Raw genomic sequence first — 144,179 nt, forward strand, 5'->3', positions numbered from 1 at the left:
CACAACCTCCAAGCTGGAATACCATATAATGACATCCCTGGTGATACAATATATCTTTATGTGTCCTTCTGTATGTGCACCAAAGATATTTTGAAAAAGAGCATCTTATTTCATCACTGAAAAATGTATTCCCTGTTGTAGACTTTTACAAAAAAGAAAATTGAGGTAACTATCCCAGAATCAAAGAAAACTAGCAATTGCCAGACGTATAAGTTGAATTCAGGATTGCTAATGCTAATATGAATGTAACATCAGTGTTTTTCCCACTAAGTCATGTTTGAGGACTATGATTCCAAGTGACACTACCAATTTAAAATGTAATCTCATAGAAGTTCCTCCCGATGTCTGTAAGTGATCATTCGTTTCTGGATATTTGCTTCTCAAATATGTCTGCCAAGTGAGGCATGAGATAACACTTAACAAAGATAAGATGCTTGTTATAATTACCTGTGATAATTACCACAAAGAATCTCTCTCGGTAATTCTTACCAATGAGACAGAAAAAAAAAAATGTGCCATAAAGTGTGCCAGCTAGAGAGTACACTGGAAACGAGTTTGCTCTCAGAAAGTAAGTGGCAATGCGGGTAAATGAAGGGACTAGTGTTTCTTGTGCACTGCTGTTACTTCCGTGTTGCTTTAAGCAGTGTTCTGTTAGGGTACGGCACACATACAAAAAGTGAAAAGACATCATCTCTGGTATCAAGAAACATGCACACACGCACACACACACAAGGGCACACATATAATCACTGGTCATTAGTGAATAATGGGTGCAGATATGTTTTAGAAATTCAGATGAGATATTTCTGTGGCCTGATAAACAGTGGTGGCAGTTCAACAAATTCCCAAAATGAGATTCTCGAGAAAGCAGCAGAAATAAGATATAGGTTCTTGATAAATTTCTCTCCAAAAAATTCATTCTGGTTCAGAGAGCCACAGGATTCTCCGCTAAGAAAGGGTGCCAATAAACACTGTTTAATAAACACAATCTGCCAATAAATATTGTTTAATAACAAGGCTTTATTTCATGCTGAATACTCCCTGAAATCCAAGACAGAATGCTGGCAGGGCCATCAAAGAAGAGGCTTAGCATCATCTGATTATACTGCCGAAGCCGGTAGTTATGCCACAGACTTGTGTTAAAGGGACAAGATGATCATTTCATGGCTTAGGCAATGAAATTATTCTAACCCATCTAAAGTTTACCTATAATTTTCAGATGGTGTTCCTTTATTAGCAATTAAGACTCCTCTAGATTTCATCTGGCTTTTTCTTTTTCAGCTAAAAATGGTGCTCTGGTTAAAATAACATGCATTGCTCAAGCCAAACAATATCATTTGTATCCTTGCTTTAGACATCTAAATTTGACGAGAGTAGAATGAAGTGAACCCTAAATGAGTATTATTCTGGAGGCATACATTATATATTCTTATCTTTTACATATTCTTGGATTAATTTAATCAATATTCAAATGATTTCCTAAATTTCTTTTTCTTATGTTAATACCTCTTTGCTTGGTCATTTGCTCGCTCAATCAAAGTTGGTAATATGTAACTTGATCAGGGTAAGACAGGCTCAGTAATTATTTAAGTAAGTTAAAACATCCCATTATCTAAACAAATTAATCCAGATTTTTCCCAGAAAAAGTAATCATCCAATTTTGGAAGAAATGAACGTTTTTCCACTCTTTCTTACACTCAGCCATGCACGGAAAATGTATCCTGGACAAGCGATATTATTTGTTCTGGCCAAACCTAATTCAAAGATCACTCATGTATCTCACAAATTATCATTGTTTACTAAGTGTGTGTTTCACATTCTAATAGGAATGGTGGAGAAAAAGCGAAAGTCCCTACCATCCTAGAATTTACAGCATAGGACAGGAAACTAGTCAGATATATAACTCATTTTCTATGATCAATAAAATTTTTAGTTCATGTAGTATCCTCAGATCCTGTAATCTAATTCATTGTGATATAATTAATTAAGACAACCAGAAGAATCTACGAAAATAAGACACAAGAAGCGTGCAGCGATTTAAGGTTTAATCCATGGCACAACCACCTTATATTTCATCAACTGCTATCTCATGGCTAACTCCTGCATCATGTCTTCCCTGGTCGAGTCAGTAGGTATTGCGTGGTGGAGTTGAGAGGCACCCCTACGTCATTATTATTGCATCCTCCATGTCCCTAGAGTTAAAATCAGTATCACAATATCTATGGTGAGAATTTTTTTTTAGTTGAGAAATATTAATATGCTCCACTCAAAAAGTGATCCAAGTTTTGGAGGTCTTTTGCTTATATCATCGTGGGGGTCTTCTTGCAAAAAATAAGAAGACACATATAAATACAAAATTAGGTAAAGAGATTTGGAAGGTGCTAATTCGAGGGAAGCTCTGAAAGCCAAGCTTTGTCAGCTTCACAATAAATGTTTCCATTAGTAAATAAGAATAGAGCACACAATCCCTCACATAGACACCTTCATACACACACGTCGAGTGTAGGACTCTCTCACCTATAAATAAGGTTATGAAAATCTTATGACAATATTGGCAGATGGGAAACTACCAAACTGTCTTCCAAAGTGGCTGTACCATTTTGCATTTCCACCAGCAGTGAATGTGATTTCCTGTTGTTCCACATCCTCACCAGCATTTGGTGTTGTCAGTATTCTGGGTTTTAGCCATTTATTAGGTGTGTAGTGGTAATGTCATTGTCATTTTAATCTCTGTATCCATGATGATATATGACGTGGAACATCTTCTCATGTATTTACTTGCCTTCTCTGTATCTTCCTTGACAAGGTGTCTGTTAAGGTCCTTGGCCCATTTTTATGGGGTTGTTTGTTTTCTTATTATTGAGTTTTAACACTTCTTTGCATATTTTGGACATAGTCCTTTATCAGTTATGTCTTTTGAAAATTTTTTCTCTCAGTATGTGGTTTGTCTTTGCATTCTCTTGACAGTGTCATTCAGAGGGCAGAAATTTTAAATTTTAAAGAAGTCTAGCTCATCAACTCTTTCTTTCATAGATCACACCCTAGATGTTGTATCTAAAAGTCATCACTATTTGCACAGGGAAGGAAACCATCAACAAAACAAAAAGACAATTTACTAAATGGATGAAGATATTTTCAAATAATATATCCAGTAAGGGTTAATATTTAAAATACATAAAGAACTCATACAACTCAATATCCTCCGCCCCCCCCCAAAAAAAACAATTCAATTAAAAAATGAGCAGAGGACCTGAACATTTATTCAAAGATGACATACAAATGGCCAAAAGACACATCAAAAGATGCTGAACATCACTAATCATCAGGGAAATGCAAATGAAAACCACAATGAAATATCACCTCACACCTGTCAGAATGACTAGTACCAAAAAGACAAGAAATAACAAGTGTTGGCGAGGATGTGGAGAAAAGGGAACACTTGTGCACTGTTGGTAGAAATGTAAATTGGTGCAACCACTGTGGAACACAGTATGGAGTTTCCTGAAAAACTTAAAGTTAGAAATACCATATGCTCCAGTAATTTTACTACTAGGTGTTTATCCAAGGAAAACAAAAACACTAATTCAAAAAGATATATGCACCCCTATGTTTATTGCAGCATCGTTTACAACAGCCAAACTATGGAAGCAGCCCAAGTGTCCATCGATAGATGAATGGATACAGAAAATGTGGTATGTATATACAATTGAAATATTACTCAGTCATAAAAAGAATGAGATCTTGCCCTTTGTGACAACATGGATGGACCTAGAGGGTATTATGTTAAGTGAAATAAGTCAGAAAAAGGCAAACACCGTATGATTTCATGTATATGTAGAATCTGAAAAACAAAACAAATAACAATCAAAGAAGCAAACAAAAAACAGACCCTTAAATACAGAGAACAAACTGGTGGTTGTCAGAGGGGAAGTGAATGGGGGGATAGACAAAATAGGTGAAGGGGATTTAGAGATACAAACTTCCAGTTATAAAATAAAAGTCACAGAGATGAAAAGTACAGCATAGGGAATATAGTCGATAGGATTGTGATAACATTGTATGATGACAGATGGTGACCATGCTGATTGTAGTAAGCACTGAGTGATGTGCAGAATTGTCAAATGTAGAGAATTGTCGAATATGTTGTGCACCTAAAACTAATATAACATTGTAGGTCGATTATACTTCAATAAAAAAATAAATAAAAATAAAAATGATTGTTATGATTTTTTTAACCATATCAAGATATTTTCAAAATAACCCTATCTGTGAATGTTTTTATTAAGGTCTGTCAATTCGGAATTCTTTCAATCTAAAACCAAAGAGCATTGTTATTAAAGAAGTTTAGCTTTAAAGTCTGATTCTCTTTCAAAATGTTTTGCTACTGGTGAGATTTTATATCACCATCTATCATGGGGGCTAATAATTCACTTGAAAAACAATTGAGTTTATGTATTATGAATATCTACATATGAAAGAACTTGGGAATAAAGCAATTGCCTCTTTACCTTGAAAGAGCTGTGTGTTTGAAGTAAAAGTATCACTTTAACTAGAATCATCCAAATAATTTATGTTTCTGCTCCTCTTCTATCTCGTCAGTATATACAGAAAACTTGTAAATAAAACCATTTTATTCAGATTCTAAACACAGACTGACACACACACATGAATAAACACACTCATATACATCCATAACCCCTACAATTAAAACAAGACTATTCCTTTCAAAGTAATACCAGCCTTTACAGTAAACCCAGAATGTTAATGTGTTTGTGCATGAGTTAGAGATAGAGCAGCTTCCCAAACCCATGCGTGGTGTTTACAAGCCAGTGCCATCTGTTTACCCCTGAACGTTTCCTGAGGCCACTTCCCACCACTTTTAAGACATTCTATCAAAGGGAATACCCAATTGCCATTCTAAAATGTGAATGTTACAAATCATTCCACTCTAGCAAAATATTTTGCTCTTCAAATTCATCTTTGAAAACCCACATAGCAAGGGCAGAAACAACAACCTTAAGAGCATAATTTCTAAGTAGCAGAAGTAACAAGTTCTCATTATTGCTCTCATTTGACCATTCAGCATAATTCTTTCTTCTACTTCACAAAAGCTCTGGCCAGCCATTCACCAATAATTGTCAAGATGTCAGCTAATAAACTTTATTTTAACCTTAAGTGCAGTTGGATTTTAGTGTGAGATTCTAAATGAATTAAAATCCCTTAAGACTCACAGAAATAAATATCCTTTGGAGAAATTTCAAGCATCATAATCATTGGTGAAAGAATATTTGGAGCAGGAACCTTCCCAGAAACCACATTTTGAAAACATTCACTTGCTTGGCTCCATTTCACTGAGCTGGGGGCAGCAGGGTAGTGGAGAAAGGGCCTTATCTTAACATCAGAAAGAACTGGATTCCAACAGCAATTCAGGTATTGATTACATAGATGACTATGGACAAATGATAAAACCTTTCTGTTCATCAGTTTAGTTAAGTGCATAATGAGAATAAGAATATTTATGTCCTAAGGATATTGTTACTTAAAAGTTTAAATGCATATGAAGTGTCTGATGGATAGTAGGTGCTTAATAAATGACAATTAATAGCCATAGCATTCATCCATTTGCATCTTCAAGTAAACGTCAAAATGTGATCTGTATTGTAATAATTTTGGCTCTTTTTCACAACTATAGTTTAACATTCCAATCTTTAATATTTATAAATTTAAAGTGAACTTAACAGAAAATGGTTGCTGATGTTGCTTTGTTTTTTATTTTTTAAAGATTTCACCTATTTATTTGAGAGGGGGAGGGGCAGAGGGAGAAGGACAAGCAGGCTCCCCGGTGAGCAGGGAACTGGACGAAGAGTTCCATCCCAGGACCCTGAGATCATGACCTAAGCCGAAGGCAGGTGCTTACCCGACTGAGCCACCCAGCTGCCCCCTGTTGTTGCTTTGTTAATGTGGAACTTTTTCTCAGTGTTTAAAAAAGTGTTCATTGCCCTCACACCTATTAGAATGGCTAAAACAAAAACATAAGAAAAAACAAATGTTGGTGTGGATGTGGAGAAAAAGGAACCCTCTTGCACTGCTGGTGGGACTGCAAACTGGTGCAGTTAATGTGGAAAAAAGTATGGAGGTTTTTCAGAACTACCCTATGATCCAGTAATCCTAGTATTGGGTATTTACAAAAAAAAAAAAAAAAAACCACAAAAACATTAATTGAAAGGATACATGCACTTCGATGTTTATTGCAGCATTATTTACAATAGCCAAACAATGGAAGCAGCGTAAGTGTCCATTGATAGTTGAGTGGATAAAGAAGATGTGGTATATAAATACAATGGAATATTAATATACAATAAGAAAGAATGGAATCTTGTCATTTGCAACAACATGGATAGTACTAGAGAGTATAATGCTAGGCAAAAGAAGTCAGTCAGAGAAAGACAAATACCATATGATCTCATTCATATGTGGAATTTAAGAAACAAAATAAACAAGCAAAGGAAAAAAGAGAGACAAACCAAAAAACAGAGTCTTAACTATAGAGAACAAACTGATGGTTACCACAGGGGAGGTGGGTAGGGTATAGGTTAGATAGGTAATGCGGATTAGAAAGTACACTTATCAAGATGAAGCAAATAAAATAAAATAATTTTAGAAAACATGTTCAGTGCTAAGCCCTTTCAACTTCTACTCTGTAGTGGCATTTTGGATAGAAATGGAACAATATAATTTGCTACTTGGATTTGAGTATAAGTGGTATGGGAATTCTACATGCTTCTGAAATCAGAGAGAGGAAATTCACACATAGAGGATTTTATGTTCTCGATAAATTCAACATCATAAAAGTATGCCTCTATTCTATAAAATATCCATGTTCAGTACCTAAACAACACTTTATTTGTATAATTAGAGAGTCAAAGAAGGGAGAGGATAGAAAAGAAATGATTTTTGTTTGCTTTTTAAAATTTCTATTTGGAAGTAGCATTGTCACCAAAAAAATAAATAAATAAACAATTTACTATTTCATGAGGGGATAACTTGACAGGAATTATTTCATAAGCCTTTTATGCATAAATTATAGATATCTGATTATGATATCAGAATATGAGCCAAATTTAAGTATTTATTAAGTTATACTTTGAAGAAAATGAAGTTTTCCTACTGACTCTATTGTTTCATCTACTTTGTTTTCCTGGTGAGTCTATCCATAAAGTTCCAGAACTTGTGGAAGTCTAGTTGATACAATTGCTGTGAATAATTTTTTATAGGGTAAGAATAAAAATTCTTACCATTTCAAGTTTTTTCTATGTGCCAGTTACTATTCTAAGACCTCATTTAGTCCTTAGAACAATCTGTAGGATAAGTATTACTATTCTCATTTTTAAAAAGAGAAAATTGATTATTTTTAGAGATGAAAGAGCTCCCTTTTTCCAACATCCCAAATGTAGGGCCAGGACCCAAACCCAGTTAATCTGATTCCAAAGATTCATTCTCCTTAGATGGCCCTGAGCGTATACCAATGATGCCATTCATCTTCCAGATTGGATAGCTTTTAGAGGGCTCTCACCTTCTCTGGGAAGCTGCCAGCATTGGTACGGTCAAAGTGCAAAAAGTTTCTTGACCTCCAAAACTGCTCTCATAAAAGCCTGTCATGGCTTACTGTGTGCAAATAACCAGAAAACTAGGAAACAAAGTAAGGGCATTACCTAAAAAGAAAAAAAAAAGAAGAAAAAAAGTCATAGGTGAAATCTGGGGTGAGCTGACAGTCTGTGTGAACAATCATGTGCGTTTGGGTTACAACAGAGAGACTGGTGTGCGTATCAGTGCTGAGGGGAAATTAGGTGAGCATAATGGATAGATGTTGATTTTTTCAATCACTATAGGTTCCATTGGCATCCCATTATACTTTCCAGGTGTTTCCTCATGGCCATCCTGCAATGCAGATAGAGCCAGAATGACCCCTTGTGACAAAATAAATATCAAACTTAATCAATTGACTTACCTAAGATTACATCACCATTTGATAACGTTGATAAGGTAGGGTAGAGGTTCTCAAACTTTTGGTGTGACTGAAATTTAACAGGAGATCAGTTAAAATTCAGATTCCTAGGTGCAACCCTAGAGATTCAGATTCCTGGATGATGCTCCAGGAGCTACATTTTTAACACTACCTCAACTTTTTTGTGGTAAATGACCCAGTCTGTGTTTGAGAAACAGAGCTTGTCAATGAGCTTCTTTGTCTGCAAATGTTAAGGTGATTAAGGACAGTCTTGAAGAAGAATTGTGGCCTGGAGTTTCCCAGGGTGTCGGACTCCCATTGGAAATATTACTTACAGGATTTAACAAACGGTTCATAATGGTTTAAATCAAGCCATCTGCCAAGGAAATAACTATCCAGGAGACTGGGCAAAGAAAGGGGCCTCAGATACCAGGTCCCAGGGACATCACAGGGAAGCTCTGTCCACAGAGAAAAAAGGACTAACTGATCACATAGCTAAGTACTCCAGACAGACCAGCCTACCTGCTTGGTCACTATCAGGTAGTGAATATACCTAGGGCCAAGTCCTCAGTCTGATCTTCCCCATTCTTCTGTCTTAGGGATGGCTGACTCCTTAATGAAAATTGTCCTAAGGGAATGATTTTTGGTGTTCGTAAGAAGCACTTAAACCAAAAATCCTTCTAAAAAACATTTGGCATCTTTTCTTATAAAGATTTTCCTGATCCTGCCAGCTGAAAGCAATCATTTCTCCCCTCATTTCCCATTGCACCGGATGCTCACCCCAAACTGACACCATGATTGCTCCATGAGGCATGTTAATTTATGTGCCTTTCCTATCCCTGCATATAACTCTGGGCACATTATGGACAAGATCCATTGTGGATTCACTGTTTTATCCCCCCAAGTATGTGAGGCACATAACTGGAACTTCTATGCTACTGTGTACTGGGGATTTGAATTAGCAAAGGTTTCATTTGCTAGAGAGTAACTTCTTGCAGAACGGCTATTAACAGCCCTGAAAAGACAATTTGAGAATCCTGCCAAGCAGGTGATATTCCAGAAATTATCCCTGCCCAAGAAAGAACAGTGAAAATCTCATGTACCAGATATGTTTTTCCTCTGATCTGAGACTTATGATCTTGCAATTTGTGAAAAACAGTGAATCCAATTTGAAGTCCTTAGAAAGAAAACCATTATTATTAGGGAAACTAGGAATCTAAGATTTTAACTCTCTTCAGGGGAAAAGAAGCAGAGTTTCCTTGGACATGGACTTGGCAAGAAGAAATTGGTTAAAGGTCTTGGCTTACTTGCCAAACCTTAACCTGAGCTTGGTTTGAGGGGAAGGCAGTGCACACACCATTGCAAGGCTAAGTGCATCCATTTAGTCCAATGGTCAATTGTCAGGCAAAGATGAAGAGAAATCTCTTTCAGCTATTGCAATAATAAAGACTTGTGGGTTGGGTGTGGTGGTCAGAATGTACTTATCCCCTTGTGCATTTATTGAATATTCATGGAGTCTAGTGCTGTTTAACAACCAGTGAGGCCTCTGACTTCTCTTTGTGGCCTGTTTGGCATAGGAATGGCATGGTCCATGCTAAAAAGCTGTGGTTTGGTCTCAGTGACACCTTGGTCCAATAGTGTATCTTGGCCCAATATGATGTATCTTAGACAATTTGGTTAATTCTCTTAGCACACTGTTGCAGAGGCAAGAGTTTGTGGTGTCTTAGCAGTGCCTGGAACCTGGTAACATTTATCCCTTGTACTTTAGTCTGGATGAAGTTTTAGCTAGATAGTCGGGTCATGGCAAAATCTTGTAAAGATCTAACTGAAATGTGTTCTAGTATTCCAGTTATGATAGCTTCTAGACTGTTGATTTGGGTCAATAAGTAGGATTTAGAAATAACTCCATAATGTGATTTGTCTGGGGGGAGAGGGGCAACATTAGCTTTCTGGTCAGTTTTTACTACAGTTTGTAACCAATGCTCCATTTAGGAGCTCTCCTTCCACTGCAGGTGATGCCAACCCAGGGGGATCCTGGGCCCAGTAGCCAAAGTCTAATGAAGCCTCAGTTCTACGGCCCTTACCTTATGAGGCCTCTGCCTGGTAATGGGATAATAGTGCAATGGTGAATTTAGAAGGTCTCCAAGTATATTGATAAAGCCTGTGGAGTCATCAAAAAGCCATCAATCCTTAAAGAATTCTCAGTGTCTACCACTGTATGCACCTGGACACTTGCATTTGGAATGTGAGAAGAGATACCAAAAACCCTTGCCACTTTTAGAACTTGTGTTCTTTCAGAGACTGTGACAATGTGTAGTTTGTCATGGTGACTCCATTACTCTCTAATCATTACTGGTGGCCAATAATAAAGTCATGTGGGTGCCACATTTGGGTCATGGTAATGGTATCCCAGTGATTCCACACCCATGTTACTGTGTGGAATGGACTAATGGTAGAGCTTGTAGGTTAGGTAGTCAAATACAGCCCTAGCTCTGGATACCTGAATCATCTTTGTGTTGTAGTTAGACAATTTTATGGTGAAGATATAGTATTGGCTACATTTTATATAGATTGTGACACATTTAGGACGTGACTAAACATAAGAAGCTGATGTTTTTCCTATGTTAATACTTACCTGGGAGCCCAAATTTCAAGTGCTCTGTTAAATGACATGTATATTTTGGTTTCTACCAATTACCTATCTTTCTCAAATATCATATTCCTATTACAGAGTGAAATTTATCTACTTCCCAGAATATATGTAACATAAGTTTTTGGTGTGCTACCCAGATTCCTTTTACTGAGGCACTGTATTTACCCTTCAGAAGCTGGAGAAGTTTTCTATTAACAATTCACACCAGCACCCTTCTCTAGAAGAACACCATTGGAGAATGGGAGCAGACTTATCTGGAGATGCATAGGGTTGCTCCATAGCCAATGACTAATAGAACAGGGGTCTAATAATCCAGTCCCCCTTGCCTTTGGGCAGGGCAAACTCTGTAATGTGATTTATGCTCCAGAGTGTCCCGTGGCTCAGTCCAGACTTTTGCGGAACAACATGCTTGCCTAGTTTCTTCCCTGGTTCATCCTATTTTCCTCATTCCCTTAAAAGTTTTTCCTGAGACCACTCCATCAGTAAGTCACTCACACAGGAATCTCAATCTCAGTTCTCTTTCTAAACACATGAAATAGGGGTGCCTGGGTGGCTCAGTGTGTTAAGTGCCAGACTCTTGGTTTTGGCCCAAGTCATGATCTCAGGGTCGTGAAATCAGCCCCTTGAGGGGCTCCACTCTCAGCACGGTGTCTGCTTGGGATTCCTTCCCTCTTCTTCTCCCTCCCTCTCTGCCCTGCCCCACCCCTCACCTCCCACAAAGCACATTCCAGTCTCTCTCTCTCTCTCCCTCCCTCAAATAAATAAATAAAATCTTTTTAAAAATTTTTTAAAAAATAAAATAAACACATGAAATAAAACAGGTTAGAAGCCAGGCAGCCTGAGACAGAAATGAAAAAAAAAAAAAATTGAGAATTTATTTTAAAAGAGAAAGATGCACTTGTGGCTACGAAGGCTCAACCAGCCAACTCTTCATATACATTGATCCCTTTTTGGCCTATTAAATAATACCTTCTCCATGGACACAAATCTATAAGATCTATCATCAGCAAAAATTTTGTTTTTTAGCAAGGGGAATTGCTTACTAAATAAAATCTCACTCATACACTCACTGGAATTCACAATCAGTAAAAAGGAATATTTATTGCTTTGAATTTGTTTGCTAAGTTAAAACTTATGGCAGAGTCGATCAATGAGAAAATGGAACTATGTTAACTAAAAAAATTAAGTGTGGATTATGCGTGTCTGTTTCTATCTCCTATGAACCAAAGTATGTTATTTATTTTTCTGTAGTGCTTTTAAGAAAATATGAACACACACATATGAGCAGTTGTAATAAGACCAGTTTTTAGTGCCTCACTTTGTAATCCCAGTCACTCTTAACCAATTCAAAATCTTGAAAAAACTCCTAGTAAAAAATTCCTGTTTCAAAGTTGAATCACTTAGAGTCTAAAACGGCATGCCTTATCTATAACAAACGTTGACAATCACTACCAAATTGTCATAATGAAAGGTTATGAGAATACCTGTTATTTCACAAGTGAAATTAAGCTGTGATCCAATTATCCGTGGGATAAGTGCCCTTAGTATTTTTTCTCTGGTCATAAATATGGAAGGAGTGTTTTTTTTTTTTTTCTAATATTTTACCTTACCAAGTATGCATTAAACTGTTTTATTCAAAAACAGTGCAATACTAAAACTTCTTAATCAATATTACATTTATTAGACATTTACATTTTTATAGAGATACTACAGGAAAAGAAATTCCAATGCTCTTTCCATCAGAAGAGGTTCTCTTAAGGGATGTGCAGGATCGGGGGTGAATGATGCCTTTAAGAATCAGATCAGAGGATCGTGATCCAAAGAAATTTGATGCAACCCAGTGTAAAACCTGAGTATATTCTTCGATGGCCATGACCTCCAGCAGGATAGTCCTTCTCAGCCTTTTACTCATACTGAGCATCATGTTCCCCTTGATTAGAGACCTGATATTACCCTGGTATTACACAGGCCCATCACCCACGTACAGTACATGTCAACCAACAAGACCTGAGAAAACAGCAGAAGTAAATGAATTACATAGGTGTTGAAGTTACCTAGAACCATCCAGCCCAGGAATTACGGTCAACACTGCATCATCTTTGTATCTTCGCTAAACAGGAGTCTTTGATGGCCCTTTCAATATGTCCCAGATAACTTTCTGATTAGCCTTCCAAATCCATTTCTCAACCTTTTTCTCTCGACCTTCTCTCTTTGGAGGCTAACCTGTATGGACTATGTTAGTGGGCATTGTTGCCTTCTGGCTTCTGTTGGATTTGGTCAACAAGAGGAAGAAAGTAAATTTAAGATACTTACTTCCACAGCTGTCTTCTTGTGTGGTTGCCTCAGACTGGCTGCATTCCTCAACCAAAGGGCAAAGGTCATTGCTCTTTTCTGCCAGGTAACCATTTCTAAAGGCTCTTTCCTCCCTAGGTTCTAGAAATTGATCTCACCTCTTTTCCTGACATGCAGGCTCAACTGTTACCACTGTCATCCCATTATCATGTTCTATCTTTTGATTCTCCACATTTTGCCCACTCATTTGCAAACAGTCCCTTATTAAAGCTTCCTGGAATGCTCACCATTAAAATGTGTTATTTGTTTCAGGCTGGCTGGCTTGATTGGTAAATAATACCATGCTCACCTTCTATGGAATTTTCAAGATAGCTGAAGTTTCTCCCTGAGCTCAGTGTCTAGGATTATATTTGTATATTGTCACAGTTAAGTGGATTTGATTTTGTTCATTAGAAATTTGAATATCTATGTAAGCTAAAATTGAGCCATGATTACTGGATACCAATTATTTTCCTAATCTTATGGGGATTTAAATCTATATATATATATGTCTTCGGAATTAAGATAATTTAACTGAGGATCGTATAAAGCACCCAACACAATTCTTGGTGTGGTGGCTGGCTGGAGGAGGTGTGGAGGCTGGCTGGGGGAAAGGACGGGAGGAGATGGACATAGGAGTCATGTTGAAAGAGACTCACTGAGTGATGATGAGAAGCGTGGCCACAGTGTGGTGATGGTGGTAGGGGTACGTTCAGGAAAACACAGTGGACAAAAGTTCATTTGAATGGCAATAGGACAAATTAAGATGAAAGAGGAAAAAAAGTCAATACGTACTCAAGAACTAGTGACCATAGACCTCAAGACTGAACTTCAAGTGAAAATTTTTAGTTTATGTGGAAAAAAATGAAAAGAATCTCAATGAATGCTACTTGAGGGCTAGCACTGTGTTCTTTCCTGGAAAAAATTTCTCTTGGGGAGTGGAAAGGGAAGTGAATTCCAAAACAAATGGGTCTAGCAATTAAGGACACAATATAAAGAATTTACTCCCCATTGATGTCTAACATACTGTTTTCATGTGTTACTTGTTAGTTACTTGAATGGACCTTACTTTTTGTTGAAAAGAGGCAAAAGAGGCAATATTCATTTCTATTAAGGGTAATAAGACAAATGAAAACTACATTTTGCCAACTTTTCAACTTCTTGGCCCATCTGAGTGGCAAATGTGGTTCAAAATTTTTCATCTAAGTTCAAGTACAAAAGGGGAAATAGTTCTGGATTGACCAAGGCATAGGTGTAGAGTAGCATACAGATATTGTGGCTATAAAATAATTATTAGAAACTATTTTGTGAGTTATGTATAAATAAATAAATAAATAAATAAATAAATAAATAAATAAACAAGAAACATATGGACTGCATTTCCCTGGAAATACACTTGGATTTGAAAATTAGAAAGAAAAAATAACCACTTTGGCAAAAAGCTGACAAGAGTTTGCCAAACCCCAACAGTTGGAAAAATAGCTTGAAACATTTGAGGAACCCAAACATGGATGAGTTTGCCCTAGTTAGAAGGCCTTTTACAGTCAGATGAATGTGGGTAACAGTGGAGGAGGTAGGATGGAAAAACAAATCACGAACAACACACGGTCTGGCATTTTTCCAGCCAATTTAATGGGAACCCAGATTAAAATATTCCACAGAACGTACCTGACTCAAATTTTCACACTAAATAAGATCAAGAATTTTCCGGGTAGTTGACCCAATTCGAAATTGCATATTCACATCACCTGCCATCCTACCCTTTCAAGTGTACACTCTGAGACTTAGTGACCAGGATTTCAAAAAGCTCAGGGAAAATTGTATGAATGACCACATGAATAGACACTCTGCAGGAGAGGAAGGACTAAAAGGGCAGGTGATATATCAGAAGTGAATTCTAAGTAAGTAATTAAAAATTCTGCCCATGGAGAAGAAAGGAATGATGTCCCCAAGGCAATTCACAAATCTGGACAGAGAGCCCTTGGTTACCTGAATATTTGCCAGGCAGAAACATAGAAGAGAGAAGTGCTGGTTACTAGGAAAAAAATTACAATGGAAAAAACTAATGAAGAAACAGAGCACAAAACTGAGGCTTTTGAGAAATACTAAGAACCATAAAAAACTTATCATTCCCTCAACAACAATTTATACTCTGAGTAAGAACCAAAAAGATGAGATACAGTATCAATTTGTGTAAGTTTAAGAACTGGGATTCACAGGGTAGAATAAACTACCATCTTATATATTGTTTTCATCTTCCCTATCAGGGGTGATAATTATCATACTCAAGTGAATTCATTTCATTAAAATTTGAGCCTCAAATTAGCAAAAAAAAAATACACACACACACACACATATATAGCAAAGGACATTAACTTTTCGACATGTTACAGTGTCTAAGCCTGGTAAACTTACGGGAAGTACTTGCAATATTTTAGAATATTAACTCAGGAATAGTTCCCATCTTGAGAAATTTAAAGATTTAACTTCAGTTTGACTTACTGGAAGTTTTCTAGGAGAACCTGGAAAAGCCTGTGTAGGAAGTAACAATCACTAGATAATGTCTCATATTCACAGTTCTGGAAGGGAGTTTGGAAGAAAAGGAATAGATGTGCAAAGAGATGTGGAATAGTAATTGATAAGAACAATAAACTCGTTTCAAATAAAATGAGACAGGATAATTCAAATAAATTCTTAATGATTTAATAATAATTAAAAATTCTGCCCATGGAGAAGAAAGGAATGATGTAATATAAAAATAAAATGAAACAAACCATAATATCCAAGCTCTACAGAAAGTCTAGTATACCAAAAGTATAGCTCCTAGAGGGGACATCATGCATTTGTTTATTCAGCATGAGGAAAATGAAAGCCTACTGTGTGTTAGAATCTGTCCTAACTACTAGAGCACTCTGATGCTTAGTTTTATTATCAACAAGGCTATAGTCCTCAGTTATTCAAACAGTGATCTAGGTATTTCTGTGAAGGTATTTTATAGATGTGATTCACGTCTATAATCATTGACTCTAAGTAAAGGAGATCATCTTTGGTAATCTGGGTGGGCCTGATTCAATCAGTTGAAGGGCCTGAAGAGTAGAACTGAAGCATTTCTGAAGAGGAGAAATCTGTGGACTTCAGCTTCAGAGGGTACCTGAGAGTTCCAGCCTGCCTTCCTAAAAGCCTGCTTTGGGGCTTTTGGAGTCACATAGCCAGCCCCCTCAATTGGACAAGCTGGTTCCTTGGCAATAAACATCCCAATGTATATGTCCTATCCATTCTGTTTCTCTCGTGGAAGCTTAACTGATACAGATTTTAGTTCCAGAAAGTAAGATGCTGCCGTAAGAAATAAGTAACTCCATGGAAGTGGCTTTGAAATTGGATAGTTGAATAGAAGGTGGAAGAATTTTGAGACACATAATTAAAAAGCCTAGACTGTCTTAACCAAACTGCTGGTAGAAATATAGATGTTAAAGCACTTCTGGTAAAACTCAGAAGGAAATAAGAAGCATGTTATTGGAAACTGGGGGAAATGTGATTCTTGTTATGTAATGGCAGTAAATTTAGCTCATCTGTGCCCTACAGTTGTGTGGAAAGCAGAACTTGTAACTGATGCACTAGCTATTTACCTGAGGAGATTTCGAGCAAAGTGCTGAAGGTGCAACTTGGTTTCTTCTTTCTACTTCTAGTAAAATATTAGTGAAAAGAGGTAAATTGAGGAAAGAACCATTAAACAAAAGGAAAATTGATAACTGGGGACATTCTCAGCCTATCCAGATTACAAAAGATGCTAAAATTAGCAGGTTCATTGTTAGGAAAGTGTGTTCTGAAGAGAAAGCACAAGTGTAGCCGGACGACTTTCTGCTCATGCAAAGAGATGAGGCATAGGACTCATGGATCTCCTTAGCCTTCTCAGAAGAACATAGGGAAAAAGATTGGATTGTACAGGTAAGATCCTTGGAGGACACTTTTGTCTAAAGGAGTGAGTCCACATGACATACACCAAAGAGCCACAACATTTTTAAGAATGTTATATCAGGGGCGCCTGGGTGGCTCAGTAGGTTAGGCGTCTGCCTTCAGCTCAGGTCATGATCCAGGGGTCCTGAGATCGAGCCCCGCATTGGGCTCCCTGCTCAGTGGGGAGTCTGCTTTTCCCTCTCCCTCTGCTGCTTCCCTTGCTTATGTGTGCTTGTTCTCTCTCTTTCTCTCTCTCTGTCAAATAAATAAAATCTTAAAAAAGAAGAAGGAGGAGGAGGAGGGGGAGGAGGAGGGGGTTATATCAGCAAAAAAAGTGTCAGGACAAAATGAAAGAGGGTTGCCAGACTCCAAAAATTCTAGAGGCAGGAAATAGGTTGATAACACGACTCAGTTGCAGACATGTGCTACCATTCAAGAAAAATAAAACACAACTCCAAAAGCAGAGACTTTGTCCCAGAGGCTACACCCACGGTTTGAAAGGCTGGGACAGTGGTCACAGACGCAGGAACTGTAGGCCCAGAGTGTGGAGCCATACACCCGGAAGCCAGAGACTCCAAATCCACAGGGGATTATCCCTTGCCTTGAAACCCAAGGGAACATGCCCTACTTCATAATTGCATGAGACCAGCGACCCTCGTTTTCCTTTCATTTTCTCCCTTTAGGGATAGGAATTTTTATATCTACTATACTAAGTCTGGCCCACCATTATATTTTGTGAACAGATCACTCCTTTTCTGGCTTCACAGGTTGGCAGACAGAGAGGGATTTTTGCCTCAAGGTGGATCATACCCAGAGTCTCATCTATTCCTGATTTAGATGATTTAGGTGATGACATTTGGGACTTTTAATCTGATGATATTTAAATGAGATTTTTGGACTTGAGTTGATGCTGTAATGAGTTGAGACTTTTAGAAATGAGGGCATGGTGTGACTGTATTTTGTGTCCAGATGGGCATGACACGTGGGGGCCAGAACAGACATAGTGAATTGAATAGTGGTCCCTTAATCCCTAGAACCCATAAGTGTTACTTTATTTAGAAAAAAAAAAGGTATTTGCAGATGTGATCAAATTAAGAATCTTGAGATGAGGAGATTATCCTGGATTATCTGGACAGGCCCCTAAATCCTATCACACGTGTCTTTATAAGAGGGAGTCCAAAGAGATCTGACACAAACAAGAGAAGGAAAAGTGACCAAAAAGGCAAGAGATTGGGATGGTGGAGCTACAAGGCAAAAAATGTTGAAAGCCATCAGAAGCTGGCAGAGACACAGAACAGATCCCCCGCTAAAGCCCCCCAAGAAAGCACCTCCCTACCGACACTTTGATTTTGGTCTTGTGATCCTGATTTTGGACTTCTGGCCTTCAGAACTGTGAGAAAACAAATTTTAAGACACCAAGTTGTGATCATTTGTTTAAGAAGCCACAGGAAACTACTATAGGTACAAACAAAAGTAGAGAAGGATTCTTCCACAGCAATTGTGACCGTGTCATGGAGGCCAGATGCATGGGAAGCCCTTGCAACAAGGGCAGGTGCACAAAAGAGGAAAGATTGGTTTCTCCTTGGGCTAAGGAACATATCACAGCAATGCTTTGAGCGGTAATTACAGGTTAAATGCATCTTCTCCAGATAAATAAGAGAAAGGAGGTCATTGACCCAGCAAGAATAATAAATAAAAAGATGTAGGGGCAATGAAAGAGTAAGAGGTGTTTGAAAAGCAGAAAGCAATCCTATTCAGCTAAAATACAGAATGAATGAAAAGAAGGCCAGCAATGAAGTAACAGAGGCAATCTGGGGCCTTATCGTTAATGGTTTTTGATTTGGTACTGAAGATTTTGGAATTACTCATGTAAGAAACTCTGATGCAGTAGTCAATAGGAGTTTATGAAATATTTATATATTATATATATATCATAAATACATATAATGTGTTCGCCCTAGAAGCTATGCAAAGAAGAAACTAAAGCGAGGGCCGAGAGACAAGATCACTTAAAAAACAATTGCAACGCTCCAGCTGAGATAATATGACAAAGGTGACAGAGATGAAGAGATGAATTTTGAGGTCAGATTGCCTGGACTTGCTGACCAAATTAAATGTCAGGAATGAGGAGGAATCCAAGGTTTTGTTTTGTTTTGTTTTGTTTTTTTCTGCCATGGATTGAATGGACGCCAGTGCTATGAACAGAAAAAGGAAAGATGGGGGAGCTTGCGGACTGTTTACTCAACTCATTCATTCATTTAATAAATATTTACCATCCACCTACTTTGTCCAGGCTCTGGGCTGGTAGCGTTCAGCTTGGGGTGATTCCAGGACCTTCAGAAGGTCAAGCAGTACAAGAAGGGTGAGGAAGGAAACAAGTCACTCAGGCAATGTTTAATTTTTTGTGTTTGTTTTATTTCATTTTGGTTTTTGAGTGGGTTGGCTGTGTGGAAAGTGGTAGATAGTAGGTGAAGAGGTTGTAGATTAGACAGGGGAGGTGGCAAATGTGCCATTAAAGATGTGAAAGGTTGCTCAAACAAGAGGTGAATTGGCTGTCAATAAGAATGTTCTATCTCCTTGAGCACAAATGCAACTTGATAACTTTTGAATGATTGATTGACATTGAAATGTTCTGGCTTTAAATATAAATGACATCCCATTTGAGTCTCCTCCTCCTTTTATATGAATTTTTTAGACTGTAGACTATATAAAAATGTACAGCGATCTATGGATATGGACATTCTAGGATGTTTACAGCAGCTAGACAATGAGGCACTCTCAGTATTGGGCTTCACTAAAATTCCAGGAGCAAACTTAACAAAGAAATTCAAATGAAACTGCATTTGTAATTTAGCAATTCTTACACAGCAAAATGGTATATATAAAATGATATACATTTATATACAGTGAGATACTTATTACATTTATATGCTATCCAAACACATTTAAAAAAATATAACAGTCTAGGAAATAAACCAGAATATTCCTCTTTTTATCCCCACCCATGATGCAATGGTACAGGATTACAAAAATAAACAATGATTATTTTCTTTTTTGCTTGAAAGTCAGGATCATTCTTAGTCTATGGGCATTATATTGATAATCAACAAGTGTCCAAAGATTCACAAGCCAATGACCACATACAAACATCTCACAAGTTTGATGTCTTGGTTCAAAAGAAGATAAACTGAAGTAACAGAGAAACTTTCCATAGCAAGAATTATGTACATGGTACTTGGCATCCTTTTTGTTCTGTGAATGGTTCATTTTCATGGATGTAAAAATGGCCCCATTCATATTCTGAGCCGAGTTCAAACTTTATCATATCCTTTTGGGAGGTATTCCATAGCATTGCTATTCTGTAATTCTGCAGCAGAGAAATTTTTTCTTTTTTTTCTTTCTTTCTTTCTTTCTTTCTTTCTTTCTTTCTTTCTTCTTTCTCTCTTTCTCTCTTTTCTTTTCTTTCTTTCTTTCTCTTTCTTTTTCTTTTTTCTTTCTTTCTTTTTCTTTCTTTCTTTCTTTCTTTCTTTCTTTCTTTCTTTCTTTCTTTCTTTCCTTCCTTCCTTCCTTCCCTTATTTCTTTATTTCTTTCTTTTTTTTGAGAGAGGGAGAAAGAGCACGCAAGCAGGGTAGGGGCAGAGGGAAAGGGAGAGAATCCCAAGCAGTCCACGCCCAGCACAAGCCTGGCGGGGGGCTCGATCCCAGGACCCTGAAATCATGACCTGAGCTGAAATCAAGAGTCCGACTGAGCCATCCCGATGCCCAGAGCAATTTCTAATTATTAAAGGCTCCAAAGTACCTGGTACTATATAAAAATAACTTCTATCCACCCAACATTGCTGAAGAGAAATCTTATTATAATAGATATGGAAACTGGTAATTTTCTGATTTTAATGGATGAAGAAAATATTATTTTGGACATTTTAATAGATGAGGAAATTTACCTGGCAGAATGAAGTTTCAAACCAAACACGTGATTCTTCAACCCCAACGCCAAGCTACTTCATAGACACACTATTTAAAATAATCAAATAATTAAAACACATATTTTGGGTGTGTTTGACCCAGATTTAGTCCTTTGAGAAAAAATATAATTTTTCTATTACAATCAAACTTCAGTGTATTTATGGATGATGCGTTTAGTTGGCTTAAAGGACATAAGTAAAGAAGGACATAAGTAAAGGACATTAGTAAAGAAGAGCTTAAAGGACATATATATATATGTAGTCTGTAAAGACTACAGATGCCATATCTTTGGAGTTCAAAATGTATAAGTTTATTTTTAACCAAAGTATACAAATTACATAATATTTCAGCTAAATAAAAACTCAAAATATAGTGAGTTGGATGCATTTTTTAGATAATGTTTTTCATTTGAAAATTATTGTTGTTCTTTAACCATACAAGATTGACCACATGTATTTATAGCTTCTCCCTTACCTTCTCAAGAACGCACTGAAATGAAAAGACTAAGCAATTTATTCTCTTACTTTCCTGTCTCATATATTCCTCTCTCCTCGAAACTCTGACACCTCCTTCGCTTTCTTTGCCCAGCCAAAAACCTTGCTTCCTGCAAATTAAGAAAATAAGACTTTCACAAACTAGTGATTGTATCCAAGCTTTATTTAATTCTTGGGTATGGATAGGAAGGCTATTTAAGAGATCAATCTATAGCTACTGTAAGAAGTCATTGTGTGATTATCAAACTTGGTAAATCATTATTAGCCCCCCACCAATCAATATGGAAGTCAGTATCAAAAGAAAGAGCTAAACTTTTTTTAAATAATTGTTTCTGAAAAGCAGAACTAGTAGGTGTGGAGGCATGGGAATACTATTTTTTAACTCCAAGCCCTGTAGCATTTACTTAAAAATCTATATGATAAAAAGTAAAATTGATAAAATTATAAAATTAGAAGCTGGAATAAAATACACAAAAATTATAGTTGCCTTACTATTAAGATGTTATTCTGGGTGATCATTTTACTATGTTTTTTGCAACATCTTAGAATGTTACATAATTCATACAATTTTCCAACAGTTCCTTATACAGAATAAATTCTTTTGTATTTTATTCTATTTTAGAAAACATTTGAAGGGTTTGCAAAAGAACTAACTCAGTAGTGGAAGAGGAGAGAGTACATAAATGTGTTTGTATATATTAAATCATACTCCTGTAGCCAGGACAAGAGATTACCCTCTCCTGGGCCCATTCTTGGACAGAACACATGATGAAACATTTTCCAGGATTAACAGAGCTTCTGGTTTTATCAGTAAATGTAATATGCTAAAGAAATTACATATCAAGGAGGGTTTCCAGCTCTGAAAAGTGGATGTGCTAGGAAAATGAAAGGCCCAGTTTCTTATCTGCAAAACTAACAATCCAATCTTAGACCAGGAAAATTCACCAAGATAGTAAGAATCTCCCAAGGTTTCTTGGTAGATGGTAAGCTGATTTCAGAAGGCAGTTCATTCATACCTCAGAATGATATGTAGACCATCAGAATCATCAACAAGAATTGTCCTTGGCAAGGACGACGTGAAGGCACAAGGAATTGGCTAGATTTCTGAATCTCTGATTTTAGGTCAATAGCACATCATCTATATCCAAGAATCAAAGTGAAGATGATTTAAAAAAAATGAAGATGAAATCTCTCTTTCAAAGACTTTGCCTTCTACTCTATTCTTTTCCTAGATCACAGTAAGACAGTCCTTAAATGTATAGCTAATCACTTGGGCTGTAAATGAAATGATCCCAGTTCCCTTTGGTTTTCCCATGGATGCAATGTTGTAATAAGAGGATATTTCCTAATCAACATCCTGATGCTCAATTTTTTTCATAAAATGATCAGTTTCTCTATTAAAACTGTTTCTCATCAAATCATAAATTTCTATGCTGCACAGTATAAAAGTTGAACAGTATAGAGAAGTTGATATACTTGAGTAATGCAGTAACTAGACACACAAAAATACTTAGTTCACTGAAGGTATAACTGATAGAAATACTTTGTGGATAAAAGTAAGCACCTAAGGACCTCCTGGGGAGGAACAATATTGTATATTAAGGGACAAGATCTGGAGTCAGGAAACTTGGGTTAGTCTCTTCTCTGCCACATACCACTCTTTGGCTTTGCCCAAGTCACACATCATTTTCAAGTTTTAACATACCTGTAAACAAAATAAAATTTATAATGTCCTTGTTATAAATTTCTTAAAGAATTAAATACGCGCATCTAAACAAAATGACTGCTATCGTGACTGTCACGTGGGAAGTGCTCAGTAAGTATTTGGGCGCTGGTACCACTTGGGTAAAAAATGAAAGAATGTTCACAAAAGTAAGCCGTAAAGCTTTACATCATGTATCCTACGTGATTTTTATTGATTATTGGTAAGGAATACTTGAGACCAGGAGTCAAAGAGAACCCAGGCAGAGGGAGCTGTATAGACTGTCAGGAAGCCATCTGAAGTCTTAAGTATTGGTTCATGTCAGAGAACAGACATTCCCAATGACGTAACTGTGCGTGACCTCCTGCCAGAGTTCTGAGCAGTTGGCAGAACACTGAGCATGTGACTTATCATAAGTCAAATCAACGTGAGTGAGGAACCACCTGTTGTTTAAAACAAGTGCCTCATTGAACTTGTTAGAGCATGAGAAAACTCAGGGAAAAAGTGGTATCTCTGACGTAAAATGCATAGTCCTCCCTCTACTAAGAATTCCCTTTGCCACACCTGTATCCGGTCCAAGCATCTCTACTAAGCTTCCTCTTTGGAGAAGACGGGGAAGTGGGAGCTGGGGCTTCCTATGGCAACACTTTACCTGGGCTCTGCCTTCTTCACAACATTGTGGATCACTCTACAAAATAAAATAGGGAGGTATTCCCTTTAGCTTCATGTATAAACTATACTAGAAAGCCCTATCCTACCTATTTAGCCTGAGTGCTGTCCCACGTATAGGTATTCAAACTTTAATTCAGGTTCTTAAACCAAACACCATCACATTCACAAAACCTGTTTATTTTTTCTTTCCCTTCAACTTAGCTAAGGGAAATTCTCTCTCTCTCCTCTTTCTCCTCTCTCTCTCTCTCTCCCTCTCCCTCCCCCCTTCTCTCCATTTTTATTGAGAAATAACTGAGGTACATCACTCTATAAGTTTAAGGTATACAGCATGATGGTCTGATTCACGATTACTGTGAAATGATAACTATAAGAGGTTTAGTTACCAGCCATCATCTTGTATAGATGTAATAAAAAGAAAAGAAAAAAAGTTTTCTCCTTGTGATTAGAACTTTTAGGATTTAATCTCTTAACACCTTCCCTGTATATCATACAGCAGTGTTAGCGATGGTCCTTATGCTATACATTATATTCCTAGGACTTAGTTATCTTATAAAGGGAAGTTTGTACCTTTTGCCCACTTTCCTCCGATTCCCCCCAATTGAAAAATTTTTGCTTTTTAGCATTAAAGCTAAATCCTGCTTGGATATTGCCACACATTAGCTGACAATTTTCTCTTTCTTCTCTCCTCACTGTTAAAGCTCACTAATTCTATCTCCATTTGAACCTGAATCAACCTTCCTTCTCTCTTTTTTTAATTTATACTTAATTTCTGTTTCACTAAAAAGCCTCTGCGCTCCTTATAAACTCCCATTTCTTTCAGTGACTGAGTAGAGGACCCTTAGACCATACTGGCACCCTGATATTGGACATCCAGTTTCCAGAACTGTAAGAAGTAAGTGTTTGTTGTTTACAAGACACCTGGTCTGTGGTATTTTTTGTCATAGCGGCCAAAATGGACTAAGACAGAGGCACACTAGATGAATTAAATCTTCAATACCTTCTTCCAAGTCACTGTCTTCAGCTGTATGCAGAGTATATGGGTGTATTGTATATAGTTTTATTTTCTGTATATTGTGATGTTCTGGAGTCTTAACAGAAAATTAAAAAAAGCCTTCCGACTAGGGAGGCACTGGGCACTGCCCATCCCAGGACCTGCCTTTGATATGCAAGCTGACCAATCCAGAGCCATACCTCCTCTATCTAGCTCATGTACTGCAGGAAACTGCCTTAATCAGCCCATGGCCATGCATCAGGCAACCAGGGACCTCACCTGTGGCCCAAAGCCTGATAAAATTATCCAAGTTAGATAATCCTAAACTCTTTACCCTGCCTTGCCCTGCTGTGGAAACACCAGTAAAGGCCTCAGTGCTTGCCATCTCCCACTTCTGGGTCCCGACCAACCCCTGGTATTCCCTCAGCCTCGCCTGCGAGGCAAGCCGTGCCTATCATTCCTGGGAGAACTGGATTGTTCAACTGTTTGTCAAAGGCACAGACCTCTCAGTATCCTCAGTCAGAACCAGGCACAGGTTCTTAGTTTTATATTTTAAAAAGATGTTTTTTACTTCCAATATTTCTAACTTGTTCCTTTTTACACCCCCTCTTCTTTTTTATTGTACCTTAATGCTGTTTTATAATATCCTGTTTTTTCACGTGGAAATTATTTATTCATTTACCTCTCCACATATCCTCAGAAACTTTTAAAGTATTCATCAGCTGGTTCCATGAGATTCATTTCACCCCTGAAATTATATTCCTATTTTGACTGTTGATTGGGTTGGCTGTACACTTTAACATTTGATTTCTGTGTACGTGTCACCCACATGCTTAGATCAGGATATGTTTGTTTGTTCTTCGCTTTTCTTCCTTGCTCACCCATCCTTGCTTAGTGATCATTAGTCGTAACACCCTGATATTGCATATTTCAGTGTTCTCACTAGAGGAGGCCCTGGGGACATCATAGATAAATTCACTCGTTCACTAGGTTCCCTGGTTCCATTTCTGAGCTTAGATCCATAACTAACCTTACTATACAGCTTGCTACAAATCATTGATGCAAAGAGCAGGTACTAGCCATTTTCTTAAACCCAATGTCATGATCTAGGCATGCTAGAGAGAGGATTTAAGTTGAGGCTACAAGCAGCAAGGCTGACTCCAGACCTCCAGGTATGATAGAGCACTTTGGTTTTGCCCTTAGTTCCTTACAGAACCAGAGTCCTAGTTTCCACTGCCCACCTGTCCCAGAGTCCATAAAGCCTATGCCTCTATGACTCGGAATTTATTTCTGATCCAAAGAAACATCTTTTACAAAATGCCTATTTCTCTTTTTCTATTTTACCTTATGCATCTTTGTTACATTTTTGAGCAGAGGGATGTAAACATGTGTAAGTATAAACTTAGTATAAGTTTATGTACTCATACATGTAACTCACATAAGCTTTGTGTACTGTCTTGATCATAAGTCTGAACACCTTGTTAAAGATAACACTCTCTAAATCAAAAAGAATACAGCATATTTTTTCAAAGAAAAAGCATAATTGAGCAAATAGTAAGTTCTGGACTATGACTTCATCTCCACTAGCAGCAGCATAAATACTGGGCTCCCATATTGGACTAAGCTTTGTACAGAAGACTCACATCTGCTGGGTTTAGAGACATGGGAGAGTGATAAATTATCACAACCATCCCTTTCTGAACAAGCTGTGAAATAGGCCATAGACCCTGCTAAGGATCAAAATATAATTGTCCCATGGAACACCTGGGTGGTGCAGTCTGTTAAGCATCCGACTCGGTTTCAGCTCAGTTCATGATCTCAGTGTCATGAGATCAAGCCCCAAGTCGGGCTTCACACTCAGCGCGAGGTCTCCTTGGGATTCTCTTTCCCTCTCCCTCTGCCCCTCCTGCTCACATACTCTCTCTCTCTCTCTCAAATAAATAAATCTTAGATATATATAATATATATATTTACTATACACACACACACACACACACACACACACACACACACACACACACACACACTTGATTCTCCTTCCTTCTGACTTCCTTGTTTAGTCTTTTGGACCTACGTTTAAAAAGAATTACAAACAAGATATTTACCAATCTTGCTCCACACAACTTTGAGCACAGAGAACTCTGCCCCATCAAAAAAAAAATGTTCATCTAGGCTTACTGACATTGACCGTATTAATTATTCCCAACAGGGAAATCTGACCAATCCAGATTGGTCAAACCAGTTTTCTTTTTCATTTACCTATTAGCTGATCCTCTCTTTTTGTCTGGGGAGAAGTCAGTAGAGATGTAAAGTAAGCAACAGTGTCCTTCGATTTATATCCGAGAGCAGCACGTTTCTCAATTTAATGAGTGTGTGACATATCTGGAGAGCTTCTGAAAAAGCAGGTCCAATGGGTCTGGGGCAAGGCCTGAGATTCTGCATTTCTAAAAGCTCCCAAGGCATGAAGACACGGGTTTCAAGTACCAAGTTCCTGGAGCAGTGTTTTTCAAATCCTTTCGGGAGATCCCCAAGATCAAAATTATTTTTATACTAACATAAAGGCATTACACTGGAGTTTTCCAGAAGGTATGTGACATATGATGTTACAGTGATTGAATACAGAAGCAGATATGAGAATCCAAATATAGTCTATAGAGAGATTTGCAGAAATATAAAACAATATCACTCACTTTACTAAATGGTTTTCATTTTGGAGAATATAGTTATTTTTCAAAAACAATATATTACCTAAATTAGCATTGAATAGGTTTATTGTTGTTATTAGTAAATGAATCAACAAATATTTATTTTTAAGGTCTCATTTCTATTATCATAACTATTAGTAGATATAACCACATATTGAGGACTGCTCATAAACCAAATATTTAGAGGTTCTCAGTAATTTTTAAAGGGATAACAGGCTCCAAAAAACTGAGATTCACTGCTTTATAGAGGGTGGAAATTTATTTTCCCTGTTTCAGCAGAAAAATTAAGAAAGAGAAAGCATCCTACTCCATCCTATGAAGAAAACATTGAGAACCCACACATTTTAAAATCCTACCTTAGCACAAAGTACTTGTGGACATTTTTGAAGGAAAAAAATAAAAGACTTTGGCCACGCCTTATGCTCTTTTTAATGGAATGTCAATAAACATTCAAGGAGTTCTTATTCAAGTCCCTTAAGGTTGGGAAATGACAGAACAGGAAAACAAGTGAGTCTTAATCCCAAAATATGCTCCATTGCCACAAAAGTAGATGAGTCAGTTTATCCTTGGCCTCTTTAAATTCCCATGTTTTCTTACCCATCTCGTGGATGAGCATTTGGGAAGGTATTTTCCTTATTGCACATATTATTTCTTCTTACAAGCTTCTCTTCAAAACATCTGTGGGGCAACGAGTGAAATAATGCATTTGTTGACTTCACACGTGGCAAAAAATACAATGATTCTGGAAGCTTCAAGCCAACATTTTACCCCAGGCATGCTTAATCCAACTGCCGGGACCCTGTGTTCCCCACCTGCAGCTTTATAGAAAAGTGTGCACTCTCTCGCCTTTCCCTTCAGCCTCACTTTATTGGTGATTCACTGTGGTGTACTTTTTGTGCATAAAAACACATTTTGCCATCTTGCAACTTTTTTCAAATGTTTATCTCACTGGTGAGTAAACTCTGCATTGCACTAACCACCTGGAGGTTCCGACTCATCTACCTCCTTTTCTTAGGCCTCCGGGCAGCAGAGGTGAAACTGTTCACGTGGTAGATCTGAGCCACCACTGGATTCTCCTTTCAACTGTTTCCATCTTCTTTTCTGTCTTAAAGCACAGGCTTACTTATGCTCTTGTCACTCCTACCGACAAAAATAACAGTTAACCTCCTTTGAACAAAAAGTTGTAGGTTTGTTCCATTGGTTTTGACTTCAAGCAACGGAAATGTATTCTCTCACCTGCTGGGAACTAGAAGTCCAAAATCAAAGTGTAAGCAAGGCCACACTCTCTCTGGAGGTACTAGGGGAGAATCCCTCCTTGCTTCCTCCTGGCTTCTCCTGATTCCTTGGCCTTCCTTGGTTTGAGCTGTTGTGTCTCTCCAGGCTCTGTATCATCTCCACATGGCCATCTTCCCTCTGTGTGTGTGTGTGTGTGTGTGTGTGTGTGTGTGTGTGTGTGTGTATCTGCGATTTTTTAGGACACCAGTCATTGGATTTAAGGCCTTGCCTAATCCCAGTATGACCTCATTTTTACTAATTATATCTGCAAAAACCCTATTTCCAGATAAGGTCACATTGTGAGGTTTTAGATGGTTCCTTTTGAAGAAACAAAGAGTTGTGGTTTTAGTTTTGGCTCAATCTCTTTACGTTAGTTGCTTGCTACGTGATAATGAGTATTCAAAATGAAATAAACAAGACACAGAACCAGAAATGCCAGAGAGCTGTATAAGATGACCACATTTCAAATTATGAATTGGTGTGTACTATATACATAAATTCTTCAGGGAACTACCCAGTGATTGGAAATGTGAATACCATATCCACTAATCCTAAGGGTCTGATAGATTACATCATGTGGTGGGAAAGACAAGAGTCATTGTGTCCTCCCTCAAGTACCGACAACTACCTGAATTCTCGTCTGGATTTAGCGGTCTAGAACGCAAACATTTCTATTAAGCTGAGTTAGAATCATGGTTCTTTTCATGAACTATAATTCTTTCTCTCTTCCTTCCACTCAGGCCAAGATCGTAAAGAATAAACAAGAATTATATTATTATTATTATTATTATTTTTGCTTTGTCTCTCCTCACTTAAATCCTGTGGGATTAAATGAGATTGATTTAACTGAAATCAGTTAAGCACAGGTCTGTTTTGGAGGTGCTGGAGGCATGTGTAAATGAGGGTAGCAGTCCTCACGCTCTGTGACAGAGTGTGGCATGTGTCAGAAGGGACAAAAAGACAAGCACATTAACAACTTTAATACTGTCAGGAGTATAAACACAAGAGGACATGAATGAGAAAGATACATTGGTTGTTTTCTGAAAGTTCTGTAGGGTTTATGTGTGGAATATAGGTGGGAAGCTTTCTCTTGCTATACCTGGCAGTTTCCCTCTGTGAATGCCTCCATCTTATTTAGTCTTAATCTGCACTGTTTTCCTTCTTCAACTTTTTTAAAAGAAAGCCACTTTATCTGCTAACAGATGAAATGAAATAATGATAATGCAATTAATGCTTTGGCAGAAATAAATGAAAATCTGAAATGCAGAAAACAAATGCTAGAGGTTATATAATTACTTGTAAATATGTGTTTAGTAATTCACATCCAACTACTTGTAATTAATTCTAAAGTTATGTGTCAAAAGAACCCTTTCAGATGCCACTCAACAGAGTCACCTAAAACATTTGGGCTTAAACTGACATGGGCCATCAAAGATCTGATAACCTTTGTGGGCAGATCTGGTGAGTGATGTGGGAAACAAAGGCAAAAGAAAAATCGAATTTCTTTACCACTTACAGCCCAACGACAAGTCCTTGAAATAGGCAGAGTGACCTTCCTCTAGAAACTCAGCTGCCTCGATGTTAATACTTTGCTAAAGGCAGAAGACAATTCTGGTCTGACCCCTCCCCCCCAATCCTGTAAGTCTACTTTAACATATAAAAATTCCTTTTGAAACTTCCTTTATCTCTAAACCCCCGCAAGATACATGTTGGCAATCATCCCCCAAGCATATGGCCCACCGATACACATCTGAAGGGTCTCATGACTATGGTTTTATTAGACAGTAATAAATGACCTTTTCCCAACCATAGCTAGCCCCCTCAAGGTCCTGGAAAACTTGCTTCCAAAACTCCTCAGAGACTTACACTATTCCTAAGCCCCTCCCAACTTGAAAGTATATAATGGGCCACTACTCATGACCCCAGTGCAGCTCTTTCTACCCATGGGTCCTGTCCCCACGCTTTAATAAAATCACCTTTTTGCACCAAAGATGTCTCAAGAATTCTTTCTTGGCCGTCAGCTTCAAACCTTAACATCTTTTCTACATCAGTAAGGACTCCCTTTAGGGGATGATTCTGAACACAGATTTGAATGTTATGAGTACAACTTCATCCTTTCCTACCCAGATCTGTTCTCTAAAAATTTGATGTTCCACATGCCTGAAGGACAAGAGGAATCTCGGTTTTATCACGTACCTGGACTGGAAAGGGGGTGGATGGATTGGATGAGGATCCCGAAATGAGAAAAAGAGAGAAGCAAAAGCAAGAGTCTGGCTTTGGGGAAGAATGCAGGAAAACGCGGTCAAAGATGAGTTCCTTGAACTAGAAATCAATCCAACTCTACTTCCCTGTCTCTTCCAGCTGCCTCAAGCTCATCTGCTCATATTTTCAAAGATCAGAGATAGCAATTGTGTTGGGACTCTGGGGTGTTCCAGCTACTGGTGAAAGGAAGTTTCCCACAGGCTCAAGTCTGGTTGGCTGGAAAGAGAAAAGGGAGAGAGTTGGTGGTGATTGACATGGAAGAAGTATCCTCCCTGGGACTTAGAATCACATCTTCATTCAGGCAGTAAGTAATGGTGGCATTCTCGCTTGGTGTTTAGAAAATGATTCTGGGGACGGGAAGTGGGGTATAGGAAGAGCGACACCTCCTAAGTAAAAGAAAGTAAGTAAAAATTTCAATGCTTTTACCTGAACCCGTCTTCATGGAGGATCATCTGCTCTTACATCTGTTAGTGCCTGACTGGGAAAGCTGTGTATTAGAGAGATACGTATTAGTCCATGGACAGTCATGAAAAAATGATACTGAGCATCTTTCTTAAACCACTGAAGAGACTTGCAGTGACCTCAGCATTGTGAGTGGGAGGTAAGCTTATTGACTACACGTTTCCTGTTTCTATTTCCCGCCTGCCCAGGGGGGAGTGAGGCAGTAACCAATTGGTGTTTATCAACTTTGTTTAGATTAACGGGTCAGTGTCTTACTTTACTGACCAGAATAAGGCAAAAACATTAACACAGAGAGATTGAATAGTGTCGAGGAAGACTGTGATACTCCAGAGCTTGAGTAAGGTGTTGTTACCATGAAACCTTAACTTAAAAAAACAATTAATTGTTGCTATGAAACAACAGCTCCTACCAGTGCAATTACTACTCATTATGGAATTCGAAATCTTTGCTTGAATTTGCCATCATGAAGGAAAAAATAAAAACCTCAAGTGTTTCAAATTACTTTAGGCTGGAAATTCCTGATTTTCCATGTGTTTCCACTAAGGTTTGATTTCGAGATGATTTCCGGAAAATAAAGGGGGAAAAAAAAAAGAACCTGGGTAACTCATAAAAGCAAGTAATATGCGCATAATTGTGTGAGAAAAGCTAAAACAACATTTCACAGCTGGTCAGCATAAAAACTGACTTGTCGGTTTTACTTTACAGATAGCACCTGTATGTCTTAAATAATACACATGTACATTATTCATTTGAAGACTTTTATACAGTACAAACTTTCTGTGTATAAGAAAAATAAAAATCTATCTTTTCAAAAATTTATTTTTCATAATATTAAGTAAAACTGACTCTGAAGTGTATGCTATCCATCACAACAGAGAGAATGCCGTGTAATACGTCCTAGGCAGATAGCAGAGACAACAGTTTTAAGTTTTATCAGGAATTGAAGTAAATTTCGCTACAAAAAAAAAAAAAAAATTATCTACTACGCCTGTCTCAAGAAAGTTTTCTTTGCAAAGGGCAAAGAGAAGTTGGTGTCATACCCTCTCTTATTATTCCAGCTTTATTCTCAGGACTCTCTATGCACAGGTCAGTGCAGCCTAGAGGGGAAACTGAGTTAGTGGTGACTGTGTGTGTGTGCATGCATGTTGATGTGTGTTATGTGTCCAATGTGTGCGAGGTTGTACATGTGGATTGGCGTGTCCAGGTGCATGTTAGACCATGGTGGGAAATAAGAAGATTTGTAGAAGGAGGTAAAGGGTTGGGAAAGGAGAGAAGGACTGGTCAGGTAGAGTTTCATCCTCTAAAAACTTAGGATTCATATCAAAGCTAACATAGTAAATACACTCCTTTCCATATTCCCAAAGCGTACTCTTTGGTTTTGTTTTGCTTTGTGTTAAGAACATTTAACACAGAAGTGTACCCTCAATACATTTTTAAGTGTACAATACAGTATTGTGAACCGCAGGCACGATGTCAATGATGTACAGCAGATCCCTAGAACTTATTCATGTGGCAGAACTGAAACTCTGCACTCTTTGAACAGCAATTCCCATTTCCCCCTTCCCCCTCTGGCAACCACCAATCTGCTCTCCACTTCTATGAGTTTGACGATTTTATAGACGATAACATGGATGAACATGGAGAGCATTCTGCTAAGAGAAATAAGCCTGTCACAAAGAAACCAATACGGCATAATTGCACTGCACGAGGTGACTAAAATAACCTCTAGTTCTGAAGCAAGTCTTCCGAGAACTAGAACTTGCAAAGCTGAGTAGTGCCTGAGGGAGGGCTGGCCCGTTATCTTTAAGGCATTCCTAAAGGGCCTTAACCCCCAGGGGGTGGAGGGAAGGTTCTGCTCCCTGCACCCACCATCAGGCCTCAGAGGGAGATGATACTAAGAAAGCTCAAAATTCAGCAAGGCCAGGGGTAGGGATCTTGATGCGGGAAAGGAAAATTATTGCACGGAGTTGAGAGGCTGTGATTCTCCTCCATGGGAGGTAAGGACCAGGTGTTTGGTTAGAGTGGAACGTTTTATTATCAGTTATTTCCTCAGTAAAATCATAGATGGGGAGGGGGAGGAAATGGCACTTTAACAAATGGAAATTTGAGCAAATACTACTTAGGAGGATACACAAACCCTATGGACTGAAGCTGTCCTGGAAATACATCGCTCAGAACACCTGTAGTTCTTCTCTTGCTCTTTTTCCTCCCTATTTGTATTTTCCAGCTTGTACTCCCATGTATCTCCTGGTAGGATTGGTTCCATCTCTGAACTGTGAGCTGCTCCGAACGTTAGTCATGGCTTATTCATGTTTATGTGCCTCCAGAGAACTTCACACAGCAGGGCCGCCAGCCCTTAACAGATATTTGTTAAACCAGATAGATTTTAAGAGGTGTCGTAGATTGAACACCAATGGAGGGAGTAAAGTCTTAAGGATTCAGGAGAGCTGGCCGCTAGTGGACTTTTTATCCGTGGGCAATCAATTTGGTCTCTATTCTTAGCTTCTCATTGGTAGATGGAGGAAGTTGCCTTACATGATCTCCAAGATAACTTCCTACTCTAACTGTCTGGCATAGAAAGTCTCGCTTCCTTTTCGGAAATGTAAAACTATATATCAGGTGTGATCACATCCTCCATAAATGCAGGAAAAAGTTCTCATGAAAAATGCAAAAATAAAACTGCTTTTTGGAATTATGAAAGACTGAAGTGGCAATTAGTCCACCTAAACACGACTGCTAATATATTTTAGCTTTCTACTGTAAAAAGAAAATAAAAACTTGGACGACTCTCATCCAGTGCAAATTACTTCCTTGGACTGACAAGACATTCATTGTTCTGGAACACAGCACTTCATCCTAATCCACTAGGGTAATATTTGAAAAGTATTACCAAATGAACTTCCTAAAGTATCCAAGTTACTCTCACACAAAAATAAAAATTATACCCAAGTAGAAATTTTCTGAATATGTAAGAATTTACTCATTATATTTATAAGCTGTATAAGTGCCTTTCTTTGTGAATATGTGGTTCTAATAAATATTTAGTACTTGATACTCATGTTTGGAGCTTTATCCGCTTCTGTCCTGTTCTCCAATATAGTTCTAAACATTTGAATAATCTGAGTACAAATGTCATTATGTAATTAAATTTAGAGGCATAAAATCCAGAGGCATGATTCACTGAGAAATATAGTGGTTTTGAAAAAGGAGAAAAACTTTCACTAAGAAGAAAATTCATCTGGAGTTTGCTCTCCATAGACACAAGGACCACAAGGCTTTAAGGTTACTGGAAGGACAAAGAAGACTACTGGAATCTAGGTTCTCCTTCTTTAAATCCTCATCCTGAACATCTCTGGTTCCTCACAACATTCAACTAGTAGAACTGGCTTTGGGCAACTGACCACTTGGAGACTGAGGGATTGTGGAATAAGAAGGGGATGATGGCCTTAAGCAACAGCAATTTCCTGCCAAGTCTGGAGGTAGTTCAGAATCCACTCGGGGTTGTTGGGTGGTCCCCAGTCTCAACAATCATTTCATTTATGCAAGTGAACTAATTCTCAGGATATGCTTCACTCTGCCTCCCAGATGACTGACTCCAGAGGGTTCTCTAGGCACTGGCCAATAGGCTTCATTGCTGGACAATTCTGAGATTCCCACCTGGGGCTCACCACCACCCTGAGAACCTCGAATCACCCCAGGACCCTCTGATTCTCTCCCTGAAAAAGTGATCAGGTCTCTTAGCAAGGATCTGGGAAAAACCACCTGCAGCTTAGGGTCCACAGAGGCACCCCTGCTCTCCTTCGCATCTCTGTAAATTAAAGGTAAGAAAGACAGAACTGTGCTAATCATTCCGGATTCACTTTTACTGATGTATTCACTACTTAGCCCTGAAGAATGAAGGAGGTGCTCTTGCAGTGACAATGCCACTCATCTACTAATAAGCACCGACCGGAACCACCTGTGCCCCAGTCCTTTTTTTTTTTTTTTTTTTTTTTTTCTCCTAACAGGAATTTCTGAGAATGTAAGTCAAGGCCTGGAGCCATGAGTGGTTGTTTTCGGGTATCTAATTCTCATTTAAGCAGGAGGAAGAAGAGAAAGTGTAGGCACAAATTTTGCAAATCTCACGAAAAAAAAAAAGAAAAAGCTCAATTTTCTGCCACAGTTAACACTTTCTCGCCCTGCCTTCTTAAAGCAAAGCGAAGGAAGTTCCAATCACCCGGGATTAAGGGACAGATTGCGGGCACCGATGAAAGGCGCGCGGAGAAGGGGGAGCCCTGGGCTCGCACACAAAGGAGCGGAGTTCCCAGGCGGCTGGCGGCCCTGCCCCGGGCACCGCAGCACTCAGGGCGCAGCGGCGCGCCAGGAAGCGCCTGCGGCTCCCCGGCTGCCCGGCCCCTCTGCTGGTGGCTGGGAGAAGTTAGTCACCCGGAGCCCGAACCCGACGAGCGTCCCAGCGCGCAGAGGCCGGGGAATGAGGAGGGAGGAAACCCGGTACCCGGGCGGCTGGGAGGAGGCGAGAAGAGCGCGGGGCGAGGGGGCGCACGGGAAGCCCAAAGCCCTCGGCTGGTGGATGGAGTTGCAAGGTTTTGGGGACCGGAGCGCACGGGCGTGCGAAGAGGAAAAACTTGCGGCAGGAACTTCCTACCGAGGGAAAGAAAAGCAGGAGAGAAGGAGGCAGGGAGAGACTTGAAATGTCTCAGTAACTTTAAAAACACACCAAAACACCCCTTGCAAGAGATGAGGTAAGCCGGGGTTAACCAACCCCGATTGGTTGTGAAATATCAGACAAACCCGGAGCCACTGTGGCTTTAAATGAGGCCAAGTTAATCTGTTTTTCTTACCCCAATACTTTTTTTTTTTTTTTTTCCCCTCACCCTCGCTCCCTCCCTCGTCCCTCCTTCCACCTCGCCGGGTCCTTCTCGGTCTCCCTTTCCTAGATCACCCCCCTCGCCCGCCCTCCCCCATCTGATTAGGCGCGGACCGGGAAGGGTGGGAGGGGTGGGGGAAGCTCTCCCTTTAAGAGGCAGCTTGCAGTGACGAATTGTTGAAATTGCCATTGCAGGATGGCATGCCGCTATAAATTCATTGTTCCACCTCCTCGCATCTTCACAGCGCTCGCGCTGCTCTCGGCGCTCGCAGCGGCCGACTGGGGATGACCGCGGGCAGGAAGACACTGCATCCGAAGGAGCACCGACGCGCCGCTTCACTGGCTCCCCGCAGGCCGCCCCTTGCATTTTTTGTTTTAATTTTATGGCTTTTTTTCTCTCTTTCTTCCCTTCCTCCTGGTTCCAGTAGAGTCAAGGAAACCCACAAAATAAGAAAGGAAGTGGGCTCCAGAGCTTGGAACCCCCGCCGCCGGCGGATCCAGAGCAGCAAGGGGCGGGAGGCAGCGCGCACCGGTTGCCCGCCTGGTGCGCGGCACCATCCTTACTTTTCTTCGTGCCGCGATAGTGGTTGCACTTGGGGTTGGATTTAGGTTGTTGTTGTTGTTGCTTTCCCCCTTTCCTCGTATTTGCGGAACCTCCACAACCCGGCTTTTCTCTTCTTAATTTTTTCCCCCTTTTTTCCGGAGCACGAATCCAAACATTTTCCAAACCAACAAAGAAAAGTTCGCACGCTGGCACTGAGGCTGGGACAGGCTGGCGCTGCCGCCGGGTCCCCCTCCTTCCGACACTTGACTCAACCTTGCAAGCAAGTGTGTGTGTGCCCCCACCTCCCGCCCCGGTAACTTCCATAGCGAATAACAAATACCCATAAAGTCCCCGTCGCGCAGCCCCTCCCTGCGGGCAGCACACTATGCTGCTCGGGTGGGCGTCCCTGCTGCTGTGCGCGTTCCGCCTGCCCCAGGTCGCTGTCGGCCCCGCCGCGGCACCTGCCCAGGATAAAGCCGGGCAGCCTTGGGCTGCTGCAGCGGCTGCCCAGCCCCGCGGGCGGCAGGGGGAGGAGGTGCAGGAGCGGGCCGAGCCTCCGGGCCACCCGCACCCCCTGGCGCCGCAGCGCAGGAGCAGCGGGCTGGTGCAGAACATCGACCAGATCTACTCCGGCGGCGGCAAGGTGGGCTACCTCGTCTACGCGGGCGGCCGGAGGTTCCTGCTGGACCTGGAGCGGGATGGTTCGGTGGGCGCCGCTGGCTTTGTGCCTTCAGGAAGCGGGCCGAGGGCGACCCGGCGCCACGGGGACCACTGCTTCTACCGCGGTACGGTGGACGGCAGCCCACGCTCCCTGGCTGTCTTTGACCTCTGCGGTGGTCTCGACGGCTTCTTCGCGGTTAAGCACGCGCGCTACACCCTGAAGCCGCTGTTGCGCGGGCCCTGGGCCGGGGCCGAGGCCGAGGCCGGGCGAGTGTACGGGGATGGGTCCTCGCGGATCCTGCACGTCTATACCCGCGAGGGCTTCAGCTTTGAGGCCTTGCCGCCGCGCGCTAGCTGCGAGACTCCCGCGTCTCCGCCAGGGCCTCGCGAGCGCCCCCCGGCGCACAGCAGCCCAGACCGACGCTGGGCGCTGGCCCCGCAGTTCCTGGACCAGTCAGCTCCCTCCTCCGACGGGGGCCAGGGACCCCAGACGTGGTGGCGGCGGCGGCGCCGCTCCATCTCGCGGGCCCGCCAGGTGGAGCTTCTCCTGGTGGCTGACGCGTCCATGGCGCGCATGTACGGCCGGGGCCTGCAGCATTACCTGCTGACCCTGGCCTCCATCGCCAACAGGCTGTACAGCCACGCGAGCATCGAGAACCACATCCGCCTGGCCGTGGTGAAGGTGGTGGTGCTGGGGGACAAGGACAAGAGCCTGGAGGTGAGCAAGAACGCGGCCACCACGCTCAAGAACTTTTGCAAGTGGCAGCACCAGCACAACCAGCTGGGGGATGACCATGAGGAGCACTACGACGCGGCCATCCTGTTTACGAGAGAGGTAAGTCCAACTGCCTGGGTGGTCCAGGCGCTGGTGCAAGGAGGTAGATGGAGGTCCAGCCTTGCTCACGGCCTCGCTTCTCGCACAGACCTCCTGCCACTACGGATGTGCTTCACTGCTCCTTGCAGGAAACCCAGCCAGCCTTCAGCCCTGCTCCGGTAGTCGGGGTCTCCCAGCAGCAATTCCTGCCTTAAAGGACTAGCCGCGCACTGACAATCCATCAATCAGGCAGGATGTCTCTAGTCTGAGACATGGTGTCCTAGATGCACAAACGGATAAGAAGGGACTGGAATGCTTGGGAAAAGGTACACAGCTAAATGGGAAGAGGGGGAAAGCAAGTTTGTCTTTGGAGTGGAAGATATCGCTCTCTCTCTCTCCCCCCCTTCCTTTCTTTCTTGTTTTTGTGGGGGAGATCATCTACTTGCCAGTGAACCTCAATATACAACTTTGTCCAACCTAATGGGAAGGGTTTTGTTGGTTCATCCATTGTAGTCACTTTTATCCACACCTTTCCTTTGTAAAGGTCCATACCTTCTTCCTTGAACCACTTCTGTGACATAAGTTGAGGAAAAACTTTCCAAAGGAAGGACTCTTTTTCCCAATCTGGCTTTTTAATGGAGTTCTTACATGTCCACCTGGTGGAATTTCAGTTTCCGGGAAGGAAGGAATTCAGGAGGGCAGGGAGGCAGGGAGGATATGGAAACCTAATCCTGTCAGGTTCCTTAGCAACTCCTCTGCCTAGCCCTCCAATGCACCACAAGCACTGCCGGTCCCTCCAGAGCTGCCAGGGAAGGGTCACATCCAGCTTGCATGTTTGGGGTTTGGATGAATATGTTTCTGAAGCCCCAGTGTGGAAAGATCTGGGCAAAGAGTCAAGACATGAGGAAGGAATGTTTGCCCAGGATTTCCCTCTTTTAAGGAAGATGGTTACAGGAAGGGAAAGAAACTGATCTTTATAGGCCCAGAGGTTCTGGGAAGAACACAATATCTATTTGCTCAATCATTCCATCACCGCGCTAAGTGTGACTTTCAGACACAGAGTCTGGGCTGGTTTGCAGCCTTAGCTTGCTCAGAGCTCTGAGCCTACTTCATGACTCTCCTCTGATTGGCAGCTTTAAGTCATGCCTCTCGGAAACCTGGTAAGAGCTGCCTTTTAAAGCTCATTCTTTATTTTATTATTATTATTATTATTATTATTATTATTATTATTATTATTGTAGTGTTTGGGATCCACCCAGGGTAGCTGAAGGATTCTGAAATTTTGAAGTATCATGCAAAAGCATGGTATGAAAGGGGGCAACCAGAGCTAGGATAGGAAATGCATTGATGGCTTGCAGAAAGCTTCAGAATCACACAGCCCCACTACCTAATTCTTTGTTTTTACTGAGGCACCGCTGGTATGAAGGAAAAGTGTCGATAAATTTGGAATGGAGGAACACTTGTGGTCCATGGGGTGGACATAAATGTAAACCACATGTAAACAAGGGTGCCAGAGGGCAACAGTTTAGGAAGAACCTGCCAGCCCACGATGCTAGGCATGATGGAAAATCTGCCTTCTCATTAAGTGATCTAAAAACCATCCTTTAATTTCTCTGCACTACATAAATCTTTGACGTGGAAGAACATTTGTTTTGTAGCCTTCCATATGAAGTAGAATTCTCCTGTAAAACTAGCCCTTTCTTATTTGGTTTCCAAGTCTTTTTCTTTCTTTCTTTCTTTCTTTTTTTTGGTAAGCAATTTTCCACGTCTGGATTTCTTGCTTTGCTGCATCACAAGAAGCTGCCAAGAAGAAGGCTTCAGAGAGTTTGTGGAAGGAAGTTCTCTAAAGACAGAGGAAAAAATACTTTTGTAAGCACACTACTCCAAAGAGTAGGTCATTTTAATAGTTCAGTTTCATTTTTGAATACAAATGCACATTCCACAACTTTTAAGACAAATAAAAATTCATAGAAGACCCCATTCCTCCCTACCTCCTGCCCCATCATTTTCCTAACTGCTTCCCAGAAAAAAAGGAAAACTAGTCGGTGGTTCTGAATGATCTGTCTGTTGCTTTTTCTGGATTTGTGTTTTTTTTGGATAGCTAGCAATTCTTATTTTCCAAGCTTTGAAACATATCAGTACATTTTAAGTAGATAAAAGCAAGGGAGAAAGAAATTAATGGTCTATCTTAATGTTAATAAGTATTATAATAACATACATTTTCCAAACTAGTCTGCACATGGAAAATATTTTACATGGGCCCTCCCTGGCCTCCCTGCCAAGCAGAAGGATACTTTTGGTAAAGCAAATCTCGTTTAGCTTGCGGTTGGCCCTCTGGTATATACATCTAACTTGAAGGGAACCAAATATTTGAAAAAGCATGTGTATGGTGAATATATATACTTAATTTAAAAGAATGCTGTTAATTAGGGGGCTGAGAAAAATATTACAAGACCCTTTTGCGGCATTCATTAAGAGTACTTCAAAATGTAAAGTTAAGCTCCATCTAATACTTCAGACTGTGGAAAATGAGAGGACTAGAGCAGAAATAATCTGAGCTCTTCTACCATAGAAATCAGATATCTTAAGACCTAAAAAAAAAAAAAAATGCTCATGACTATTTTTTTCTTCAATGAGAAATACCCTGAGTTGGCACCAGGATCCTACTTTTACAACTCTGTTTTGAATGTAAGAAGTACGTTGCTTAGCAGCCAGACGCCAAGCCATCAAATCCATGTTTTGATGGGCTCTGAGCACTGTTCAAATTTTGTGTCCAGATGTCTTCTCTTAAATTGCTTGTTTTTCAGGCATGAAGCAAATGTGTGAGGATATGTTTTCCACCCCTGTTTACTAGCCCAGGCCACCTTGAACGTTGTGTCTGGGAATCAGCAGAATAGTGCTAGTAATTCCTTTATCAAACTAACACACTTCACCGAACCCCAGCACTCTAATTAGAGAAACTTAGCACCAGCCAATTTTCTGGAATAGGAGCTGTTTTCATTCTGAAATAGCACTCATGCTGGAATTCACACCACTTCTGCCATCAAAGAGCAGAAATCTGATCTCCTCAGGATTTAATTTTGCTTTCCAGAATCCTTTCCTTGTCCCTGGCTTCCTCTTTTATTTTAAAATAGGTTCTTCAAAGACATACTCTTAAACCCAGTTTGGAGACCACGCATTCTTCTTTAGAAACAAAAGCCCTACCTGGCGGATGACAAAATTGGAGACTGTTTAATGTCCCCTCATCGCAAACATCACATGGATCGAAAGCGTTGGACTGAAAATGACCCAGCTGCAGACTATGCAAAATACAAGGTCTACTCACTTTCATTAACTATGACTGTGCCAGTTAATAGGCAATTGTCTGTAACACCTCTCTTTATGTTCTGGACCCCACAGAGAGCATTTCTCCTCTACCAGCCAGCGCTTTGTTAGGCTGTGACAATAGAGAGCCCTGAAGGGGGAGACCAGAAGCTAGGAGGAAGTAGAAGGATGTACCGCTTCTTATTTGCTTGCTCACTGGATTGGCTAATCCAATTGCATGTTTGAGTTCAAATCCCGTTTAAAGTCTGAAGTGAACTCTCAGCCAGGATTCCTAGCCTATAGATCAATCCCAATCAATAAAAATCTAAATAACTCAGAAATGGGAAGACTGGGAGCAGATTAAACAGCTCTAGTTGACATTTTAAAAACACATGTGAATTGCAAGTTGCTAAGCGAATAGATCTTAAAGGTTCTCATCACAAGAAAAAGATTGTAACTATGCATAGTGATGGATATTAAATAGACTTATTGTGGTGATCATTTTACCACATAGACATATATCAAATCATCATGTTGTGCCTAAAACTAATAAGTCAATTATATCTCAATGGATAAGTGAAGAATATTCTGAAAAATCTAATGTCCACTACAGACAATACACCACAACGCACAGGATGTATGTCGTTACCGTCTCTCTCTCTCTCACACTTTTGGTGCATAGCTAGGAGTGCCACCTATGTGTGAGGCACTCATTTATGCCGCTGAAGGCAGCAAGACAGAATATACCTGTTCCCTGCACCGCGCCTCGTCACTAGGGGAAAGGAAGCAGATGCACGCAAGAGTCTCTCTAATATTAGGAAAACTGGGGTAAATGTTGTGACTAAGTTATAAACAAAGTCTGTGAAAAGAGAGGGGAGGAGTAATCAATTCTGCCAATGGATCTTTATATAGGCTTCACTACAGATGTACAATTGAATTAGCACTCAAAGGATGGATAGCTTTTATTTGGATTCAGCCAGCTTTTATTGAGCATTTCTTAGGTACTATCCATAATCATAAACCACTTTACAATTAATCCAGTCTATTATCTGCACCCATACTATCATCGTAATGGGACAGATAAGGACATTCGTGAAAAGAGATAGTCTTCTAAGAGTAATAACTGCCAAATGGCAGAGAGAGAATGTAGTCTTGTCTAGTGCTCTCCCAACAAAATATTATAACTAATTTATTCAGACAGAATAATAAACAGAGAGGGATTCAGAAATTTGAAATGTGACCCCTTTCATAAGAATCTGTTCCAGGAAACAGGCAAGGAAATGGATAATTGTTATATAGCATGATGATTTTTATGATACATGTGGTCATTAGATATCATGGAAATACATTAGAAGGTTGCCTAACCTGTCTGAGTTCAGTTTGGAAGAAGGTCTAGGAGTTAGCCAGGCCCATAAGGAGGAGATAGGCTTGCAGACATGCCCAGCTATCCTGTGCAATGGCCCAGAGGCAACATGTGAAATGTAGGGGGTTAGGAGTGTTATGATAGACAATATGAGGACAGAAGGGTGACGGAGTATAGTCTAGAGAAGATGATAACAACTAGATTATAGAAGAAATTGTATGGAGAGAGAGAGAGAGTTCTCTTCTTTTAAGGACACTAATCCTATTGGATCAGGACCCCACCCTTAATGATCTCATTTAATCTTTTTTTTTTTTTTTTAATTTTATTTATTTATTTGAGAGAGACAGAGAGTGCGTATACAAGTGGGGGAGAAAGGCAGAGGGAGAGAGAGAAGCAGGCTCCCCACTGAGCAGGGAGCCTGATGCGGGACTCGATCCCAGGACCCTGGGATCATGACCTGAGCCGAAGGCAGACGCTTAACTGACTGAGCCACCCAGGCGCCCTGATCTCATTTAATCTTAACTAGCTTCTTAAGGATAAGTCTTCAGCATATGAATTGAGTTTTGGTGGGGGAGACACAAGTCAGTCCAAAGCACCCTGCTTTAAGAGTTTAAATTGTAAATTAAATCCAGTGGGAATCTATGGAAAGAAAACAGCAGTGACCAGCAGTGTTCCAGAATGAGCCTTCCAACATGAGTAGTTGAACTCAACCCAGCGGGAGCCTTTGCAGGCTATTTGAGTAACCTTCAGGAAGAGACTTGAGATGGTCAAAATTAAAGCATTAGCATTAGAAATTGAGAAGCAGGGACCAAATCAAGAAATTTTAAAATGAGGTGGATGTGAGTTCATTAAGCCTTTCCAGCAAAAAGAATGTTTGGGCTAAGGTTTGGCACCAAAGGGTTGATAAGATATGCAGGAAAGAGTGGACAAGAGGGGTCATAACAGTGCAGTGGAGGCTGACGGGAAGCCTGGGTTGCATTGTGCAAGGTTGAATGCATGGTGCAGGCTAATCAGATCGGGGCTCTAGAACATAACTGACTGCAGCATACAGGCAGGAGAGTTATAGGAGACAAAGGGACCACTTAAAAGCCTCAGATGACAGTGCAAGCAGGAAGGAATAATGGAAGGAAACGAGAAGGTGTAAACAGTTACCTGAGACATTTGGCAGATGGAATCAGTGAGTTACAGTGGCCAATCAGATGTGGCAGGAGAGAGAGAGAGGTACAGGAAAAGATGCCCAGGTTTCTTATCCAACACTTGCATTTTCTTCTTTTTTGGAATATCTTTCTCAGCACATTTTGTAAGTTTTGTACACTTCTAAATTATTGAGTCTTACCAAACACACCATAGAGATAAAGACCATGCCGTAGTATTTGTTGCAGTAAAGGAATTTACTTGGCCAGGCACAGGTTATAAATGTAAAAGATAGCAGTAATGTCAAGAAAAGCATGCGTGATGATTTACCAGTATCCTGGTGAAGGTGGTTCAGGAATTGGGATGTTTAGATATAGGTCTGAATTTTGACTTCAGCAGTCTCAATCTTACAACTTTGGACATTTACCGCCCCTGAGCTTTAATTTCTCCACCTATAAATTGAAGTGTTTTCATTTAATACCAACACAGGTAGAACTGGAAAGATGTAGAGATCAACTGATCCAAATTCCTTATGTTAATGATGAAGGAACTTTGTCTCAAAGCATATAAACAACTTATGTAATGACTCTTACTAATAGCGTTAGAATTAAAAAGTGATCTACTTTCTATTCACTGTGTCTAATCAGCTTCCATTCCTGTTCTCCAAAATGACTCTTCCAAGCATCTCCTCTCAGCAATCCCTAACTTGCTGCCTCCCTCTCCCCCTTCTTCTTACTTCATGTTTACAGACAAAATGTCCCATCTTGGAACTCTGGGCCCAGACTGTCTTTCCAGCTTCCCCTGATTGCCTTCCACCCAACAAATCCTGTATTCTCCAGTCATGACAAACTTCCTGTCATTCTCCCAAATAGAACCTACCTTTTACCATCCCCTGATGTATTGACCAGTCTTTCCTAGTTAGGATCCCTTCCTCTAAAACTGTCAGACTTCTATTCATCCCTCGATATCTAGTTACCTCCTTCGAGACAATTTTATTGATTCACTCAGGGAGAGCTTGTCGGTTCCTCTTCTGCATTCCCTCAAAAATCTGTTCATAATAGCATGTCATAATCTGCTTCCCTCTTGGCATATCTGTTCTGCTCACTAGACCGTGATGTTTCTTAAGGTCAAGATCAGATCATATTTATTTATCACAGTGTCAGCAGATTGTGGGCACACAGTAATTAGGAATAAGTGAATCTGGATCCCTTGGTCCCTAATCCAGCTGGGCTCTGTAATGTTCGATATTACCTGGTTGTATTCAGAAGCATGGATAGAGATTGTATAATATGGGTCATTATAATAATCAGACTAATAGACCCGATTAATATAGTTTCTCTTGAGATCTAAATCAAGACCTTTGTGATTGGGGATTGCTGCATAGGTAGCCAGAAAGATAGATGACACCTCAAGAATTGGATGCACAAGATAAATGTAAAATATGGTGTGTAAGTGTATGTGTTTTTTGTTTTTATATTTTTATGCAATCCCAGTTTTTAAAAATATTTTATTTACTTATTTGAGAGAAAGAGTGAGAGAGAGGGAACAGGAGCAGAGTGAGGGACAGAGAGTGAAGCAGACTCCCCACTGAGCAGGGAGCCCGATGAGGGGCTCATGACCTGAGCAGAAGGCAGACACTTAACCGACTGAGCCACTGTATGTTTGTATAATACATATAACTTAAATATGTACCACACCAGATTAATTTTTCTATCACTAACCCCTCTTCATAGGAATTGGGAAGAGAGACAGACATCTAAGACTAGTTAAACCCTCTTCTGTGTCCTTCTCTTGAGCTCCATGCTTTACCATGCTTACGAGATGGGAATATCTATGGAAACAGAAGTTGCTGTCATTTAACTTCAGATTCCATTGTACAAGGTATTCTTGGTTAATTTGGGCTTCCATTGTTGCAATTGTGATGACATCTGCTCTTCTCCCCTTGTGTTTCTTTTGGCTCCTTCCCTCAGTGTGTTTATGCTTCTTGAAAGACCAGCCTCCCAGTCAAGGCTAGAAATCCTACAGCCTCTATTACTCATTCTACTCTGTGCATTCTCATGTGTGCTTGGTTCAGTTTCCCCACCCAGTACCGACCACTGGGATTTGCTAAGTTGTACTATCTTCTGGGCAACTGCTTCTCACGGTAGCATACTTCACTGGATCCCTGCCCCCTACTCCATCCAAAAGAATAGATCTGGGTGCTACTAGGCCTTCTAAATTCCATGATGAATCACAGATATTGACATATTCATAGCCCTCTAAATGGCCACACCTGGTGAATGGTCACCATGTCAATGACCTCCTTGTCAAGTCTTCATTGGTCTTGCTGACCATCTCAGCTCTGTTTTTGCGTTACATACATACTTTTGCAACCCTTCCATTTTACTAAATCTTCCTTTGCATTGCTATCTATACCATGGTGAGAAGATATTGATCTTGCATGAAAAGAACCATCTTTAACATAACAAAGAAGTAACTTACCTTCTATCTACACTGACCAAGCAGAAAAACTCTTGTCAGCACTTGTAATTTAATTACCTTTTCTGTGGACAGTGTATGTGATTCACATTTTTCCAGTATTCGCCTGCCTCCAGATCCATAAGACGGATGGATGGATGGATGATAGATAGATTGATTGATAGATAGATAGATGCTATTGCCACTTTAGTTTCCTTACTCCTGTTCTGAATTAAAAAAAAAAAAACTCCTACAAACTTTAAGGTTTGCACCTGTAAATGTTGTTATAAATCTCCACCAGTAAATAAACATGAGTGTGATGTGCTATATTCTTAAAGTTTGATGCACAAGTTGAGTTTTAATACATTGAAATGAACCTTGGATTGCAAAGAAATACAGACATTCATTGTAAATCTTGGGAATGAAACCATAACAGGGCTGTCAAGGTTTGAAATTGTGTGAATGAAATTGAGAGGTTGCCAGTTTACATAATTATTGTTACAAAAATATATAGAGTATGGCCATGTCATCAAGGGGTTTAATCAGTATGGTTAAAAAAAAAAAAAACTGCTTCTGTTCACAATTTTGTCACATGCACACATTTTTATGGCAAAGGGCCAAATGCATTTAATGCAATTCAAGGATAACAAGGACAGTTGATAGCCTCTAATGAGCAATTGCTACCAGCAACAGAGAGATACTAAGAATCCAGTTGAAACCCTATTCAGAACAGGAGGGCCATTTCCATTCACTGTGGTTCTTCATCTGAGCTTATAAATGACATATGGAATAAGAAGGGAAAACAATTCTTGCATTTTATTATTTGAAGATAATGAACCCCAAATCATGAAGATAAACATAAATCTTGGTTTAAAAAAATGTGTGCAGAAATAACCTACGGTGTCTAGCAATGACAACTGAGTCTTTCGTCTTAAAGTTACCGAAATGATTGAAGAAAAACTGGATTAAAAATGTATTGTACTAGGGGCGCCTGGGTGGCTCAGACGTTAAGCGTCTGCCTTCAGCTCAGGTCATGGTCCCAGGGTCCTGGGATCGAGCCCCACATCGGGCTCCCTGCTCAGCGGGAAGCCTGCTCCTCCCTCTCCCATTCCCCCTGCTTGTGTTCCTTGCTCTTCCTGTCTCTCTCTCTGTCAAATAAATAAAATCTTAAAGAAAAAAAAAAAATGTATTGTACTATATTATTATCTCAAAGACTGATTATTATGCGAAAGTGTGTTCCAATTTCAATTTTAAAAACTACTAATTTGTTCTCAACAGCTGTAATTTGAGATCCCACGGATGACATATGAGGATACACAGGAAACTTGGGGAAGCTATTGCTGGTTTGGTGACTTGATTCACCAAGGCTACTCGGCCGAGATTTCCACTGTCTGAAGCTGTAATAACATGGTGGCAGCAATGTAATTCATCACAGCTGGGATCTCATAATATATAGAACACAATAAGAACCTGAAAATGTACTAGAGAGATCACAGGGTATATCTTTTAGATATTCTTTACCTTGGTTAGATTTGTATGCAGCAACATAGGGAAGAGTTACAAGAGTATGTGGACATTGAGTAGGTGACATTGGTTATGTAGTAATAATATCTTGCACTGACTTCCAAGAATCTGTTGAGATCTTGCTAGCATATTGCATATTAAGGTGTGCAAGGTCTACATTGCATCTGACTGTATGTCACAATTCACCTCAATTAAGCAAACGTTCGTTGAGTTTGTAGCATAAGCCAGACATTGTGGTAGTTGGGGATACAAAGATGGTAGCTATAATAGAAACAACACTTATTATTGCAACTGGTAAATAGTCATCTTTCATAATAATTGATGTTTTTTTAAAAAATTCTTTCCTTCTACGATTATTCACTTATGGCTTACTCTAGGATATTTCTTGCTTTTTTGGATGTAAATGTACATGATGTTAATTAATTTTCATTGAAAACAGTAGTCAAGCACAAGAAGTTCTAATGTCTCTTAATGCTCAAATAGCATATAAGGGAAAGCTGTTCATTACAAATCTATCATGTCAGAAATTTTGGTTTATATTTTCTCTTTATGCTTCATAACTTAAAATTATCTTGTGATGTCTCTTTCATCCAAATTGATCATTTTTAATGAACATTTTAAGGGGATGTGATCCTGTTTTTCTTTGAGAATCTCTTAAGAGCTCTACAACTTCTCACCAAAAAAATGCACACACTCACTTATACAAACACAATATACTACATGTATTTTCTGCGGATTGATCAAATTGAGAAATCTACATGAAATCTACATCTTCAATCTACGTGAAATGCTATGAGTAAGAGCGTATACATTTTTGAAGACACAACCTCTGAAATTACAGCTCCATTTGGAAATTGGGAGATGATCTTTCCAGGAATTACACTCCTGGATTACAATTTAGTTTCCCGTTTGAATTACTGATACACTGATATTTTGCCACAAATAGGTGGTTGCAGTTTGCCCCAGTGATGGAAAATAAATTATTAGGCCAGGCTTCTGATAAATTTAGCACGAATTCAAGCCAGAACATTAGGGCTTTATAAGCCGGACTCTGTGTGAAAGTGATCCCAGACACGTGCCTGTAGATACGCAGCAGAGCTTTGGGAAAGCTGCAGCGGCTGTTGTAAGGGACAAACCGCAATCCTAGGACATCTTTTTTAAATGTAATTGAGTCCCATCCTCCTTCTGTGCCTCTGGGACCCAGAGAAGCGTAGAGGAGTCGATGCCGTTAGTTTGTCTTTGGACCATTTCCAGAGCCGAACAGGTGATACCATAAACATACCCCACTCTTGCCGTTTGGAGTGAGCAAGTGGCTCTACAAGGTGGCTCCTTCTGGATGTAAACTGATTTTAATGATTTCTTTCTTTCTCCCGGGCAGGATTTATGTGGGCATCATTCATGTGACACCCTGGGAATGGCAGACGTCGGGACCATATGTTCTCCGGAGCGCAGCTGTGCCGTGATTGAAGATGATGGCCTCCATGCAGCATTCACCGTGGCTCACGAAATTGGTATGCAGCGCCTTTTCCCTGCCCTCGCCAAATCAAACACTCGTAACAGCTGCAACAGGAACCAAACTACTTGGCAATTAATTCCAGATTTCTCCAGGTTCAGATGGACTGTTGGGGATTACATTTGTTTACATTTGCACTTTTAGGGTTAACTAGTTAGGGAGGAGGAAGGCAAAGCCAGGCACACAGTAGATGTTTCCTTTTTGACAGTGTCATTTGAGAGTTTAAAAGAAATTTGCTACTGATCCTGTCTTCTTAAGCATCCGGCCATGACTCTTAGATGGAATTTGTCACAGTTGATTATGGAATGCAGGGATGTCGCTCTTAAAAGTTACTCGAGGCTCCACTGACTCATCCAGGGCTAATCAGTTTGCACAGAAATTTGTCAGGTTTATTCCATTGTGCGTGATCAGAGCTGCTGTCAAAGGTAAACAATAGCTCATGGCAAACAGTCCTATCTCCTTTTTTAATAGCAAAGACAGTGAAACCAAGACCAGCAGTCAACAGGGTTTGTCTTCCAATGTCACCCGATTTCTGTGTCCTAAGAAACGAATCTAAATCTTAAAATTAGAAATTTAGGACTGAGTTCGTTGTTGAAAAATATCCCACCAGTTAGGAAATGTGTTTCCCAGGCGATGACCCAGGCTCGATGTATGAGTACTTTAGTACTTAGAATTAGACATTAGAATCAGACACATCTGGGCTCAATTCTTGCTAGAGTACTTTCTACTGGTCTTACTATTTAAACTCTCAAAGCTTGTTTTCATATCTGAAATACAGGAATATGCTGCCGATTTCATGGAGTTATTTGAGGGACCAAATTGGGTAGGTTATAGATACCAGTTGTTATTTACACCCACATACCCTTCTGTTTTTGCTTTTTAGTTAACTAGTTCATTTCATTTTAAATGTATTTATCACCTTTTATCGTCATCCTTTCGGGAGCAAAGTACGGTCTGATACCTTTTTTGCTGTATTTTTATTAAACGGATTTAGTTTTCAACCTAAAACCGTAATTTTTAAACAGAAATTAAAGCTTTTTCACATTCCTAGTAGTACTAGGCAGAGAACATTTCACAAGGGGTAGATTTCTAGCTGCTATGTTTTCTTTGGAAAGTTAAAATAACTTCAAAGCAAAGATGTCATTGTGTAAGACAATATATTGCAGCAGTGAAATAGAAATCGGTAGTTAAATTTCAACTCCTAAGTATTAATCATGACCTCAGTTTTCTTAACTGACCCTCTTTTTACCATCTAAGAAAAAAAACACACACACACACAAACATAAAACCTTAACATGAATAACCATCCATCAGCATCACTGATAATAATTTACATGTTATTAATTAGACTTCTTTAGCCTCAAGATGAAGCCCCGTCTCTGCCTCGATGGTCTCTGTTTGGTCTCATGCAAGAGATTCAGACATCCAGTCTCAGTCTCTCATCTGTAAGGTGGGCTAATAATGAGGTGTGACTCTCTGGTGTGCTTCTCTAGAAGACCTGGCATATCCGAAAAGGTTTTTTAAAACACATAAGCCATCTGAGCTTCTGGCTTGGGAATATGTTTTCACCTATCTCTCATTCGTACCTATTAAACTGATAATAAAACAGCCAGATATAGATCCTTAGTATTTCTTACCCATCTATGTCGGTGCACGCGTCAGTGGGAGAAACACAAGAGCTGCCCAAGGCAACATTCAGAATGTGCAGTGGAAGCTAAGAAGAATTAGCCCAAATCCTTGAGAGGATTGTAATTGAGCAGAGATGATTTCAAAAGTACGCCAGTAATTAATCACCATTATTCAGAGTGACGGAAGTTCTAAAAGAAAGGTCCTAAATCCCTGGGTAGGCAGAGGCTGGTTCGTTTCGGACTGGGTAAGCAACACAGTTGATTTGTGGCATCATCCATCCATAAGATTACGAGCCCTAAATCCTGATCTTTTCAGGAAGGGATTACAGAGGTCTTGAGGGAAGGGCTATCTTTTCCTTCAATCCTGCAGTGATCTGCTCTCACACATCGTTAGCATTGGGGAGGTTTCTCTGTAAGAGAACCACTGAGGCAGTAAATGCAACTTCTCTGGGGCTGCACTGATTCTCAAGGCAGCTGGGCTGGAATGAAGAACCTTCTAGCATCACTTTTCCCGGCCCTCCTGAATTCCTAAACCAGGGGTTGACACCGGCCAACCCGGCAGTCTGAGAGGTAGGAAGACAGTTGCTGATGAGAACAAATGTTTTATTAAAACTATATATGTACGGTAAGAACTTTTCTTAACAGTGCAGGATTGGACACAGTTTTACAAGGGAACGATGCAGGAGAAATGTAGGCTTCTATGGGAAAAATCAAACCTGAATCTTTGATCCATGACTCTGCCCTGGGTTCCCTTTAATTTCTTGGTTGGGCCAGCTCTATTTAATTCTTTAGAATTCTTTATGAGCCATTCTTCATTCAAACACTGCCTACTTAATTTGTCTTTCTGCATTACGTATAGCCGAATCGGAGAAATTTAAGATCTGGGGATGGGGGATATGGACTTAATTTCCCTTTCATAAGGGGATCTGGCTTTCATTTGCTTTATTTTCTAATTGCTTTATTATTCTTTAATTTCACTTTTTGCCTAAATACTGTGAGCATGTGTTATAAAGTACGAGCCTTATAGACATTAGAGACGATAACCTCACAAAATATTTCCTAATCATCTGTCTATGATTACAGTCTTGCCTCTGCAGCGAGTGTGATCTTTGGTAATGCTTCTGGCTGATCTGTTTCCAGCGCTTTATTTTTAGATTGTTGCATGAAACCATGGGTCTGAGCTAACCATGCTCTGGATTCTAATTCCACTCCATTCTTATGTAATTTCCTCCCTTCCCTTTTATTAGACACTTACCACTTTACAGATTGGGAGGTTATATATACAGGCCACGGACGGTGATGAAGTGACCTCAGTCTTGCCCGAGTGCGTTGACTCTGCTTGAGCCCATTCCCAAATGTGCAATCCGCTTCGCGTACGCAGCATAAATATATGACTGTGGTCAAAATGTAAGCCGTGGAGAAAGTTTCCAGGCTGTCCCCATAATTTTTCTACTTTATCTCTCCTATACGGACTAAGAGGATATATTTGATTAAGAATAAGGCTTTTATCAACGGACTTAAAGTCTCTCATGCAATGCCCCACCATCGCTTCTTCCGGCACATACTGGTTTAAAATACAAAGTCATTGTATCTGAATCAAAACTTCCCTTTGGTCTTTTACCCCCTCCATCTGAAAAATGTCCTAACTTGCAAATGAACCTATAAGATAAATAGCAAGTCTGAAGTACCTCTCTTACACCTTTTCTATCCATCCTGTAAAAATCAGGATGGTTTCATGGAACAATTCTGAAAAGTGACTCTTTTCCTAGACCACATATTAAGGTGAACACTTCTCTTTTCCTGCTAATTGTTTCTAAAAAAAAGATGGGGCACCTGGGTGGCTCAGTCGGTTAAGCATCTGCCTTCGGCTCAGTCATGTCAGGGTCCTGGGATTGATCCCAGTGTGGGGCTCCCTGCTTGGAAGAGAGCCTGCTTCTCCCTCTCCCTCTGCCGCTCTCCCTGCTTGTGCGCTTGCTCTCTCTCACTCTCTCTCTGTCAAATAAATAAATAAGATCTTAAAAAAAATAAATAAGTAAATAAATAAATAGAGCTAGACTCTGAAGGTATGTCATCAACTGATGCCAATACAGGCTTCTGGAAAATAGATTTTGATAAGTATAGACTATACAGGCAGTAATAATTTGTCTTCCCCCTTGCTCTTATGTATATGTAAACATTAACTAAACCATTAGGACATTTTAAAAAGTTGCTTTAAACCATCAAGAACACAGTCCCCATCCCTGTGCCTTGAGTGGAGGCAAGAAATGTGGTTATGGCCATTTTACAATCCAAGTGTGAACTGTAGAAAGTTTTCAGATGAATGTAAGTTTACATTTTGAGTTTATATTTTTAACTTGTCAAACTTTTATTATTGGCTTGTAATAATAAAGATTTCACCTGCTGCCCACATGGTTCTTCAAAATAATAATTTTATTGATGTTGGGCCAGCTTCTAATATGCTAGGGGGAACAATCTGATTTTATTTAGACTAATGAAATCCATAATTTGCAAACTTGCTGAAGCTTGGTTTTATAGTAGTTAATTATAAAATGTGCTAAGTGAATCTCTCCACCATGAAAGACTCCAGAATGCTTCCTAAGCTAAAGTCAGGCAACTTAGAAAGTCGAAACCAAGGGTGCTTGGGTGGCTCAGTTGGTGAAGCATCTGACTTTGGCTCTGGTCATGATCTCGGGGTCCTGGGATCGGATCGAGACCTGCATTGGGCTCCCCACTCAGTGGGGAGTCTGCTTCTCCCTCTCCCTCTGCCCCTTCCCCCCTTACCCCCCTACCCACCCCCCGGCTCGCTCTATCACTCGTGTTTTCTCTCTCTCTAAAATAAATACATAAAATCTTTTTAAAAAAAAAGTCAAGGCCAAATATTCAGCCGGAGGCTAAGGAAGTGGCTGAGAGGCAACCCCATGGCTGCCCATGTTTTGCTGTGGTTAGAAGGAGTTCTCTGGTTGTGCTGATCCGCGTGTGACTGTACTCCCATGGATGATTAGATTAAACAAGGCTGGGTTTTGAAAAGCTGCAGAGGCCCTAGAAACACCGTAGAAGGAAGCCAATGCCCAGAATCAGATGTCAGGACTGGCTGTGAGATGTGAAGTGAAAGGAAACAAGGATTAAACTTGGTATTTTCCCCCAAACCTAAAGCTTTAATGAACATGAACTGAGCCTTTTTTTTTGGGGGGGGGTCTAGCCTGGAGCAATGCTACACTGTGTCTTTCTTGGCCCCCAGATGAAAGGTGGGAATGGGTCTATACTAATATGTCCAGCAGCACTGAGAAATTTAGTGTTTAGTGTCAGTTCTGTATTTTTTAAATCCTATCCCGATTTCCATTCCTCTTGCGGAGGCCAAGAGATTGTCTGCCACACGTGTGGAAATCCAAGTTAAAGGTTGCATAAAAAGTAAATATATTACAAACGTAATGCATGATTTTTTTTTCCTCTAATGAGCAGTCAATTTCCCCTTCTCTCCCAAATAGAGAGTGTCTAGTAATATCAAAATTTATCAAAGCTACTTGAGATTAGAGTACCAGTAAGTAAAAGTATAACAAAGCCAGGATATCAGTGAGAACAATAAAGTTAGCTCACAATCCCTGGGCCTTTTGATATTTGTCAAGCACATTTTCTAGGCACTTTGCCTCTTTTATATCATTCAGTCCTCACAAAATGCTATGGGGTCAGTACTCTCAATGAGACACCCAAGAGAGGAAAAAACTGACACACAGAGATACAAGTGTTTTTAAGAAGTTTCTAAACCTGTCTGAGGTCAACAACTAGTATACTGCTAGGGTAAGATTTGAACCCAATTCACCTGGCTCTAAAGCCCAAGATTTTCCTGCTACCCTATAATGGTTTGTTAGTGTTCATTTTCCGGGAGATAATACTGAATTTGATTCAAAAGGAGATGGACACAGCTAGCTATAAGGTGAAAAATTAAGTTTTCTTCCTTCCAATTTATATAATTGATACAACATTTACTCACCATTTATGTTTAATGTTTTGAAATGGAAGTTTAAGAGTTTTATCTTCTACATAAGGATTTGCATTTGAATAGACATGCATGATCCAATTACTGGAGCTCCTGGTTCTCTTCAGGGATTCTGGATTCTGATCCCATGTGAGCTGTTGGCTCCCTCTTCAACCCCTGGCAAGACCTTCTTACACCTCAATAATCCCAGCTGGAAAATTAGGTAAAATAAAAACATGACTTCATTAAGAAACAGATGCTTCATCTGAGCAGTGCTTTCTTAAGTAAACACATTACAGAGCTTCTTGTGACTATTTTTTTAGGATGTGGTGCTGTGTCCCTTTGTTCATTGGTCAGTTTGGGGTCAAGAGACAAGAGTTTGAAATTCTGTTTAATTTTCAGACCAAAGTTTAGAAAAACAAGTGAATTTCCTTCCTGAGGTTAATGTGATAAGTCAGCCCTCGTGGTATAGTAATACCTGAGCTGAATAAGGAGCTGGACCAGTATTTTCCTTTATAGTAATGTGTCTTCACCTGGTGTACATGATCTCAGATTTTTTAACATGATTCATTTGTGAATTTAAGGAGGCAAGATACTTTTTAAGTCTATATTGTGAATATCAGAGATGAAATGTATTTAATGAAATGTCACCCATTGACCTTTAAAAAGATGATTATCATACTAGAGAAATTACCGGGTGACTAATTATTTGCTAATTCTGAGATAATGATATAATTCAGACTCTTACCCTATAGACTTTGCTTTGACATAATTTATTGTGAAACTCATGTCCTTAATGTAATCCAAAGAAATTCCTTCCTGATGTCACTTTGTGTGATGGGCACTCATTAGCAAGACTCTTCTACTTGTGATACGATTTAATATCTATTAAGAATAGATCACTATTTTCTCCAAAAGTGCAATTTACATCTTGATTTTTAATAATGATTTCAAAAAGCAAGATAGAGTTCTGAGGTCTGCATCACATGGGAAAATATTGGATTACACAGTTGCATTATTCTCTGAGTTTCCCTGACTCCTGTAATACCTTTTATTTTCTTATTGCGTATATAAATACAAATGCCATTAACAAGTGCACCCACTACTCGAGTGTGTTTGTTCCTTCATTGCCTCAGGATTTGAGGTGAGAAGTTTCCAATTACATCAATCAAGAATTAAAGATTGACTAAGAAAGATAGCATCCTGAGCAAGATTGCTTAAAGCAAACAAACTGCTCTTCAATCTTTTGCATGTGACTAATTACAAAATACTAATACCTGCAAATAAAAATATGAATACAAATACACATACTAATTCTTCCAAATACAAATACTAATTCTTCCTTAGAGCGAGACCTTGAGGCCTCTACTTGAAACCCTGACAGGAAATTGTCGCCTTAAATCTAGTATCTGCATTGTCTCTTCTCGGGAGGGGTTTTACTGTCTGAGCTTGGCTGAGCTTCTTCAAAACTCTTACCTTCAAAACTGCTCTGACTCCCCTTCACTCTTCTTTTCTACATGGATCCGAGAAAGAAATACCTGAATTGCCTTTCTCTGTGGGTTTCTTGACTCTGTCACCCCGCCTCCTCCAAGGACCTCACCCCTCAACTAACTCTGCTCTGTATCGTTCCAAAAACTCATCATGAGATACATCTCGATAAAACAAGTTAGTTTAGGGGTTGTAAACATTGTCTCCAACAATTCCTTATATTCTTCATGTGCTGTCTTATTCTCTGGCACACATTTGTGTAAATCCCATCTGTGCTAATCCTGCTAGAGCCTGCTTAACGGAGAAATGCTTAGTCTCCAACCCACACCTATAATTTTAAAGATCTCTGTGGGTGATTGATCAACCAACTCTCATTGGAAAAGGAGGATGTCCTAGGAGAGCGGTAACATCATGATACATTCTGATTAAGCCTTTTACAACACCGACTCGAACTGTATTATTGTCAGCTACAACATTATATTTTAAATTTCCTGGATTCTGGATTTTTCAGTTCATGAGCTTTTAGTATCATAGTGTGTTTTCTCTAATGTGAGTGTCCTTTTAAAATAGCTTGTGCTTTTATATGTCCCTTGCCATTTCAGGGCTCAAAGATATGGGCATTTCAGACTGACATTAGATGTCTTAGCATCATGATTGGGTGATCACATTTGAAAATAACCACCTCTTTTGCTGTTTCCAGCCCTTAGTATGGCTGTCACGTCTCTCCTGAAGAGCATCCAAACATTCCTCACACTGATCTTCCATTTTATTCCTGTCCAGCTCCTGAAGGGAAGTCACATGGGTCTCTCTCACTGTGCCCTGGTTCCAGCTACCGGAACCAGCTGCCTGTTTCCATGGGTGCTTAAATGTTCTTCACGTTGACCATGACTCCCGTTGTCCTTGAGAGAGCATGCCTCTCCCAGCCAGCTGACAGACTTTGTTCATGGAAAACAAAACATTCCTCCAAAGAGTCTGTCTCTCAGTTGACCCTTAAGCAGCCCATTCCTGACTCACTTTTGCAGATCTGACAAAATTCACATCTTCTTTTAGCTCTTGCTGAGGTGGAACTAAGATTTGTTCATGCTCAGAATGGCAATCTTTTCTGGTTGCCATATAAAAATTTCTTACACGTATCTTTGGCAGCAATTAAGTTACATTGATAAATTAGTAAATTTAGGTAGTATAAAATTCACAATATTATGCCAAGTCACATGCCAAAAGATTCATAAAACTATACCAAAATATTTTTAAATAAACGGCTTTGCTTATATAATTGAAATCTATAAAAATTAGATGCCTCGCCATTCTGTATGAAAGAAGAAATTGAGGTACTCTGCTGGGTTTCTTAAAGCGAATCTGGTGTTTGCTACATGGCCTGTATTTTAAATCAGAAATCTGAAACTTACCCTCCAAATGAAGTGAAAATCACTTGGATGCTATAATAAAAATTCATCTAGGAGCACCCAGTGGTTCAGTTGGTTAAGCATCTGCCTTCAGCTCAGGTCATGATTCCAGCCCTATGTCAGGCTCCCTGCTCTATAGAGAGTCTGTCTCTCCCTCTCTCTCTCTGTACCTCCCCCCTGCTCATGCTCTCTCTGTCTCTCTCAATCTCTCGCTCTCTCTCAAATAAATAAAATCTTAAAAATACTCATCAGGGAAGTGCTATGTGTTTAGATACATTTGGAGGAAAAGACTGTTGCTTCATTAAATAAATATGAATATCTTATGAACTAGAATGCAAAATCACATTTTTCTAAAATATAAAACCTGGATTTAAATAAATGTTACGTGGCAGAGGTCGCCTTAGGCCACTTTCCCTCTCTCTTTTCTATGCCAGGGAAAAAAACCCAAGTGTGAAATTTCCACACAAATCCCACAATGTTAGCCGATAAAGATTCAACGGTGGAAAAGTTCAAGAAGCACGGAGTGCCTTCTCAACACGTGTTAGATGTACTAAGTAACTTTAAGCCGTTTTGAACAGGGCATGATGAAAGTTTCTGTTTTTTTTCCGAGCTGTGGCTTGCAGGAAAAAAATCAACATACCACCCAAAACTTGGACAAAGTCCTGCCAGTCTTTGGCATGTGATTTGGGATGTACTTCACAAACTCTGATGCACATTCGTGCTACTGAGCAAATAAAACGTGAGAGCGGGAGGGTTTCCCATCAAAAGCTTGCTAGGCTGGCAAATGCTATTGAAGTAAATAACTGCATAAATACCATAAAAATGTGGAGCTTTGGAAGGTCACCGAGCCCTAGCCACTTAATTTCAGCCACAACAGCAAACAGCTGCTCAGTGGACAATTTTGTTATGAGGTGTTGGTGATTTAACAAGTTGGCCAAAAGTAGTTGGAATGTGGCATGAAAGATTTCATCTCTGTTGAGTTTTACTGTTGCATGCTGGACTTTCTTTTTTGTTGTTGTTTTTTTGGCAGAATGACCAAAAGCCCCTGCCTTTGGCATACAGGAGCCTAAAGAGAATGCATTAATCACTTTTCTGTAGTATTTTATACACCCTTTTTAATGCTTTGTGTATGATTCTATAAAGCTTTACCAAAAAAAAAAAAAAAGCAATTAAGGTCTACTTGTCTGCTTTTTTAGAGTCTCTACAAACTACTGTCCTGGAATTTTTTTTTAATTGGCATTTCAGATTTACTGGTGAATGTCATTTATCCTTAGACTATATGAAAATTAATCTTATATGATAAAAAACAATTTTGATAATAAGCATGTGGTTAGGATACCTAGCTTGATAGACTGGGACTGCAGCGTGGCATTACAGAAACCATGTGTGGTGTGCTGAAGCAGAAACAACCGCCTCGCTGAGTACTTTTGGACAATGACTTACCTTTCTAGTATTTGTTTTCTCTTCAAGCTCTAACACTCCATGATGGGCTTCTTGGTGTTTTAGACATTTCTTCAATGTAAATGGGTATGTTTTCAAAATATGTTATTTATTTGTGGGATTAATAAACATGAAGAACTTTCCAAATGAAAGAGCTGAAAGGGTGAAAGCAAGCTTACCTTTGCCTGGAATCGGCGAGTTCGTAATTTCTCTTTCTTTTCCCCCCAGTCATCTCTCAGATAGTTAGCTACCTATTAACTTGGCCAAGAAAATAGAAGTCACTGATAATTCAAAAACCATCTATTAAGTGTTTGCAACTTGCAGAACATTGAGTTAAACACAGAGATTTCAACAGTGGATGGAGGAGATGCTCTCTGATCTCATGGGGCTCGTGGTTGATCAGAGAAGGCGGAAAATTAGACAAGTAATCAAAATAATATGTAGTGAGGCCATGACATAATCCCACAGTTCCTTGCAAATTCCGGATTCTAAATGAGGCCTGTTTCTGCATGTCGTTGAGCATGTGTGACCCAGATGGATTATGGGAACGTCCACTCCTTAGTGTAATTTCTCCGTTTTCCCCTGAATGTTCACCCAAAGTGACTGCTCTGACTACACACAGCTTTAATTTCCCCGGGGGTCCAGTCTGTGCCTGAGAAGGCAGTTAAAATGGACTCATGTACAGTTTGGGGTGGGGGAGCCCAGGTGGGAAACCAAGTGCTCATGTAATTGTCATGGAAAAGTAGAAATGTGAAATCACCCATGATTGCACTCCGTCTCTTCTCTGCTTTAGGACATCTCCTTGGCCTCTCCCATGATGATTCCAAATTCTGTGAAGAGAACTTTGGTTCCACGGAAGATAAGCGCCTAATGTCTTCCATCCTAACCAGCATCGATGCGTCCAAGCCCTGGTCCAAGTGCACCTCAGCCACCATCACAGAATTCCTGGATGATGGCCACGGTACGTGTCCTTTAAGACAACACAGGCTCACTAACAACACTTGGGGGGGATTATTACCAGTGCTACTTTATGATATCCTCACGAAGCCCAGCATGCCCCCTGAGACAGTGGTTGTTTAGATAGGGTCAGGGAAGGAGCAGAGGGACGGTCTGTCGGTGTATAATGCCAACGTCCTTGGTGGCACTATAGCTATGGTATTTTTGCTTTGGAATTGAAAAGTTCAAAAGAGAAGCAGTGTGGGAGACCACACAGAATGCCTAGCCAGTGCTCTGAAAGCCTGGCTTTTATTCTGCCTTTCACCACTAGCTTCCTGTGAGAATGTTGGCAGACATCTTGTTTCCCTGCTATTAATATGACTCTCAGAATTATTTGTTACATGCCTATTATAGGGGTGTGGTTAAAATGTAGGTGACAATTCTGTCGGATCCTCTTTATGGCAACGGAAAACCAGGAAAGGAAGCTCTTTAGGTTTGCATTCACTGGAAGAATCTGGCTTCATCCTGACAGCAGATTCTCCTGGAAGTAGAGTGAAAACTGCAGAACAGAAAAAGAAAAATCAATCTGAATAGTGGGAAAACACTTTAAGAACTTCAAAAGAAAATCTTTGGCTTTGTCCGCTAGATACAGTTCAAGAGCGTAACCTACTTTATTAAATTCTGCAAATCGAGGATTAGTCCTGTAAATTATATAAAAATACCAAAGAAGTCACGGTTTTTAGAAATAATAAATTCTGACCGTTAAGTAATCTTCAAAACAAACTGTTGCTAATTTCCTAGCATCCCTTGTGACTTGAAACTACTAAAGGCACAGGAGGATAGATTCATTAGAGTTGAAGTGGTTCAACTACACACACCATGTAGTTCAAGCTTCTCATGTTATAGAAATGGACATATTCTCATTCCTTTTTTTTCTCTTAAAATTTGTCTCTTTCCAAAACTGGCGGCGAATATGAACAGAAATTTTTGATCATATAATTGTCTATAATTGTCTATAAGATTATCTCATGTTGTATGGTATAAAGTTAGCTAAAGAGAGTCTGTGATAGTTGTTTTTCCTAGTTCCACAAGGTTTATGGCCTAATATTTCATAATATCTTAGTGCGGTGGCCACCTTGAACTTTGGCTGCGTAATGTCAAAACAATTGATGAATTCAACTCTTTTCAGACAAAAAAAGAATTCTGTCACACAGTTCTTTGGTCTCTCGGAGGAAAAATCTGTTCATTAACTCAGTTTTGCTACATTAGTGGTGAACTGGTAATGTTTTAACTACTTTAAACTTTTTAAAAATATCCTGTTCCTGAAAACAATCCATGCCTAGCCTAGTTTACAATTTCCCTCAATATAAACTGTTCTCTGTTTATTGAAAGGACATCGCAATAGCTCAAAGATTTAGAAAAAAAAAAAAATCTAAGAATCAATGTATTAGGCTCTTCCTTTAGACTAATAATAAGTGATAATTTTCTGTGTAGCTCAGTTTACAATGCTGACTTAATGCTGATAAAGTCCTGTAATGGATGTTTACCTAATTATCTCCCTGTCCACATTAATCAAGTCAAATATCTAATAAAGTCCCTTTTGGGTGGAGCCCTACTCTCCACTCCTAATATTGCTTTTGCTGCTTTTTTTCAGGTTTTCTGAAAATGAAACATTAATATTTTATTTCAGAATCACACATTACACATTCCAAAAGTTTGAGCTAAACTTTGAATCCCTAAATGAATGGATTTAGTTGCTAAGGCAGCAAATACTTATGGCTAAAATGGGACCATTTTTTTTTTCCTGTGCAAGTATTAGGTCAGCTAATTACAATGCTGTGCAGAATTTTGTTCCTTATTGCCATAATTTTGGAATGATTCGTTTATTTCATGTTTGTGGAATTCATGATCTTACTTTTTGTGCAGTAAATGTGCTTTCAGTACTGTATTCATTTCTTAGCATTACTTCTGTATTTAAGAGTCCACACTCAGCTTTTTAAAACTTTTGCAACAAATTTACATATTTTATACATCTCACTATGTCCATTCCAGAGATCCTCATGGTAGATAACAACCAAAGAACATACATTTAGTAGACGTAGATTTTATTCACTGGCACTAATACAATCTTTTCTGAATTTCCCATGTATATGTTAAATAAATTGATTAAATTAGCAAAATTCTTGGAACAACAAATTCTTAAGAAGGCTACTTATTAATTAACTCATTTCATCAAGCTTAGACTCTCTCACTTTTGAATATGTTGGTTAGGCAGTCTTGTGTTATAACCAAAACACACACACACACACACACACACACACACTGATTTTATCAGTAGCCTATAATGAATAAAGTCATTTCAGAATATGGAGAGCCAAACAAGGCAATAGAACCAAAGTTAGGGTTAGCAAAGCTCAATTACGCTCAATTCAAAACAGCACTCAGAGATACTGAAACAGTGGTACGCTTAAGCACTGTCATTTAAATGTGAATTCAAATAATTTAGTAACTTTTGCCCTGCCACCGAAAAACTGACTTAAGTCAGTTTAAGTGAAAGTGTGGTGATAGGAACTAGTAAGCTCGATTTTTGAGATGGTTGAGGCTCTGACATTTCATCTTCAGAGCTTAGGAGAGAACCGGGGAGAACATCAAAGTCCTAGAGGAAAGGAAAACAAACAAACACATCTTTCTTGGAAGACTGGACTGATACCAAAAAACCATATGATAAAACCCTTTTACTTTGCTCGTAGGAAATGACTCAGACTTCCATCCTAAGCCCATTCATTCAGAGTTAATAGAAATAGTTCTACTCTTTTTCTGTACTAATTTTCTAGGCCATAACAATTTTAAGCAATGAAAGAGTCATGGCAGAGGGGTCTGGGGGTGCACTTTAGACAGAGAGACCGAGAGCGAGGAGGGAAGGGATATCATTTGACAATAAGGGAGAAACCAGAAAAGCTGTTACGTGTAGCCCTGAATCACTGAAAGCTCAGAGGTCTGGCTCCTTTTCCCAAAGGGTCAAAAATGGTATCACACCACCATGATCCCTGAAGGTACCTCTGTATTTCCACATGATACCATCATCGATACTCAGAAAAAAAACATGATTTGCAATTATTGAGGAAAATTAAATTGTGACACTAATATAAAGACAGCAAAGCCATTGCTATGGTGAAGGAGATACTCTCACAAAACTTAACACAATTTTTCGATGGGACCTAAAGAGTTCCTTATTTGGAAAATCCATTTACGGCTAATAGCTCATCTGTCTCCCGCTCACCTCTGGCGGCGCTAGAGAAATGAGGTCTTCAAGCACAATTAAATTCAAATCATTTGATTTGTTTTTAAAATTATTACCCATAAGTAGCTGGACATTTGTAGCACTCTCCCACTGCCAAATTTAAATTCATTAATACGGAGTGTTTCCTGATTTAGTTCCAAGAACTATGTAGCAATTCGGTTATGGTTGAAAAGTCAACGTGCACACACTAAAATAACTGTGCTTGCAGATTTGTGATCCAGAAAAGGAGAAGCCATGTCTCAGGGGAAACACCCCCCACCCCACCCCGCCCCACCCCGCCGCCACCAGCCTTGCCAAGATACTTGTAGACATTCTGCAGTGTTTATACAAGTTAGTTCTAGGCAAGCTGGCGAGGCCTCAGAAATAAAGGTAAGCACTGGCAGGGAAATTGTGCAGTGAAAGCAGGTTATTGAATTTCCTTTCTCAAATGTTAATAACCTTGAAGCCAAGAAAGATAGCCGCGTCCGCTATATCCCTAAGTCCGCGGTGCCACGATGAGAAAGGCCACCTCCCAAACACGCACGGCTCAAGAACCCTCTTGACGCAGACCACTAAGGAAAATCCAGAGACAGCTTTGGAATACTAACGTGCAGCATGTTTATTTTTTATTTTTTTTTTTTATAATTTTTTTTTTAAGATTTTATTTATTTATTTATTTGAGAGAGAGAGCGAGAAACAGCATGAGAGGGGATAGGGTCAGAGGGAGAAGCAGGCTTCCCACTGAGCCGGGAGCCCGATGTGGGACTCGATCCCAGGACTCCGGGATCATGACCTGAGCCGAAGGCAGTTGCTTAACCAACTGAGCCACCCAGGCACCCATCGTGCAGCATGTTTAAAGAGCTAAGTTTACAGCCATCCCCTAAACACAGGACTTCAGAGATAAAATGCTATTAGAAACCCAGTTCCCTGAATCCTTTGTCTGTGGAGACTATAGGCTGGTAATAAATAAGATCTTAACATTCAGTTTTTAAGGTAGTACTCATATACTTCAAGGTCCGTCACGATAGTATCTCGATTTTCACAGTAAATGTATCCTTTGAAAGAGTCTGCAAATAAGACATATATTTGAAGGACATGGAGACCTGTGTTTTTAAAAAACTATGCTTCATCCTTTAACAAGAAGACTTTTCCATCTAATTTCCTTGGCATGACCTTTGCTAAAAGGGCCCTTAAACCTCGTGACATTTCACAAACAGACCCCTCGGATTGCTTTTGGTTCAGCAACCACGCTCTGCACATTTCAATGCCCTTGAGTTTTCTCTGCCACCTGGCCCGTAATGCATCAGTTTCTCTTTTATGTTAGCCGTTCAAATAAAGACCTAAAGAACTTTGAGTTACCAGGCCAGGGAGATATGGTTGGAAGTAAAAGGGGACAGTTTGCAATGGACGAGTTTCATTAGGAATAGTAATTGATTTCTGATATGCTGTGGATATTTGGGCAGATGCCTAATTTCGTGCCTGTGTACTGAACAGGAAGAGAGGACAGAAATAACCATAGCGTTAGAAACAGAGAAGAAAATATGAAAAGACTAGAGAAGAACTAACTTTGATCTGATAATTTTCATTAATCATGAAAATGAAGGACAAACAGTGCTGGCCGTCAGATACAAAAAAGGCAACGATTTTTCTGTTCCGTTTCCCGGAGGTCTGGCATGCCTTCCATCACCCTTAGTGCACTCTGTGGCCGTGGGGAGACTTCCACTTTCTTTCCTTTGTTTCTCCGTCACACATCATTGCCTTTTACTTTTTAAGTTTTCACCTTTAAGCATTTAACTGAACACGGATGGTAAAAACAAATATGCATTATGGACACACTTCTATTGTCTTTCTTTTGGAAACTATCCATTTTTATACATAGGAAACGTTAAAACAAAAGAAAAGAAGGAAGCAGGGAGGAAAAGAAAAAACAAGTTGGCAATTTGTGAAAAAGAACAAGCAGGCAAAATGTTGGCAGCAAAGCCCAGATAGGATTTCAGACTGGGATAAAGTGAAAAATATGTGAACTAGATAGGAAGAAATGATTGAAAATAAAAGCCAAGCAGATTAAGAAAAGTCAGTAGGAGACTGGCTGCTTTTAGAGCTCAATGCAAATGATACTCAAAGATTGACAGATCTGCCTCTTCCACTCTTCCCCCAAACTATAACATTAAAAAAAAAAAGACAATGTATACCCAATCCACTATTAGATTTTAAATATTTCACACAATGAGATTCAGAATCAGGCTCTAGATTCATTTTTTTAATTTTTGTTCCATAGTACAACAATGGAAGGCATTCCATTTGTGAGAGACATCTATACCTATTTTATTGCAAAAGGACATAATTCAATGTATAGATGAAATTGATAGGCTGTATGTTTCAGGGTAAACAGAAACTAATGCAGCAACAAATCCTGATGAGAACATTGGAATAATAAGTTAATGGCAATTCTGAAATAAATCATTTGATTATAAGCAGGAAGTCATCCCCAGGTGACCTCTAAGGGAAAACCATAGAGCTGAGATACAGTATCTTTCATAGCAAAGCAAATGTGTGATTCATTTTTAAAACTTACACTTTGGACCTGAAACTAATGTAACATCATGGGTCAGCTATATTCAAATCAACAAAAACAGAACAAAACATACTTTGGTATTAAGCTTTTTAAAGAGATGCCACATCTTGAAATCTCCTTGGTATAAGTTGATTTCAAATTGAATTCTACATTTCTTTCTGCTCATGATGTCCTAATGAGGTAGAATGAGGTCAGTGACTACAAGTCCACAAAGAGGTGGTGAGTTATTTTGGCTCGAGACAAACAAGGTGGACCCATGCTGCGTGTGCCCACACGTTAGACACTTCCCAGCAAATCCTTAGTGACGCAGTCTTAATGGTTCTGTGCTTTTCAGTAAAATAAAAGTTTCTTAAAACAGCACTTTTGAAGAATTGGAGAGCATTCTTGCTGTCTCAGAGATTTGTTGACAGTCTTGTAACATCAGCAGTCTGTCAAGCCTTCCCTGGTTTATACAGTCTTCTTTTTTTGATTTTATGTAACAGTGAAGATAACACTTCTCATGGAGTTCTCGGTGCCTCATCTTACCCTCTCCTAAACAAAGCTTAGTGAAGGTTTACTGTCATTCTTTCCTATTGACTCGATGTTGATGTTTTTCTTTTAACTCGATGTTTTTCTCCCAAAGTTCTCTTTGGCTGGATACTTACTTTTAATGCTTTTTCTGGCTTGCCTTCAGAAGCTTTACCTCTTCAAACATTCTGGCTCAGAAATTAAATAGGAACTCTGCTCTGTATTCATTTTCATATAATGCTTCCATCACAGAATGACAAGTTCTAAGGCATTCACTTTGAAGAAACGAACATAGTTGTGAAAATATTTGCAGTATACTTAAAACATGCTGGCTATTCCATGTCTCGGTGGAAAGTAGGATTGAAATGTGATTTTCTTTTGTTAAGTAAAGAGAATGACTCGAATATATCTAAATTGTTGAATACGTTGAGCATAGTATCAACTGTCATTGTTTTGTATTTTTCTGGTCACCCTTTATATCTCTTATTTTTACCCTTACAGTGTCACTATGAGAAGAGAAACATTTCACAGAGCTTGAAAATCAGATAGAGAGAGGTTAACTAACTTGGTCAAGAACACTCAGCCACTTAGGGTTTCACCAGAATTAGACTTTAGACTGGGTGTTTCTACCATTAGGCACGGTATCCACCCTTTAAAGGATCCCTCCACACACCTTCCCGGTCAGCAATAAAACAAGAAATCTATCTACATGAGGAGCAGAGGTGAGATGGTATATGATGAGGAAGGCAGGCTCTGAGCATAAACCCCTAATAGCTATGTGACCTTGGCTCAGTGACCTATTTTTTTATTTCTCGGTTTCCTTATTTCTAAAATAAGGAAAGTATTAGAACCTGCTGTGTAGAGTTCTTATGAGGATTAAATAAGTGAATACATTTAAGAAAGGGAGAACAGTGTAAATTGTAACAAATATTTGTTATTTTTAGTACTGTGAGTAGTTAATGAGCAAATCCCAAAATCCCAAGTAAACAAAAATGGACAGAAACTGATGGGCAATGTGCATGCTCCCATAGACCCAGAGAAAATTCATGGTGTTAACCACAGGTCAGGGATTCTTAGGGAAGCTTTTGAGGGGAGGGGAGGCACGTATCATCTTCTGAATTTGCATTGCCTGCGTGAGTGCTCACTTCTATTGATACCCCCAACCTCACTCCTTTATACCCCCCGTATTATGTAAGGAGAGCACCAACTTATTTGTGTGACATACTTCGAGCACCCAACAACTACTAGTTGCATTAAAGAACAGACCCAAACAGCGACAAAGAAGAAGGATTAAAAGATGAGCTTCATCCCCCAAAGATAATGTCTGTTCTTTGCCCACTGCTCCTTTACTCTGTGACTCTTGAATTCTTTATTATATTTCGCATAAGTCTAGAAGAAATACTTCATTTCTTCTATTTTCTCCACTTTATTGGGAGACCCTGGGGGGTGGGGGTGGATCTGGGTCATTTTTGTGTTTTCCCAATATCTAGTGTGTTTCCTAGAACATTGTAGGTGTGACCAAATGCTTATTGAGAGCAAGAAGGAATGAGGTCTGGCCTTGTTACTATTTATGGAATTAATGGGGAGGAGACTTGGGTGGGCACATGAAGAGAAAAGCTAAAAGTCAAGAAGCCTATAAATAGAGCACACAGATAAACTGTTTCTCAGAGTTGTAAATGCTTATTTACTATTATTGTTGTTGCTGTTGTTGTTATGTCCATTATATTATTTCCTTTGGTCCATCCCGATTTCTCCTAGTCCCTCAGCACAATGGCTATTTTCACAACTAATTATTACAAAATAATTTTATTTGATCATCCCACTGCCATCATTAGATATGCCCCAGACTACATAGCCCATTGAAAATCCCGGAGCGGGGGGGCGCCTGAGTGGCTCAGTCGTTAAGCGTCTGCCTTTGGCTCAGGTCATGATCCCAGCGTCCTGGAATCGAGCCCCGCATTGGGCTCCCTGCTCCGCAGGAGGCCTGCTTCTCCCTCTCCCACTCCCCCTGCTTGTGTTCCCTCTCTCACTGTGTCTCTCTCTGTCAAATAAATAAAATCTTAAAAAAAAAAAAAAATCCTGGAGGGGGTTGGTGAACGCAAAGAGGTGCTGCCCTCCCTCCTGGAGGGAGTCACCCCTCCTTCCCCGGGGGAGTCCCCCCTCCAGGGCCTCAGCCTGCAGATCTGTGCGTGCCTGACGCTCCCACAGCACCTGGAGCACTGCATTTTCAGATCCACGATTTTAGTAACTTGAAACCGAAACAGGGAACAGTGTTCCATCTCGGTTATTCTTTTAGGTAACTGTTTGCTAGATCTACCACGCAAGCAGATCCTGGGCCCCGAAGAACTGCCGGGACAGATGTACGACGCCACACAGCAGTGCAACCTGACCTTTGGGCCCGAGTACTCCGTGTGCCCCGGCATGGATGTGTGCGCCCGCCTCTGGTGCGCCGTCGTGCGCCAGGGCCAGATGGTGTGTCTCACCAAGAAGCTGCCAGCCGTGGAGGGGACACCATGTGGGAAAGGGAGGATCTGCCTGCAGGGCAAGTGTGTGGACAAAACCAAGAAAAAATATTATTCAGTAAGTGATTTGCTTGTCACACAATGCCTGGAGACACGGGATCTGAGGTCCATTCCTGTGACATGTGTGGGTACCATCTCAAGAAGTCTTTCTTTCCCGGGTCAAATATGTTTCCTCGAGAGGCCCAAGCAAAGCATTTGCTGGCTCTCCTCTGAGTTTCAAAGTCCCGAGGAGAGCACTGACACAGGGCACAATGCTCATGTCTTTCAAGACTATCCCACGGGGCGCCTGGGTGGCTCAGACAAGGTTAAGTATCTGCCTCCGGCTCAGGTCATGATCCCGGGGTCCTGGGATCGAGCCCCGCATAGGGCTCCCTGCTCAGCGGGAGCCTGTTTCTCCCTCTGCCTGCCACTCCCCCTGCTTGTGCTCTCTGTGTCAAATAAAAAATAAAAAATCTTTTAAAAAAAGACTACCCCACAACCGTGCACTCTCAGATACTCTCACAGCAGCCCCAGGAAGTTCTTCACCCAGTCCTTCAGCAAAGGAGTTTATAATATTCTTCCCTCTGGAAGTCTCTCTGCTTCCTGCTACCATGTTTCCAGAATGATAGACCTAGAGTCTTTTATTCCCCCGTGGTGTGGGCTCTCATGATGTGTGCCTGGGAGGTGAGTGCACTTCAGTATCTGTCACAGTCCCTCTCTACGGAAAAGGACTCTGGTCTAATGAGGACTGAAGCCCAACTCGGGTCAAATACATTTATGCATGTGACGGAGGGTCTGTCTGATGGGATGTGTGATATCAACAAAGCGATGCAGAACGTCACGCCAAACAGGGAGAAAAAAATGTAAATAGAGCCAACTCTTCCAGGCATCATGCGAAACCTTTAGCATCATTTATTTTGTCAAAGATGAAGGATCAGAGTTGATGGAAAGTTAGCTGTGGTTCAAGTGGTTAACAGAAATGCACCCTATCAGAAAGTGCAGAGAAACCTGTGTGCTCAGTGCTGCCAGGGAAACATTCAGATCCTGGTGCCAGGGGGGTAGCAGGGAGCAGAAGAGATGACTCGCTTAGACTTGGAATTACACTATAATTCCAGAATGTCCAATATCTGTGGCCATGTTCAATTCAGTGAAAATTTATACCTGTGAGGGGGTTGTCACTATGGCATTGAATGCAAGTGATTTCCAAATGTACATTTTGAAAGTTCTTTTTTTCTCCCTTCTGTGTTAAAATGTCTTCTGTTTTCTATTTCAGACATCAAGCCATGGCAACTGGGGATCCTGGGGGTCCTGGGGCCAGTGTTCTCGCTCATGTGGGGGAGGAGTGCAGTTTGCCCATCGGCACTGCAATAACCCCGCACCCAGAAACAGTGGCCGCTACTGCACAGGCAAGAGGGCCATCTACCGCTCCTGCAACGTCATGCCCTGCCCACCAAACGGTACGCTACTCCCAAGTGTCAGCAGCCACCGTGTGCCACGTGTAATTTGTATTCAAGCAGTAATATATAAAGGAGGCTGGAGAAATAACCTGTTAATTTCACACTACACAGTTCCACCAGTGTGCAAATCAATAACAAATACATGAGTGATTTTTTTAAACTATTATTAAAAACAATTAGGTATTTAGAGAGTAGGAAGAAAATAATAGTTGCTTTCAACTCCCGTGTACAGATAAAATCCAATGCTGGTGTGTAAAGAGGGTCTGAAAAATAAAGTTCGCATCTTCTTGTTAAAATTACTTAAATGCACAAGACTATGTCTAAGTTTCAGAATAGACAAAGTAACACCATGACATGTTTGTTTTTTAGGTAAATCTTTTCGTCACGAGCAGTGTGAGGCCAAAAATGGGTATCAGTCTGACGCAAAAGGAGTCAAAACGTTTGTGGAATGGGTTCCCAAATATGCAGGCGTCCTGTTGGGGGACGTGTGCAAACTGACCTGCAGAGCTAAGGGCACCGGTTACTATGTGGTGTTTTCTCCAAAGGTAATTGCACACCAACTGTCCAGAAACAGTAGACTTCCTTGCGGGAAATTATTTGGTAGAATAAAGCCTAGAGATACCAAATATCAACAGTCATTATTTATCGGCTGACTAGATTTTGGAGGGTTTTGTTTTCATCTCTATAGTGTCTATATTTGCAAACCTTATACAAAGAACAAAAATTATTCTGTAAACCAAGTAAATGTTTTAAAAGCTATTTTTTGAAAAGTTGTAACTCTCTGTCAGGGAAGGTGAGGTGCGACCTTCATTTCAAAACTGCCATGGAAACAACTAGAATTTCCTAGGTACGTTTGTACAGGAAACTGAAAGCAAGAAAACTTTCTACTTTTCTATCATTTAATTAAGAATTCCTTTGATGATTTATGAAGATAGGTTTCAAGATCATCTTCTCTGACCCAAACCTTTAAATGTCTTGCACCCTTAATATGAATCAATGTCCCTATACTTACAGACATTATAATATATGCACATGAAATTATCCCTGATTTTTCACAGGAAAGCATTTTCTAAATTACTAACAGTTTTATTTCTCACAATCAGTGTTATGCAGCAATTTAAAATACTGTTTATCTAATTTGTAAGCAGGTGCTACATTTCACATCACCTCTGAAAGGGGCCTTCAAATTTGTATGAAATATGACTGAAAAATAAGTTAACGTCCAACTTATGTAATTTTTAAAATACTTTATCTTTTTATTGCAAGATAATACATTTTCATTTAAAAGATATGACAAAGAATAAGAGCAGAAATATCACCTGGTAGTGCCACCATCTGAAGAGCTGTGAGCCTGTTGGAGTACACCCTACTTTAGTTCACACGCATACACACACTCACATACTTACACGCATATGAAAAGAATTGTATATACACAGATACAAAACACATCGGTTTATTTACATATATGACTACATATGTTATTTATATATACTCACATGCACAAACCACAGGGTCCATATATGTATATGTCCTCTTTTATAACTAGCTTTTTAAGTATATACTGATTCCTTTACTCAAAATATATTCAGTGTCTCCCAGTAAGTACTTCCCTCTGAGTTCCCCAGACTCTTTCTCCACTAATTGGTTGGTCTCTATTTCAGCATCTGACAGTTCAGCCCGTGATAGGGAATGCTTTCCAGCCATTAACAAGGTTCTGAATGTCAAGTTCAGATTCTCAAATGTATAACTATAGTAACAGTTATGTCCCAAAGAGGGATCTCGGCGATCTTGAGCCTGCTCATTTTCTGCTCTCCACACAAGTGACAAGTCCCCCAGGCTAAGCGAAATGATTGCTTCTATCGATGTAGAAAGGCAAGAGCGTACCAGGGGGCTGTGCTCTGCATGCAGAAAGCAAGGTGAATACCTTGGGTCTCCTGGCGTATTTGGAATTAAGCTCAAGGGAGAAAAGACATAACCCAGATTTATCTCGGATCTGCTACTGCCAAGACATCAAGGATTTTTCAGTTAGATACTCTGGGGCAGGGGCGCCTGGGTGGCTCAGATGATTAGGCGTCTGCCTTCGGCTCAGGTCATGATCCCAGGGTTCTGGGATCGAGCCCCGTATTGGGATCCCAGTTAGGTGGGGAGCCTGCTTCTCCCTCTCCTTTACTGCTCCCCCTGCTTGTGCTCTCTCGATCTGTCAAAAAAATAAATCTAAAAAAAAAATCTTAAAAAAACAAAAAAGGTACTCAGGGCACTATGGTTTGGGGTTGGTCGTCTATTTTTCGATGCACTATCCCAGTCAAACACAAAACTCCACGTATTAGAACTTGCTGTGTTACCGTGGAAACCAAGTACCTGTGCACAGGTGTCTTCCCACCGCTCATGGGGTCCTTGTTACGCAGGTGACGGATGGGACCGAATGCAGGCCGTACAGTAACTCCGTGTGCGTCCGGGGCAAGTGCGTCCGCACGGGCTGTGACGGTATCATCGGCTCGAAGCTGCAGTACGACAAGTGTGCCGTGTGTGGGGGAGACAACTCCAGCTGCACAAAGGTGGTTGGAACTTTCAATAAGAAAAGGTAAGGTGATAAATCGTTGCCCCGACAGGAATCAAACAAAGCTTTAGACTTGCGCGACTGAAGAAGGGGCCTCGTGTCACATCACAAGCTGTCTGTGGGAGGTGGTCCAGCATGGCCCTAGTGACGTATCATACATTGAGAACCAAGGTGGGGGGGGGGGAGAGAAAGTTCTGGTTGCAGAGTGCAAACTCCCAGCCCCTCTGGAAGCAGATACACTGCAATGGCTCTGAGGTCAAGATCTTGCAGCGTGCGAACACTGAAAAGAAAAAGGCTGTGACTGGGGCGCCTGGGTGGCTTGGTCGGTTAAGCATCTGCCTTCGGCTCAGGTCATGATTGCAGGGTCCTGGGATCAAACTCTGCATCGGGCTCCCCGCTGAGCGGGGAGCCTGCTTCTCCCTTTGTGCACACTCTCTTTCTCTCTCTGAAATAAATAAATAAAAATCTTAAAAAAAAAAAGAAAAAAGAAAAAAGCTGTGACATCCCCACTAGCAATCTCTGGCAGATCTATTATTCCTGAAACATCATTTAGGGAAGGATGGCCAGTTTCCATCATAATTATTTCGTTATACAGACAAATTTTGACTAGGCTATATTTTTCTTGAGGAGACATCTCTCATTGCAAAATGTAAGTTAGTGGCAGGGGTGTAGACAATAATATCATTTTATAATGACCTCTCCTGGTTTGTATCTAGTGTATAAAATACATACAGTAATGTCTGCTTCCTCTTATGGGCCTTGATTATGCTTTCGTTTTAAATATGTAAGTTTATAAAGTACCAGTTTCTGGAATTAAATATTTTTTGCCCAAGTGCAAGTGAGGGGAGGGGCAAAGGGAGAGAATCTTCAAGCAGACTCCCCACGGAGCCTGACCCAGCGCTCCACATGGGGCGTGATCCCATGACCCATGAGATCCTGCCCTGAGTCGAAACCAAGAATCGGTCACTTAACTGAATGAGCCACTCAGGCACCCCTGGCATTAAATATTATGTTATCAGTGAGGATGAGGGAGCCAGCTAAAGTGTCTGCTGGAATGCAGGATTGTCTTTTTTCTTCACCAAACCACTCTTATGCTGAATGGTATTGGTCCAGCACCCCCATATTCTTGATGTATGTGTTATGTTGTCTTTAACTGGAGGGTAATATGCAAACCATATTAACAATAAGGATTTATTAAGACAATCGCATGCCATGTTATTGTGGAAAACTGGAAATTATCCTTGATATAATAAAAAAATGGTATGGCTGAAGAATTTATTCTGAGTTTAAATATGCATTACTAATCCTATTTTCTAGTGATTTAGTAATTATTCATCCAATTGTATTGAGCTATCTTCATAAAATACCCCACAAGTCGATCATATACTGCATTTTTTTTTTTTTAAGATTTTATTTATTTGACAGAGAGAGAGATAGCGAGAGCAGGAACCCAAGCAGGGGGAGTAGGAGAGGGAGAAGCAGGCTCCCCGCTGAGCAGGGAGCCCGATGTGGGGCTCGATCCCAGGACCCTGAGATCATGACCTGAGCCGAAGGCAGACGCGAAACGACTGAGCCACCCAGGCACCCCTGCATTTTTATATATTGCAAACATGCAAGACACCTTAGAAATGATGAAGTCTGCCTTATTGTTTTACAAATGAAGAAACTGGGACTCTGAAAGTTTAGGGCTTATCTAATTTTGCATGGCTGATGAATGCCAAAGCAAAGGCTATACCTTAGGTCATAAGAAGGAAAGAAAAAAAAACAAGGAAAGAAGGAAGGAAGAGGAAGAAATTCAGGAATCAAATAGGAAATAAAATACCTTATGTACTAATAAAATGTGCTGTATATTCTTCCTACATAAACTTATAAGCCATAAAAAGTGGCTATTTATTTATTAAAAATAAATACTAAATTTGGCATTTTGTTTTTTGGATTGGCAACCAATATCTGCACATGTGTTGTCCCATAAAAAGATGAAGGAATTCCTGATAGTGACAAGCGGTGGGCAACCCGATAGCTTGCAAACGGATTTGACCAAGATTATATTATGTGGTACAAATGATCTGTTTAACTTTTCCAAATAAATTACCTTGGCCTACTGTGATGTATAAAAAAGGACATTGATCTTGGAGCTGAGATCTTTGTAATCGAGATCTGTATGATCTCTTGAGTCACTTCATTTTTTTTTTTTACTATCAGAATTCTTGAGAGTCGAATGGAATTAATAGTAATTTTCTTGCAAGTTAATATTGCTGTGAGGATCCAATGAGATCATGCATATTAAAATATTTCATCGGAGCGCCTGGGTGGCTCAGATGGTTAAGCGACTGCCTTCGCCCAGGTCATGATCCTGGGGTCCTAGGATCGAGTGCCGCATCGGGCTCCCTGCTCAGCGGGGAGTCTGCTTCTCCCTCTGACCCTCCTCCCTCCCATGCTCTCTGTCTCTCATTCTCTTTCTCGCAAATAAATAAATAAATAAATAACAAAATCTTAAAAAAAAAAATAAAATATTTCATCCAGCTCAAACCTCTTCACAAATATGACCTTACCTTAATTCACCCCTCTCTCAATGTTCTTCATCTCAGTACGTGGCAACTCAGTCCTTCCATTGCTCAGTACCAGAACAAGAGAATCCTATTTTACCAAGGCACTAAGAGATCAAGGCACCAGTCCTCCCACTGACCGTTGCCTTATGAAGCTCAGCTTGAAGACCCCTGCAATGGATTCTCATGAATCTGAGACAGATTCTCAGGAATAAGGATAGAGAAAAAGCTCTCCTACCTGATTCCCTTACCCTGCATTCTTTATTTGCTTTACACCGTGATAGGTATCATTTAAACTCTGAATATAACCAGAACATATTTTCATGTAACTGTTAGAAAGTATGACTGGCAGAGGTAAGGGGTTGGGGGGGATATTGGGAAAGGAGTAAACTAGGAGTAAGGGGCCATGGCTTTTGAGCCTAGCCCTGCCACTGGATCTAGAGTGCACTTGTTCAAATACTTTAATATACCTCCACTTCACATGTTTTCTATGTAAGACGAGATACTCTCTCCAACATCCCTCCTGGTTTTGTTCGAAGCCACTGTAAGTTTGCATGTGACCTCTTGCTATTAGATACTTCAAAAAAAAAAAAAAGTCCTGTAACAAATCCTAATCCAAAATGTCTTACAAAACTAAAAATAATGAGTCACGTTGACTGGATAAGCAATATCATCTCTCCCAACTCGGTAAGAAACTCTGACACCTGTGTGGCCATAAGCCTGTCCGACAGATGCTCAGTAGACAGTGGGCTTCCCTGGGGAGGAGCCTCCCCTCTAATTCAGAGGGAATGGCTGGGCAGGGAAAATACACTTGGATTTTCAGGGTATGAATCAGTTGCCCTATCACCTCTAAACCTGAATAAGAATTTTAACAGTAGATAATTAAATTTCACACACATCAAACTTCACAATTTATTTATTTATATTCAAATAACTAAGAAAGCAAAACATGTGGTGACCTTATTATAAACTTGCTTATAGAGGCAAAGAGTTTCACAAATGACTCCTTACTGGTATAGTCCCTTGGCGCTTAATTAGCATTTCTGTCCTAGCCTTTTTCAAAAGCTGTGATCAATACTAGAGGTATTGATGCCTTTGCCCATTTTCCTGAGCAGATGATGGCTCATTAGAGACCTACTTTATTTGTCACCCATCATATAAGCTCACTCAATCTATCATAATGTTCATGGACACGAAGTATCTGAGGAAATTTGCTATGGCATTAAAGATTCATTTTTTTTTCTTTTGGTGATACTGGTAAGCTATGGTTACCCACTTACAGAATTTTATATTTCATGTGTGTTCTGCTCAAGACATCCAGTGTTCTAGTAGAAATAGAAGCAGAGCTTCTACTCTGTCTCTAGTTCAACAGTTAAATCCATGGTTCCCCAACTACTCTGCACATTTGGAACAACTCCCAAAGTCCTGCTGCCTCTGCCCCATCCTGACAGATGGGATTTAATTGGCCTGGGGTCTGGGGATTTAAATTTTTAAAAGATCTCCACATGATTTTAATATGCAAATGAGTTTGAGACATTAATTTAAAGCTTTCTATGAGATTGAGGGCAGATTTTTGTTTGTGTTTACATATATCCCATTTTGTGCCGGAACGATAGGATTTGATAAGGATGTTGTAATGTTAAATAAAGTTGGCGTACATTTTTTAAAAAAGGTAGGTTGCTAACATCATCCTAATTTTGAACATCGTAATAAAAATGTATACAATATCATAGTCTAATTGTAATTTTATTTTGTTATAAGAAAACTAATCTCTGAAGCCAATTTTATTTTTTTTTAAGATTTTATTTATTTATTTGACAGCGAGAGAGAGAGAGAGCACAAGCAGGGGAGTGGCAGGCAGAGGCAGAGGGAGAAGCAGGCTCCCCGCAGAGCAGGGGGAGCCTGATGTGGGACTCGATCCCAGGACCCTGGGATCATGACCTGAGCTGAAGGCAGTCGCTTAACCAACTGAGCCACCCAGGCGCCCTGAAGCCAATTTTAAATGAATCTCTTAACTACATTAAAACTTTGTGTTAAGATAAAGTAAGACTTTTAGAGAACTTTGATTTGTGTATCCATTTATTAAGTGTTTACTTATTTTTTCCTTCTCTCTCTGTCTCTCTGTCTCTCTCTCTTCTCTCTCTCTCCCCCTCTCTCCTCTGGGGACATTTTTGCTTCCAGTAAGGGTTACACTGACGTGGTGAGGATCCCCGAAGGGGCAACCCACATAAAAGTTCGACAGTTCAAAGCCAAAGACCAGACTCGATTCACTGCCTACTTAGCCTTGAAGAAGAAAAACGGTGAGTACCTCATCAATGGGAAGTACATGATCTCCACCTCAGAAACCATCATCGACATCAATGGAACCGTCATGAACTACAGCGGCTGGAGCCATAGAGACGACTTCTTGCACGGGATGGGCTACTCAGCCACGAAGGAAATTCTCATAGTGCAGATTCTTGCAACCGATCCAACTAAAGCATTAGATGTCCGTTACAGTTTTTTTGTTCCCAAGAAGTCCACCCCAAAAGTCAACTCTGTCACCGGCCACGGCAGCAATAAAGTGGGCTCGCCCAGTCCACGGCTGCAGTGGGTGACGGGCCCGTGGCTTGCCTGTTCTCGAACCTGTGACACGGGCTGGCACACCAGGACGGTGCAGTGCCAGGACGCCAACCGCAAGTTAGCGAAGGGATGCCTTCTCTCTCAGAGGCCTTCCGCGTTTAAGCAATGTTTGCTCAAGAAATGTTAGCCTGTGGTGATGATGTTCTGCAGAGATAACTGGGCGTCTCATCACGGAGCAGTCCTGGCCAATGGGGGTGATCCGTCGTGGTGAACGAGAGGTCTACCTAAAGCACAGCAAGTCACGCTTCGATGGCATTGTCAACAGGAGTCTAATTATGGGCAGAATCTGCTCTCGGTGACCAAAGGAAGATGTACACTGTTCCGTGTGAACAGTGGTGACCTTGGAATCTAAGAAACACTTGGGAGTTATTGAACATCCCCTGGGCTACAAGAATGAAAAAACACTGATGAATGTAGAATCAGGGGACATTTGAAGATGGCAGAACACCAGTCTCCCCCTTGTCACCTACCTCTTCTAGAATGTCTTCAAAGGCATCATAATCATTATCATGCACAATACACAGTAGCTTATTTTTACTGTTTGTAAATACATTCTCCCTTGATATGTCACTTTATATCACTTGGTTCTATTAAAAATATGTGTGTGTGTGTATACAGACCACACACACACACACACACACACACACACACATATATATTTCTATAAAAAATGTTTGACCAAAGTAGGTCTGCAGCTATTTCAACTTCTTCTAGTTTCCAGAAAGAGCTGTGGATGTTTTACTGGAAATTAAGAACTTGCTGCAGTTTTAATAAGATTTCGCATACTTTCAGACTACAGGAGATCAAATTTTAGTCAAAAACCATTTTGACAGCAAGCATCTTCTGAGAAATTCTAAGAAGAAAAAGGATCTCAGTGTATCTAGTCCTTTAAATACATACACGGGTCCATTTCCTTAAACTTTTGACTGCCTGCATTTTTTCAGGCAGCCAGCCGAACTGAGGCATAATTAGGATGTAGAAATAGTGTTTGCGTGTGTGTATGTTATGAGTATTCAAGAGTCTGAAAACTAGTTTCTCACCCTAAAAACTAGTTTCCTCATGTTAGAATTTAAAAGGAAAAAAAAAAAGACCATATTTCACCATAGTCTCAATTTATATTTTCACACCACTTTCCCCGTTCGGAACCTTTCATCTGATACCTTACCTTGTGTAATATTCATAGGAAACACACTGCAGAGAGTTTTCTGTTCGCATCCAAAACCTTCAACACTGGTATACCTCTTACCAGCAAGCCTTTAAAATGTGTTTGTTTTTGCTTGTCTGTTTAAGGGTTCTGTAAGACCTGCAATGTTTTGTACTTCTTGTTGACTTAGATTGATAGGAGTATTAAAGATCACTTTGTAGTTGGCCACATCTAGACGTGGTTATCATTAATGTGGCTCAAGCAGAAAAAAAGTAGTGGTTAGTATTAATAAGACTGTTTCCACACCGTATAGGCAATAATTCTTTGCATTTTCTTTTTAAATCCAAGTATACTGATACTGTACTTAAGATTTTTCCCAATTGGAAAGCATTTGGTTGTACCCCTAAGTGTTTGAGTGATGAAATGTGATGATTTTTGAGAAGTTTGTTGCTTCTATTTCCGTAGTCTGTCTAGGTAGGTTGTTAAGTTCGGTTATTAGATATGGAAAAGTTTTACAATCACATGCATAAAAATCCTTTTTTAAACAGTAAACTGCACTCCTCCACCCCATAGCTCAGAAAATCCAAGGTGTTCAATTTCATTGGAATTTTTTTCTTTATGAAATATTACAAAGCCAATTGTTTGTTATAAAATTTCATAATAATCGTACCAAATGTGCCTACTCTTAAAGATTTGCATATAAAGATGTTAGGGGACCATTGTTTGAGTTCCCTTAAGCTCACAAGAGTTTATTTTTATTAGAAGATATTTTTAATATAAAAGAATTAATGTAATTGATCTAGCTATATCACATTCATTTCAGTGGGAGAGGAGAATGGATGTCTCACTGTTTTAAATATTTTCTTAGGAAATTACTTGGTAAAACAAATAATTGTTCTACAAAACTGATAATCATCCTTTGGCTTTTCATAGACTGTCTTTGCTTTAGACGTGGTCATTTATTCTTTAAAGATTTTTTTTTTTATTTATTCATTTGAGACAGAGAGATACAGAGAGAGAGAGAGAGTAGGAGCAGTGGGGAGAGGCAGAGGGAGAGGGAGACGCAGACTCCCCACTGAGCCGGGAGCCTGATGCGGGGCTCGATCCCAGGACCCTGAGATCATGACCTGAGCCGAAGGCAGACGCTTAACGACTGAGCCACCCAGGCGCCCCAACGTGGTCATTTATTCTTAATAAATTATTCGTTAGGGAAATGAGGCCCATATAGAACTTCTGGCCTCCATACATTTGATGGAGGTCACCAGATAAAAGAGAGAGGGAAGGAAGCTAGTCAAATCAGTCAGAAGAAAAATTTTAAATTACACCAACTATTTGACTATTCCAAGAGAATTAATAGTGAGGCCGACATTACTTTTTCCGAATTTTTGAAATAATTTTAATCAATTAATTCTGATAAAGTTTATTTTTATCTTTTGTGGCTATATTCACAGCAACATTAAGAAATAACTGAAGGGCAAACATGCTTGACTCCTACTCTGCTCCTCTATACTGTATTCATAGAGGTTTTTTAGCACGATCTATCATTATTTTTCCCCCATATAAAGAAGTTTTATACTTCTCAATGAAACAATTCTAGAGAGCTTAAAAGGAATAAACCACTATTCCATGCTTTTAAGGAGTTTTCTTTAGTTTTTTCATATGAGTATCGATAGATTGACTGAGGAATGTATGTCTATCTAAACTCCTGAGAAAAACGATATAGACTAGAAACTGAAATTCAGAGAAATGGAGTGTTCAGTAGATATAAGGAATGATAAAGGGAAAATCCTCCATAATGAAATCTAGTTCAGTCCAGTTGAATGTTGGACTATTCATTTCACCTTTCCAGACTTGCATCATGAAAAAAGAGTCTGAGATTCATGATGCTGAGGCTCCTTCCTTAGAAAAAAAAAAAAAAAGTTTGTCTGAAAATGCTCAGGTTAGTAAGAATCTAATCCCACAAAACAAAACACTCCAGATTAAGTTTCACTGAATAAAGGGAGCCCAGAAGAAAACAGCATTTCTTTCTTCTGGAACAGAAAAGGCCAAATTAAGCCCTGCCTTGTTGTTTAAAGGTTTAAGGGTGTTATTTTGATCTATTCAGTCAATTCAACTTCCTTTGCCTTCCTGTGGAAACAGTTTTATCCCATTAAACTAAGAATGAAGGGATTTATCACAAACAAAAATAAAGTTGCAGCACTGAAAAAAAAAGTAATTTATTGTTTTTGCGACTGGTATGTGAATTTGTGTGATAAAAATATTTATTCTTATTTAACAAAAATATGTGCAAATTCTATATTTAAAATGTTTTGCTGTTGTCCTACTTTTAATTTATGCTTCATGTTTGTGTATAAAGTACACTTTGTGAGTTTACATAATATACAGCACTGGTTGCTTTTGTATTTTTTTACAGAAGGCTTTCTGCGTGAAACAGGCATATATGTATATGTTCTCCACGTATCCTTATTCTGATAATACACTTTTCCTTTCTAAGGAAGCTTTAAATTTAATCTTTCTTAACTAGTAGTGTTCATTACTTGTAGTTACACTAATCGGTCTTTTGGGTTTCATTAATACTAATTCTTCCAAATCACAGATAAGAAAAACACTTATTCAAGCAACTAAGGTCTAAGTTCCAAACTTGGTGTAGATAGCTGGAAGCTTCCCATAGAAGCTAAGACACAGTTGAGAATCAGGTCCATTCATTTCACTGATAAACCTGGACAAGGAGCTGTTGATGTATTATATGAAATTTGTGTACACATAACTTCCCAAGAGACACTGATGATAATAAAACCAAATATTGTCCTTTGCTGCTTTAAAAACACTCTTTAAAAGTTAAAATCATTTAGTCTATAGTATTGGTAGGATTCGATAGGGAGAGTAAACAAAATGAATTTAAGTTTTTCAAATATTAGTAGTCATGGATAGTTCTACGACTATGGGGTCTCCATTGATAGAGTGTGACTTTGTACTCTACTAATGAATCTCATGGAGTGCAAATAGGACTTGGGACAAGCATGGACACCTTTGATCACATCAGCTTGCCTCTGACTAGGATTTCAGTCTGGTCACAGCAATAAGGCAAAGCACCCTTGGATATACAATTGACCAGATCAATCTCTGGTTCTGACATTTCCCCCCTTGACTCCTTCCTTAGTAACAAGGTCATTGTAATGGTTTAGGTGAGCACAACAACCAGATTCAATGAAGTCCAGAACCCGTGTATGACTTAGAGTTCACTTTTTTTGTGAAATAAGATTGAAATTAATAATGGCCGAATTTTGCTAATAGTTTATGGCTGAGGATTGGGGACTATTACTAATCTATTTATAATTAAACTTGAGGCGATAAAAATCCCTTATATTTTTAACATTTCAAAGTTAATAAATGAATAACCATGAGTACAGAAATGATCATCCAAAGTTATAAAACCAAGGTCAGGGTCAAGGTAATCTATTACTTAGACACACAAAAAGGAACTCGTATATTTTCTCTATCATTTTTCTTATTTGCCAACAACCTGTAGTTTTAGACTATCAAACAGGTAGATCAGTTTAGCTAATTAGTCCACTGAAAAAAAAATCTTCCTAATAATCTCCCTGCCAGCATGAACTAGAGAAATACTTCTCAAGTTATAGGATCACGAAACATATCAGTCTATAATGTATAATTATCTTCTAGTCCATTAACATATGGGAACATATTGAAATAAGAACCGATTGCATTAGTGAGACAAAAATGCAAATATACATGATGTTCAGATCACAAAAGTATTCCATCTGCCAAATGTCTTTCTGGTGCAATGATACCATAATTCTCAGTGCAGATTTTGTGGGGGAAAAAATAAAAGGACATGTTGTTAGAAGTTGTTGGTTTTAAAGAGACTAAGACTGAAATGTACATATTAGTTAACCCAGTTAATTGCACCTTCTTAATACAGTAGCACTTTAGCAGTAACTTGGCTACCTGTGGTTCTGATCCTGGAGCTCCACCAACTGGTCCATGTGGACTGTTGGAGGTCAAATGAAAAACCAAATGGCCCATCATCTTAAGGCATGGCCACATCAGAGTGATCCAAAGTCTAACACTGTGAGGAAAACTGTGATTTGTAAATAAAGCAGCATTCTTTTTTCTTTTTTCATTTTCTTTTAGCACATCCAATGAACAACTGTAATTTTTATCAAGGTGCTAATATCTTCAGTGATCAACTGTCAAGTGCGGGATTTCTGAGTTACTATTTTATTCTACATGATTTTTCAATTTGCAAAAGAGAACTCAGTTTTGGGTCAAGGCAGGGCACAACTTGATACTCACTGTTTGGGAAGTTGCATCTAATGGTCAGTCTGATCAGCAGGGTTCAATGACATAAGCTATAGGTACATCAAGGATGTTTAAGGTGACATCAAAACTTGAAGAGTGTCAGGCTAGAGGAACAGACTTTCAGAGGAGTCATGTTTCATCACTTACTAAGCCCTCGGTGTTCCTTTCAAACCTACCTTTCAAACGAACTTGTTTGTTTCCTGTATACAAACTTGTGTGTATATTTAGCCTGACTTTTTTTAGCTTTGCGATATTTTATGTCCATTGTAAACACTTGGCTACTACTTCTTGGTCTTTTCTTTAGCAATCCACAGCATATTAGAAGCACTTCAACCCAGACTGAGTATAGGAGAATCGAAGAATAGAATAGGAGATCATGTGTGTGACTTTGTGAGACTAGACTTTTGATTAAGAAAAATACATTGTCTCTGGATGGTGTTTTTGGGTTACACGCTCAGGCATGCCATAAACGTAGGAGTTGACAAATACCGCTTACATTTTAGTATGATGTATGAGCAGAAATCATACGCATGCTTTGCAAATAGACCGCAGGTAACTAAACAGACTGCAGAAATGTATTTAATTTGATGTAACCAGTGGCACAAATATTTGATTCCTATAGTAGAGTCTGTGAGTAAAAACAGGTGATCAACCTAAGTGGGTACAACTGCCATTTTTAAATCTTGAAACATGCTTTCAAGGTAGAGTAAAATATTGAAGATTGACATGTTGTTGTATATAAGCAGTAAAATGTAAACTGCTTACTATCTTCAACTTTTCAGAAGTGATGGTATTTTTCCATAAATGTTAATGCAGTTGAAAAACCAAAATCTTGGAAAACTAAGACGGGTCTTGTTTAAAATGTCTCTTCAGTTTTGGCAAATTTTGAACCTGAATCGACTATTGATTGAAAGCATTACTGTGTCTTGTAGCCTGCATTCCACGACAGCTCTGTTATTCAGGAAAACTACTTGAACTGAGTCGTTTGGGACGTATACTGTAATATTTTTCATTGAGGAACAATATCCTATTTTGTAAAGCATTTCCCTATGTGTGACTTTAAACTGTAAAATTAAACATTGGCTTTGTGGTTTCAGTGGGCATAATAAATGTTAATTGTAAACTAGGTTAAAGTATGTACTGCATATAATATGTTTTAGAGTTGGAAGCTATTGTCCATTTATTTTTAATTTTCCCATAACAACAGTAGGACCAAGCCAGGACTTAAGGAAGGCCTAGGCTTTCTGTAATTTCTACCATTCTTCTTCCGTTTGGCATAGACAATTCATACTTCTTCTACATTGGTTACAGGACTTTGGACTTACTGTTTTAAGTTCTTCTTACCAGACTGTCACCCCCTAAAGTCTGTCTAGTGTTGAAATTCTGGTGTTAAATTAGGAACAGCAAGCACCACAATCTACCTGCTTCATTTTTACTTTTTTAAAGATAAACTTATGCCACATAAAAAATGAGTCAATACTAATGCATGCATGGAAATTCAAAAAGAATTGGCATTCATTCACTAGCAAAAGCCTATTCATTTGGTAACAAATTTATGGCATTAAGGTTCCTAAGGACATTGATCCCTTCTAAACCTGAAATCTTTACTGTTTAGTGTACATTGCAAACATGGAATTTCTCCCTCATATCAAATAATATTTCAGAACTCTTGTGCTTTAAATTCCCTTCTTAGTAGGATATATAGATTTTAAAGAAGTAATTCTAAACACCTAAACTTTTAAAAGATGGTTTAGAAACTTAGTCATCATCATAATACTGCTAAGATCAGTTGACCATGTCTTTGGGTCACACCCTGTATTAGACATCTCACAAACTTTCCCCCACATGTTTCTCCCCATGACCAGTATGAGGTTGGTCTTAAGATCCCAATATTGCGATGACAATCACGTTGTATAACTGTTAATGATGACCTAGTTGTTACCAAGTGTCAGGCATTGTGATAAGAACTTTAGGTATTTATTATCAATTTCTAGCTTCTTGAAGCACTGAGAGTCTTCAATCTGCATGGAATGTGAGTCTGAGGGAGCGACTGTGCAGTGAATGGAGGACTGTGTGAGATTGGAGACGTGGGGAGTGTTTCGATGGCCCAATGTGTGGTGGGCCCCCTGAGTAAATGCAAGAGCAGTCCTGAAATTCCAATAAAAACAGCAAGGAAACTATGGAGAATCAGAGAAGCAGCGAGAAGAGAGGCAAGTGCTCAGAGTGTACAAAGGACTGTTGTTTAAGGAGAGAGGAGAAAAATTCAACTTAGAAAACTAGCAAATTGCTGGGAAGAATTTTTTTAAAAAATCGGTATTTAACCTTGCAAACTCCTTCACAGCTCATAATGAGCTGGTTCAGACAAGGTCAAAGGCATAAAAATGGTCCTGAGGGGAGCTTTGAGATTAGGAGGAGAGTGAACAAAATGGTTAGAAATGGCACTACAGACACTGGAAAGGCCCAATCGTCTATAATTCCTAGATTCCCTGAGAATCTTTTTTGATGTCTTATTGTTTTAGCTGTTCAATTAAACTCATGTTTTCCCACAGGATGAATGATCACCTGTCTAAATGCAGACACAAGCAAGGGGCTGTAACTTCTTTTTCTCTGTTTCCCCGCCATGTCCATCTCACAGGTGAAAAGAATCAAATCTCAGGATGATCAACTATCCGGGCTGTTCCTGGAAATGGAGAAAGATACGAAGCAGGCCTAGGATCTCATCTGATATGAATTCATAACCTTTGCTGTAATACTGATTTCTCTTTTCACTTCTAGATGCCCGTAGCATCTTGTCTCCCTATTTCAGCCTTCGTCAGGGTTTGCCTTGAATTGGAGCTACAGACCTTTTGTTGTGGTTATTCATTATTGAAAGCATCTCAGTCTTGGGGAGCAGGAAAGTGTATTCCTTAATCACTTGGAAGTAGACTCATTCCAAAAACAGCGGCTGAACTAGTTTTAGGTTAACCAAATTCATCATCTACAAAAGTGTTGGGGGCTGTTAACCTACTCAACTTTTACGTATGTCTAGTACCTACCAGGCATTGTAAGAATGTACCTAGATTGTTCCTTTGCTCTTGAGCCTCTTTACTATCTCTTTGCCTCTTCAAAGGTGTTTGTTTTCTTTCGCTCCTTAGATCTCCATTGCATTGTTTTAGGCGCGGTTTCAAGATGAGAGCTCAGACTTTAGAGCTGGGTAGGACTGGGTAGAAGATAAGACGCAGGAGTCTACACAGGTGGAACCCAGAGGAGGTGCCTGGAGCCGTGACTGCGGTGGGCATGCCAGACAGGATATTAGTGTCCAGGAACAAGCAACAAAGGTCCCTTCCCTCCAGATTATGCAAGAACAGCTTCTTCTTAGCTGCTCCACTGCTATCCGCCTAGTCCAAGCTACCCATGTTTTCTACCCTGAACAACAGCAAATGCCTCCTAATCGGGCCTCCTGCTTCCTATGGCGCAGCCAGACTGATCACAGAAAATCATGAGTCAGGTCAGTTAGCTTCTTTGCTAAAAATTCTCCAATACCTTCCTACCTTACCCAAAGTACAAAACAGTCACCTTTCCATGGCCTTCAAAGTCTCCAGGGATCCGTTGCCTGCCTTCTACCTGACTTTCCCTCCTAGTTCCCCTACCCTGGTGCATCACTCCAGCTGCTGTTCCTTACCGTACCAAGCATGAACTCCATCCAGAGCCTTTTGCCTAAAACATTTTGCCCCAGAGAAACACTTGTTTCTTCCCTCCCTTCAAGTCTCTGCCTAAATGGTACCTCTCAGAGAGGCCATCCCTGACCACCCTAAGTCAAATAGAACCATTCCTCCTTCATTTTTCCTCATGGTCTTTATCAACACTTGAAATTGCATTATGTAATCATTGCATATGTCTGCTATTGTTATACATACATTTATATGCGTACATACTTTGAGGACACTCTTTGTTCTTTTCACTGCCATATCATCACTTCTAGGAAGATGCCTGGCATATAATAAGTACTCAATAAGTCCTTGTTGAATGGAGGATTGAAGAATGGATGAATGAATAGATGGCAATCCAGGTGAATAATCATCATCGGGGGGCTGCAGGAAACTGTCAATGGAGTTGAAGTGAGTGGGCAAAATATGGTAATGGAAATATTTTAAACAGGTCACACTGACATTATAGACAAAAGGAAGCCAATTTTGGCCAGGGAATCAGAGAAGCCAGGGTAGATGGGTGGTAGCAAGCACTCAGCTCCTTGATTCTGAGACAGATCTTTAATTCCTGAGATGATAGGTTGTAGAAGGAAGAATACTAAAGATATCCCTCCATAATTCCCACCCCTTGTTTATTCAATCAAACACTAATGCAGGTACTGATGTGAAAGGATTTTGCAGACAGAATTAACGTTACCAACCCACAAACCCTAAAGTCAGGTGACTATTCTGGATTCACTGGGAGGCCTGCTATAATCACCAGTCAAGGAAATGCAGAGTCTAGAAGCTGAGAACAACCCACACAGGGACTTCAGTTCTACCACTGCGGGGCATGGGATTCAAGCAACAACATGAAGAAGCTGGCAATCAGATTCATCCCTAGAGTCCCCAGAAAGGGATATATCCCTGCGATACCTTAATTCCAACCTGGTAATGTCCAGAGCAGAGACTCACTGGAGCCAGGCTGAGCCTCGACATCTATAAAACTGGGAGATAATAAATTGGTGTTGTTTTAAGCTGCCAAATGTGTGGCAATTCTTATGGTACTTATAGAAAATGAAAACGCAGGTGAAAACAAGGAGGGATCCCAATCTAGAATAAAATATTAGAAAGGCTATCAGATTAGACCCTTAAGCAGAAGGAACAAGGCTAAGGCCCAGTTACAGGGGCTACAATACAAAGGCGAAACACAAGACAGACACAGAATCTGAGTTACTAGAACTGGCACGGACGAAGGCCTGGGATGAGATCCCCATTTAAGCTAAGTTTGATATGGAGTCACTTGGGCTGCTGGACGAGAGATCCATAGGTGCACCCTGACTCGAGGACAGGATTAGTGAAAAGCTTGGTGTGAAGTAAGAATCACAGTGATAAGAACAAGCAAAAACGGGCTGAAGAAGGACAGGAGCTGATGGATGGGAAAATCTATCACCTGAAACGATGTTTTACAAAATGCAGCTAACAAATCCTTTGCTGCAGCATATAAATGAAGAGACGTTTTTGTCAAATAAGTTAAAAATTTAACAAGGATGTTTTGATTCTATATTGCTATTAACAAGCCATCCCAAAACTTAGTGGCTTAAGACAACGGTTTATTGAACCTCATGATTCTGTGAGTCAGGGCTCTGTGGAACAACATGTCTGCTCCACAGGTCAACCGGGGTCATTTGGTGAGAAGCATCTGGTGGCTGGACTGGAGTGGAGGGGCAAAGACTGGTTCCCTCACATGCCTAGTGTCTTGGCAGGGACAGTCAGAAGGTCAGTGCCAGCCCTGCCCTTCCCCTTTTATGTAATCTCGAGCCTTTTCCTGTGCTATCTTCACCAAGTTATAGTCCGTTTTCTTACAAGGTGGCTCTGGGTTCCAAGAGCAGGTGTTTCCAGAGAACCAAGTGGAATCTACAGGGTTTCTCATGGCTGAGACCTGGAAATCTCAAAACATTCTGTTTTAACACAACTAATTAAAAATCCCACCATGTGTGAACTGGCCACACTTAAAGATCTTTTCTTGATTCTTCCAAAAGTTGATACCCCATACAATATGCCATTTTTTGTAGTTTGGCTAATCAGCCTTTTAAAGTTAATTTTTCTTGCTAACATGTCATTTCTACACACATAAAAATGGAGGTTTTCATTTCAGAAACAACACTGTTTAGAATTGCAAAGGCATAATAGTTAACAATTACGTGGAAATCATTACCCTTTATATTTATTTTTGTATAAAACAAGCAAGCTACAGACAATAAGTCACACAGCCTTGTAATTAACTTTGTGTACCAGCCCTGACTCTGGGGAATCTCCTTGGTTGGGTGGGGAAGATGATATTTATTGTTATTTGTTTTGATTTTGTTTTCACAATCTGCATGCCTGTCCCTAAAATAACATTTCAGCATGTCTAAAAATTGTTGCCATTCTATGGACCACAAGTGCCTGACTTAAGAAGGCCCCAAATTTAATGTTGTAAAGAAAGGCTTTAGTATCAATCGTCCATGTGGAGTTGAACACATAATAAATCTTTTTTTTCCAAAACATATTAAGCCAGATGTATATAATAGCATAATAAATTGTTCGATCACTTACAAGTCATTTCACAAACAAGTAAAACCCTTCTACCTTACCTTAAAAGGATGAGGACTCAGAAAATGTGTCGTTTAAGAGATACAAATAGCATCTAATACAACTCTATTTAATGTAATGGTCAAGTTCAAATTCCTTTAAAATGATGGACTTTGCTTCTAATCCTACCAGTTCTTCTGCCATTGGTCCTACGGGGAGCCAGTCAGATTATGGATGAATCAATATATAAATGCATCAACCAAGATTATAAAAGGTGTGCACTGCTGAAAATGGATCAGGAGCTTTTAGAAAGGACTCTTGTGTATTATATCTTTCTCCTAGTGAAAGAACAAAACCATTTAATATTGGATTAAAGTGTTTCTGGAGCCCATTATTTTATGCCTATAATCCAATAAAGATAGATTCCTAACACTTTTTTTTTTTAATTTCAGCATTGACTAGTCTCCAGTATGTGAACTCAGTGACAGAATTTGACATGAAACCCAGGCCTGTTACTGAAGGTGTTTTTGTTTGTTTGTTTGTTTGTTTGTTTTTAACTTTAGGATCATAAAAAGAAACAAAAATCTCCCAATGAAGTTTCTTTTCTGGTTGTCCTATTTTCCTGAAAATAATCTTCCTCTCAAAGTACTTTTCCTTTGATCTTCCATTTATCCTTTTTTTGGTTAAATCTATATTGTATAAGAAGCTTAAATTTCTTGAACCAAATAACACTATAATAACCTGATTAAATCTGAGGTTTACTTAATAAATGCACATGCACACAAAATATTATGTACAATTTCTAGAGAATTCATGGACTTCCAATAGCTCAACAAGTAATTCCAATGTAACAGAAAGAAAAATACATATGTTCTAAATGACAATTTTCTAATAAACAACTTGCAAGTGAAAATTTTGCTCCTAAGTTTAGAGCATATTTAGTACACATTGGTAATTTTTAAAAACATATGTACTGATCACTTATGTAATGTGGTCTGTAGTAATATTGGAGTATGTTAGCAAATAACAGAGTTCCAGGATTCAAGGACATAAAGCCAGGGAGATGCATATGTAGGTGACAGAGAAATCATATTGTAGTAGAACTGTTTCTATCATACAGTTAAAAACTGTCATTTGGGACACCTGGGTGGCTCAGTGGGTTAAGCATCTGCCTTCGGCTCAGGTCATGATCTCAGTGTCTTGGGATTGAGTCCTGCATTGGACTCCTTGCTCAGCGGGGAGCCTACTTCTCCCTCTGCCCGCTGCTCCCCCTGCTTGTGCTCTCTCTCTGTCAAATCACTAAATAAAATCTTAAAAAAAAAAAAAAAAACAGTGTCATTCATGCAATATAATCGCCAAGAAAAGAGCTAGACTCCTGAAGCGCATTGATAGAACTCTATACATAGTGATCCTCTTCCTCCTCTGCATGTTGCAGACGCTGTTAATGCTAACATCCCTTCCATCCTCCTTCCTGTGTCCATATTAACCATGGTGGGGCAAATGGTCAGGGAGAAACTGGGTCCTTGAGCAGTTTAACCAATGCCAACAGTCAACCGTCTGTGAAATTCTTGTTCAATGGGAACTTTTTTAAGGTTTTAAATCCTTACTAGATTTTCTTTTACTTGCAGACGAAAGCGTTTTTACTTGATTCGAGTTTTCATTTTAATCCTGGAAATCCTAATTTAGGAATTATATCAGCAGACTGAAACTCCATTACAGAAAGAAATGGGAAAGATGAATGAACTTAAAACTATGTTTTATTTTGTATGATGAAAAAAAGTTGGAAAGGGACTTTAGAACAACATAGTAGATGTTTTCATATAGTTTACAGGCTAATAATGGGGAGGAAAAATTATGATTATTTTATATAACCAAGAGGGTAGATTTAAAACCAGTGAGTTGGTCAAAATAAGGACCAGTGTAGAAAAACGTCTCTACCATTCTTACACCCTAATTTTTCTTCCAAACACAGTTGATTCAGAAGTACCATAACTGTGAAGGTTCATTTTTACCTCTCCCCTCCCCCCATGAAAGTCTTCTAAAAGTGTCAATGAATGCTGTGTGGGTGTATTATTTTTAAGCATGTTTAATAAATATTTGTCTTAATCTCTTTCATCCTATAGATTGTTGTACACTTCTTGCATTCATTCATTATGCAATGCTGCCCATTGTGAAAGCTTAGTTTTATTTTTTCCCAAGTACAGTGGTTCTCATTCAGGGGAAATTTTGCCCCCCATAGGATATTTGGCAATATTTGGAGATATTTTTGATTGTCACAATGTGGGGAGGGGAGATGCTACTGGTTTCTAAGGGATGCTGCAATGTACAGGATAGACCCCCCCCCCATGACAAAGAATTATCCCATCCAAAATGTCAGTAGTGTCGGTGTTGAAAAACACTGCTTTAGGGACGCCTGGGTGGCTCAGTTGGTTAAGCAATTGCCTTCGGCCCAGGTCATGACCCTGGAGTTCCAGGATCGAGTCCCACATCAGTCTCCCTGCTCAGCGGAGAGTCTGCTTCTCCCTCTGATGCTCCCCCCTCTCATGCTCTCTCTCTCCCATTCTCTCTCTCTCAAATGAATAAATAAAATCTTAAAAAAAAAAAAAAAACACTGCTTTAGTGGATCCCTCCCGTCTCACTCTGCCTGTGTGATCCACATTCTCAGGGGACTACTTCTTACCTTTTAAAGAGGTGTGAGTCAACATGCCTGTGACTCTTTTCTCCTCGCTGCTATAGAAGTTGGAGAAGCAGGGGCTGATCCCAGTGCTTCATTCTTGGAACATTGGCACTTGGTGTGTATTTGCTCACGTAAGAACCAAATAATCTCAGGTAGGTTAGGAGCCTGGGCATTGTCGGGACAATCGATGGATTATGCAGGTGAATATGGATGGCATAGACTGATGACAGACAATTGCTATAAATCACTGTTAGTCTTACTTCCAGCCACATGCAACTGATTGCAAGAAATGTACAGAAACCAGCCCTGGCCTGTCCATTTTAGAAAATTAGTCTTGTGCCAAAAGCCAGGTCTGCACATTTTCTGAATGAGCTAAGTGGAATATTTTCCATATAACCAAATGAAAAGAATTGAGAAGAATGAAAGTTTTGTTCCTTCAAGGGTAATTTTACACAATATTTTATTTTAGGTGCAAATAGTATTTATTTTTAAATAGTAAGGACTATAAGTGAGCATGTTTTAGTTTCTAGGGAATGTTCGAAGTATGAAAACTTTAGGAAATACAAAAACAATAATACAACTGACAATCCCAAGTCAGTTTCGATGTGAGCCACTAACTATAGATTTTTGGGTTTTTTGGTTATTTGTTTAAGATTGTATTTATTTATTTGACACAGAGAGAGAGAGCACAGCAAACAAGCAGGGGCAGCAGCAGAGGGAGAGGGAGAAGGAGAAGCAGACTCCTCGCTGAGCAGGGAGCCCGACGTGGGGTTCCATCCCAGGACCCTGGGATCATGACCTGAGCTGAAGGCAGATGCTTAACAGACTGAGCCACCCATGGGGCCCCTAGATATTAGGGTTTTTTAAGAATCTTTTTTAAGAATGAAAGCTGTATAAAGGCTTGTATAGGAAGATTTATGCCAATATATATATATATTCTCAAACTTGACTGTTTAGAATAGCCCTAATGCTATTATGATTGACTAAAGAGGGGAGAAAATGGGGTTTTGTTTTCTTTTTCTTTTTTTTTTAAACCACAATTTCCTAATTTTGAGAGGAAATCACCAGCAATACAAAAGCTGGAAATTTGGTCAAAACCAAAAAGAAACCAAAATACACAGTATCTTAAAGACGAAGAAGAATGTGAGACAGAGTGGGGGTGGGGCAGAGAGAAGGTCACAGGTATTGTGGTTAAAAGCAGGTAAGATCAGGGGATCAGGGGCGGACACACTATGAAATTCTGCTTACATTTTCATGAAGCTATTATTCATTTTCAGATATATACAGTGTACTTGCCACTGGATTCCGTCAGCCAAACCAGAAAGATTCCTGAGGTTCTCGTTTATTCCTGCTGTCTAAAGCCATTACCTTCCACCTCCTAAAAGTCTCAACACCACAGCTTTCAAGTCAAGGCCAAAGACGCTACATCTCTAGAAGCGAGTGTACCATTTGAAAAATGATCGCGCTTTGATGTGCTTTGTTTTTCTCTCACAGAAATGATTTTTAACCATAAAGGCCAATCTTGGCTCAATTCACTACCTGATACACACTGACTGGTATGCTCACACAAGTCATCAAAACTGAGCACCATCTCTAAAAACATATTACCTTGGTTCTGAGTCACTGCTCATGTGATATACACAGGGGTGACTAATTCTTTTTGTCAGTTCAAAGCCAAATGCTGGGGCGCCTGGGTGGCTCAGTCGTTAAGCGTCTGCCTTCAGCTCAGGTCATGATCCCGGGGTCCTGGGATCGAGCCCCACATCGGGATCCCTGCTCAGCGGGAAGCCTGCTTCTCCCTCTCCCACTCCCCCTGCTTGTGTTCCTTCTCTCACTGTGTCTCTCTCTGTCAAATAAATAAAATCTTAAAAAAAAAAAAAAAAAAGAGCACTTAAAAAAAAAAAAAGCCAAATGCTGGAAGCAGCATGTTTTCCTGGATGTTTAACTAAATCTTCTTGGCTAAGTTTACCAGGCTAGAGCTACAAACTTCCAAAGCGCTGTTGCATTTAGAAACATAGTGGGTTCTCATTCGTGGGGATTCCACACTTTGAAGAGTATTTACAGGTCTATTCTTCACCCCAGAGAGCCTGGCTCTGGAATCTAGAAAATGATGGATTGTGGGTACTCAGAGCATTTAAATCCCAACCAACTTTTCCAGCCACACATCCGACTATCATATCTGATCATGCTACTCTGTGTATCATTATGTGTATTTGAATGGGAAGTTAAAAAGAGGTATATTATTAAACATGCCTAGCGTGCTAATCCAGAAATCTTACTAACTTCGATAATCAGTAAACTTAATAAAGCTAGAATCCCGGTGTTTGGCCTACATTCTGTAACATTAAATACCAGTTTAGGAGCTATACCTGGATCCCTTCTAGCACCCCTGACCTTGGTGTCTATGCCTTATGCCTAGATCTCTGGTCCTGAAACATTCTTCCGCCTTGTCCCCATGGAAGCTTAGGTTTTGTTCATTCAACAAACCTGCTTCTGAATGTTCAATCTGCAGCTCTCAGCAAGTTTTCAACCTCTCAGCCTTACTTGCCCTATCTGTGTAATAGGGAATTTGGCATGCCTATATAATGCATAGCACAGAGGAATAGCTCCATAAACATTGGTCGTTCTTCATTTCTCCTTCCTAGTGTACCCACTTTCTCATCATGGAGCTCTACTTAAAATTGTCGATGTCTACCAAGTGCCAATTCAAAACAAAACTCCTAGTGCTGGCAGCCCAAGGCATATACAAGCCTAATTTTCCCACTTTTTCTCCCCCTTTGCCTTTTTCTGCACTATAAGATCACTCTCACTCATCTAATAAGAGTTGGCCCTCCACCCGTGTCCTAGCATTCAAGGATCCCATCCCTTCTGTAGGGGAGGACTCGACCCCATCATTTTGTTGCTGAAATTGTGCTCTTTTTCGAAGGGCCAATTTAACTGTCACTTCCTCCAGGAAGCTAGGAGAACCTCACTCCAAATGCACTCTTCCAAATTTAGAGACTGAAATTCACCCTTTGCCTTTTAAAATCAGAAGTGAAATAAACCAAGAACATACCAAGAACTTATTTAAATTCACAGTAGAGTCAACAAATGGAACAGAAAACAAATACGCCTGAAAAAAAGAAACACCATTTGTTTCATTTTAGTTTAACCTTTTGTCACTCTAAAAGAAGAACCTGTGTTTACATTAATTCTCTATGTAGATGAAAGTTTTAGATCGTTGAGGGGTCTGGTATACATCCTGTTTGCAAACTAAGATTTCTTCATGAATGGAGAATAAAGTGTGCATACGCAGGCCTGAAACAGAAACCTTGCTTTGGGGCACTGCTATTAGTTTCAATCTTTATAATTGGCATCTCCGAAACGTTCCACTTTTCCGAAGTACAAAGCCGGGTTTCATAGTTCTCTCCTAACTTGTTTTCCTAATGCACTCCAATCAGTTTGATGCCAGTGAATTTCTGTTGTGTTTATTATATTTTGTCTTCTCTCCACCCAGACCCTCAGATCCCACATTGTGAGCAAGCCTTTGAGTAACCAAAAGCTTATTAGCAAATTTTCCAGCAAATAGAATTTTTTGGAATTTTTTCCACCTTTGGTTGATGGGCTTACAACTGAAATAAACCAGTCATGTTTGTGCTAGACTTCTACTGGAACTTCATTTCCAGTCACACTTAATGAATGAATGACAGACTGAATATACCAACAAAATCAAGCCACGAGTGAAAATAGAGAAAGGCAGATAGACACTGAGTAAAACAGAAAGAATGTGGGAAGGAAAAGTTGGGAGGGAGAATGAATGTTCACTCTGGACTCCTGTAACAAAAACCTAAAAAATATACTTTTCCCTACATTTAATATGAATATGTGAATGTCCGAGAGAACTAATTTAAGTAGCTAAACTCTTATTTTATTTTCATGTAGATCTATTCTGTAATCATGACATCAAAATATTGATAAATCTACCGATAACATAAATGTTAAAAGTCACAAAATGAGCATGAGATCACAATTAACTGAATTTAAATACTAACTAGATATATGCAGGTGAGTGGAGAGCCACATGATAACAAAGCCTTATCCAGAACATCAAACAAAATGGAGGGGATCTAAACTTCCTTACTTCTGAAAAGTTTCCAACTCTCAAGTACATTCACTCCCTTAGTATTGAGTCACACAATAAATCCTTTCGTTTAATTTTTTTCCATTTAATTTCTATGCATCTTTCTTATTACCTTTCAAAATGTACCAAAAGGTCAGCTTCGAACTAAGATGAATAATTTAATACCAATAGGAAAATGAGAAGAAAAAAAAAAAGAGCCACCAAAGAAATAACATCTTGTAAGTGGAAACACCTTGAAAATGGTCCCATTTCCATCCTCCAAATCATGGTTTCATATCTTGACTCAACCTACAACCATGTATTGTTAATTTCACTGAATTTTGTTTCAAGGATCTGAGAAGACCTGAGGTGATGATCAGCATGTACATCCTGATCCTAAGTCATGCTAACACCTAACAATTTCTAAATACCTCAAGATCCTTCTAAAACCTCCAGCTACTAGATAAATGATAATAATCCCTTATACATAAGACATTACCATGCATTGTTTTATAATTGCTTTCAAATATTGCATCATATTTTGAATGATTCCAGATGGGTGCTGACTCAATGCTTGCTTCATTGGATTAAAATATATAGAAATCATGTGAGAAACTCATGAGTATTATGGACCTGAGAATGAGAAGTCAAAGTCAATGTTAGGTTGGAGACAGTACTAGGTTTGTATGCTGCCAAATCAGAGCTAAGGGCCAAGCTTGGTGGAAGCTTGACACATGACACATGAGTGCTGCTGGAGTTAGTTTATTTACCTGAGAAAGAAAACACGTACACAGGGAGATGACTAGAAGCTGATGATGCCAAAACTAATTAGAAAATGTGTGGTCACCTGCCCTTTTGCATTTTTATGGAAGAGATTAATAATTCATGACTAGAACTCAAATTACCTGCTAACGCTGTTAACAACATCCTTTCATCTACTGACTCAAAAGGATCAGGTACACATCCATGTCCTCAAACACCTCACATTTCCATGTCACTTCAGGATGTTCTTCTATGGCAAGCATGGTACCATGCCCAACCTCTCTCATTGTTCCCCACTCCATCACAAACACTGACCCAAACCAACACCTCTTTGAGCTTCAGGGATTCCGGAAGTACACAGGACTTCTGGTCCTCACTAGGAATTGGAACTGTCCCACTTTTGAAGCTCTGTGCTGCCTCTGTGATGTGTCAGTCTGATTTAGAGCAAGAGCAGACAGGACGTAAGAAGGGAGAGTAGATAAGGGGATCAAAGTGAGATTGTAACCAGAGTTGGAAGCGTTGGGTAGACATGACTATGAACAGAAAGGAGTCTCTTTAAAGTCCTGTTTGGGAGCAGAATATTATTTAAACTTCCAAAAAGAAAGCTTTGAAGCTCATCTTTATATATTATATGCCAGGGGGCACTAAATGTTTACTTGTCTCTTTTGTGAGTGTTTATTTGCATGGCAAAATAATCCAAGAAAAGAGAGCAAAGAAGTTTGCATTCAATACATGATTTTATGTGTGTGTATGCTGATAGTCTCATTTTTTCTTATCTTTTTGCTTCTTTGCTTTGGAACTTAATGCAAGAATATGATTCTAATATGCAAAATAAGATAAAGGAATGAAAATTTTACAGTAGTACTAATTCATTCTAAACATGAATTTTACTCTGAAACTTATAAATGAGAAACAAAGAAACAAACACATTTCACCACTTTTGGGGATTGGTTTATTAAAAGGTTTTAGTCTTGTATGCCATCATCAAAATTGAAGTCATATGATTCAGACAGAGATATCTAAGAAATTCCATAATAAAATCTTCTAATACTACTTCCACTTAAGACCAGTGTGTATAACAAATGCAGATTATGAAAGTATACAATCACAAACTATTGTTTTGACATAGATGTAAATTTCCAAAAAGAGATTACAATTTTAGCAAAGGACTGTCCCTTCTGCCTGCGACCAAGTCATAGGAATCTGGGCACACCTTCCCATCGTAAACAACAAGAAAACTGAAAAAAAAAAATGCAAAAGCACTATTTTCAGGCATTGGACAGCTGGCAGTCTAGGACCATGCTAATGGAGAGAAGGGAAATGCATGAGGTGAGCTGTGTGATCACCGCAACTTTCTTCCTGGAAGCATTTGCTCAGTTTCAAAGCAGGCAAGCAAGGCGTGGCAGTCCCACTGAGTTGATGAGGCAGGGATTAGAATTTGGAGATGAAGGGAGGTGGATTTGAAGGCAGAATACTGATGATGAGGAAGTTCAGAGAAATTGCTCTAGAACTCTGCATGGGACCCCTTGAGACCTTAACTGAACAGTAAGTAATGTGTGCAGAGGGTAAAACTAAACATGGCATAGAGTAAAATGCAGTAAGACAAGGCAGAGGTAAAAAGGCACAAGGGAACTAGAAACTGAATAAATCCCAAACTCCCACAGGGGTGGGAGACTATTTTGTCTGACCACTCCATCTGGAGAAACCTTGTTGAATGCCTGAGGCATTCAATAGACACCCCAGGAAAGGTCTTTATGGTAGGGCTACTCCATGCTACCCCAAAGAAGCTGAAAGATAAACTCAAAATAATCCACAGGTATCTTCATTTCCTGCCAAAATAGACTTCAAAACTCTTGAAATGAAGACTGCAAAATCCATACACTTATCACCGTAACATACGCAATGTCTGTAATCATATAAAAAAATACCAAACAGGGGGCGCCTGGCTGGCTCAGATGGTTAAGCGTCTGCCTTCGGCTCAGGTCATGATCCCAGGGTCCTGGGATCAAGCCCCGCATCAGGCTCCCAGCTTGGTGGGGAGCCTGTTCCTCCCTCTCCTTCTACTGCTCCCCCTGGTTGTGCTCTCTCACTCTGTCAAATAAATAAATAAAATCTTAAAAAAAAATACTGAATAAGAAAAGAAGGAGAAAAATGTAGCTCATAATCAGAAGAAAAGTTGGTTAATAGAAATAAACTGAGAAATGATAGATGATGGAATTAGCAGACAAGCATATTAACACATTTATCATAAATAGTTTCAAAGATTTAAATGAAAATAAAAACATAATGACAAAAGATATGCAAGATTTTTTTAAAATGTGATATAGTTGACAAACATAATATTTGAGAGGAAAAAGTAACAGGATGGGCTTAATAGCAGATTAGAGACTGGACAGTGAAAGATTAATGAATTTGAAGACATAGCAGTGGGAATGCAAACTAAGTGCTAAGGAGAAAAAGGTTGAAAATAAATAAACAGAACCTCCATTACCTGTGGAACAACTTAACTGCCAGAAAAAAAGGAAGTTAAAAGGCAGATTAAAAGGAAAATAAAGAAAGAATGGTCAAAATTTCTCCATAAAGCTGCAGTAATCAAGAAAGGGTGGTATTTCCAAATGCATAAACGTATCACTCAAGGGAATATGGTAAAAATCTTAGAAATAGTTCCCCACATCTATGATCATTTGATTTTCAATGTATATGTTAAGGAAATACAATGTGGAAAGGAGTTTGTTCAACAAATGGTGGTAGAACAACTGGATATCTATGTAGCAAAAAAGAATGTCAACACTTACTACCATAGAGACAATTTTCTCAAAATGGATCATCAACCTAAATGTAAAATCTAAAGCTACAAACCTTCCAAAAGAAAACACAGGAAAAAGCCTTTAAGAACTTGATGAAGACAAGGATGTTTTAAGGTAGAAACAAATTGTTGTATACCTATATAATGGACTCAGCAACAGAAAGCAATGAACTTACATGATGCGCACAAAAACACAGTTGAATGTCAAAAATATTCTCCTAAGTTTCAAGGTACATACCATACTGGTGCATGACACATGGACATACAGCCTATGCTTGTCCGTTCAGAAAAATCCACCAGTCTTCAGATTTGCTGCTTGTAAGATAGAGAAACAGAGATGGTAGGGAATCCATTCTAATGCTGGCTGCAACCACATATATTTTCCAGAGCCCCAGTAGAAGTGGTGGCATCCAGCAGTCTGACCTGGAAGTGAAGGTTGCATAAGCTGAGACACCATCTATGCCATTATTCTTGTCTGTGCCGTTATGGCTGTCTCCCAGCTTCCTTTGCTCATGACAATTTCCTGAGCCTTGTTCTAAGCCTTTCTGGCAATCCCATGAGTTATGCAACATCCATTCAATATTCTGTTCTTGAAATGGTCCCTGTTCATTTTTGTTTGCTACTAAGAACTCTGACTTATACAAATTATGTCAAGTACCATGCATATAGTGATGATTTGAAACTCTCTATCTGTAGTTTTGGTTCCATCTGCAGACACATTAACACCTCCTTGAAATCTCCCTTGGATACAAACTCAGCATCTATAAAACAGAAACAGAATTCTCAATCTCACAGTGCCTGGGTGGCTCAGTCGTTAAGCGTCTCCCTTCGGCTCAGGTCATGATCCCAGGGTCCTGGGATCGAGCCCCACATCGGGCTCCCTGCTCGGCGGGAAGCCTGCTTCTCCTTCTCCCACTCCCCCGCTTGTGTTCCCTCTCTCGCTGTGTCTCTCTCTGTCAAATAAATAAATAAAGTCTTTAAAAAAAAAAAAAGAATCCTCAATCTTCTCCTCCCCATGAAGCGGTAATTGGCCAAAGTATAGTATTTTCTTTCTATAGTACATCAATTTGCAGCAACCAAACAGCTCCATCTTTCTTTTCATTATCACAACTATCAAATTATACAGATGTCATCCAATCCAGTATACCCCTTTCTATTTGTATCCCATCCCAATTCACCACAGGTAAAAGCATCAACAGAATACAACCAGCGGGCCAGAGGTTATCACCCCTTCACTTTATCACAAACAACAGGAACTCTGTTGCCATCTGGCCATTGTGTGATCCAATTCTTGACTCTCATTCTGAGTCAGCTTCCCAGAACCACTTCCAGTACCTAGGATTACTGGCATAGGGTTGGACTCCCCAGGAGCAAATAGTGAGATAAGGATATTTGAGAAAGTGATGCATTTCAAATACGTCTAGCAAGTAAGTGAAAGACTAAGGATGTGGGACCAGGAAAGGAAGGAGGACAAAAAACAGTGGGGTAGCACAAAACCCCACAGAGTGTAACTTAAGTTCAATAATTCAAAGACACCCTGCCCTCCATGTAGGTCTCACCTCAGAGTTGGCCCCTTAGGGAGCACAGTATTTATATTCCCTCATGCATCAGTCATCGGCTAAGAGCTGTTTCTACAGTCCTCCGCTCTACCAACTGATGGCTAAGAGCTGTTTCTAAGGAAAACAAAATTCGCACGCATTTCTCCTCTCTGTGCTTGCAGGCAAGGCTGGTTCCAGCAGCCTGGCACAAAGCCCGCAGCTGTTTGTTTTTGTGCCTCTCCTAGTAGACTGTGGGTCACAGGAGGTCACAAGCCAGGTCATCCCGAACAGTGCTGTATCAATGCCTAGCAGGGTGCAAAACAGCAACCATGCCTTTTGCCCCCAGGTTGGCACAGGTCCGGGCCCCTAGAATTGGGGTGTGGAATGGGAAGATAATACTTAGGAAGCAGCATTCTGAGGAAAGCCATGGGAAGGAAGTCATTTAGATCAGAATTAACAAGTGCATTGGGGAAGTGACAAGGAGAGTGAGCCTCTAAGACCAAGTTCAGAAATCTGCAAGAATCAACATATTATTGGGACTGAAGCAGACAGAATTAAGAGATCCTGAAGGCATTACCGAATCCAAAATGTAAGCAAAAAATATTTTTAATGCCATGCTCATGGCTGTTGGCATAAGTTAGCCTGGAGAATTAAGCGGGTCAAGGAAGAAAGACACCTTGGAACACTAGGTAACTTTGCCTATCTGATAACAGTGCTAAGAAAAGACAAGATACTCTCCACGGAACTGGGAAATCGCATCGAAGAATCAGAGTCATTTCTCCTTAAACCAGTTATAAAATCAATTGATGAAAAACAAACATATAGCCATCATTTTATGGGGAGAAAAAAAGGGAGAGATTATGCCTTTAAGTAATTTAGATGTCTTTGAGCCACTACCGAGTACAAGGGAAAGCTGGGCTGTCCGATAGAAATATAATGCAAGCCACAAAGTCATTTTAATTTTTTGGTAGTTGCATTAACAAAAAAGTATGAAGCAATGGGTAATATTATTATTAATAATATACATAATATGCTGTATTTAACCCAATATATGAAAAAGTTACCATCTTCACATACAGGCAATATAAAAATGTTAATGACATATTTTATATTCAGTTTTTAAGTTTGAAGAAATTAAAAATTCAAGTAAATTGAAAATTCAGATCTTCTCACTAGCTATATTTCAAGTATTCGATGTGTAGCTAATGGCTAATACGTTGGACAAAGTAGCATTAGAACCAAATATAGTGACAATGTGAGACTATCTGAAAAACACTGAATTTAATGAATTTATCTATTGCTTATGTCAATGAAATTCTTACTCATCTTTCAGGAGGGCAAATTTTTAGAAAATTCACTTACTGAAAGCTTCTTAATGACAGATTATCACTGAGGCTACTGCAAAAGCCAAAACAATCATCACTTACTGAAGAACATTCTGAGTTAAGCTGCTTTTTTTTAGAATTTGGGGCTCTCTGAAATGATCCATGACTTCAACTTGACCTTTCCACTCAGTTTCCAGATGTGTTGCCATATAGGGATCATGTGCTCACTGTGATCAAACCGTGAGAAGAATGTAGAGTTCTAAATTGTTCTGATGTAAGTATCACTGAAAATTTTGGTGTAAACTTCTCAGACTCCAAATAAATACTATCAGTGTTATCCTACCCAAATCGAGACACAGCAACACAGAAAATGTAAACTCTAAAAATAAAGCCAAATATTAAAACTTTCTCTTTTTTTCCAAAGATTTATTTATTTGAGAGAGATTGTGGGGGGAAGGGGCAGAGGGAAAGAATCAGACTCCCCATTGAGCACAGAGCCCAACACAGGGCAGGGCTGGATCCTATGACCCATGAGATCATGACCTGAGTGAAACCAAGAGTGGGACACTCAACCGACTGAGCCACCCAGGTGCCCCTAAAGCTCTCTTATAATAACTTATTATGATCCCTTCTCCCACTTCCCTTCTCATTCCTCCTCCCACTCCCGGGGCAAGGAGGAGGGAATCATGCAAAATCAACTTATTGCACACTGGAACACAACTGGATTTGAAAACTTTTTGCAGTTGAGAATTTATTCTTATATTATAAAATCAAGGACACCTCCTATCCATGAAAAATGATCAGGAAATATAATCATGAATACAATGCAATTTTGTAGGCATTTCTCAGGGAACACGATTTTTTTATTTTGATAGCTCAAAAATGGCTTCAGGTCCAGTAACTTCCATTTCAAACCTCTCTTGAAATAATCCTCCAAGTGAACAGATGGTCTCACAATTTTGTTGCCAATAGTAGTCTAAATTAATTTAGTTTGAGGAATTTCTCCCAATTATCATACATGTTTCATCACTCTCGATAAATGATGACCTGAAAGGACAGTAGAGATCACTAAGGAAATTCTGGGAAAAATTTGACCAAGATTTTCTGGGTTTTCAACCCCAACATGCCCCTCCATATTCCATATCAGAAGCTATCTTGATTGCCACTTATGGGACAATATCTTAACATTCACATCAATCATACTCTCCCTCCCAGATTGAAAAGGAGCTCACAAGACAGAGAAGGATCTATCTTGGATTCCGTTTGATTTCCACCTACCTTCTTGTCTCACCTGTATTATAAAGGAGTAGACTGTGCTAGACAAAGGACCTAGTGCAAAGTGGTTTAACCCTGCTATAACCATATTCCACATGAAATGGGTTAGAAAAGCCGTAGTACAATAATCAGTCATGGGGTACCTGGATGGCTCAGTTGGTTAAGCATCTGCCTTCAGCTCAGGTCATGATCCCAGGGTCCTGGGATCGAGCCCAGCATCAGGCTCCCTGCTCAGTGGGAAACCAGCTTCTCCCTTTCTCTTTCCCCCTGCTTGTGCTCTCTCTCTCTCTGCCAAATAAATAAATAAAATCTTTAAAAAATAATAATAATCAGTCAAGTATTCCGCTTAGGATAGCTTGGTGGTATCAAGAGCTGTCTTCATTAGAGCTCTCAGCTCTTTTTTAGTGACACATACATAAAATTCATTAAATACATATTTACATGTACACATACATGCATATATGTGTATATCATATATCATCATACATACATGTATGTAGGCAAAAACACACAGGCACACACTTATCTAACTCTCTCCAAAATAATCAAATGCGAAAGCAACTGATAAAGTGAAATTTCCAGGACTTTCTGCATCCACTAGTACGTATAGTTGAAGCTCCATGAAAGGCCACTTGTTTGTAATTCACGGATGGTAGCTGATTCCACAGTTGGGAGCTGATATTCAGATCCAGGCAGTCTGGATCACATCCTTGACCACAAGAGCAACATAAATATTCACATAAATATTCATCTTTGGAATTTGAGAGGCTCCCTCATCCAACTCACAAATCAATGTTTAATGTCAATATCATCCCTGACAGTGTATTAATAATTCTCCTAGCAGTAGGGATAGGAAAACATTTCTGAAGCAGAAGGGGTATGTCAGGGTGTTTTTTTTTTTTTTACTGTATGACAAATTAAAATAATTTAGCTACTCCTTAAGCAGTTCTGCTCTCTGATTTCCAAATTTTGAAGAATTACCCCCTCCCATCTGCTGTTCCATAATCATCTTTTTTTTTTTTTACTTAAAGAAAGGAAAAACTCACATCCATGAGAAGTAAAATAATAAATGTAAATCAATGAACTATCATACATCATATATTTTCTAAGATGTCTCCGTAGCTTAGGGGGAAGAAAAGAAAAACTGAAAAGTGCTAGAGTGAGTTATAACATTAACTGTGTAGATGTATTAAGCCATTTATATAACACATCTAATACAGCCACGCTGGTCTCAGAAAATGCTAATTAGGTTTTCAAAAGTATTTTTCACACATTACGACTCATGGGTCATCTGCATTTTACCCCATAAAGGAATTCAGGCATTCTCAAGGTTGAGCTCATCTCTGTTTGCAGAAAGAGAACACTTGTTGACATCTAAAAGAACATACTGGGAATGAAAGAAAATACAAACATCATCAAAATTGTGGTTTCAAATACAGACCAACTTAAAATCCTTCCATAGTTTTTGGAATCAACTATACAAGCAGCTCTATCAACCAAAGAGATGGGGTTAGGCATTTTGTTGTGTTCTCCAAGCAAAACTTCCAATAGGACTATGGTTGCTTCCCACTTTTATATAAACATCCTTCATGGCGGTTCAGCGGCAGCACCAGGACCGTCTGGCAGACCAAACAAAGCCATTGTAGGCACAGGCATCTCCCTGGCACTGGAGTGAGATTAGAGATGGAAGAAATATCAACATCTCCCAAGGCCAGTGGAAGCAAATTTAAACTCTCTTACCACCAAGCAAACAACCACAGCAGTATCTTAAAAGCCGCCATCAGGATGGTGGTTCGGGCCCACAACCCTGAAGTGGCTTCTTCCATATCTGCCTCTTATAATTAGTGGCGGGTGTTCCCTCCAGACACTCAAGAGTTAGAGATTTGGTTTGAATGTTGTTCTGAAGTTGATCCAAATCAGGCTGGATTTTTTTTTTCTTCTGCGGGTGTTCCTCCCTTCCCTCGCATGTTTTCTTTCCCACCTCACTCTCTCCCTATTTCAATTTTCTCCTGCAAAATCTATACATTTCCTTTGAAGTCTAGAATTTCCTATTGTGTCTCATGAATTTAGTGCTTGTATTTTATTTTCTAAATGTTCGTTTTACTTTCCACAGACGAGATAAGAGATTAAATTTGTTGTCAAAGAGCGTGGCCACATTGAAAAAGATCCAAGTTCCTTTTAGCCAGAAGACAAATTACTCATGCCCGTACTTCACAAGCTTCATTTTTGTTTTTAATTTTTTTTTTGAAACAGAAAACAATAAAGGAGAAAATCAGCGTTGTCTTTATTTGCCTGGCTTGCCTTCTTCTTCTCTTCTTAAGAACACCACGATTTCCAAATGTTAGAGGAATTCCCCTCTTCCCCTCTTGTGGGACTATAATTAGGGGCCCAAACCTCTCATAGTTAAGCAATGGAGATGTTTTTCAAGGTGGGCAATAATTCAGAGCCCTCTGGAACTGGAATCTTGAACACAGGAACATAGGGACAGAAAGTTATGGTTCATCTGTTTCCACCTTGGCTTCCCGACTAGATCCTTCGTGTTACAGAACATTTCCTGGGGTTCTTGCTTGGTTCTCTGCATCTGCTTTTCTTCCTGCCTAGTTTACATTAGAGTCAGTTTCCACTGCCTGTAACTAATGAATCCCAAGGATTATTCAGTTAAGACTTGCCACTCATTCTTAGATGGATAACACATATACTGGATTCACTGGGTTATGTGTAATCGGTACAGTCCTTGGTGCTGGAAAAATTACAAGAGAAAAGGAAGACACTGACTTATTCTCAGGGGGTTTGCTGTATAGTTAAGATTATTCTCCATGCAACAGTCACCGTTCCCAGGCACACGAAGACCTCGGGAGGAATGTGTTCATTCTCTGAGCAATGACTTTTCTTGTCACCCACTTAGTTTCACAAGCCTAAACCCGTAACTCATCCTGGACTATTCCCTCCTCCACACCCCACACGTCTAATTAGTCACAATTCATTCAGTGAGAAAATATTTATTAGCAAACCATGTGGATTGTGCTGATTTTATGTCTCCTACTTCTTTCCATGGGCAAAGCCTCTGCTTAATTCAACCTGTCACAATGCATTTCTCAACCTAACTTCAGCAACTGGCTAACTGGCTCTTCTGTCTCTGTCTTTTTTCCTTATGGCCCCTTCTCTTCTAAAATACAGCATTTTCTTCCTAAAGGGCAAATTTTATCATGTTGCTCTCCTGAGGTATGCTAACATCTTAGGAAAAGCTACAAATGTCTTAGTATGGTGTTCACAGCCCTTCAAGGCACTTGAAAACTCTCCTGGAACAAAGGGAGTTGTAACTAAAAAAAACAATTGAAAATATAAGGTTATTGTGACGTGGCTCTACTTATCTTTTCAGCTTCCTCCCTCATCACTCCAAGCCACAAGCATATTGAGCTACTTACAGGTCTTCCCAAAACAATCATCTCATCTCCTGGCTTGGGGATCAGCTACTCCTCCACCTGCAATGCCCTTCCTGCTCCTTGCCCTCATGTCACCTAACTGACTCCCATTCTCCCGCTCTCTGGGTCTAGGAGAGCTACCCCTCCTTCATTACCCCATTTGTCACTCTGTGACACCTCTCACACACCGCAGCTCTCTATATCATAATATACACACTAGCACTCTATATTATAATGTTCTATTCCTTTGTATGCCTTTCTTTCTAGAAGGCAGATTCTATTCTTTGAGTTTAGAAACACTGTCCAATTCATCTTTGTATTCTCTGTGCTTAGTAGAACACCTAACACATGAAAGCATTCAATAAATGTTTCATTGACTGACTAGATACGCATAAAATGTTTTCAGGAATAATGCCTGCATAACCTATTTTATAAACCCAAATAACAGAGAAGACCTGGATAGAATAAACGCAGGAAACATTCTAATACCTCAATGTTGTTGTTTCAAGACTCTCTAAAAATGCCAACCCTGAATTATAACAAATGTATTACCTCAACAAACAAATAAATTTTCTAGATTTATGTGAAGTTCCCATTGACTCAGTTCTCCATAAACTCTCATAAAAACATCTTTAAAAGCTATAGGTTTTCATAAAGCTCTGGATTTTGTGGGATAACACTTTATATATTGATGCATCATGCATACTTGGAAATATAAGCTAGTCTGGCAGAATTGGTTTTACAGAAGGAAAAGGATGAATTAAGCCAAACTGTTACAGCCAAAGAGGAAATATGCAACATTTTTTGGACAATATTCTCTGTTTAAATGAGTTAAGACAAAAGGAATGGAGAGCTGTACAAGAAACAAGGAACAAGAAAGTTGCTATTATGGCAGATACTCTCCTAGGATGAAGTCAAAAGAGTTACAAAACATAAACATGGTTCCAGAGGCATTTGTAACAACAACAAAAAAGGCAACATGCATATGGTAAAATGTGGCTTTGCTAGTCACAAGAGATAGTTGATATGGTCCTTCAAGTTGATATGTCCTCCTTCTTCTACCATGAACAGGTCTCCGTCATCAGCCCCATCCTTCAGGAAGATGATTCTCTCTTCCTATAACTGCTATCTTAGGCCATTAATGCCCACCACTTAGCATTAATCCCAAATTTGTAACTCCCGTTCTGGCTTCTAATTCAATTCTTATATACAACTGTCCTTTATATACCACTGTCCAATGAGTTGGTCCTTATCACAATAAAATTTACTCAATCATCTTTTGCCTGTCAGCACCTCTTTCCATCATCTATTTCTGCAGATACAACCAATCTTCCAATACCATATCAATCTCAACTCCTTTTTCATCCTTTGTATCAGACCTCTCTCTCCATCTGCATGTGTGTGTGTCTCTGTGTCTGTCTCTGGCTCTGGCTGCCATCATAGAATGCTTCAGGAAATCAATTCGCGTAGTTGTAAAATACTCCTTACATGACAGACTTTTCTGATACTAGAGAATTCAGTGGAATATCATCTTATCTACATATTGTGAGTCTCATTGCCAAAGTCATGTCCCGGAACCATTGTCTACTGCTTCCATCTTGCCACTTCTTCTCATCTTCCTCAAAGACCTTCTATGGATTCCCAGTCTGTCTTCTCACTCTAGATTCATCATACCTATGGAAATTAATCTTGTGTAGTGTTAGAATTTAAACTCTTTCTTTGGGGCACCTGGGTGGCTCAGTTGGTTAAGTGTTTGCCTTCGGCTCAGGTCATGATCCCAGGGTCCTGGGATTGAGTCCCGCATTGGGCTCCCTGCTCAGCTGGGAGCCTGCTTTCCCCCCCCCCCACTTGTGCTCTCTCTCTCTCTCAAATAAATAAGTAAAATCTTAAAAAAAACAAACTCTTTCTTCTATCCAAGCCAGTTTTACTGTATCACAAACATTTCTTTCCCACCTTTGGTCAGAGTCCCCTGCTAAATATGCCTCCATGTCTCACTCAACTTATCCCCAATTCTACCTGTCTTCTAAAAACTTGCTCTAGGGGCACCTGGGTGGCTCAGTTGTTAAGTGTCTGCCTTCAGCTCAGGTCATGATCCCAGGGTCCTGGGATCGAGCCCTGCATCGGGCTCCCTGCTCAGCGGGAAGCCTGCTTCTCCTTCTCCCACTCCCCCTGCTTGTGTTCCCTCTCTCGCTGTCTCTTTCACTGTCCAAAAAAAAAAAAAAAGCTTGCTCTAATCTCACATTTATGAAGATTTGCACAATTCCACCATTAAATCCTTTCTGATAATATAACAGTACCTCCAGTGACCCATGCAAACTAACTTGGATTCTTTTCATACCCAAAAGCTCTAGATAACTCTATTAGTCAAGATTGGCTCATTTATGCCGTACTAACAAAAAAAAAATCCCTGAATTTCAGTGACTTAACAGAAGTTTATTTCTCATTTATACTGTATGTCCCATGTGAGTCATCAGTGAGCTCTAGTGTGTGATCACTCAGGTATCCCAGCAAATAGAGACTCTAATATTTGGTGCTGCGTCATCCTCAGTTGCCATGGCAGGGGAAGAAAGAAACCAGAGAATGATGCAGAGGATTTCTTTTGCTTCTGATCAGGAAGTGGCATAATTCCTTTTAGCTCACATGGTCTCACCAAACTGCAAGTGGGCCATGGAATGTAGAGGAACAACAGAATACTTAGGGAGCTCTGCTATTTCCACCACAATAAATTTGTATTAATAATCTCAGCTTGGCTTGTGTAAAAAGGGAAGGTCTCAACCCAAGCATTACAGCATTTCACACTGGAACGTTACTATCTGCAGGAAAGTAATTGAAGACGATGACTGTCTCTCCCGTATGTCTCCTGCTGTCGGAGACCAAACAGAAAGCAGCATGGGTAGGAGCATAATCTCAAAATCTTAAACCCAACAGCCCAGGCACATTAGCAGCTCCCTAGTCAAAGCAGCTCCTTACAAAAGACTGCCACTTACTGATGTCGAGCTAGGCTGACCAATAAAGATGGTTTGAACGTATCTGATGTGATACAGCCAAACTGCCTCGAGCTTCCAGAAAAATGTGCAAGATGGGAGTTTGCAATTGTTTTGTTTCACTGTGTCACTGCTTCAAGTGTCTATGTGTTCTCCATAATTAGAGAGAATTATACAATCACAGGAATTGCTTAAGATAGATTCCCCCTTGTGCTCCGGCACCCTATTATCAAGAAATACTCAAGGCTGTTTCATAGTGGATGAGAACCTCTTCATTAGACCATTTGAGGAGGGGCAGGAAAGATTTCTTCACTCCTGGCCTTCCCTTCTGTGTGAAGAGGGTTCCATGGTTGACATACTCCCAGGTCGCCTTACCCTCCCTCTCACTCCCACACAGCTTATCTAACTCGGGAGTTTGGGAAGAGAAACCGGGCTACTGAAACCAGCATCTTCTCTTTTTCTCTCGAGAAACAGCTGCCTATATGTTCTACTTTGCTTCTCTGTGGGCTAGCTGTGTTTTTGCAGGGAGTGCCCGGGCGCACTCCTGTGACAAGGTGAGTAAGAACTCTATATAACTTCATGTCCGGAAGCCTACATCCTCCCAGATGCAAAACACATTCTCCAATTTCAGTTTGAATGGTAATAAGGGTGATATTTTTGTTCTCCATATGTTGGCTCATTTATTGTATTTCTTAATCAATAAAGACTTCGAGTGGGAAGCAAGGTATAACTTGTTACATCCCCCAAATAACCTCTAAAGGTAGCATATTGTTTTGTATTATTTATTTAAATACATTTGTCATCAATATTTACAGTAGGCTTTTTTCCACTGCTGACATACTACAACTACTACTTTAGTATTCAGTGATACTAATACATTTTTGTTAGTTCTTAGAATGTGCAGCCATCATGAATTTTTCATTGTAATATGAAATAAATATGTGCAAGTGTAATTTGCAATATACATGCATTATATTCTTAATCTACTTATATCGTGACTTGGTTATTTACATAGAGGCAAAAAAAAGAAGCAAATAATAAAAATCAGCTTTAACATAACATTTTTACTAGCATTTTCTATAACCCATAGACACGTAATAATGTATTCATTTGGATTCAGATAAGAGCATCTGTTCGTTCGAAGTTTACGGCAGAGGCGAAACTTCAGAGAAAATCAAATTAGCCTACAAATGCCAATGTTTTCTGATGACAAAAAAAAAAAAAAAACCCACTGGTCTTAAAAGCTAAAAGATATTAAACACAGCCGCAATTCAAATCAACTTCAAATGTTTCGTGTTGGACTGAAAATAGAAGTCATTTCTTCAGTCCATACAGTCTACAAGCTGCTAAGAAGACAACGTATGCATTGAAACACAAAAAAAACCTGAAATTTGTCAACCATCTCTCTCTCTCTCTCTTTTTTTTCCCCCCCTCATTAAATTACACTTACTGGAAGGTCACATAATGACTATCTGCTTTTTAGTGCCACCTTTTGGGGGGGTCTTGTTATTACATAACATCAGAATCGAAAAACTAGAAATTTGTGCATGTTAATTAAATTCTACCATATTAATTATGTTTTTTATTTTTCCCACTAACTGTACAGTTTATTGATATAAGCAGATATACAGTTTAATGAATATCTGCACCCTTATATTCTGTAATAAAATGGGAACTGAAAAGTTTCCTTAGAGCTTTCTGACTCATGGGACTCAACCCCTGTCCATCCCCGAAAACAAACCCCAGCACTCACATCCATATAAGCTCTGATCTAAGCTATGTCTACTCTCCCCCTTGTAGGAAACTTAAAATTCAGTGGACAACTGTGGACACTGAGAAGGACTGTGTCATCGATTGACAGACACAGCCAGAGAAAACTCCGTGGCTTTTCTGATGCCTCACGATTTGCAGGTGGTGGAGCTAAACTCAAACCCAAGTCCATCACGGTAGTTCTATGAATGACATTTACCCACTTCAAAAAAAATATTGGCTCTAACAAACATCCTCTGGTACTCCTGTCCTGGTGGAGTGGGTTGAACTCCAAGGAAGATGAGAAGCCGGCTCTCAAAATTTCACAACAAAATAACAGAAATGCTAGCTGACGTCTGATATTTTTAAAATCACACTTCTGAATTTGGCCAGTGACAAAGACTGCTTTGCTCTAAGTTGGAAATGGGAAACATCATTGATCGACCCAGCAGCACCTGTCACTGACTCCCAGAAGTCTTTCATTAAAGAGTCTGTTTGGCGTATTACCCACCCATTCATCTAGACTCCCAGGGTCCCATTCCTATAATGAGTTAGATCATTGAAAAATAAGAAACCTAAAAAACATTAACTTAGTTGAAATAATAAAAAGAAAAATGTGAAATAGAAAATATTTCACAGATTTATAGTATGATTTTCAGCCTTCAGCTCAGTAAAAACATCATCTATTTAAACATGATTTTTGAGTGTTGTAAAACCATAGCAGTTTGCCACTGAAATTTAATGTTCCTTATACAAGTACTTCTTTTACATTTAACTCCTGGAAAAAAAAAAAAAAAAACTGTTGCAAGTGAGTTTGTATCATTTAAATTATTATGACTATAAAAACAAAATTAGCCTAAATCTCTTTGCTTCCAGGCAAATCAAACTTTGTGCCCAATTATGGTAATTAGATCATCTCAAGTACTTGATCACATTTACTTTCCCGCTCTTTGCTGTTGATCTCTGTTCTGTTTTGTTTCTATTCCAAATTGTTCTACCTTACGCTATGTTTACTTTTACAAATTGTCTTAAATCTTGTTGGATGTAGCTCAAGTGCCAAAATGTAAGGAGTTAATTCAGGAATTCAATTCCAGCAAGGAGGTTGTGGTTACTAGACCTTAGTATCATCCAGGAGCAGTATGGAAGAACCAGCAAGACTTCATGGGTCTTAGCTGAGGCCATCGATAATCATTGCCAGCGGAGAGGTAAAGCAAAAGAAAATGACAGCAACTGCAAGCAAGCACAGGAGACAGATGCATCAGACACACTGGGATAACAGGCAAGAAGACTTGCAATCAGTTTAAATGGAGCTAAGGATTTTTAAGAGAAGGCTTATGAAGTCTCCTGGGTCTGAACGAAAAACTGAGTTAACAAGAGTTTAATTACCAGTGAGAAGTCAGGGTGTCTTTTTCTTTTTAAGATTTTATTTATTTATTTGACAGAGAAAGCGAGAGAGCACAAGCAGGGGGAACAGTAGAGGGAGAGGTAGAAGCAGGCCCCCCGCCAAGCAGGGAGCCCAGTGCGGGGCTCGATTCCAGGACCCTGGGATCATGATCTGAGCCGAAGGCAGACGCTTAACCATCTGAGCCACCCAGTCGCCCCAGGGTGTCTTATTAGAAGCAACACCACGGTGGCCAGGTATTTAGGAGCTCATGACAATGAACTACAGAGGTAGAGGTAGCACTTGAGAAAGGGTCAGTGCTTCCCTCCTGGACCTATCCATTCTTAAAAATACTGTCTCCATGTGAGAAATGAGGAATAGGATAAAGGAACAGTACAAATCAATGAATTGTATAAATGAATACATTCCATACAAGAAAAAGTACAGAATTGCATCACGTTCATTGGTTTTTCTAATCTTTGGGACTAGTTTCCATATGTCACATGGCGTGATGAAACACAAATTTGTTTCGAAGTCTTTGCTCTTGGGAAGTGTAGGTTGGCCACTTTGGCTTTGTACATTGACAAAAATTAAAGCCAATAAAAGATGTGCTACACATTAGAGTGGAGAAGAATTTTGTTTAGGAATCAACATAAATGTCCACAAACATAGGAAAAACTACAACTTTTCAGATTCTTATTTGCTTTAAAATCTCCCTCTCTCTCTCTGCGTGCCATTCCCCCTGCTTGTGCTCTCTCTCTTTCTCTGTCAAATAAATAAATAGAATCTTTAATTTTTTTATTTTTTAAAGATTTAATTTATTTATTTGGGAGAGAAAGACAGAGATAGCGAAAGAGAGCATGAGAGGGGAGGAAAGGGAGAAGCAGACTCCCCACTGAGCAGGGCATCTGACGAGGGGCTCTATCCCAGGACCCTGGGATCATGAGCTGAGCCAAAGGCAGATGCTTCACGAACTGAGCCACCCAGGCGCCCCAATTAAAATCTATAAAATAAATAAACACATAAAATGCAAATCTCATTGCCCTCTTTGTTACTACTTCAAGAAACTATTCTAGTAGTAGAAAAGAAATACAGCATCTGTGATAAAGCATTGTTTCTCTTTTCTATTTACAAATTCTACAAATCAGTTAATTGTTTACTTAAATAGAATCCTCACATAGTGCTTAAACACCCCATAGACTTGTCTTCATATTTGAGAATTTCAATATATTGATTGTTCCTCTTTCACAAACTGGAAATACAGCCTCAGAAATTACTTGATTTTTACCAAGTTCATTCAAATTTGACTTGCTCATTGAACTCTAGGAAATTTACTAACTTAATGCTGCTTTTGCATGTTATATATTTGTATGTTAAAACCCTAAAGAACGTCCACAGTTATCTGTTCTGCCCATTTGGCTCCCAGCAGAAGATCTGGTTGATACTTAGAGACCTTTATCTGAAATTTATACCTGGACTCATCTAAAAGAAATGTTTTCTAAGGTGGATTTATATCTTCTACAGGCAATTATATGTTTTATATTGCTCAAATAAGAAAAAATTATGTTATATGACTTCTAATTCTAAAATTACATTAAATATAACCCAATTTTTAGGAAACACAGTTTTAAAACATTAGTTCAAAACTAAAAATGATATTCATTATTGTATACTATACAGAATAAGTTTACATGATGGAAAAAAACTAATAACTACCATTAATCTATAAAATCCATAATATTAACTAATGCACCTAGAAACTAAATGTCTAGGTTCTTTTTTTTTAGAGAGAGAGGGAGACGGTGGGGAGGGTTTGAAAAGAGAGAGGCAGAGAGAGAATCTTATGCAGCCTTCACACCCAGCATGAAGACTGACCCAGGGCTCGATCCCACAACCCTGAGATCATGACCTGAGCCAAAATCAAGAGTCAGACACTTAACCGACTGAGCCACCCAGGTGCCCCTAAATTTCTAGGTTCTTATGCAATTTCTCCTTTTAAGTAAAAAAAACTTCAGAAATTCTGATATATACATTAATTAAGTGAAATAAAATTTTTACTTAAAAATTACATATGTTGTTTTCAAATAAACTTTATTTTTATTTTTATTTTTTTTAAAGATTTTATTTATTTATTTGACAGAGAGAGACACAGCGAGAGAGGGAATACAAGCAGGGGGAGTGGGAGAGGGAGAAGCAGGCTTCCCGCGGAGCAGGGAGCCCGATGCGGGGCTCGATCCCAGGACCCTGGGATCATGACCTGAGCCGAAGGCAGACGCTTAACGACTGAGCCACCCAGGCGCCCCTAAACTTTATTTTTAATAATTCCAGATTTATAGAAAAGTTGCAAAGAAAAAATACAGGGATGTCTGATATACATTGCATTCAAATTTTCCTAATGTCACCTCTTATATAACCACAGTTTACTTGTTAAAATTAATGAATTAACATTGAGACATTGATTGCTTAGGTTACAAACTTCATTTAGATTTTACCAGTTTTTCCCATAATCCTTTTTCTGTTTCAGGATCCAATCCAGGAAACTACATTGCATTTCACTATGTTATTTCTAATAAAAACATCTTTATATGTATTTTGGATAAAGAAAACAAATATCAGTAATACAATAAATTTTTAATTTTTAAAATAATGTAGTATAAGTAGAAATCTAATGCATTTATTTACCACTAGGCTTTATAAAACTTAGAAAAAATTTTAAAATATGTCTCTGATTTTAGTCCATTTGGTACCTTTAGTGTAATTATTATTTTCGTTTGCTCTCAGTTATTATTAATTTACATGAGTTTACTGTAGAAGCATAAAATAATATGAAAATATTGAAATAATAAATTCACATAAGCTCTGAAAAAGTGGAATTTATATTTTCACGTGTTTATTATAGTATTATTTGCACAGTATATAGAAAGAGGCGGGGGGGCTGGGGTAACTGGGTGATGGGCATTAAGGAGGGCACATGATGGAATGAGCACTGGGTGTTATATGCAACTGATCAATCACTGAACTCTACCTCTATGTTAATTAATTGAATTTGGATAAAATTAAATTAAAAAAATAAACATGGGTTTCCATGACCACAAACTATCTGGGTTAGAAAAAAGGACAATTTATGTGGAGATGGTAGATGACATATCTGAGAAAGGGGAGAGAGAGGGAGAGAGAGAGAGAGAGAAACTTCAGCCATATCAGGCTTGGGTATATCTGAGGAATTGTGAATAGAGAGCAACCTTATTAAAGACTTTTTGGAAATTGAATCTGGAAGCACTCCCTGTGGACTTGTGACTGATATCATAGGAGGTGGAGCAGGCGGGAATCAAGAGGTCATTAATCCATCGCACTCAGGAGTCGTCAATTATACTGAACAAGGTTTTCAAGCCAAAAAGTAAGAAAAACTCAGAGAAGACCAGAAGAATCATGCAAATATGGTTAAATAATTAGAGAACACGATCTTTAAGACGTGGAATTATTTACTCTAAAGAAAGTAAGCTAAAATCAATCTTCAGTTTGAAGCTTGGCTACTACCCAGCGGATGCAATTACTACATCTACTGAACCCATAACAGATGGAATTAATTGTAACAATGGAAAGATATATGTGAGATAAAGAAAGAAAAACTCCTCCTGATTGTGGAAGTTATTAAACTGTTGAAAGTTCAGCAGTATCTTTGTTCTTAGTAAATAAAATGAAATAGCACTTTTAGCAGAATTGCATGTCTATCATGTCCTTGATTTTCTTTAGATTGTCGCCACTTAACGCTTCCTTCCTTTAACAGCACGCCCACGTCTGGGTGTTTCTAAACTTCATACAAATAGAATGATACTGTATATATTCTGCAATATATCTTTGTTTGATCAAAATTATATTTATATAAATTAATCCAGCTTAGGGTTGTGGTTTTTTTGTTTTGGTTTTTGGATTTTTTTGAGAACGATCTTATTTTCTGGCACCATAAGGTATTCCGAGCACATCTTATATTTCCTTTTCCCAGCCAACCACTTCACAAGGAGCCGTGGTTCCTTCCATTGCAAAATGATATTTAGGAATCAAGATCTGGGCTCCAAGTGTGCTTATTTCTACTGGGTTGTTATTACTTTTAGACCTGCTCAGCACATAGAATACAGAGATATGTTTATGTATACTAACCCATGCATACATACACATTATATTTATTGCTATATCTATTTGTGTGTTGAAAACATAAATAAATATTTTATAGAAAATGAGATGCAAGTATACATATTGGGAATATTGAAAATATTAATATTAGATATTCAAATATATGTATGTATATATATGTATATATATGTGTGAGATACATATATATATCTCTCTCTCACAAGTTCATACAGATATTTCCAATTCCCATCCAACACCACAGGATTCCCTCTTGCCTTTCCCCCTTTGCCTGTTTGTAAGGTTTTCCTCAGACAATAAGAAAAAAAATTCGGCTCCCATTTCTACAGTATATTTATTTATTTATTCAATCATAATGTAAATCATACTACATAAAGTGGTTTCATAATTACTAACCCATAACTCTATGAGAAACAAATTTACTCACTACAGTGCATTATTTGTGTAACACATTTTTTGTATTTGGCTTTAGATTATCCACTTATTTTTTGTGGTGCTGATTTTAAAAAATACAAAAAGTCATGTATCCACCATTATTGTTGTGATACCAAACAGTTTCAACTTCCCCCAAATCCTCTCATGTTGAGAGGATTGTTGTCAACATCTCCCTTCACTTCTTACCCTAGCAACTATGGATCTGTTTCCCAGCCCTGTAATTTTGCTTTTTCCTTAGTAGCGTGTAAATGGAATCAAGCAATATGTAGTCTTTTGCAGTTGGCTTCTTCTACTTAGCAAAATATATTTAAGATTTATCTATATTGTATAAATCGGTAGCTCTCTTACATTGCTAAATAGTCTATTTTACGATTGTATAACGGTGTCTTTATTCATTCGTTGGTTAAAGGACAACTGAGTTGTTTCTAGGTTTGAACAATTAGGAATAAGGTTGCTGTACACATTCATAGAAAGGTTTTTATGTTAATATAGGCTGTTATTTATCATGTGAAAAATACTGAGGAAAAAGATTGTTGAGTTATGTGGTAAGTATATGTTTAACTTTATAAGAACAGAATAAAGAGTTCAGTGATATTCATTTAAATTATTAACATGGTGCTAATGTAATTCAATGGGGAAAAGAATGATCTTATCAGTATGATGCCGTGGTGGAGTAAGGATGGCCACAAATCTGTAGATATCCCTTCCACTGAGACATAGTCAGTCTCTCTTCCCTTGAGCTTCCTTTGAATTGAGCTTCCTGTGACTTCTCTCCCCAAAAGAATATGAAAGAATTGACACTATACTGATTTTAGATCATAAGTGGGCTAACAGTTTCCACCTTGTTCTTTTGATATCATGAGCTGCTAAGTAAGAAGTCCAACAACTCTGAGGTCACCAATGAGAATCCCAAGGCGCATGAAGAAGCCCTAATTGAGGATGAGCCACCATGTGAGACAGAGAGCAAGAGAGAATGGTCAGGGAGCCTGATCACCACACATTTGAGCAAAGAAGCCATTTTGGAAGTAGATCCTTCAGCTCCAGGTGCCCCCGCTGATAATAGAAATCAGAAATGAACCACCTTACCAAGACCTTCCAGAATTCCTGATTCAAAAAGTCTTTATGGGGAAAAATGTAAAAGTTGGCTCCTACTTCATTTCACATATTCAAACATTATTTTGAAATGGATTATGACTCTAAATGTAAAAGGCAAAATTATAAAATATCTGGGTAAAACACTGGAGAAAATCTTTGTGACCTAGGATTAGGCAAAATTTCTTAAACACGATTCAGAAAACACTAAACATAAAAGCAAAAATTGATAAATGGTACTTCATTAAAATTAGGGGCATCTGGGCGGCTCAGTTGGTTAAGCATCTGCCTTCAGCTCAGGTCATGATCGCAGGGTCCTGGGACTGAGCCCCTTCTGCTGTCTGCTCAGCAGGGAGTCTGCTTCTCCCTCTCCCTCTGCCCCTCCCCCACCACTCACACACATGCTCTCTCTCAAAAAAATAAAATCTTCAAAAAAATTAAAACTTCTGTTTTTCTAAAGACACCATTTAGAATTTCAAAAGATTTGCCCACATATTGGGACAAGATACTTATAACACATACATTTTTTTAAAGATCGTATTTATTTATTTGTCAGAGAGAGAGAGAGCACAAGCAGGGGGAGTGGCAGGCAGAGGGAGAAGCAGGCTCCCCACTGAGCAAGGATTCCAATGCGGAACTCGATCCCAGGACTCTGGGATCATGACCTGAGCTGAAGGCAGACACTTAGCCGACTCAGACACCCAGGCGTCCCTAACACATAGATTTTTTCTAAAGTTTTCATTGCAATCCTCATTTTCAATCTATATGTATATATTTTTTTAATATTTGTTTTATTTTATGCTTCTTAATTTAGACATAAAAATTATGGAGATGGTTCTTTTTTATTATTTTAATCTGACAATTTGTGTTTTAAGTGGAATATTCAGTAGACTCACATTTAATGTATCTACTCATATAGTTACTTTGTTTTCTATTTGTCCCATTCTGCTATCATTTTTTATATATGAGCTATTTATTCATAACTCTCTAGAGTGTTTCAAAAAATATTTTATTTTAATTTTTATCCAGTTTTTGCAGTTAGTACAATGGAAACAATGGTCTGCTTTAACCTTCTGTATCTTATCAGAAGCCCTCCACATTAATTTTTCTTATCAGATAATATTTCCCTTTACAGGAGTGTGCTGTGTCCCTCTCTTCTTTCTCGTAAATTTTAGAACCGGTTTGTCAAATCCACTAATAAACTTTTGAGGTTTTTATTTTAATTGCATTTCATTTATTGATCAATTCAAGTGCTATTCTCTTTAGATATGTTTTTCAATCCATAAATGTATTATATCTGTCCATTTGTCTTCTTTAATGCCTTTCACTAAGATTTTATATTTGCAGAAGCATTGTATCTTTATTTATTTATTTATTTATTTATTTATTTATTTATTTGAGAGAGGGTGGGGGGGAGAGAGCGTAAGCAGGAGGAGGAACTGAAAGAGAGGGACAAGCCGACTCCATGCTGAGCATGGAGCACAGAGCTCAGTGCAGAGCTCAATCCTATGACCCTGAGATCATGACCCTAGCAGAAACCAAGAGTTGGGTGCTTCAACCGACTGAGCCACCCAGGCGCCCCAAGACTTGTGTATCTATTATGAAATTTACTCCTACACACATTTTGTTTCCAATATAATTAAAAATGGCTTATTTTATTTGATTTCATTTTCTGTTTATTAATATCAAAATGCAAATTAGTGTTGTATATTAATCTTTTTTCTTTTTTTTACTTTTTTTTAATTTTATTTTACTATGTTATGTTAGTCACCATACATGACATCATTGGTTTTTGATGTAGTGTTCCATGATTCATTGTTTGCGTATAACACCCAGTGCTCCATGCTATACGTGCCCTCCTTAATACCCATCACCAAGCTAACCCATTCCCCACCCCCTCCACTCTAAAACCCTCAGTTTGTTTCTCAGAGTCCATAGTCTTTCATAGTTCGTCTCCCCCTCTGATTTCCCCCCTTCATTTTTCCCTTCCTACTATCTTCTTTTATTTTTTTTAACATATAATGTATTATTTGTTTCAGAGGTACAGGTCTGTGATTCATCAGTCTTACACAATTCACAGTGCTCACCATAGCATATACCCTCCCCAATGTCTATCACCCATCCACCCCATCCCTCCCACCCCCCTCCACTCCAGCGACCCTCAGTTTGTTTCCTGAGATTAAGAGTCTCTTATGGTTTGTCTCCCTCTCTGGTTTCATCTTGTTTCATTTTTTCCTCCCTTCTCCTATGACCCTCTGTCTTGTTTCTCAAATTCCTCATATCGGTGAGATCATATGATACTTGTCTTTCTCTGATTGACTTATTTCAATTAGCATAATACCCTCTAGTTACATTCATGTCATTGCAAATGGCAAGATTTCATTTTTTTGATGGCTGCATAATATTCCATAGTGTGTGTGTGTGTGTGTGTGTGTGTGTGTGTGTGTGTGTATACACTACATCTTCTTTATCCATTCATCTGTTGATGGACATCTTGGCTCTTTCCATAGTTTGGCTATTGTGGGTGTTGTATATTAATCTTATGTGCAAAAATTTGATATACTTTCTTATTAATTCCAATTACCTACAAATTATTTTTATTAGATCTTCTATAATGACAACCACATAATTTACATCTAATTATATCTTTTCTTACTCTCCAAAAAGTATGTTTATTAAAAATGGCTGTAGCACGTATCCCTGATTAGTTCATATGTGTAATATTTCCAACACTTCTCCATTAAGTATAATTTTTACTATAGAATTTTTATAGAAACCTTTGGTTAGATCATAAAATTCCTTCTATCCTTGGTTTCCTATGAAACCATTATCCATTTCAGTGAATGGATGCTAAGTTGCACTTACTATTTTCCTGTATCTTTTAATACAATTGTCACATTTTCCCCTTCAAATTGTTAATTGTAGTAAATTGCATTCACTGGTTTTCTTGTATTAAACTTCTATTGCACTTTGACACTTGGCCAAACAGTATTTACCTTATTTTTTACACATTGCTCAGTCAGGTTCACTAATATTTGGCTAAACACTTTTGCATCATTGTCATAGAAAGATGGCCTGAAATCTTCCTCATTCACTCTTTTGGTCTAAAACTTATGCTATTCTTATATAATGAGCTGGAAAGTTGTCTCTTGCTGTATACTCCAGAATCACTAATGGTAACATTTAAGTTGTTGACTGACCGCCCCCCCCCCCGAAAAACCTTCTATCTGGGATGATGTGCCTATTTTCAAGTACATATTTTAGGTTTTCTTTATTGAGAGTTTATTGCAGGCAAATTCTTTTAGGTTTTCTTTCTGTTAAAATGCCACTGTTTTGCGCTCATTCTTGTCATCTTTCTAGTACATTATTCTGCACTGATAGCTATTTTTTCTCAGTATATTAAATACATTGTTGTACTTTCTCAGTATATTAAATACATTATTGTACATTCTTTCACTGTTGCTGTTAATAAATCATCTCAGAACAGTTGTCTTTAACTCTAAACGTTACTGTCTATATTGCTGGCTGGGGTTTTAAAACCATATCTTCTATTTTTCTTAAGCTGTATTCTTCTGTTTTCCACCCTATGGGCTCTCTTACATTCATGGAAATTTCTCCATTATTTCTCTCCAGTTCACCGATTTGCTCTTCATCTTTGTCTAATATACTGCTAAACTCATTCAAATTTTATGTGCAGTCATTTTTATGGACTCTTACTTATATTTTGTATCTGTTAATTCCAATATACAATGTTTTTGCAGGTTTTACTCTGTGATTTGTTTGTCTGGTTTTTGTTTTTGTTTTGTTTTGTTTTGTTTTTTTCCCTGCTGGTTCTCACTCAACATGGCTTGCTTAGTTTGTTTTATTTTATTTTGCTTTGCATTGTTTCTGTTTTTACTGTGAGCTCATATTACTATAGATATTATTTGAGCCCTGAGTTGAGGTGTTTTTGTTTTTTGTGGGGTTTTTTTTTTTTTTGGTTTTTTTTTTTTTTAATGAGAGAAAACTTTTGTCCTGCCATGCCCCAAGGGCACTGCTAATCCGGGACCACTTTACATTGAATACTTGTATGTTGAGTATTGAGACCACCCAGGAAGTAGGAATTCAGTCAGTAAAACTAAAGCCAGTTGGCTGTGATTACTAAGTATAAAAGAAAGCTTTTTATTCCCCTCCATACAGTACCAAAGTTCAAGACAAATCAATTTTCTTGTCCTCTTTCAACATGTGGATGTGTGGAGTATGGAGACCCAATTCCCTGTGAGCATCCCATCTTGTATATACCTAGGGTTTAACTATGTTCCCCACTTCCAAACAGTTCCAGAAAACAAACTTTATCCATACAGAAAATTCCTTCAAGGGGAACTGATTCAGAGTTTTGTTTTCCTCTGTTGATTCCTTGACTTCTAAGAATTCCTTACTTTCTTTACTATTCACAGATGCATTTATAAAGATTTTATTTTTAATATTTCCTCCCTCTCTTTTTAGTTGTTTGCAGCAGAAGGGGTCTTAAGGCAATCTAGTTCATAGCACTGCCTGAAACAGAAATAAAATCCTGCTCTCGTTTAAATCCTATATTATAAATTGAAATACCAACTCTCAGTTATCAACTCTTGTATTAAAAATTTCTTGTCTAAACTGAGGGTCACCAGAGGAGAGGCGGGGGATGGGGGGAAATAGGTGATGAGGATTAAGGAATGCACCTGTGATGAGCACCAGGTGTTGTGTGGAAATGTTGAATCACTATGCTGAACACCTGAAACTAATATCACCCTGTATGTTAACTAACTGGAATTTAAATAAAAACTTACTTTTTTTTTAATAAAAAGAGCAGATCAACAATTCAAAAATTAAAAAAGTAAAGAGGTTCTTGTCTATAATAATTAAACAGTAACTTAACACCTGTTGTTTTAAATTATGAAAGATCAAGGAAAACATTGAAAAATCTGTCTCCAAGTAATTCCCTCATCATAAAAGAATTCCTTTAAAATATGCCCTTATTTGCATCCCATCATGGGCAAGCATCATTTGTATATTAGTCTTAATCATCTTCAGTTCAGTTGACCTGAAAGAAACATTTGTTGGCTGAGTGTCTATAATTAAAAAAAAAAAAAAAAAAAGTTGCAGGTGGAGATAAGCCAATTGCTGCCCTCAAGGACTTTACCCTCCAGGGGGAGAATGATATAAGTCACCAATTACCAAAATTTGATAGATATAAAAAGTAATAAAAGAACTATGGATACAGCAACAAAAATAGAAGAAGGGTGCTTATTACCTCAGCCTGTCTCTTTGTATGTGGGGGAGGAACTGGCATCATCCAGCATTTTTTCACCATGGAGTCGTCATAGAAGCGTACTGAAAGTAAACAAAATTGCTCCGGCACAGAAGAGGCTAAAGGGTATTTTGGAATTCAGTAGGGGCAAATAGAACAGAGAAAGGTACAGAGATAGAAAGCAGCATTGTGCATGCAGGAAACAACAAATAGTATTTACCCTGAAGATTCAAATGGCAAGAAGGCCTGTGAAAGATGAGATTGTACGCATTGCCATGGGTCATGGGAAGGAATGTGAATTTTATCTGCCACATGAGTAGGAAGCATTGTTTTAAGCAGCAAAAGGGACAAAACAAATTGTAAAACAGATATGTTATTTAGGAAATTTATGGAGAATGGAATATGTGGGACATGCCTACGTGGTTTTTTCTTCATTCTTTATTGAATTTCTTTATTTTGGGTTTAGCATTTTCTACAGATTCTTCTATGTATTTCTGTAGCATTTATTTATCATTATAATGGAAATGTATCATTTTATCACCAAGAAAATTGATTTGATACACACACACACACACACACACACCAGCAGAAGTTATATATATCCTATCTATCTATACATATCTATAGATAGATGGATAGATAGGTGTATATTTACATATAAATTTTGTTTTATGCATGTTTACATAGTTTTTTAAAGCATACAGTAAATAACACACACAGTTCACAATGTTTTGTAAACTTTTTATTAGCTTAAAAAAGATACCATGAAAGGGGCTAGCACCTGACTCTTGATTTCAGGTCAGGTAATGATCTCAGGGTCACGAGTTTGAGCCCCACATTGGGCTCTGCACTCAGTGTGGAGTCTGCTTGAGAGTCTCTGTCTCCCTCTGTCACTGCCCTCCCCCCAACTCGCACTCTCTAAAATAAATAAATAATAAATAAATAAATAAAATCTTTAAAAAAAAAAGTACCATAAAATTTGCCAGGCCTTTAAGGTTTTTTTCACGATACTTTTATGTTGCATAGCACAAAATCATATGACATTATTCTAATTTATTTAAAATTGCTTATATTAGGGATGCCTGGCTGGCTCAGTCAGTGGAGAGTGTGACTCTTGATCTTGGGGTTGTGAGTTTGAGCCCCACATTAGGCATTTAAAAATAATTTTTTAATTACTTAATTTAATTTAATTACTTAAAAATAATTTTAAAATCCTAAAAAATAAAATAAAAATAAAATTGCTTATATTGGAATATATTTTGATTTTTCACTATTAGTAAAAAAAAAACCACACAGGGAAACATCATCATACATAAATGCTTTAGCATACCTTTAGGTATCTCTTTAAATTATATAAATAAAAATGGAATCTTTCCCAGTTAAAGGTGAAAAACATGTGGAAAACATTTGTGGCACATTTCCAAATTGACCTCCAAAATGTTATGCTCATTTTCACTACTCCAAAGAGTGCAAAAGAATGCCAATTTCTTCATACTCTCGTCAACATGGGAATGTAATCTGAGATTTAATTTGAATTTATTTGGTTTTAATAAAGGGTTTCTTGATATTTATTTTGAGGTCAACTATGTCTCTTCTTTGGTGAACTGTTTATATTATTTTAATTTTTTCATTGCAATGCCCAAATTTTAATGATTGTTTGTAAATGAGCTTTGTGTTCTAAAAACATGGATACTTTGTCATACATGTGTTAAAGAAAATATATGATTCAACTGATAAAGAACAGTAAGGCAGACTTTATTCAGGGGACCACAGCGATAGGTGTAGGGACCACTGCAATCGGGTTTTGCACTGGTGGGCGAGATGAGGCTCTACTCCGAACACAACAAGGAAAAGTAGGAATTAGAGCCAAGGAGCACTGCAGGGGTCAGTGGATGGAAAACTACCCAGAAGAAATAGCAGGGGTAAAAGGAGATTTGGCATAACTGGCCCAACAGGATTCTCCGCTGAAAGCAGGGTGGTCAGACATCACCTGGGGGGGTGGTGAGGAATGAGGAATATGATCAGATACAGCGGATGATCAGATACAGAGGATGGGGGATTCTGGCTAAACTGACTTAGCAGGATTCTTGCTAAAATTGGACATTGCAGAGATAAACATGGAAGCCCCCAAATCAAGGATTAGAGAATTCAGAGGAACTTGAGTAGAGTTTGGTCAAAGAGAGAACCTTTGTCACATGTTTTTTATATTATCACAATTATAATCAATCTAATTTTTTCTTTCATTTTTTGACACATGACAGTTTTTAAAGATTTTATTTATTTATTTGAAAGAGTGAGTGAGAGAGCACAAGTGGGGGGTGGGGTCATAGGGAGAAGCAGGCTGCCCACTGAGCACAGGGAGCCCAACATGGGACTCAATCCCAGGACCCTGGAATCATGACTTGAGCTTAACCAGCTGAGCCACCCAGGCACCCCAACATATGACAACTTTTAAGTTAAATCTATCAGTGGTTTCTTTTTAATAATTTATTTGCTGTTACGCTTTAAAACACTTTCCTTTCCCAATGATAAAACAGATATATATGTCTATGTTCTTGTTCTCTTACTACTTCAATTTTTAACTTTAGTTGTTAAAATTCAACTAGGATTTGTTTGGTATGTGGTATTAGAAAACAACTTATTTCTTGAGAATTTGGCAAATTTACTAAAGTGCAAGAGTAATATAGTCTCTACTAGATCAAAATATCACTTTTGTCATAAACTGATTTTACAAATAATAAGTTGTTCATAGACTTCTATTTTGTGGTATATCTATTCATGAACTAGTTGTTTGAACAAGAGTAGCTTTATGACATTTAATGTCTATACATTCTCCTTCGTTGTTGTTTGTCAAAGATTACTTGCCTCTTCTTATCTATTAATTCTTGTGTATGAAATTCAAAATGATTTTGTCATATTACCAAAGTAACTTCATTTAGCCTCTCCCAAGTGTCAAAATGTTATTACTTTTTGTCCACATAGTTAAAAAATAAAAGGAAGGGGTGTCGGGGTGGCTCAGTTGGTTAAGCATCTGCCTTCAGCTCAGGTCATGGTCCCAGGATCCTGGGATCGAGCCCCACATTGGGCTCCCTGCTCAGCGGGAGGCCTGCTTCTCCCTCTCCCTCTGCCACAACCCCTCCATTTGCGCGCCCTCCAGAGGGCACACACGCTCTCTCTCTCTCTCTCTCAAATAAATAAAATCTTAAAAATAAATAAATAAATAAAATAATAAAAAATTTTTAAAAAAGAGAACAAAAGGCTACAGAGATAAATGTGTCTCCCATGACCATCAGTATTAATTACTGTGTATCTTTAAGATCTATTTCATGCATATACATGAAAAGTCTAATCTATTTACCTTTCTAGTGATGTGGGAAACAAAGACAAAAGAAAAATTAAATTTCCTTACCACTTACAGTGCATTGACAAGTCCTTGAAATAGGCAGAGTGACCTTGCTCTAGGCACTCAGCTGCCTCAGTGTTAATATTCTGCTAAGGACAAAAGGCAATCTTAGCCTAGAAGGATCTTGTAAGTCTACTTTAAGATATAAAAATTCCTTTGGAAACTTTCTTTATCTCTACCGCCCAAGACACATGTTGACAGTCATCCCTGAAACATATGATCCACTGATACACATCTGAAGGATCTCATGACTAAGGTTTTATTAGACGGTAATAAATGACCTTTTCCCAACAATAGCTAGCCCCCTCAAGGTCCTGAAAACCTTGCTTCCAAAACTCCTTAGAGACTTACACTATCCCTAACCCCCTCCCCACTTGAAAGTATAGAATGGGCCACTCCTCATTACTCCTCTTTCTGCCCACATGTCCTGTCCCTGTGTTTGAATAAAACCACATTTTTGCACCAAAGACGTGTCAAGAATTCTTTCTTGGCCGTCAGCTTCAAACCCCAACATCTTTCCTACATCACTAGTATACAGGTTTTTTATCCTGTTTCTTAAAAAAAATATGGATTTCTGGGTTGAAAGATTTATTTCCTGTCTCAGTGCAGGAAACGTGTCACTCAATTGTCTTCTGGGTTGCATTGCTGCTGATAAGAATTCTGCTATAACTTTGATATTCATTACTCTGTATGTAATGTTTCTTTTTCACTGGGTGCCTGCAAGATTTTCTCTTTGTTTTTTGGCAGTTAACTATGATGTACCTAGGAATTTATTCATATTCTTATTACTTATCACTCGGGGTTTTCTGTTTCTTACATCCATGATTTTTTTGTCTTTCATTAATTTTAGGTAATTCTTGGCTGTTTTTTCTTCAAAGATGTCTTCTGCTTTATTCTCTCTCTTTTCCCTAACTGCAAGTCCACTTACTTGTATGTTAACAATTTGAATATTGCCCCACAGATCTTGGATGTGCTAGTGGTTTTTGTTTGTTATTTTAAAATAAGTTCTTCCTATTTAAGTATGAATAATTTTTATTGGCCTATTTTCAGTATTAGGGACTCTTTCCTCAGCTATGTTCAGTTTACTGATAAGTCCATCAAAGGGATTCTTTATATCTGATGGTGTGTTTTTATTTTTCGCATTTTCATTTTACCTCTTTAGAAAGTTTCCATCTCTCTTTTGATGTGACACATATGTTCATGCATGTTGCCTACATTTATTCATAGTTATTTGCAAGTCCTAGATACTTTAAACAACTGTGTCATTCTGGGTCTGGTTCTGTTGACTCCTTTATTTCTTGATGTTTTTCCTCTTGCTTTTTTAGGGTGCATTTTCATTTTTTGTTGAGTTATGGTCATTGTGTGTAGAAAAGTAGAAACCAAGGTAATTGGACTTTATTCCCAGAAATGGGTACACCTTTTCTTTGGTTCAGTCATTATATGGGGGAGGGAGAGAGTCAAGCTACTTAGTAGTTGAACTGGATTAGCTTCTGTTACCTTCAGTGCACCATAGACTTCTACATTGTGTTCAGGGTGGTGTGTAGGGTACCAAAGGGTTTTTATGATGCCGTGTTGTCCATGGACATGGATATGACATCATTTGACCAAATCATTTTGCATCTTCCAAAAGTTGTTCTAAATTTGTTATGTTCCTGTTAATTTTTTTTGCCATGTTCCTGTCCAGGATTTTAATAGTTTTTTATGGTTGTAAAGGAGAATTTTCTTACATTGTATCTTTAAACTACTTGCTTTCTATATGTATGAATATTATGACCATACTAAATTATCTTATGTTATATAATAGTTTTTACTTGACTTTCTTAGTTCTAAGTAAAATATCAAATTGTTGAATGTGGAATACGTTACTTAGCATTCCCAATTTTTCCTGTGATTTATTCCTCATGCCTAATATCATTAGTTAGGTCTTCCAGAAAAATGTTAGATAATATTGGTAATAGTGAAATTCTTACATTGTTACTTCCATTTTTTGCTCACTTAAAAAGATGTTAACATTTGGGTAGGAATGCCAGAGAATATTTTTAAAGTATCTAACTTTCTTATTTTATTAAGAGCCTTTATGATTAATGGATATTATATTTATTAAATGCTTTTTTCTGCATCTAAGGAGTTCAGAACATACAGTTTTTCCCTTAGATCTATTAATAATAAACTGTTAATAATTCATGATAATGAATTACGCTTGCTTTTCTGGACTAAAACACACTTGTTTATGATCTTGTTCATAATCTAAGTAAAACTGATCTAAATATTTTTGTGTGTGAGAAAACTTTGTGAGGTTTAAATATTAATTATATGGGTTTTTTTCCAATTACAGTTTTTAGGTGAATAAAAATGAATTAGGTTTTATTTTTATTTTTTTTCTTCTTTTTTAATTTAAAATTCAGTTAGCCAATATATATTACATCATTAGTTTCAGATGTAGAGTTCAATAATTCATCAGTTGCATACAACACTCAGTGTTCATCACATCATGTGCCCTCTTTAAACCCCATCACCCAGTTTCCCCATCACCCCCACCCATCTCCCCTCCAGCAACCCTTAGTTTGTTTCCTATAGTTAAGAGTCTCTCATGGTTTGTTTCCCTCTCTGATTTGGTTTCATCCTTTTTTTTTGTATGAGTTTTGTTTTGTTTAGATTCTACGCATAAGTGAGATCACAGTCTATATCTTTCACTGTCTTATTTATTTACTTAGCATAATGCCCTCAAAGTCCATGTATGTTGCAAATGACAGAATTTCTTTCTTGTTTATGGCTTAATAGTATTTCACTCTGTGTGTGTGTGTGTGTGTGTGTGTGTGTGTGTTCATTTTCTTTATGCATTCATCCATTGATGGACTCGTAGGTTGTTTCCAAGTCTTGGCTTTTGTAAATAGTGCTACAATAAACATGGGCATGCAGATATTTCTTCAATGCAGTGATTTTGTTTTTTTCAGATATATAACCAGAAGTGGAATTGCTGGATCATACTGTAGTTTTATTTTTAATTTTCTGAGGAACCTCTGTTGTTTTCCATTGTGGATGTACCAATTTACATTCTTGTCAACAATGCATAAGCATTCCCTTTTCTCCACATCCTTGCTAGTATTTGTTATCTCTTGTCTTTCTGATGTTAGCCATTCTAATAGTCATGAGGTGATACCTCATTATGAATTTGATTTGCATTTTCCGAATAAGTGATGATGAGCACCTTATTTTGTACCTGTTGGCCATTTAAAAAAATGTCTATTCAGGTTCTCTGCCCATTTTTTAATTGGGCTATTTGAGATTTTGCTTTTGAGTGGGATGAGATTTGAGATTTTTTTTAAAGATATTTTGGCTATTAATCCCTATAAGATACAGTTTGCAAATATCTTCTCCCATTCCATAGATTGTCTTTTTATTTTGTTATTTCTTTTGCTGTGCAGACCTTTTTAGTTTGACGTAGTCCCATTTGTTTATTTTTTGTTTTGTTGCTTGTGGTTTAGGTGTCATATTCAAAAAATCATTGCCAACACCCATGTCAAGAAGCTTACCTTATGTTTTCTTCTAGAAATGTTATGGCTTCAGGTTTTGCATTTAAGTCTTCAAGTTAATTTTTGTGAGTGGTGTCAGACAGGGGTCTAGTTTCATTCTTTCACATGTGACTCTCCAATTTTCCCAGCACCTATTGAGGAGATGACCTATTTATTCTCCATTGAGCATTCTTAGCTCTCTTATCAGATACTGGTTGACTAATTTTATGTATTTTTTATAAAAAGAATTTAGTGTATTTCCTTCTGTTTCAATGGCTGTGGGAAAGCTTAAATAACATTAGGATTATCTGTTTGTTGTTTTGTGGGTCCTCTTTAATCACATTTGTTCATTTCTTTTGTAGTAACCAACATTAGATTTTTCTATTTCCTCTCCAGTCACTTTTGGTAAATTATATTTTCCATGATTTTGTCAGATTTTCAAGTGTTTTTGCATAAAACTTAATTAGCTTTTAATTTTTGTACCTGTGGTTATTTCCCACCCTTATTATTTATTTTATGTGCACTTCTTTCTCCTTAGGTTAATGATTCATCTATTTTATCGGGTTTTTTTTTTTTTTTTCAGTGAAACAGGCTTTATGTTTATTTATTAGTTCTAAATGTTTTCCCTTTTTCCTATTAATCTCTGCTAAAATTAATTCTTCCTTCTGCTGTCTTTTGGGTTATTCTGTTCTTTCATAAAAGAATTATCAGATGGAGGCTTACTCACAGATTTTCAGTCATTCATATAAGTTCTGCTAACATAATCTTTTCATCATCAATATATTCTAGATATACTATAATTACACTTTGTATATCCTCTCTGACCCCAAAATTGTTTACATCCCCTTCCATTTTCATATCTATATGTTTGAGGATTTACATTATGTACCACTTTAGAAATTATATTGGAATCGTATCTAATACACAAATTAATTTTTATCATTCCAATATTGAATTATTCTATCCTAAACTATTGCTTTTTAACCTGTTATTAAAGTCTTATTTTATGTCCCTGAATAAAAATATATAGGTTGTATTTATGTTTTATTTATTTATATATGATTTTATATTTAAATAAAATGATTTATATTTTTATTATGATTTTATATTTTAAGCTGCTTATATTTTTGTTGCTATTGAGAATAAAAATTTTCCATTATATTTTATGTTTGGGATTTATATAAAAATTCTTGATGATTTTGTAATCATTTTGTTACCCTAAATCTTTTTCATGAAACCATCTTTATAATCATATTATTTTTTGCTTTGTTCTCTTGAGTTTCCTAAGTACTATATCATATTGTGACTGCCACAATGGAACAGGGGTATAATTTACAGAAAATTGTGCACACTCCTAACATAGGATATAATTTACCATAACAGAAGAAAATGTCATGACTTATTACACACAGACAGGAAGTTTAACTGGCCTTTACATTTCTATAATGTGACCAGCAGCTGATGATACAATATGATTTGGGAAGATTATCTTGCAAGTCCTTTGAGAAATTCCTTTGGCTATTCTCACTGACAATCTATGGGTGCTAGGGAACCAAAGGTATCCTTCTGCCTCCTTTCAACTGTTAGAGACTCTGACTGTGTTATGTGAATGCCTGTTTATCAGATGCAACTTCTGTTAAAAGCCCCAGAACATTCTTACCAAGATGCTAGAAGAACGTAAGATTAATTTTCCAGAATAAATGATCCAGGCACACAACATACGTGGTAAACACAGACTTAAATTTATATGAAGTCTTCTCCAGTACATTTAAATAAAATACACATCATATGGCTTTTCTATTTTTAATTTTTTGAGGAAACTCTATACTGTTCTCTACAGTGGCTGCACCAATCTACATTCCCACTGACAGTGTGCGAGGGTTCCTTTTTCTCCACATCCTCACCAACACTTGTTATTTCTTGTCTTTCTTATTTTAGCCATTCTGACAGATATAAGGTGATATCCCACTGTGGTTTTGATTGGCATTTCCCTGATGATGAGTGATGTTGAGCATCTTTTCATGTGTCTATTGGCCATTTGTGTGCCTTCTTTGGAAAAATGTCCATTTCATCTGCCCGTGTTTTAATCTGTTTGCTTTTTGGTGTTGAGTTTTATATTTTTTAAAATACATTTTGGATATTATCCTCTTATCAGTTATATCATTTACAAATATCTTCTCCCATTCGGTAGTGTTGTACACCTAAAACTCATGTAACATTATGTGTCTGCCATACTCAAAAAAAAAAAAATTAAATAAATAAGTAAAACAGATTTTCTCCTCTCTTCCACATCTTTCTTTCTAATATTTTCTTAAGGCATTTGCTAAAATTTCCATAACAATGTTGAATGATAATGCTAATAATAAGTATCTTTGTCTTTATTTTGATGGGAATAACTCTAGAGCTTTTCAAATGAGTTTGATATAGACCATGTAGTTATTTTTTTATCACATTAGGGGAGTTTTATTTTGTTTCTAGAGGGTAAGAGGATTTAATTTTATTTCAATTTAAGAATGATTAAAATATTTTCAAATTCATTTTAAGTATCTATAAAGACTATTTTTAAAAAGATTTTATTTATTCATTTGAGAGAGAGATGGAGACAGAGATAGAAAGAGCACAAGCAGGGGGAGAGGCAGAGGGAGAGGAAGAAGCAGACTCCCCGCTGAGCCAGGAGCCCGACATGGGGCTCCATCCCAGGACCTGGAGATCACGACCTGAGCCGAAGGCAGACACTTAACCATCTGAGCCACCCAGGCACCCTTATAAAGATTATTTTATGATTTTTATTTTTATTTATTGATAGATTTAGTTGTATTAATAGATATCTATAATAAGCCATTCTTTTACTCCTGGAATAAAAATAGTTCTTATTTTAAGTATTTTTCCTAACTTTTAAGATATAAACTAATGAATCAGCTTAGCCTGGTACCTGTATAAAAAAAGATCATGAATGGCAGCTGGTTAATAATTCTAATATAGCTTCCTAGAGTAATAATTTGCTGCTTTGTTCCTGGTCATGCTTTTCAAGGTCACCTTGGTTCTACTATTTTATCTGTCTAGATGGTTTAGATTATATGGCTATACATCTCCAAATCTCAGAGGTTGAAAACAAGGAGTTATTCCTTACTTATACTATATGTCTATTATAGTTGGCTTCTTCATTGTCATATCACTTTTCCAGGACCCAGGCTGATGGAGCAACCAGTTATTCAATATAACCATTACAGAGGAGAAAGAAAGAGAGCATGGCAAATCACTCAGTGGTTCTGAGAGTTTTCAACTGGAAGTAACATTCTGCTCCCATATCATTGGCCAAAACAAGTCACTCTGTTCACAATATATTGAAGGAAGTCACACAAATGTACCTAACTTAGAGTAGGTAGGGAAATATTAACATGTGCTTAAAAAGGAAACCAGGGGGCGCCTGGTTGGCTCAGTTGGGTAAGCGGTTAAGCGTCTGTTCAGCTCAGGTCATGATTTCAGGGTCCTGGGATCAAGCCCCACATTGGGCTCCCTGCTCAGCAGGGAGTCTTCTTCACCCCCTGCCCCATCCCCCCGCTTGTGCACACACTCTCTCTCTCAAATAAATAAATAAAATCTAAAAAAAAAGAAAAAGAAAGAAAGAAAGAAAGAACACCAGAAATATTTCACAGACAACACCAATGACTACATAAACTCTCTTAGCTACGGAACATTGAGCAGGTCAGTTAATCTTTCTGAGCTTCTGATAGTAATAGAATATACCTCATGGGGCTATTTTTGAGGGCAGATAAGCTAATGCACAGAAAGTCTTTGGTGTAGTGGTGCCGGGCAATCAAAAAGTTGTCAATACACGTGAGTTGTCTTCACTTCTACCACCACCACCACCATCACTATCCTCATAATCACATATCCAAATCAATTTCATTCAAGTTTTTTTTTTTAAGGTTTTTTGTTTATTTATTCATTTGAGACAGAGAGATACAGAGAGAGAGAGCATGAGCAGGGGGAGTTGCAGAGGGAGAGGGAGAAGCAGGCTCTCCGCCGAGCAGGGAGCCGGATGTGGGACTCGATCCCAGGACTCTGGGATCATGACCTGAGCCGAAGGCAGAGGCTTAACCAGCTGAGCCACCCAGGCGCCCCAATCTCATTCAAGTTTTTAAAAATATTTTATATATGTTTAGCTTGGATCATCCAATATTTTGAATTACTTGTCTTTGATTCCTTCATCAATCAGAAAAACTTACATTTGATTATGATTATTTTCTTAATTCTTTTTGATTATTTGGTGACTATTCTGGGCCTATACATAAATGTCTACTTCAGCATCTACCAGGGAGTGAAGGAAAAAAAGGAGTCATGTTGAAGAAGTGTTTCATTTATTTTTTTAAAGATTTTATTTATTTATTTATTTATTTATTTGAGAGAGAGAGAGAACAGGAGAGGGGTGAGGGGCAGAGGGAGAAGCAGACTCCCCGCTGAGCAGGGAGCCCAATGTGGGACTCTATCCTAGGACCCTGGGATCATGACCTGAGCCAAAGGCAGACGCTTAACCAACTGAGCCACTCAGGCGCCCCAATAAGTGTTTCATTTAAATGGCACTTTCAGTTCTTCAAAAGATGCGTGTTTAAAAATATAGTATATTATTCAAAGTGCCAATTCAGAAAATGTGCTCAAAACTGCAGTATTATCACAATTTGTAAAAATATGATTGAAGGCATATATGGACTTCTCTAATATATGTGTATATAATATCATGCCAGAAATTAGTTGTAGGATAAAAATTAAATTATTTTTCACAAACTATTTTTATTCCTTAATAGAAGAATTTCCAATCTCTAATCTGAAAAAAGAATGCAAAGGAATCTATTTTTCTTAAGAATATAAGATTCCCTTCATAGCTTCACTATTTTATACCACCATTAACAAGAATCATTAGGAAAGTAAGGAAAGTCCATGTAAGGAGCCCAAAAACTTATTCCTATTACTTTTCCCAATCCTTTTTGAAAGAACAAATAAATCGTGTAAAGGAGAAAATATTAGAATATTAAAAATATTAAAAGTTTTAATATTAAATTGAAGTCTTCGAGCTTAAGGGTTTGTTTTGTTTTGTTTTACAATGCTCCAGTCATTCTTTACACCAAATAATAACATTTTAGTATTTTAGTTTTATAGGCATCCATAATCTTTCCTTTTTTTTCAAAAAACAAAGAAACATTGATAACATTCCTAAATGATACTAAAGAAAAGTTTTGTAGGAATGCAGAAAGAGTTAAACAGTACAAGCCATTCATTAGACTTCCAAAATTAGATCTTAGCATAATTTTCTTTCTCATTTCCCTACTGCTAAATGGATCTAAACTGAATTTTTCAGTAACTAATCCCTTTCATCTGTGAGTATCTGTGAGTTATCATACCAATTCTATATTGTTTCTATACAGAATGATTAATAAAGATAATTTAGTAGAATGTAGAAACTAAGCCATATAAAACAATCTGTGCTAGGCCAAATGACAAAAAATTAAATTGAAAAATTATTTCTAAAGTCTATGACCCTTTTCATAAGAAGAGAATTTCCCCATATTCTTACCTACTTAGAAAAGGTACAGAAGTGGTGGTAGTATTCACATACAATGTATTTTTATGAAGTTTAAAAAAGAAAAGAAAAGAAGAAAATCAGATTGAAAACTCCTCTTTTGTGAAACCTTCACTGCTGCCCCCCCATCTGTCCTTGGACAAGGTTAATGCCTCCATCTTTATGCCATCCCCTCCACCTTATATGTATCCCGTGTGTAGCCCTAACTACACTGGGAGCAACTATTTAAATACATTTGTATTTTTTATTTACTTTTTTTAAAGTTACCTGTTTTTTGTTTTTTTTTTTAAGATTTTATTTATTTATTTGACAGAGAGAGACACAGCAAGAGAGGGAACACAAACGGGGGAATGGGAGAGGGAGAAGCAGGCTTCCTGAAGAGCAGGGAGCCCGATGCGGGGCTCGATCCCAGGACCCCGGGATCGTGACCTGAGCCGAAGGCAGACGCTTAACGACTGAGCCACCCAGGTGCCCCACATTTGTATTTTTTAAATTTAAATTCAATTAGCCAACATATAGTACATCATTAGTTTCAGACGTAGAGTTCAACAATTCATCAGTTGCGTATAACACCCAGTGCTCATCACATCTTGTGCCCTCCTTAATGCCCATCACCCAGTTACCCTACTCCCCCCACCTCATCTCCAGCACCCCTCAGTTTGTTTCCTAGAGTTAAGAGTCTGTCATGATTTTTCTCCCACTTTGATGATTTCCCATTCAGTTTTCCCTCCCTTCCCCTGTGATCCTCTGTGCTGTTTCCTATATTCTACATATGAGTGAAACCATATAATAGTTTTTCTCTGATTGACTTCTTTCACTTAGCATAATCTCCTCCAGTCCCATCCATGTTGATGCAAAAGTTGGGTATTCATCCTTTCTGATGGCTGAGTTAAATTCCATTGTATATATGAACCACATCTTCTTTATCCATTCATCTATTGAAGGGCATCTCAGCTCCTTCCACAGTTTGGCTATTGTGGACATTGCTGCTATGAACACTGGGGTGCAAGTGCACCTTCAGATCACTGCATTTGTATCTTTGGGATAAATACCCAGTAGTGCAATTGCTGGGTCATAGGGTAGCTCTAAAACAAAAAACAAAAAAAAGGAGGGCACTTGATGTAATGAGCACTGGGTGTTATATGCAACTGGTGAATCACTAAATTTTAACTCAAACTAAGTAAAAAAAAAAAATGCTTTCTCTTGGGAATCATGAGTGATTCAACATTAAAATTTAACTTCCCACATTTATAAAATAATGGAGAAAACTTAGATGATTGCCTCAATAGATTAATAAAATGCACAAAATAAAAAAAATACATTTGTATAAGACTCTCAAAAGCAATTATTTAAACAATCCTGTATAAGACCGTGAAATTTCAGGGTGCAGGGTGAATATCATCAATGCCCAGTAGGGCAACTGACACCGCAGATACGTAATAAACATTAAAAATAAAAAAAAAAAAAGGAGGAACACGGAGAGAAAGATGGGAAAGAGGGAAGATGAGAGGGAAGAAGACTGATAAAGCCCCAAAGGAAAAACTTGAAACAATTGCTAAAAATCCATTTGAATTGGTAACAAAGTTTCTTCTCCCGTTTTTTTCACCTGGATTTTATGCCTACAGTGAATGACTTGAAGCTTTCAGCAGCCAACAAAAGTGAGTAATTTTCCTGGAAATAGCAAGATGGCTGTACTGGTTGTAATCGAATCGAATGTAAAATGTAAAAAGGAAAAGAAAAAATAGCAATATAAAATACCATCCTAAAAAAAGTTCTTAATGGTAATGGCTACTTTATTTCCATGAATAAATTAGTAATAAACTTAAAAATCAACAACAACAACAACAAAAATCCTAAATCTTAGGAAAGAAATGGCTGAAGTCATATTATCAACTTAAGGGAGGTTTTCACACTGTGCACTCATTTTTGATGTGCAAAGTACGTAAACAGAGAAATCTCTAATTTGACACACCACTGATGGGGAGAAAAACCTAACTTTTTTTTCGGTCTTTTTGGTTTCATGACATGAGTTTTATACTGTCCCTAAAATCATCAAGTCTATTCTTAAACCTCAAGTAAGAATTGCTTTACCTCCTGGCACCTGGGCTCCAGACAAGGAATGGGTGGGCGACAGTCTCCGTATTTTGTCAAAAGCCATATCCAAAGACCCCAGCTACTCAGAAATGACATCTGCGTTAGAAGGCTAATTCATTACTTTAGTCTGGATGGCCAGATGGTACTTTGGTGGTCAGTTGTTTGAAATGTCTCTAGTTTTTGGGGGCGCCTGGGTGGCTCAATCGTTAAGCGCCTGCCTTCGGTTCAGGTCATGATCCCAGGGTCCTGGGATCGAGCCCCACATCGGGCTCCCTGCTCTGCAGGAAGCCTGCTTCTCTCTCTCCCACTCCCCCTGCTTGTGTTCCCTCTCTCGCTGTGTCTCTCTCTGTCAAATAAATAAATAAAATCTTTAAAAAAATTCATTACATTCTTTAAGATGGTATGGTTTTGCCTTATACTTCCGGCTCATTCCATGTCATGTCACTAATTCCCTTGTGTTTTATTCTCTAATTTGGCCAGAAGTGGAATAAATGCTGGAGCTGCGCCTTCCCCCTCGCCGCAGTATTTCTCGGCATCGCCCTGCGTGCGTCCCTGCCCTGCAGTTGCTCCGCAGGTATTCCGACCCGGGTGCTTGTGCCCAGCAGGTGTGTTTCTGCAGCTCTTTTGCAACTTTCTTTTAGGTTTCACCTGCTTCCTTTTATTTGATCTCTAATTTCAAACGAGAAGTATATATAGCTTGTGCAGTTGCCTTGAGTTTGGATGAACATCAGTTGCTGAACAAGTCTGAGCAAGTGTCACATTCTTCTTCTAGGTAGCAAAGTTGATTTGTCCTGATTGTAAAGTTTACCATCTATTTATCGTTTCTTAGTTGAAACTTTCTTGTATAAATTCAGGAATGGCTTTTTGGCAGAGCTGTAATAACATGGATCAGTCTCTGTACTGAAGTAGTCAATATATATTAGAGATGAGGATGGTGTTGATGGATTCCAGAAAACATTACATTTACCTACTCAGAGTCCAGTGTATTTACTTTAAAGTTACAAAGTCATAAAACTAAAGACTTTATTTTATATTTCCTGCCTCGGGGATACAATATGGAAATTTGGAATCTATTTCTTCTTTCTGATATATATAAATATATGTATATACACATACATACATAATATTTATATTTATACTTATGTGATGCACATATACATATGTGTGACTTTTCAATTAAGTCATAGAATCCACAAGATGAAACACTGAATCCTTTGGAAACTAAATCCCTTTATGCCATCATATTCTCCAGTTCTTTTATAGGTTTAATTATGTAAGACAAAATCATCTTATCCCATGTCTTAATTCATTGTGTCCTCACACTGGTGACAATAATACCATTAGCCACAGTGGTTTCATAGAAAAAGAAAAAAGTGTGTCTGATTTTCTCATATGAACAACATTCTAATTATGTCAAGATTTTATTGAGGAATAGTTGCCTCATCAAAGACACGGCATATAATTAATTGCTTGCACAGCAGAGCTATACCATTAAACAAATATACAGCAATTTGGATACCTATTGTCATTCCAAGTGCTAAAATTACCTTTAAATTATGGAATATTGGAGCTGGCACTCTCCAGCCTGCCTATTTCACAGATTTAGGAACTAAGTTCCAGAGAGTCTGTGATTAAGGTCACTGGGCAGGTGGCCGCACGTCTGAAATGAGTTGCCCTGACCCCTCACCCAGTCCTCTTTCTTGTACACTCCCACCACCCTTAACAAGTTTTAACTAGAGTTGTACACATATTGTGCTTGATTGTATTAAAGGTTAAAAGAACAGATTACCTGATTCTAGCAATTATTAGCGGTGTGAGCTTGGCCAAATTTCTTAACTTCTCTGTGCCTCAATTACCTCATCTGTGAAACAGAGATAATAATAACAATGGAACTACGTGTGAGGATTAATTAGCTTAAATATAGAGAGTATACCATGGCATACAGTGAACATTAAAGAAATACCACACATTATTGTCATGGGAAAGCCCAAGAAAACATGAATTCAGATATAATTCCCTTCACAATTGGCTCCCTTCCCCTGCCTGGTTTTCTTGAGGGTCCTGGAGCTCTTAACTGAGGAGCAGCATGAAAAAAAGGCACAGCTTAGCAAATAACAGCGGGCAGCCACCGCTCGGAAAACAGGGAACTGGAAATGGAGGAGGAGTGAGCCAGGGGCGCCTGGGTGGCTCAGTGGGTTAAGCGTCCGACTCTTGATCTCAGCTCAGGTCATGATCTCAGGGTGGTGAGATCAAGCCCCCCAGTGGGACTCCGCACTGGATGTGGAGCCTGCTTAAGATTCTCTCTCCCTCCCCCTCCGCCCCTGCCCCACCTCTAAAAAGAAGAAAAGAATAGGGGGTTACTACTCTACACACACACACACACACACACACATACACACACACACACACCATCAGTGTTCTCCTAGCCCAATCTCCCTAGATCAGATGGACAAACAGAAAATCTCCTAGAATTATTGCTACTAGCCTAGCCTAGAAATCTCAGGCAGGCACCAGATAAGAACCATCCCCACTAATATTAATCCATAGTGGACAAGCACCACTGATTCTCAGAGAGCAGGTGGGACTAATCTGTTTTTTTGGCTATCACTTCTAGACCCCGAGAATTTCTCGCTAGCTAATTGCGTATACTCCAATATGCGTATCCATATCTAATTCACCTTAAAATAATACAATTCTGCATTTTCACTGCAGAGTTTTTGTGTGTGATGGCAAAGACTTTCACAACAGCATACTGAACTCTTCTATAATGTCATATGTATAACCAAATTGTCTTATAATTGTCTTAATCAAATATACTTTGATAGTATTACCATTACTAATGCAGTGCTTTTGACTAATATTTTTTCCATTCTTAGATTTTAGAAAAGATTTGGGGACCATAATTTGTATGGCCGATGTTTCTTCAAAAAATTTCTCCAGGAAAGAAGAGGCTAGAAATGCAGGAGATGGGGCAGACATTAAAGAGGGCAAGCATCTTTCAGAGAAGCCCTGAACTTGCCCCTACTGAGAACTTTAGGGTCTCTTGGCAACAGGAGGCTGCTCTGGGGTCCCAAAGAGGTGATACCCACCACTGACAATCTGGAGGGCCCAGGCGAATGTGGAAGTTCAAGAGTCTCAGGCTAATCCACCCAACTGTCTCCATCTTATGTCTCAGGGTCCCACGTTTTTCTATTAGGACCCTGACTTTGGCATAAGGCAACTATAAGAGGATGCATTTTCGGATTTTCAGCACCATCTGCTCTCTGGCCGCAGGGGATAAGGATGACTTTCACGACATGCCTTGAAATTAAGAATCAGAAAAACAATCTCTCTTCTTAAAAATGTTTTCGAGGCTTCTAAAGCAGGGGTTACCACACGTTTTCATAAGGAGCCAGATAATGAAGATTTGGGGCTTGTGGGCCACGTGGCCCCTTTTGCACTTGTCTAATTCCACATTGCCATGCAAAAGCCATCAGAAACAATACAGAAATGAACGATTGTGGCTTCCTTCCAGTCAAACTTTATTTACAAAAATAGGTGGCCAGCCCACAGGCTGCAGTTTGCCAACCCCTGCTCGCTCCTAAGCAACTGTCAAAGGCCCTCTGACCGCACACCCTTTTTAATTACTCTTTTCCTCATTCTCTTTAAGTGCCCGGCTGCCACAAAAGCCTGCGACCCCCCCCACCCCCCGGAGCGAGAGTCTTTGCCATTATAATGTCACTGCCTGTCGCAGGCGAGGCTGCCCCACTTACCAGCAGCAAAGGATGTTTATCGCTGTCTGATCAGGGAGCCTTCTCACCATGTCTTCCGATACTCATTGTTTGACCTTCAGTGGAGCCCAGAGAGCAGCCTCAGGAAAGGGCTTGTGGGCATGCAGTCTTTGAGGAAGTGGGAAGGGCACTGAGCAGGTAACAGAGGGAGACAAGCAAGAATAAGATGGAGAAAGGACGAAGCCAATGTAAGGGGGCATTAGGGACACTTGGAACTTGGTTCTATCAGGACCCTCTGAAGAGACATGTGTAGTGGATCTCTAACTGTCTCCAAGGAAAAGAAGAGGATGACAGAGAGCAAGATGGAGTCGCTCACGTCAAGCAGAGACTCAAGCACTGAAGGGTGTTGCAGCTAAGATCATTTATTGCTGAGACCAGCACTGGGGGATAACAGACTCAGAACTGACAAGCTGCAGAAACAGAGGAGGGAGGTCTGCAAAGGCCCAAGACTGATTAAATCCCTTTAAAAAGGGAGGATTTTTGCAGCAAACGTCAGACTCTCCAGACACTGACTCCTCTATGTCTGACCACTTCAAAAAGGCTTCTGCTGCTGAAGGTTCTGCCAGACTGATCTCCAAACAGAACAGAG

At 38.9% G+C, this 144,179-nt stretch overlaps 1 protein-coding gene and 1 long non-coding RNA gene across 6 annotated transcripts; one reads left to right on the forward strand and one right to left on the reverse strand.

Moving 5' to 3' along the window:
- Positions 1-27,884: 27,884 nt before the first annotated feature.
- LOC118553262 (uncharacterized) lies at positions 27,885-37,704 on the reverse strand. 5 transcript variants are annotated; one of them, XR_013441326.1, is made up of 3 exons: positions 37,536-37,704; positions 28,710-31,497; positions 27,885-28,613 (listed from the first exon to the last, which is right to left on the reverse strand). It is a non-coding gene; the product is annotated as an uncharacterized LOC118553262 (long non-coding RNA). The 5 variants fall into 5 exon arrangements; XR_013441327.1 differs by lacking the exon at positions 37,536-37,704 and having other exon boundaries at positions 28,710-31,226; positions 31,437-35,813; XR_013441338.1 differs by lacking the exon at positions 37,536-37,704 and having other exon boundaries at positions 28,710-30,004; positions 30,945-35,813.
- Positions 36,475-85,157, forward strand: ADAMTS5 (ADAM metallopeptidase with thrombospondin type 1 motif 5). Its single transcript, XM_036120239.2, has 8 exons — positions 36,475-38,378; positions 49,517-49,649; positions 60,377-60,544; positions 69,178-69,461; positions 70,656-70,839; positions 71,209-71,384; positions 73,245-73,420; positions 78,124-85,157. The coding sequence occupies exons 1-8, from the start codon at positions 37,269-37,271 to the stop codon at positions 78,689-78,691; spliced, it is 2,799 nt and encodes a 932-aa protein (XP_035976132.1). The 5' UTR covers positions 36,475-37,268; the 3' UTR covers positions 78,692-85,157.
- Positions 85,158-144,179: the final 59,022 nt, after the last annotated feature.

Source organism: Halichoerus grypus, chromosome 1 (genome assembly GCF_964656455.1).
Source record: "Halichoerus grypus chromosome 1, mHalGry1.hap1.1, whole genome shotgun sequence".
In the NCBI taxonomy this organism is placed as follows: domain Eukaryota; kingdom Metazoa; phylum Chordata; class Mammalia; order Carnivora; family Phocidae; genus Halichoerus; species Halichoerus grypus.

Bases quoted from the DNA above. Each gene is read 5' to 3' on its own strand.
- ADAMTS5 (XM_036120239.2), top strand. From the start codon at position 37,269: ATGCTGCTCGGGTGGGCGTCCCTGCTGCTGTGCGCGTTCCGCCTGCCC. The intron at 38,379-49,516 runs GTAAGTCCAACT...TCTCCCGGGCAG, and splicing joins CCATCCTGTTTACGAGAGAG to GATTTATGTGGGCATCATTC. The intron at 73,421-78,123 runs GTAAGGTGATAA...TTTTGCTTCCAG, and splicing joins GGAACTTTCAATAAGAAAAG to TAAGGGTTACACTGACGTGG.